This window comes from Phaethon aethereus (assembly GCF_964289735.1).
Source record: "Phaethon aethereus genome assembly, chromosome: 23".
Lineage (NCBI taxonomy): Eukaryota > Metazoa > Chordata > Aves > Phaethontiformes > Phaethontidae > Phaethon > Phaethon aethereus.
In genome coordinates this window covers 3011558-3151623 of record NC_138599.1, presented here as the reverse complement: position 1 = coordinate 3151623, position 140066 = coordinate 3011558, and the positions used below count along the sequence as shown (strand labels likewise).

At 43.4% G+C, this 140066-nt stretch overlaps 2 protein-coding genes across 2 annotated transcripts; both read right to left on the bottom strand.

Moving 5' to 3' along the window:
- Positions 1-46046: 46046 nt before the first annotated feature.
- On the bottom strand, positions 46047-125401 carry ARHGEF12 (Rho guanine nucleotide exchange factor 12; the record flags this gene model as incomplete). The annotated part of the gene is made up of 41 exons (XM_082009946.1): positions 124672-125401; positions 91822-91845; positions 91009-91097; positions 89324-89380; positions 81601-81699; positions 81089-81138; positions 80217-80274; positions 79307-79485; positions 78644-78721; positions 77433-77552; positions 76682-76816; positions 75059-75130; positions 74171-74263; positions 73433-73543; positions 72828-72926; positions 72193-72235; positions 71680-71785; positions 70727-70864; positions 70192-70224; positions 69383-69497; positions 68169-68274; positions 67725-67937; positions 67135-67264; positions 66796-66831; positions 66022-66176; positions 65202-65348; positions 64313-64398; positions 62742-62867; positions 61826-61940; positions 59077-59177; positions 58738-58815; positions 57147-57222; positions 56568-56735; positions 55968-56055; positions 54962-55051; positions 54734-54810; positions 54131-54358; positions 51766-52251; positions 49798-50111; positions 48956-49028; positions 46047-46102 (listed from the first exon to the last, which is right to left on the bottom strand). The coding sequence occupies exons 1-41, from the start codon at positions 124701-124703 to the stop codon at positions 46047-46049; spliced, it is 4680 nt and encodes a 1559-aa protein (XP_081866072.1). The 5' UTR covers positions 124704-125401.
- A 10786-nt stretch (positions 125402-136187) lies between these two features.
- LOC309412865 (TLC domain-containing protein 5-like) lies at positions 136188-137353 on the bottom strand (the record flags this gene model as incomplete). Its single annotated transcript, XM_082009896.1, has 2 exons — positions 136188-136726; positions 137155-137353. 2 exons carry the CDS (start codon positions 137351-137353, stop codon positions 136188-136190), a joined length of 738 nt encoding a protein of 245 aa, XP_081866022.1.
- Between the last annotated feature and the right edge of the window lie 2713 nt (positions 137354-140066).

The window sequence follows — 140066 nt, the reverse complement described above, 5'->3', positions numbered from 1 at the left end:
TAACACTTAGCTTATGAAGACTTCTCCCTCTGAAAAATTAATCCTGACAGTACAAAGACATACACAAGAAAGGAACAACTCTCTGCAGAGCACCCATGAAAGAGAAAGCCAAGCTTGGTCAGGAAGATGATTACTTTAACATAATAATGCCCCCTATGTATTTTGAGAAAACCTGGATTGTGTCGTCTTCTACTGCAAGGCTGTAATATCTCCACAAATACTCAGTCAGCTACAATAAAAGCCACATCACAATAAACCAGCCAAAAGACCATTACATGAAACACGTTTTCAATACAATTAAAAAAAAGAGAAAAAACAATAAAGCCAACATTTTTGGAGTGAAATCTCAGTGCCTCTTGCCCATCACTTTCATGGACACACTTGCAAATTGCTTCAGTTCTTAAAGACGTCTCTGTTTTTCACTTCAGGAACAGTTTTCTGCAGGTCATTAGCAGCTGTCAGGGAAATGCCCACAAGCCTGCATTCCCAGGCAGTGCATCTGGATGATGGTGGGAAAGGGCAAGACCTTATTTTCTTGACCAATATTCTGACATGGATGTTAACCATCCTCAACCGGCACAGCAATGAGAATGGGACACGTGATTTTCCTGATTTTTCCTCAGTTGTACAAAACCATCACAGTGGGATGCCTTGAAAGGCAGCGCCTCCTGGGGCGGAGGGCCAGCAGGTCATTAAGCTGAACATAACTCTTCCCCACATGGACCCAGCCTCCCTTGGGACAGACTAGTGGTCTCTTTGGTCTGGCTGTCAGGGCCTGACAGCAGCCAGCACCGAGTACCTGAGAAGAAAGTGCAAAGGCAGAGGAGAGACAGCTTGTCCTGAGGTTAAGTTTCTGCTCAGCTCTCATTAAGCAGAAGTTAGGTCATATCCTGAAGCGTAAGAATTTATAACTTTCTATTCATTTATGCTTTTACACTTGCAACTCTGTAAAAAGTCTGATAAGCCACATAAATATCTGCTCTCGGTTTCAATTATACTGTGCGACAATGAATACCATGGGCTATTTTTCCTTGATACTTAGGAATTAATCCACGTCAGCAACTCAAGTTTGACTTTAAATTACCTTGTCTTTCCTGATGGTTTTGCCCGAATGATCCATCCACACGTTTTTGCCTGCTCATCATAGAGGAAACCTTGCACATCAAATGCAGCAAAAGGAATTTTTTTTTGTGAATTGTCTTATCCTGTAGGGTTTGCTCTCCAGATCCCATTAGCAAACCTCAGATGCTAACACAATCACCACGCACAAGTACTGCAACCACTATGCCGCGGCACGCCATTTCAGGGCACGCCTGCTGCACGCCTGGCTAACTGCAGATGAGGCAGCAAGCCCAGGGGAGTTTGGTCTGCAGCAGACAGGAGCTTCAGCAGCCTCGTGCCCCCTGGCACCACGCAGAGCAAAGTCACACAGCAACCAGGTCACCTCCTGCACCAGCACCATCCGTCGCAGCACCGCTCTCCTTGCACTAGGTTCCCTTGCCCAGAGCCTGACCTTCCCTACATCCAACGCAGCCATGGAGGAGAGGGAAAGCATGATGAAGTGAAGATGAGCATTGCACGTTGGCAAGCAAGAGATGAACACTGTGCTCCTCCCTCTGTGCCGTAGGACTCCTCTCTCTCATGTCATCCCGACGGTAAGCTCTGCTCCAGCACCAATAGCTCTTGCTATTCCAAGCACTCCTCACCATGTGGCTGCAGAGTGGCAGGGCTGCTCCTTCGCTCCTACAACATCACTCCGATGCTCTCCCCAGCAAGGCTGGAAACTTCACTGTAAACGTCTCATCTTCTACAACAGGGAAGGACAGTGGAGGAGGAAAGAGGGAATGGGGGGGACTACGGCTCCCTCGTGTCTCCCTGCAGTGCTCCATGTGTCAGGAGAAAAACCCATTATGGCCCTTTCTTATTCCGTCAGTTTTAAAGTTATTGTCACAAGTTCTTAAGACGTCAACAATGAAGAATCCCATTGTTCTGCTAATTAATTCCGCAATCTCAGTGAAATAATACAAGCTGCAATTGTAATTCCAAGCTCACCCCTCGACCACTGGAATCAACTAATTAAATAACAATCAGCACTACCGTTCGCATTTAGAAGATGGACTATTCTTTTTTATTGCTGCAATTAGGGAATGCACTCAATAATCGGAATGAAATACAAATTTACCCAGGAGCCCACTAAATTATGACCATTCATACTTTGTTTTCTTTTCATCTTAGCAAAAAGATGGCAATTTTCCCCCTTCCCTGCTTCCTCAGTTAGAAAGGGCACTCTGGAGGTGTAAGGGAGGTTACCAGCTGCAGACAGCCCTGCTGTGCAGGCGCCATCTTTTCTTCCTCCCAGTTAGGGTAACCTCTGTCTTTTTGATAAAGGTCCCTCGTAATCATCTCGGACTGCATCCTTATTGAATAAATCAGCATGGGGCTGCAGACACATTCACACAGAGATTTCGGCTGAGCAGGGAACTGTCCTGGTGTTACTGGCAGTATGCAGCACGCATGCGCTAGCTTCCCTGCTGCCACTGCCCTAGCTCAGGTCTCAGCAGAGGCAAGGCAATGACAGAGATCACTAGTACCGGGACAGTGGGCTGGAGAGACAGGAGTCCTGGATGGTCACCCAGGGTGCCTCTCCATCCCTGGAGGTGTCGCCACCCAACTACACCGCCGCGTCCGCAGCAGCGAATTGCAAATCCTTGCTATTCTCTCCACGAACGGTACCTCCAAGTGATGGCCAGACTACATTATTTCATCCAAGTGCTAAATGTCATGCACAGAGCAAAAACAGTACTTAGAAAAGCAGCTGGGGGATACAGTTATCCATCTACAGTTATCCATCCTTTCAAAGGGGATATATGGATGTTATTGTCATGCTTTGAGTCTTTTTCCTTCTTCTACACCTGTACCTCGAGGTCAATGGTTATGAGGCCCTGCACATTTGCACACAGCAGTGCCAACACTTCCCTCCCAGTTCTTCTAGCCTTGTTCTAGCTGAGTTGGAAAAATCCTCTGTGGAGACAAGGCAGAGTCCTACACAAGTTACTGCATCCTCTCTAGTGTGGCACTGGGCACTAAACTGAAAGGGAACGGGTTCCTCGTCTAGTGAGGAGCACCCTGTTTGTTATTAACCTCTGGTTGAGGATTTCTGAGCGCCTCACGAAGGTCAAAGAAAGGTGCTCAGAAATCTTCAACCAGAGGTTAATAACAAACAGGGTGCTCCTCACTAGACGAGGCTGTGAACAACCCGCTGCCCTTCTGGGTCTTGCTATTCAGACTTTGCCTTCCCATCCCTGTTTAAAAGGTAACAGCAGTCTGAAAAATGGGATGGTACAGTAAATGTCTCTGTTGGCACATTATTTACTCTGATCAAATGAGCCCAGATTTCTCTTTTAGGAACACATCATTCTCTCTGTCTCTCCTCAACTGCCAGTCATGAAAACTCAGATGGGAGCTGGACACTCATGCTGGGTCCTTTGCTTTTTGGCCATTATGAGTCATAAAGATCATGCAAGCCAAATGCAGCCTGCGAGGCCACTGGGCCCAGGAGAATCTGGCTCTGTTTTCGGGGACGTAGAAGTGCAATTGCCTGGCCCTTCAGCTGAGACTTCATTAGCACTTCTGGTGATGATACCTCCTCCAGCTTCCGTGCTGTCTCTGCAGGGCTGGCAGGAGCAAGGAGCAGAATAAACAGAGAGGTCTGACTAAAAGCAGGCATGCGTCTTAAAGGTGAAACCATACTAAGGTGACTGTGAGATGGTCACTGACATCAAGAAGAGATGCACGTCTAAGAGAATCATTAGGTACCGTGGTTGACATGGAAATGTCTCTGCCCCAGTAAGAAAGCCCATGCTAACCACGCTCCCCACATTCACAATCAAAGCTTGAAAGACAGCTGTTAAAGATGCTTTATAGCAATAGAGTTTCTTCTCCTTCCCAAACAGGGTAATGGGTAGCCAAATTGATGCCTTTGCGGCAGCAGCTGCACCCAACAGCAACCACTAGACAAGCCTACAGAGGCAGAGGAGGAATGCGCCATTCTCTCCACCGTACCAGCGTGGCGATAACACATAGACAACCAAACTTAGGAAGGACTTATGTATACTGAAATAAACATGACTTCAGCACGAATCTGAAGTTAACCTTATGCTTTAGTACTGTCTTGGTGGGGATCTGAGGTGTTTTCCCCCAGGACAGAGGGAAGCTGCAGCAGAGTCAGCTCTGGGACCAGACCTGCCAGGCTCATGGAAGCCAGTTCAGGATGGGATGGGAGTCTTCAAGGCAATCACTCCAATAAAGGAAAGAGACACCCACCGCAAAACCACAGAGAGAACTGGCAAGGCCAGCAGCAGCAGGAGGAGGTGTGAAAATTAAATTGGATAAAAGGCAGGTGTTCGGGGAGGAGTGGAAGCTGAGGGGAGGGGGAAGGCAGGAGAGGTAGAGTAAGCAACTAAACAGAACGGTACCAGTATTGTACTGCTGTCACTGGCACTTCAAAACATTTGCAAAATGCTCATGTCTGCTTCAAGGCGAAGAAATAGAAGTTTTAAACTGCATAATCAACCCATCACCCAGAGTCGAAGAAAAACAACGTCTTCAGTCTGCTCTGGCCCTGCCGCAGAGGCAGAGGTCAGGCAAGCCGCACTGCCAGGCAGGCAGAGGTGCACTCAGGAGGGCTGGGGACTGGAGAACAGGCAGGAGCACAGCAGAAGCCCGAGGCCCTTCGTGGGACAGAGGCCGGTGATGGCAGGAAAAGGGGCAGAGGGGAGGGAGGCAGGAACGCTCCTGCTTCAAAGCAACAGGGCAAAACCACATGCCTCAAATTTATTTTTGTTTTTCCTGCTTCAGTCAGCTCCTAAACCTTCCAAGAGCTTCATACAAGAAGGAAGGAAGGTGGCAGCAGGGCAGGGAAAGGCAGCAGCCAGTCTCAGCAATAGAGCCAGGTCTGACCAGAGCTCCTTGTTACTTCAGAGCACAACTCAACAGCCACGCTGCTCTGGCCAGCCCGTGCTCTGCTACACCACAACGCAGGTAGGACCGAAGGGTTTTAATAGCATCCCTATGACCCTGCTATCTTGCGAAGCCCAATCTCTACCAGGCAAAGTATGTCATGTTCCATCGAGCCATCAGATTGTTCCCAGATTGCCTGCAGAGCTGGGATGTCTGGGACAGAGGGGAGCCATCGCATCTTGCCAGTGGGGTCAGAAGGGGAGAGCAGGTCTCTGCTGCCGCCTGACTGAGGCATAATCATTCCTCACGTGAGGAATATTTCAGATGAAGCAGCATCCGTGCTTCAGAAATAATGAACTGTGATTACACAGGATGGTGGCCAAAACACATTATAGCTAGAGCTGGGGAGAATTTCTCAAACAGTTTTTGTCAAAAGAATGGCTTTCTTCCAAAACCTGATAATTTTTGCAATTCAGCCCCCTCACCACGAAGTTTCCAATTTTTCTCACAAGCCCCTCAAGTAACACACTCAGTTTCCATCTCCTTTATTAGGGGTTACTGGAGAAAAAAAGCTCTTACCAAAGGGGCAGGGGGGAGAGAGCAGAAGGGAAAAGAGGCTGTGAGAAGGAGGAATGTGACTTTTGTTTTTCATTTCCAAAACCGCAACTATTTTTCCACGTATGTATTTTTGCCATTTTGGAGCCTCCTCCAACTCTCATGTGTTTACTCAAGCCTACACAGAGCAGGAGGCAGATGGGATAATTCGGGTTCCTCTGCGCCACGTGTGCTCTCTGGCTGGGTCAGCCCCAGGCTGAGGCAGAAGAGGTTCCCCTGTGCGCAGGGACGAGACCGCAGGGTGACGGGGACACACATTTCCAGCACAGCAAGACAGGACAGACCCTTCTGAGAAAGGTGCCGAGCATGCTCATGGTCAGCAGCTATCCCTGCCCTGTGTTTGCACACAAATTGAGAGAGCAGACGGAGAGGGAAGGGGCTGACAAGCAGTGGGGAATGACCCGCATTTGCCTCCTCTCTCCAGCACAGCTGTTCCCATGACCTCGAAGGCAAGCGCCTCAGTGCAGGGACACAGCAGTACTCCCAGCCTGCTAATAGGAGCTAATACTCCAGCTGATTATACCACTAATATATTTTTACATACAAAAGTTTACTGCTTTCCCTTCCACTTTGGTGGCTTGAAGAAGCTTCCTGCAACAACTGCTCAGAACCTCTCTCCTCTGCCTAGATGCTGATGCCCAGCCTGGCCCTTCTTTGTTGCTGGGCTACGCTCCTCCACATTTTCACCCAGGAAAGGTGTCAGAGGACAGACTCAGGTTTATTCCAGATGCTGTCACTGACTTACTGTATCTTCCTTCGGATATTTCCATTCCTTTGTTATCTATTCGCTACTGGCAAAAGGCGCGGCAAACAGCAGAAGTGCAAGAAAAAGCCCGGTGCTATGCAAGCAGCAGCCCACCAAGGGTGCTATGCGCGTGTGCTCTGGTCTCCCACCGCTGCTTCCCTCCTCCAGCCCAATGCTCACCGCTCACCTCCCCCTGCTCCAGGCACCCTGGAGCGGAGCCCGGGCAGACGTACACCGCCTTCAGCTCCAGGACTGGTTTCAACTCACGCTGGCTTTGCCAGGACCGAGGCAGTGCCACAGGCACAGGCTGCCTCCACGATCAGCCACGCCTGGCCTCTGCAGGAACACGGACAGGTTTTTTGCTTTGGTTCATGTCCTCTGTTATGCAGAAAGGCTCACAACCTACCCCTGCTCCCCGCTTGACAGCTCTGAGCTTCACTGGATTTGAAAGAGCATCTATTAATTACCCAACCATAATGAACTAAAGCAGTTTGTAGCAGAGCTGTTACGTTCAAGTCAGGAGTCTTTTATCTTATGAATCAGTGACCTGAACATTTTGGCATAGAGAACAAAAATCCAAGGGATGCAACACCAGCATTGTGCTCCCAGCAATCCCACTGCCTATGAAAGAGCCTTCAGATAAACGGGACTTCACCTGTTCACATCAGCTTGCTTTTAACAGTAAAGCCACACAGAAATGACTGGAGGCTTTTCCCATAAAAGCGGAACAAGCAGTTAGCCTAATCGGAGACAATTCATCCACAACACACAGTTTGTTGTAAAGTTGGTTTTATAGCTACCAAAGCTGGAAAGGATTTCAAGATTGTTTCCTTTGCCTGCTGCTTATATGAAGTGTAGTGGCCCATGAGTTTGCTGGATCTCAGTTTCTAGAAGCCAGGAGATCACCATCAAAATTTATAAAATGCTGCTTAAAGCGCTCGCATGCCCAGTCCTAGATGTGGTCTCTGACCAAACCGGAAGATTTGGAACAAGTTGCAGGGAAAGACACATTAACCTGTCCTGCGGGAGAATTATGCCTAGCCTTTGCCATGTCCAGCATCAAAAAGATTTCTGTCCTTTCAAAAAAATCCTGACTGCACAATACTTGCTCTTTTCAGTTTGGATTCTCCCATTATCCTTGCGAGTGCCCAGTCTGAATGACTTTGAGCTCAAGGATATCTTGTAGCAGCCGGGTCTGCAGGCAGACACTGCATTACATGGAAAAAGACAAATCCTTCGCTCACATGGAGACTCGGCAACAGAGCAGAGGACAACACTCCAGCAGAGCCCCCATCCATGAGGCCCCAGCCAAAATCCTCTGACAGGACAAGAGGGGGATGCTAGTGCTACTCGCCCTGCCCTGCTTCTGCAGAGGATATGTAATCCCTGGCACATCAGCCTAACGCATCTGGTTGCGAACAGCAGTTTCAACTAATGAAAGTGGCAAGTAAGTGAAACTCTCAATTCATCTCCAAAATTAGTTGAAGACGATACAATTTAGATCGGAATAAGGTTCTTCAGTCTTACAGCAGTGCAGGGAAAAAAAGAAAGCAAAACAAACCTTACACAATAACTCAAACTGTTGCACCCAAACCCAGGAAATCGTGGTGCTTCTCTTTTTCATCTTTTTTTTTCTCTTTTCCAGGGGAGAAAGACAGGACTTCTGTTTTTTTCCTATTAAAAAAATTGAAAACCAAACCTTTTACAATGCAATGTCTTTAATAAATAAATAAATCATTCTCAGGACAGGGAAAGCGGGGTACCTCTACAAGGAAACCAGAAGCACAAACCATAGGAGAGATGCTTCTATCATCAGTGTATTGGAAAGCTCTAATCACAATCACATAAAACAGCTAACTTGATTAGCCAAGCATGATTTAGGCAAGGTTCCCCTACCGCTGTCCCTTGTTTCCCTGACAGGGTTTGATCTGTCAAATGCTTTACATTCCCTTTGCCAGGGAGAGGGCGTTTCAGCCAAGCAGGGGTCGTTACAAATTCAGGAGACACTGCACACCACTCAACTCATGTTTCACTCACCCTCTCTCCCTGATAAAGTTTGCCACGCTAATACAATGCCAGTTTTTTAGCAGTTTCTTTCCCCATATGCCCCCACTTACGCAGTTGGTACAACTTGTCCCAATTCCTGCCTGCTAATTAAAGAAAGAGTCTATAGATGATGAGGGAGATGTTCTCCTTGGGTGCAGCATCAAAATCTTTGCAGTGACTTTGCACTTACTGTGACGTTCCTGTAATCCCCGTGCTGTAAACCACAACTATTCCAGCCCTAATGAGGGCACACATACATGCTGCTAAACACAAACAAGCAAACAAAGCCCAAAATACAAACCATTCCCTCCGGGCCTGGGGCAAAGGACGGCGCCAGCAGACAGAGCTACAACTGCCGGCAGGTGGGAACGGGGCTGGAGCTGCCAACAAGCCCACAAACCGGTTCGCTGGCTGTATTCACAGGGAGATGTTTGCAACCAGTTTCCTTCCCCGAGTCTATAATATTTCATCTGGAGGATGGATGTTCTTACGATATACGCTGAGCTGTCAGGGAAAATGGGCTTCTCACCTAGCTTTTAATGCATCTCCTGGGATGCTGATGCTGGAGGACAACATCCTCCAAGTCTTGCTGGATGGGCCAGCAGCAGCACAGAGCCGATTAACCTGTTACAAATCAACACCAAGTACTTCGCTCTTGTTTAGGTCAGCCTACTTGCAAACGTAGCATGGTCCAGAGGTGCCCAAGCAAGCTCTGCATGAGCTGCTTGCCTACAGCCATGCCCTCCACTTTGCATTTGGTATCATGCTGACAGGCCATCAACTGGGTGGCTACTGCTGCAGGAAGTGAGCAGCATTGTTGTTGAAGGCAACACCAAGTGAAGAACACCCCACACGTAATTAAACCTGTGGAGCTCATTGCCGCAAAAAAACAGCAAATGGCAAGAATTGAAGAGACTGACACGTTGCACAGGAAAGACCCAGACGCTTGAAAGGACTGGTTAGCAAGCGTGGGAGAAACACACACCTTCCCTTTTTAACCAAACTCTACCAGGTGGGAGCAAACTAAGCATTTTGATCACCAGTTACAGACATCTTGAAACAGATACAACAGTCCCAGAGTATAGGTAACAATCTAAAAACCACATCATTTGGATTTGGTACTGCAGCAACCATATTTTTTCAGTCCTCTCACACGTTTGGTGAGAAACTGCCCCTTTACATGCACAAAGAGTGGATGTTCTGCATAGGCAAAACAAAATATGCACACAAGCAAGGAGGTATATTGAAACCCTGGCCTTTTTGCTCCCCCCTTTATCTTTTGGCTATCCTTGCAGCCATCGCCAGTCACCTGCATCATACGCAGCTATCAAGAATATTAATTTTTTAAAGTCTCATTTATTTTAGCTGCGTCCCTGAAAGCTAGCCCCAACTTGGAGCCCTTCCGCTGACACAAGGCCTTTAAAAAAAAAGTGCCTTATTGTTGCTGTCGACGTTTACAAATTCTGCTATATCCATCTGTCCAGTTAATTACTTTGTGCAGTAGCCTGGTAGCTTCTTTAAAAAAAGAAAAAAGACCCAATTATCATTCTGGGCAGCTCCCTCGATCCCAGAGAAGCAGCACATCCCCAGAGCCACAAACGCCTTTGTTACCACTGTAAGCTGACAAACAGGCAGAGAAGTGCTTTGCAGGACTTTCTTTATTCTGGTGGGCTGAGGGCAGAATTTCCATCTCCCTCTTACATCGAGCCCTCTGCCTCAGTGACAGCTCCCCACGCTGCCGGTGGGTCTCCGCCGGCATCTCCCCGCTCTGTTCACCCCTGGGCTCTCTTGCACTCTCGACCACCTCCAAATACCGGGGACGCGGCACGGGCAAACGACTCGGTGGCCCTGATTAGGATGCGGCTGCGCCCACTGCTCCCTCTCTGCGGGGCACCTCCTCCCACGCTCCCCACCACACACGCACTAACTAGTAAGTGCGCGAATGGATGTCGGTGTCATTCAGCAGAATGAAGGCAGGAGAGTTTTGCTCCGGCTCGGCTTCAATGAGAGCATTTTTCCTGGAACAAGGGGCTGAATTCAGCTGCTTGGTGCTGTCTGATCGCAGTTTGTTGCCAGAGTAACGGCGGAGCTGGAGCTGCCAGGGCCACGCTTCAGGGGAGGGAAGGGGCTGCTGCCTGCCACCCCACTTGCCACTACCCTGCAGAGATGGGCAAGGGGTCTCCCAGCCCCTCCCTGGGCTGAGCACAGCCCCCAAAGCTCCTGCTGACAGGGGAAAAGGGAGAGGCCCCTGGAGATGCAGAATCAGCTCCTGGCATTTGCTGGAGATGTCCTCAAGTGACTCTGGACCAGCCACGCCATCCCCCTGTGACATGGGGATACCGTGCTGCCACCCTGCTCCGAGCCCACCCTTTGGACCCAGCCAGAGCGTCATGTCTCAGACTGGAGTCTCTGACCTGACTAAATTACTTATCTACCCCTCGCTGCAGTCCCAGAGATTATAACCCAGGTTTTCCAAAGCTTTTTTTTCCCCATTTGAGTGCCTGGACATATAACTGAACACGATCGCAGTAAGGATGCTTGACAGGTTAATGTGTCAGCTATCTCTCTGAGAATGTACTTCAGTCTAAAATAAAATGCAACGATGTCTTCTGCTTTATATAGCAAAACTTGGCCTTAGGGATCCAACAGACTGAACAGAAGTGGTTTTCTTAGACAGGGAGGACATAATTTGTGCTTTGTACATCGAGAGTGCTAACACAGCCCTCTAAGACAGAGGATGCAGTCTGTCCAGATCAAATAAAACACCCTGTGATTCTCCTTTTAAAGAGGGGGCAAATCAGAAGTTACCCCATCGCAAATCTGAACATTCAGCTCTATAGTATACTGCAGTGCTTAGCAGATCACTGGCGACCCATGTGTTTCTCTTCTTTCCCTCTCCCCATGCTTATGTATTTGTAAATTGGTTTTTCATCGGTAACCAACTATTCAACTCACTCCGCAATTTACCTTTGTAGAGATTTTTGTAGATTAAAACAGGCAGTGAAAACACACAAATATATGCCCCCCAGTCTTCTCAGCATTCTCATATCATAGCACTACAAAGACAAGGGAAAACACTCATAAGTAAGTCAACTATAGACAGAAGCAGGCTCAGCATTGCATGGTAAGAGCTTGCTGTTATCCCACACATGCAAACGAAGACCACAGCTGTGCCGTGCCAGAGCTCTTAGACTTCTCTGAATATGAACGAGATCTGTCTCTCTGCTGATTCCCTCACAGAGTCTCTCTGAAGTCAGGAGACCCAGCCAACCCTGCCACGCACACTGACTTGCTCCCTTGCTGCCTGTTTTGCAATTTTAATTTCTCACCTTCCTAAACAGCAAAAGATTTATCACACTCTTGACAGAAATATTTAGTTTTCCAAATGTATTTTTCTTCCTTCCAAGGGCCCTGAAAGTCTTGAGGTATAACGTTTTCATATAACACCCACCCCAATTTACATAAAACGATGCAAAAGAAAGGACTGCACACCACTGGGAGCAGAACCACTCCCAGCATGTACAAGAAGGGGTGCAGAGGTGTTGAAACAGAGCAAAAGTGGTTTATAACTGTAAAGTTTGGCCCTGCTCTTATTCTCAGGGATCATGGGATACAAGTCGAGATCTTTTCCACTTTTATCACCACTATCTCAATCATCCATTGACTGTGAAAGAACATAACTCATCTCAAGTCCCTAACATGGATGCCTCTACTTGTTGCTTAAAGTCTGGCCCATGTTCAAGAGGTTAATATGACTTGCCCGAGGTTACATGGGAGGTCTCTGGCTGAGCTATGAATTAAACCTAAGTTTGCAGTAGCCCAGGCCTGCTGCTCATGTATTATTGTCAATACCTGACACAGGTCAGAAGGCTAAAAATAAGGAACTAAGAGCGAGCAAGTTAACCCCAAATTCCCTGCCTCCAGAAGTCTGCGTGCCCCAGAACCAGGCTGTGCCAATCGGAGGTTGAGCACTCCTGAAGAGCCTCAGCCAGGCAGAGGGTGAAAGGCACCCGCTGCTCTGCCCGCGCTGCCACGACACTGATGAGGGAAGCGTGGGAAACAGGGAGTAAATGAAGAGCTCTGTTAGTCCCTCCATCTATCCAACAAGCTCAATCCTTCCAAGCCATTTGTCTAATCTGTTCTTCAAAATCTCCAGTGACAGATACTCTGCAAACTCCCCGAGCAATCTATTTTAGTGCTTCACTATTTTTACTGTTCAACAATGTTTCCTGATGTCCAGCCTCAATTTTTCTTGCTGCAATTCATGCTGTTGAGAAGAGTTCATTCCCTTTCTTTGAGATTGTTTCTCTTTGATTCCTGTGGGCATGTGTTCAGTGCTGAGACGGCCGCAGGTTTCCATGCTTTAATAAATCAAACATTACAGAACAGAATTGATGGGCCATCTTATTTGAACTGCCCTCTGCAAGCCCAGCTCAGAAATTTGCCGTCATTGTATCACCATCCAAGCCTACGCACGTGGCACAGATCAGGCAACAGCACAAATAGGAGCTCTGTGTACTAGAGTCTCAAACTGGCGACCAAAATTGAAAGTTAGAAACAGCCACTCTCTAAAGGCACCAGCCTGATTGTCCATTACGCGACGGTCAGAGAAGGCAGACCCTAGTACTCAGATTGGGGCGCCCAGAGAACCAGTTTCTGTTTCAGACGAGCTAACTACTTTCAGAGATGCAACAGCTAAAGGGTTATTTTTGTGCCTAAACTGCGGACTTTGGAGTTCAGCCTTAAGGTCCCAACTTCGGAACAGCGGCTTGTGGCCTTGGGAAACGAAAAGGAGAGGAAAGCAGCGCTGTGCCAGATAGCTGGGACCTAGCAACCACCCATCAGGGCCAAGGCAACGCAAGCTAGTCCTTAAAGTAATAGATGGAAAAGCTCGGAGCGTGCTGGGAAGCAGACGAAAGAGAAGCAAAGCTCTGCGAGTACCCACGATGCAAACGACACGGGCACAGTCTCACAGCTGTTGCTGACGCCGAACGGCTGAGCGGCCCCTCTGTTCCCAGCTGCTCCCTTACGTACGGAGATTTTCCTTGTTGATCCAGCTCTACACCCTCTTCCTCCGCGCGCTCCGCGCTGAAAGGGATGCGATTCTGCCGGGCCAGGCTGTCCTCCAGCCCCGGCGGGCTGACTCTGACGGTTTTGAGTGTGGTCCTGCACAGAACCCGGCTTCTTTCTGCCATCCATTCTATTTCAGCACAGAGCGCAAAACAAGCATTGTGTGATGATGGGACCCGTCTGCACCTCATCCGTGAGGAAATGACACTGCTTTGCTGACCCCGCCATGCCCAGACACCCAAAGGCAGCCTGTGGTCCTTGCCCTTCCCCACCAGCCCTGCTGGAGACTGCGGAGGTCACTGTGTGCCCCAACGCAGGGCAGAGCTGCGGCCCTCAGCCTCGGCTGGCCCCTAACACCGAGCGACGCCGCGCTGTGGGCCCTGCCATTTCTTTGTCTGTCTCTGGCCCATCCCACACCAGGTCAGCACAACTCCAGCGGCACACAGACAAGCCAGCCCGCACCCAGCGGCGCCGCGCGACTCGCGCCACGGCTCGGCTGGCCCCATGGCCCAGGTACAGCCCCCAGCAGAGCGCTGCCTCTAGCTTCGGCGCAGCCCAGCCGGCTCCACGACAGCAACGGCATCTCCCGCTGCACCAGGGATCCCTTACCGGACACAGCGGGAGCAAGAACAATATATGCTGAAGCACATACTCGCACGTTCCCGTACTTGCTGCTCGCGCGGCCCTCGCCACCTCTCCGCAGCACTCTTCTGTTTAACCACATCTTTGCAGGAGCTCTAGCAACTCAGCTTGTCCTGCTTATCTGTAGCAGCCTCCCAGGAACCATCGCCGTGCCGTGCTTAAAGGACAGGGAGGACACCCACCAGCTCGCCGCAGCAGACGCCAGGCACTGTGCGTTTGGACAGTACCTCAACACTGCTTCTACATCAGTCCGTCCCGCCTTCTCCTCCATGGCTTTCCTCTGCCCGACACTGTAAGGGCCACGGGACTCAAAAGCTTATCATCTTCACAGACAAACGGGAAAAGAAAACAAGGCAGCAAACTGGCCTGCCCGCGTTACGTGCCAGAGGCTTGCTTTCACGCACATACGCTAAACAACTCGCCAATAACTGCTTGACTGCAAATAGCTAGATAGATGCCTTCCATTATAATACTTTCCTCCTCTTTTTCATTCTTCCAGACTACTCTGTAATGCTGTTACACCCTTTGTGTCACTTCCTTATCTCTCTTCAGCTCATGCAACCTTCTTTTTCCTTCTCGCAGGCACTTTGCCCAAGAAGGATGGGACAGCAGGCCCTAACTAATCACCCAAGACATTAACAACTGCATATGCAATTATTTGCAAGCCCCGTTTCCCTGACGAATTCCATTCTGTGCCTCTGCAGGCTGTATCCATTTGTTCCCTGCCTTTTGCTCCCAGATCCCATAAAGAACTTTTCCCTGTCATCATTAGGGCTTGTGCCTTTTCGTAGTCACTGACTAACTGCTCCCGGCGGCTCCATGTTACTCTGTGGCTTTTAAAAAAATTCCATGTTACTTCATTTCAGTTGCAAAATAACAATACCCCAAATACAAAACAATTCTGAGCTCTCTTGGACAGGAGTGGATATACGACAGGAAAACATACACACACGAGTACACCTCATTCTGCTAGACCAGACCAGTAATGCAGACACACCAATCAAGCCACACTTACATGCTCCCTGTTGTTTAAATTAAGTAGATGCATCCACATCTAGGGGAGGAAAAAAAAAAAAGCCAACACATACACAGCAGCTGGCTTGATAATTCTCATCCACTGAAAGCCATTTCTCCAATAATTAGAGGTTTAAGATGCTCTAACAAGGCTAACACTAGTTCCACCCACAGGGCAAAGTTCAGTAAGAGAATCTGGAAAAAAGTGAACAAAAAATGTGCAGTGAATTAAAACTCAAAAGCTAGTCATCTCAGTGGGAACATCCAAATACACAAGTCAACAGCTTCCTTTAATTAAAAAAAGTCATCTCAATCTGTTTTCCACTGCCTTTTTTTTTTTCTTTTAAGGATAGGAAGTGTATTTGAAATTTTTAATAGAAAATAAGTAACACCTGCTTTTCCAAAGCTACCCATTTCCACATCCCAAATTATTCACAGTTAAAAAGGGTGACATAGGCTCATACAGACCTAAATTGTCCCAAAGAAAACATCCTTTATGAATATATATACCTATTGTTCTTTGAAGATGGAGTGAAAGACCACTCAAACAGCATCCACTTGCAGCACTTGCTGTTCCCTAACACTGTCAAGATCCTAAAATGCCATGACCCCAAAGCATACCACAAGTGTTAGCGAGCCCAACTTGTCTGTCACTATAAAACTGAACTTCATGGATGCTTTTTAAAAAATGAATTAATTTTTTTCCAGCCATTTAATCCTTCATGCTGGGATCCCATGCAACCAGAGTCCCTTGCTAGTGCTCCGAGCTCTCTGCTTTTAGGTGCCGCACGGGTACAGGACAGCTGCTGCCCAGAAAAGCTCATGGATTCATGTCCCAGTTCAAAAGGGCTTCCCTGTTCAGAAAAGATATTCAAAGCATAGCACCTGAACTCACCCACTTATGTACTTTTCTGAATCAGGGCTTCAGGGACTGCTTGCACAAACAGGAGAGAAAGAGCAAGGAGCAGAGCTGGGTTTCTTTGCTGAGGACCACATTAGGATCTTGGGCACATCCAGCAGGGTTCAGAGGCTCCCACAGCCTGGCCATGCATGCTTGGCCTCTACCTCCAACCAAGCTGATGCTACTGCAGAATCATAGAATCATTACGGTTGGAAAAGACCTTTAGATCATCAAGTCCAACTGTCAACCCAACACCACCATGCCCACTAAACCATGTCCCGAATCGAAGCGGTGTAGGGGATCTTCCCAGTTTCCACCAACCTAAAGTCTTTATGTAGAGAGACTCTGGCTTTGCTCACCCCTATACTGTTACAGCCTACCTCGCTCAGGGTTAGGTCATTTACTTTGGCCGCTAGAGCTGGTGTGCATGAAGTAGCTAGTGAGACAGACAACCGGCAGCCAGGAGGTATTCACATGTGGCTGAGGTGGTCACTCCTATCCAGCAAGCTTTTTCTGGCATGTCACTTCTCTACCTCGATCCGGGTTTTCACAGTGACACCCAGGAACTCACCTTTGTACACAACCAAGCCCTACCTGCAGATGCTCCTTCTTTTTCCCACCCCTCTTTGCCCTGGACACTTGGCTCTGCATTTATCAACACGCCTTGGCCTCCAAAAGCAGCAGAGCTCCTGCCCTCTGGGATGCTTGTGACAAGCACAGCCCTCTTAATTACAAGAAAGTTTAAAAAGCCAGAATACCGAATGCACGCGCACAGAGCCACTTGGGGTGAGGGTGCTACGCATGCGAAGCAGTAATCACAGCCCTCCTAGGTGGAGTTTATCACCTGCTCGTGTGGGACCCTCCTAGACTCACCTGCACTACAGGAGGCTCTTAGACATCAGATATAAGCCTAGTATCTTCCCTGTCCCTCTGCAAGCTCCTCTGCTTTGTCTTGTCATGCGCTCTCTGCATTTTTAAGTTTGCATCATTAAGTGGCCTTTAAAAGCCTATTATGCAGTTCTTGTTAGGCTATACATGACAGAGAGAGAAGGAGGTACAGGAAAAAAAGAAGAAATAAAATTAGCCAAAGGCTTGGCAGAAAAAACATGCTCAAAAATTTAATTTCAGAGTGGTGACTTCATGTTTACAGCAGGGGGTTGGGAGTTAGCCATTGCAGGTTTGTGGGACAAGCGGGGCTAATTTTGGTTGGTCAGGAGATGCATGTCAGGAGAACTCCTAGTTCTGCCCCAGGGTTTTTCATTTTGTCCCAGGCAGATCACTTCATCCTCCTGCAATGCCTTTGTGAAGAAAAGGAGTAAGGACAATCCCCTCATCTGAAGGCAGTACATTTTTTGCAGCTCTGCACAGTGGCCTGTGCTGTGGCACCAGCCACATTCCACACCTCCGCGCCTTCTTGCTTACTGGCCTTCCCCAGCCCCTGGGCATCAACACCAAGCAAAAAACAGTCCATCTTTTTCTCCTTCTCCACTGTCTCCATCATAAACTCAACACCTTCTGACTGGGAGAAAATACCCAAATTTTAGTTCAGGGCCTACTGTTCAAGGTACCTCTAGAACAAAATGTTCTACTCTGCCATCTGAAGGCATACCACCTCCAGCAAAAAAACAGTGGCTGCTGCTTTCTTGCTGCTCAACCAGCTCACTAGATTGTGATCCTGCATCACTGGGAAGCACCTTTACTCCAGTGCTCCCATCAGACCAAGAGAGGTTTCCTGCAGAAACAATATCCCCATGACAGGCAAGACAGAGCTCTCCAGGCAAAGCAGCTGTGTTTTAGGAGCAGGGAAGAATTATTAATATTTAAAGTACTATCAGCTTCCCTCCTCTTTTTTGTTGCTCACATCCTATCTCCCTCCCCAGGAGCATTCCTAGGGTTGACTGACTTCTGAAATACATGGTGCCAAGAAAGCATCAGTTCAACCAGCAAGAGTTGGGGCACACAGACATGACCCAAACAGATGGCATAACAGACTCCAGCTCATCTGCTGAGCTTCTCATTGGGGAAGACAAAGCCTTGCATAAGAGAGGCAGAGAAAGATAAAAATTCTGGCACCAACTCAGCAATGAGGCAGAAATAACTCAACTGTCCCCAGCACAGGTGTAGGTTCCTGCGTTTGACCTTGCCAAAATGTTCAGGGCCAGTGCTCATGATTGTGGCCACTGCTAAACAGAAAATACCAGTAGTGTTTGCATTAAATGATCCCAGATAGGTTATCAGCTATGCTGGCAACAGGGAGAACATGCAGTGACACCAAAGGCATCCCAGGAGCAATAGCTTGGGAAATAAATGACCCTCACCCTGCAAAGCCAGGTCAGCTGCTGACAAGTTCAATGCTTCAGATTTTCACTTGAACAAAGGTTCATCCATTCACCAAGAAAGAGTCCAGTTTCTTTACCAGATTGGAGCTCTTCATTAAAGCACATACACCCCAGTAATGGAAATAAAATGAACTAGAAATCCTTTTGCCACTGCTCTAGGAAAAGGTAGCACGTTTTCTCAAACCCCTGCCATCCATCATGAATCCTAGCAGTCCCATAAAACGTCGCTCTCTCTTGGTCAGGGACTTCCAGGATATAACATGGGGATGGTACTTTACCAAGGGATGCACTAGCCTGACTAGGAAGACCAGCCCACAGCATGCCACATCCAGACTGGAGACACCACACCAGCACTCCTGAATCATCCCCGCCTTTGTGGGGAGAAAGGAGTCACAACTTCTCAGCTTGCAGCTTCCCACTGAAAGCACCAAATCTTCAGTATCAAATTTTGGTGGTGGGGGAGGAAAAAAAAAAAAAGGCTCCCCCTAACCCAGCTGAGTCTCCGCTCCATAAAAGGGCTGCGGCAAAGCTCGTCATTAGTCATGGCTGGCAAACTTGAAAGGAATAAAGGGAACCAATGAGTAATGCAACACTATAAAAACCTAACAACCTCAATAATGGGAAAATCAAAAGCCAGCACAAAACCTCCATGTAAACAAAGCTACAGAAACAGGAGTGCTTGAGCCAAGGTATATTTCTGAGCTCAAAAATTCCATCTGTATAACTGCATTTTGAGCATTTCATCTTAAGTGTTGCTATACACAGCAGCTTGGAAATGGTGGTTTTCCAGTCCTGACATACGCACGAACTCATAGATACAACCATCGCCTCCATCGTCTTGGGAATCCCTCCTAAACATTGCCATTCCAAGAAGAAGCAGGTAAGGGGTAGTGGCTCTATCTAGCATATGTGACAGCTTTAAAAGCTGCATTTATGCAAGCAAATGGAGCATATCAGCTGCACTGTATTAACATCAGTGTCTGCAAATGGGACTCAGATATTTTTGTTGCTATGACTAGAAATTTGCTCAACATACAGTCAAGGAGAAAACTGCTTTGAGTTGTACTTTCAGAACAGCATTTCCACCTCCTGTAGCATCGACCCATCTTTATCTGCCACGTTCCAGGAGCACAGTCTTGTCCCTGCTTTGCATGCAGAGAGAAGTGAAGAGAGGCTTTCCAGTACAGTGTCCCCTACCAAACAACCAGCAAATCTACCAGCAAAGCAAGGGGAACAACCCAAACCGCTGTAATTCACAGCGGGATGAGCCCTGCAGACCACTGCTAGCAATGCACAAATTCCATCATTTACCTCAGCTAAGGGCTATAAAAAGATTTAAGCCAAAGCTGATCTGATCATTCAACTCATGATTTCTGATATATTGCTAAAAGCCCCAGATCCCCAGCTCAAGCGTTTGCAAGAGAATCTCCACCTTCATTTTAACAGGCAGATAGAAAGCAAGTTTCTGGTACGTGCAGCTCTGAAGAAAAGTTTAAAGCTGCACACTGCCAAAAACTGAATAGGCAAAATTAATAATAAAAAAAAGACGGCACTGTTTTCTCTTCAAAGCTTTAACCTCCCTGCCACAGGTTTCTTCCCAGTCTTGCCAAGCTTGCCCTCCCCACACACTGCCTTCCCCGTGCTACCAACTGAGCCCACCTGAGCGCAGTGCAGACACAGCCCTGGCACAGCCTGTCCCCTCGCACCCTGCTGCCACGGCACATTCCGAAGTGTCCCAATGCCACGGCACTGGGACATAACCACAGAGTGGGGAGGAGATGGGCACCAGAATACATCCTGGGCATGGAAGATAAACACGGCTGAAATCTTTGCTTGTTTCTAAGCTGATCTGCTTTTTCAGGGCCTTTTTGGAAACTGGCAGCACTCATGTTCTGCAGTCCAGGGAATCTCATGCAAGGACCTGTTCTCAGAGGACACCAGTGAGTATCTGGGCTGACCAAGCTCATCATCTTTGCAACAGTGAAAGACAGTGATGTGAATGCCCCACCTGAACAGTCACTTTGCTTTGTTTTCCAGCATCCCTCCCTGCCTTGCAGCCTCTGCAGGAAGACCACAAAGAGGGAGCCAGAAGCTCAGTGCAATGGAAAGAGAAGCTGAAGAAACATCACTGCGATGAGGGATTTAGGAGCCTACGGTCCTGTAAGGAGTCCACTTGCCTTGCTCGTGTCTGCAGAACAGTTGAAAGAAGATGTCAGCAGGATGTACAGAGCCACTCCATAGCACCACTCTCAGACACGCTGCAAGGGGGGAAGTCACCTGCACCTAGCTTTGCATCCAGAAAGGGAGGGAGAGCAATCAGGCAGCACACAAGGACTCTGAGGACCCCCTAGCATCAAACCATCCTTTGCTGAGAGCCTATGACAAAGTCCCCAGCAGCCCAGGGTGGCCAGAGCCATCACGACCATGAGAGGGGCTGACATTAATAGTGCAATAATAAATCAGCAGAGAGGCTGACCAGGTAATCCCCAGTCCCACTAATATTCTGTCTGCATAGCTGCACTCATGAAATTAAAGTAGGCTAAACCAAACAAGTATCTGAGGACAAATTTGCTTCCCCATGAAAGTTTTTTCATAGAACTTACTGGGTTCTAACATATTTTAACACCTTTATTAAGTCATTTTCCTATTCCTGAATGCCACCTGTAGATATCTCTTAACTTGTGCTATCCTCCCAACTTTATAACAGCTGGAATAAACCCTGCAGGATTTTCCTCTTGACATGGTGATATTGGCGGATGATATTCCCAGAGACCTAAGAGCGATAGAGTGAATTCTTATACAATGTGATGATTGACTCAGTCTCCAAAGGATAAACATGTCGAAGTACAAAAATCTTTTTTTTTTCCTTATGAATGCAATGAAGATGTGATTGAAAATGTCATGTTCTGAGTATATGAGCAATATTCTCGTAACACATCATGTAAAATAAGTTTGTACTAGTTAGAAGATATTCCAAGTCAGACAAGCTGAAAGCAGAAGTTTAAACATACTCAGCACGGCAGAAAGAATATTAATTTCCACACACACCCCCAAATGTTAAATCATAGTCTCTCACCTAGGGTTAATTAATCTTTCAAAAGTGCTCAAGTCCACCAAACACACAGCAGAAAGATCTTAAAGACCAGCCCATGGCTTCAGGAAAGCCCACTGCAAATCTTAAAGATTTCCTGCAAAAGCTGGCAGAGAAGAAATAATTGAATATGCAAAACCACACCATGTTATGCCATGAGCCTCATTCTTTGAGAAAAAATGCAATTACTTTGGACACGTTGGATCACAGACTGGATACAGAAGACAAGCATCGTTCAGTGCAGGGGATTACTGGAATGTGCTGCCAGCTCCTCGTCTTGTGTTACAGAAGTACTCGGAGAACTTAAGGACTTGCGGATCCAGGTGCTACGTCAAACCCTCCCGCTCTCCTGCCTGCTGCGCCTGCCTGGCCCTGCTGCCGACACGCTCTTGCCTTTGCTCACCAGCGTGCGTACCCTGCACAGGAATCTTTCCACACCTGTACATGCACAACCTCCCCAAGGAGCCTGAAGAGCTTCCTCGAGGCTCTGGAAGAGGCTTTCATAAGTCTCCGGTGAAAAGCGGAGATGACCACACGCATAGTCTCGTTGCTGCATACCAGCTACCCTGAACGACTTGTCCGTGATTACCTGACTATGGAGCCACTTACGGGAAAGACACCGGGAAAGACACCATGACAGAGCTAGGTTTGGGCTTTTCTTTTCCCCCTCCATTCCCATAAAACACTGTTCACTTCCATAATTGAACCTTCAGCAACAAAGAACCTCTAACAAATGAAGCAATTTCTGGGGAAATTTGGACCCTAAATCCATGCAGACAACAGCTCTTGGACTGAGTTCAAACACATCCCCTGCTTAAATTCTTGTCTCTGGCCACTTAAAAACCCTGAAGTATTAGGTGCATTAAAGGTACTTGGGAGAGAACAAGAATGGCATGGAGGCTGAGATCACTCCAAAGAGGAGGAGATGATGCTAATTATACCGCTGGTAAAATGGAATCACTGGGGGAGAAAAAACAAACAGTCAAGACAGTTAAGTGGTGCAAGAGCAGCTATACTACTTAATCAGTAGTAGGCCATCCGCCTGAAAGGAGAGTAACAGATTACATCAAGGGAGTGACAGACAATCAATGAACACTCAATTAACAATTACAATATTACTAACTTAAGAAAACGTGCTTTTGCAAATGGTAATTTCTCCCTTGTACCGACACAACACTAATTTAATTTTCTTCAATGCACCAACATCAAACATCGAAAGAAAAAAATTCAGATGCCTCCATCTGGAAGGAAGTGCCCTTGGATTACGCAAAGAGCCGAGTCAAAGGGGCGGAAGGAGACAAGACAAGGCTGCAGGATGACCACCTGGCAACACCCTCCATCTAGGAGGCAGAGGCAGCACGGTCCTACGAGCGGGCACTGGCTCAACCGCCTGGAGACACAGACTCGGCCGCCCCCCTGCCCCAATCACTTGTAAAACGTGCTTTGTTGCAAGGTGCAATGTGTCACTGCATTTTCTTGCCATTGCTCCTTTTCCACTTCTGCCTTGCTCTGCTGCTTTAAGGTTGGCAAGGAGCTAGGTATTAGGTGAAAGTAACCTTTCGGAGCGTACCATGTGCCCTAATTAACACGCCAGCCACCAACTGAACGGTAACGACGCCTCTTAATCTCTCTCCCTGAGTTTGCTGAACATGTCTCAGGTGGTGGCACAGGGGTTTTGCGGTTGCAGCATCCTTTGTTTCTGCGCAGGCACATGCTGGAGGGTTTGAAGGTTGGCGTGTCTAACAGAAGAGCGGGTCTGATGAAGCATGAGCATGCCCGAACACCAGCTTTCTCAGAAGAAAACCAGAGGAAGGGCAGGGGAAGAGGGAGGAAGCTTGTTGGGGAAGTCAGTCAGAGAAGGAAGACGGGCGATCCACGGGTGAAAGAACAGTACTGAAATTTAGTGCTCAGGAAACTTCGGGCTCTGCTCTGCGTCATTGTCCAAAGGAACAGAACTTCCCCAGCTCATACAGCAAATATATGACTCCATTCATCCCGAGTGCCCTACAGCGGTAACTGCAGATTTCTAGCCACCTCCTGCCCTCCATAGGGAGCAATTCTGGCCAAGAAATTTCAGTTCCCAGCTATAAAGTCATACTAGAAGCAGGTCAGGTTTTGGACAAAGCTTATGTTTCCTGTTCCTGTCCTAACTGCAGTGGGAAGAGGGGATTCTTTATTTGTTGTTCAAACAAAGGAGTCATCCTCACACGCAAAAACTCAGCAAGGGTGACAGTTTAGCATGTACGGCACTGTGCCATTAGGGGCTGACCTTCTGGCCAAGACCTAGAAATGGGCTCAGCTGACACCAATCTCATCACTTCTGAACTACAGCCCAAAGCCCTGCTGCATTTTGCTTCCCCCTGGGGGGGGAAAAAAAAAAAAAGGGGGGGTGGAAAGAAAAGGAAAAAAAAAAAAAAGATATTCATAATGTAACTGAAAGATTTGAAGAACAATAATGACCATTTTGAAAAATCTCATTTTACTTGTTATTGACTCATGCCGAGTTTTCCTCTACACCAAGCCTCCACAGCCTGCAGTCGACCTAAAGGAACTCTGAAAGATGTATAATTTCAATTTAAAAACAGCAAATGTACCAAGTCCTGGGTAATTTGCTCCTGTGCTTAAATATAAAGCTGTACAAAAATAAAACATGCCTTTTTTCTCATCTGAATTTATCTAGCTTGAGCATCCAGCCACAGAGCCACATACTGCCTTCATACCGCTGGCTAGCAGAAGTCTCTTCCCCTGGTTAAATACTTACAGACAATAATCAAATCACCCCTTAACCTCCTCTTTGTTAAAAGAAACAGACTGAGGTTCAGTGTCTCTCTACAATTGCTTTACAGACCTCACATCATCCTTGTAGCTCTTCTCCTACCTCTCACCAGTTTGCCAACATCATTTTTAAGGTATAGATACCACGACTGCACAGAATGCTGCTCTTGCTTGTATTCATTATTTCTTTGCTTAGACAGCCAAAGATAGCATTAACACTCCTGAGAATTCACAACACAGCACAAGACCAGTTAGTTATTGATAAGATAATGAAATGAAGCTCCAGCTTCTCACCTTGACGTGGCAACTCCCAGGAGTTCCTCTCTCGAAGTGTGGGTTTTACTCCCTGCTCTTGTTAATGTGGATTAGTAAATTACCACATGCCAGCCATGCTGCTGGCTGTACATTTACCCTTTTTCCACTGTAAGTGCAAGATAACTTGACTAAACTTCACGCCCTTTCTCAAACCCTCACCTTTGTCACAATACGGGAACACGGGTTACCTTGGGTCAGATGACACAGGTAGCCAGTTATGCTGCAGACACCCCAAAACCAGAGCCTGGTCCACCATCCGTGAGTGAACTTGAGTGCTGTCAGGATCCCAGGCAGAAGCAGGGCATTCATTGCCCAGACACAGCCGCACGTCCCAAGCCACGCTTCGTACTACTGCAGTAAAGCCAGCTCCCAGGAGCCAAACAAGCTCCATCAGCCAAAGCCAAGCAGTGCCAGTATATCTGTGCTCCAGGCTCCTGCCAGAATAAATCCACCACACAAGGACGACAGCATTTCACACGCCTTCCAACCGAGCTTACTCCTGCAACACAGCGCTGGTTCAGCTGTAGCTCAAGACGTACCTCAGATCCTCCTTTCAGAGACATGCTCCTGCTTCTCTGACACCCACGGGACAAGCAGCCGGGGCCTCGGAGAGCCAGCAAAGCCCCTCTCCCCACACCGACTAGCCAAGAGGTGCGTTTCGGGCAACACTGCCAGCACACTGCAGGCTCACACCACGGCACTGGCATCCAACACCAGATGGAAACTGCAAACTCGTTCAGCGTTTGAAGGGATCTGGACCCAGGGATTTGCTTTAAGAAGCCTTCTACCTCCCTATCCCCAGCCCTACCAGTTGGAAGCTAATGTGTCTGGATTTTTCACCAACAGTCGGAAAAAAAATTGGTCACAGAAAATGTGCAAGCACTGACATCTTAAGACAAAAAAGATGCAGATTTCTCAACTGTTCGCAGCACATTATGGAAATACATTCTTAGGGACTATTAAATATGGGGATTATTGACTAGATGAGCAACAGCTCAATGGACGAGCTTGCAAATATGTCTTTAGACAATTCTTAAAATGCAGATTAATTATCTAACAGACCAGAACATTTTTTTCCTACAGACTTTCTAATGATCTGTTGCATAAACAAACACCCAGACAGTTTTGTTTGCGTTTGTGTTGGCTGTGATGTTCTTCAATAACTAAATAGTGACTGAGGAGACTTAAATCTTATTTAACGCTCAGCGGGAACAGAACAAAAGGCATGTCAGTCCAAATGACTGAAAGACATGTCTTCTTAAAGACCCTTGGGAAGTCCAACTACCATAATACCAAAAGGCCCTGCCTCCCAAACACAAAACTTCAGAAATACCATGTAACAGTAAATTCTTTCCATGGTCATGCCATTAGGTTTTGTTAAAGAAACTGTAACATTGACATCCAGTATTTAAGGACTAGTATTCCCATAACCCCTTTTTAAATGAACAAGGCATATTATGCTGCAGAGATACTGTTCAGGGCTCTCTGCAGACTCAGGAGAATATCGCTGCTGCCCAGCCATGCTGGCCTTAGGTTTGGAAGATTTGTACAGCATGAGAAGGTTGAAGCTGGAGGAACGATTGCACTAAGCTCTGCTGCTGCCCTCACCCACTAACTCCTGCCTGATGATTTGAACCCTTAAGCTAGAATTTTAAAATTACATCTTGATTTTAAATTTCTCATTGATATAGGATCGAGCACAGTGGTCATTTTCTCAGTAAGGGCAATTAACATGTTATTTGTAGACTGTTTTCAGCTTCCAACTACTCAGTTTCTTTATGCTTTTCTGATAGGTTAAAATGCTGTTTGATATCAAAACCAATGCGAAGCAAGTGCGAAACATTATTATTCCAGCTTCACACCCACTTTTCCTTGGTGTGAACAATAATGCAAACTGCAAGACAGTGATGAATTGGACCTGGAGAAGACCAGATGCTCCATGAACATTAGCACAGTCTCTGCCCCAAACATTTTTCAGTCTAAAAAGAGATGTGATAGCCTGCTTTCAAAGCTGTCCATGCACACATACAATCTTTTAACACCAGATGTTACTAGGTCACACACAAAGTGAAGCAAAAATGGAAAAGAAGCAGAGCCCAAACAAGAAAAGAGCAAGGGCAAACAATGAGTACAGGTAGAGTAAATATATTTTGATCAACCTTTTTGGGACGAAAAAAGCAGATTTGGCACACGTAACAGTTTGCAGATCAGCACCAGTTTCAATGAACTGCGTACTAGCAGTACTACACCGCACCAGCGTGCCTGCCGCCCCACTCTGCCCGTGGCTCAGTTACTTCCCAGCCTTGCCACTTCATCCGAGACAAGCCACATTAAGAGCAACTCTGTCAAACACAGCAATTTGCTGCTTCATCAGAGTCTACAAAGAGAAAGCACAGGGCTGATGTCCAACATGAATCCCACTACAGACTCAAACATCAGTGACAACTAGCCTTGCAATTCCTCTGTCTCCGAGCTGGGCCAGAGTGCCAGTAAAAAAACCCTCAGCATCAAAATGCAATGCATTCTTTAAAAAAAAAAAAAAAAAAAGGTCAATTTCTGTCATTGAACCAAAAACTCTCTGGTTTTCATCAAAAAGTTGAAAAAAAGTTAACGCTGAACAAAATGTTGCAGGGATTTTTAACAATCCATTCCCTCCTGTTCAGGCCCAGACTATCTTTGACATCAGATTCAGATGTCCATGTAGGAAGGGGAGAGAAGGGTGCAGAGCCACGATCATGTAGAAAGAGCTGATTTTCAGCTGAAACAGCCGAGGTGCGATCACACAGTTCATCAGCCTGCAATGTTAATGATGTAACCCGCTTCAGCCAGAGCCGCGGGAAGGACCCACAGGGACTCTCCCTAGGGAGGCGATGCAGGGGACTGGGGTGAGCTGCGCAGAAAGAGCTGTTCGCCACCAGTCATCCTCCTCCCCCCGACACACACACATATTATGACAGTCCCAGAAAGGAAAAACCTGCTTTTTAAAAATAGCAAAATCTTTAAGGAGCTGAGCACATGCCTGCGTGGGTGGGAAATTAGTATTGAGGGTCTAAGACCTCAGATGACTTGTTTGTGCCCAGAATGAATTTTTGCAGACTCATTATAAACCCTTGCAAAGCAGGGTTTATAAGGTCACAGAAGAATTTCCATTGACTGTAGCCTAGCTAGGGATTGCCAGTATGATCTATTTCTCTCATTTATGCATATGCAATAAGGCCAAGACGATGCTCCTTTGCTTTATTTCCACACCATTGTGCTGATGCTGAGCTAACCAAATAAACTGAAAAGCGAGTGGGGAAGGGGGGGAAGGAACACAGAGACTCAGGGAAAATAAACGTATGCCTGGCTCTCTCCCTCATGAAGGATGCAAATAAATTCTGCAGACTTTGAAGGCAGGAGATCTCGGCAGAGATGAAAATCCCTTGTGCTGGATGGCTCACTGGGTGCCCTGTGGAGACGTTGCTTGGGTATTGCGTTCTGCAGCCGCTTCCATGCAAAGGGTGGTCAGGATAAAGATTGTTACTCTGCCACCCTGACTGCTATGGCAATTTGACCCCCAAGGTTAGACCCATCCAAATATTTGAACGATCATTAGGCCCTCGCAGCTGGCACAGAACAGAAGCAAAACTCACCTGCCCAATATCCTACTTCTTCCTCAGATTTGATTTCTGTAAAGGCATCACGAAGCAAAACCACTCCTGTTGTATCTGGCAGTTCCCTTTCACCGCTTGGGTTCCTGCCTTGGTAACTTCCCAGCAAGGAGGAAGAGTCACCCTTTTCATGTTAACACCTGCTGCTATTTCACACTTTATTTATTCCAGTAAATAAATCAGTACTGATTTACAACACCCAGGTTTCTTCCTCTGGTCCTTTACCTTAAACAGGACTTTGGTCCTCTTTAAACAATTCGGTCACTGCTAACTTACTGCAAATGGGTTGAGATTTCCTCAACATCCTGGTGCAGGGAAAAAACTTCCCTTTTCCCCCAGCCAACTTTTCTCTCTGCCACAGCTCCCCATACCTCCTGGGGCTCAGGGAGCCTCTGTTCACCGCTGCTGCCCTCGGAGGCATTTCGACATCCCGCAGCTGCCGAGCCGTGTTGGACACCACCTCCGCAGCGCTGCTCAGGCCACACTGCGCCCAGGAACACAAGGAGACTTTTCCCAGGCCCAGTAAGGTCTCCCACAGAGACAGCAATAAGCAAACAAAGCGGAGGACAACATTACAGTTGACCGGTCCTGTGTCCACCTCACCTCATCTGGCATAGTCAGAGAGACGCTGGTGTCGAGAGAGCTGCGGGAATCACAGCTAAGCCTCTTTTCTCATCTCTCTTGTAAGGCACCTGCAGACACCCGGCTGAAAAGTACCCGAGGAGTCCCGTGCTCACTTCTTTATTTACATTAGCTCCTATTGGCACTAGTGGAGCATTTTAAAGTACAGGAAACACTTCTGGGTTTACTGCCTTGACAGCTTTTCAACTGCTTGAAGCTTGCCAGCTCTGTTCTACCCGTTGGCCACGCGCTGTTGACCAACATGGAAATGACCCTGTTCAAGCTGGTCCTCACTACGTTCTCCTCCACCTTCCTTAAAAGTAGCTGCCACAGCCACTCCCATCTACTGTAGCGCACGAAGTCTTCCACAGGCATCGGAACAAACAACACAAAAAGGGTTGTTATATTAACACTACAAATTGTCCTCCCAAGCCATGTCCCCCAGATCAGACGAAAAGTTATTACGGGGATCCTTAAAACTGCCCCATTCCCTCCTCACAGGTTTTACATCTTTTATCTCTCCAAGTCCCCCATTTTTCTTGTCAGAGAACCCACAACAGTGTTAACAGTTCCCCTGAGAGGGTACAGCCAGACAAATTGGAGTTGATAGTCTCCTGCGCACAGGCACGACTCTGCAGTAGTACCAGCACAAAGCTGAAAGCCGTTTTCCACTCCTGTACAAAGCTTTTGTCGTGGGGTCACTAATATCCCATTGATTTCTCCATATCATTCCCTCAAGTCTAAGAGACACCCTTCAAGCTGTTACCTTGTTAGACCACAATTTCAGCGTGTTCCTCCTATTCACACACAGCAAGAGGTTCCGTGTATTAACAGATACCTCAGCTTTGTACATGCTGCCTTGGAAGCCTCTTGACCACAACAGAAAACATTTCTGAGAAGAATTGCAAAACTTCTGCCTCGCCTTCTGCCTGGATGCCTAGACGCACGAAAAACAAAATAAAATCTGACCCTAATGAGTGCTGTACAAGAAGATCTCCGCCACAAAATCGGCGAGAATCAATATCCACAACCCAGGCATATCAGCAAGCCTTTAAAAAGGGCAAGACACTGACCATCTGCACATGCTTAGTCCTGACTGAACACAGAATAAAGCTTAAACCATCTCAAAGAAAATGAAGTTTCTTGGACAAGGGAGTTCTCTCTCTGTACAGCCCAGCAATGCCTGATTTAAGCATGCATCTTCTCCTTCACGGTCCTTCATCACCTGTGTCACCCCGTGCTCCTCCTCTCCTCTGCTTTTCCTCCTTCCTCTTCCTCCACTGCCACGAAAGCCCATCCTTCCACCCACCCACGCAGGCACTCGCTCCCCGTGCAGGCTCAAGCATCCCCTGCCCTGCACACACCCGTCCAGTAAAAACACACAGCTTCTCTTCCAGCCAAAGGGGCCCAAGGCCTTTCCTGGGCCTTCTCTGGCCCTGTTGCACATGCAAAAACCACCTGCTTCTCCCAGAGAAAGAGGAATCTAGAACAACATGGTCAAAGTAGCTGTTGCGGCAGAAAGCAGAAATTCGACATTGCAGTCAGACGCTTTCCCACCAGAACTCATGCAATCGGCCAGCACCTAGCTGAGGACCTTTCCCAGGTCCTGGGTGAGTTTTAAGTTCACTCGCTGCTTTTCCATCAAGCAAAGAAATCAGCGCGAGCGTTCCCACAGAGATGGGATTTCCTGAAATCTTTAGCTTTCAGAATAGATAGTTTAGAGGCAGCACCACACATACCTGCTTGCTGCTCCTTTGATGAGCTCTCTGAAGACCAGGTCCCTCGAATCACTTGCCATTCACCCACAGATTGCTGTATACTCCTTGGCATCTGGGTATTTAGGCCTTTGCCAGCCCACATGACTTCTGGGCTTATTTTCCTTGCACAGCTTGCAAAAGAAATCTCCAGCAAGAAACTTGCAGGCAGGCAGCAGCAGGACTGTCCCTCTATCTCTCCCAGAGCTGCAGGCAGCTGCTCCAAAGCCCCCCATTCAGAGCCAGCCTTTCACAGGCGGCTCTTCGCAGGAAGATGCTGATGCCTTTATCAGCCTTCCTCTCTCCTCTTCCCACTCCCCCAGGCAGGGCTCTGGGAGCCAGGCTGGCTTGCCTCCATCCACAGCCCTTCATTTTGGGGTTCACCTTCCTCAGGTGCCCTGTTCCCACACCAAGAGGGCAGAGGCAGCATCCCCACAGGAGCCAGCCCACAAAGGATCAAGAGAAATTGCCTTCTAAGGAAAAAAAAGACCATTCTCATTTGTGGTGCTGGCACTCTAAAGACCTCTTTCTTCTCAGCACAGGCCGCCAGCTCCCTCTTCCCCACATCCCAGGTACAGGCCTCTCATCTCAGGGCGCTAATTCATGCCAGACCTGGGGAAAGAAACACCTGCAAACCAGAAAGAGCCACACAGCAACTTTCCCAACTTCTGGCTTTGCTAGTCAGGGCTGACCCTGAAATGGAAACCAACGGAGAAAGGTTCAACCACTTACCATCTATTTCTCTACCCAGATGGTTCCCTTCAAATACACAGCCTAATATGCATAAACACTAAAGCAGACTTGCATCAAGACACTTTAAAAATGCCTTGGCACGGTGGGGGCCTCGCTGCAGATTGCCTTCAGAGAGCATAATACTACCCCTCTGCAAAAGGAAGACTTAAGCAAGCCATGGCAGAAAAGCACCGAGTAGTTAACGTCCACCTCCTACCTGCGAGCGCGCTCGTCCCAACGCCCGGGCACTGGTCGCGCAAGCAGCCGCTGGCTGCTGCCGGCAGCTCTACAGGAGCGCCAGCGGCTCCATGGGGACGTGGGCTCGCTCTCCGATGCTGTAGACCCCCAGCTCCCTGTCCAGGAAAGCAGGGATGGCTCTGCTCCCGGCTAACTGCAGCCGTCACATCCAGAGGGGATGTGGCTGCCGAACGTCCTCTCGGAGAAAAGGCTGTCTCGCCTCAGGGAGACAAAGGGACCGGTTCCTGCTGGGGGACAAGCAGGGATTCTCCCACTGCCGCGGCGTGGGGCAGCCGGCGTCTGCCAGCGCTCCGGCAGGAACGCTGCCCAGGATGCGGTGGCAGAGTGAGCCGTTCCTCAGCGTCTCCCGCTGGCGGAAGGCCCCCAGGGAGGCAGGGCGCAGCTCTGGATCCTCCAGCAAGCAGCACCTCGCCGCAAAGGAGGCACGTGTGGGAGACGAAGCAAACCTCCCGTGTGTTAGGCTAACTTTCCCGAGGGTTGCAACTGTGGGATCTCAAACCCACCAGGCTGGGAAAGAAAGAAACCTGCCAGACGATGAGAGCTGAACAGCACTTGCAGCATCTCTCACCTATGCAGAGCTCCCAGTCAGAGCTGCAGCCTAAGCCAGCGTTTATGCATAGATAACACAGAATAAAGTTGGGCCTAGGAAGAGGTTTCTGCACGGAGTTTTTCCCCCACTGCCCAGCATCAACACTGCTTGTTCATTAAAGGAGAGAGTGTGTCAGCATCAAACCTGCACGTCTGCGCATACAATGAGTGCCTCATATATTCTAAGACAAATTATTCACAAGCACAACTCCACTGAAATGCATTCCAGAACAACGAACCTTTTATTTCCAATCGAAAGCCTGAGAAAAATATCTGTTAAAGAGCATTTTCCTCACTGCCTGTGACTGTAGCACGCAGGCTGCGAATACAGCAACAGACAAGTACACGGGGAGCATCCATTCCAGCCAGCCCCGCTCCCGTCCTCCGGTACAGCTGCCCAGCACACGCTGCCACGCACTACTGACATCCCGGGAATGGTTCCCAGGTAATCCATAGGAGTTGCAGCCATACGGAGTCCCCCCTCTCCCGCACTCTTTGAACTCTACTGAAAGCTGGAGCATGACATTTTGCAACTCCTGCTACGCTGAAAATAATGCGGCCGCCAACAACCCCCCCGAAGGGCTGGGAGGAAAGTCCTTCGGCAAGTGCTGCCCTGCGGCCGGGGTTACTGCTGCCGGCAGCCATGGAGAGGCTGGCAGCCCTCGGCTCCGCTCCCGGCGCTGAGGATGCTCGGGGCTCCCAGCGGCTCCCGGCCCCGCGGCTCTGCGGCGGCGGCCGAGCGGCTCTGCCCGGGGCCGCGGTCGGGGCGGGCATCCCGCGGGGGACCCCGGCCGGCGCGCCCGGGCCCCGGGGAGCGGCGGTGCCGCCGGGGGGACGCTGCCTCTGAGCGGCGGGGTCCCGCCGCCCCGACCCTCCCAGCCTCCCTCCCTCCGGCAGGACGCGGGGACGCCCGACCCGCTGCCCGCCGCGGCCCCGGGCGGCTCCTACCTGGGCTGGGCGGCGCGGCTCTGCCCGCGGCTGCTCCGGCCCCGCGCGGCGGCGGCGGCGGGCCCCGGCGGCGAGCGGGGGAACTGCAAGGGGCGGGGGGCGGCCGTGGCGGGGCACGGCGCCGCGGGAAGGGGGTGCCGGGCGCGGGCGCGCCGCGGGGTGCGGGGCAGGTGCTGGGGGCTGCGGGCAGCGGCAAGGATGGAGGGAGAGCGGGGGGCCGGGACGGAGGAAGCTGGGGTGCAGGGGGTCGAGGATGGAAGGAGGAAAGGGCAGGGCGGAGCGGTGCAGGGAGGGCAGGGGACTGGGGATGGAGGGAAGGTAGCGGCTGGAGAAGGGAGAGGGGAAAGAGAGCAGGGGAAGGATGGCGGAATGGCAGAAGGCTGGGGATAGAGGGAGGGCAGACGCCAGGATGGAGGGAGCGTGGGGAGCTGGGATGGAGGGAGGGCAGGGAACAGCGGGGCACGGGAATTCTTGCTTCTGAAAGCGATCGGTTTTCCTAAGCCCAGACTGAGTGCTCCTGGGAGGTATAACCGATTTTTGGAAAGGCTGTGCCTTCTCCCCACACACCCCAAATCCTTTACTGCTACTAGCCTGGGCCCTGACTCTCCTCCTCTGTCCTCTCCTTCTGTAGTGCCTGAGAAAGACACAGGGTGAGATACTTTTGCCCACAGCTCCTAAAATCTTCATATTAAATGTTCACCTCCTTCTTGGCCCCTGAACAGTAAGGCATGCTGGGCAAGAGTCGGCACCTAGCACTGGGAAACTGACAGGATCGGGACAGGCAGGACCTGTCCTATAGCACAAGGCTGAGACATGCAGGACCAGACAGTCAGTTCCCTAAGCCATGGCCCTGGAGGCTGCAATGCTCCAGCCTTCTCTGCTACACTGCAGTTTTGTTTTCCTGGTTAGCTGTTTGTTTTTAATAGAGAGAAAAGCAAAGCTTTTAAACCATCAATTAACTGGACCCTTGGAGGGGGAGCAATGAACTATTATTTGACAGAAATTCATCTTCCCCTCCTGCTGAGAAGAAATAAGCTGGAGGAGAAGAATCAGCTTCACAGGAGAAAGAAAAAAAACCCCACGCCTCTGCTTCAGAGACAAATTACTCATAAGATACACAGGTAACAGGCACAGGGTGCTTTGAGCTCATCCCTTTTACACATCATTTCCCTCAGGACAACAGCTACAAGTCAATTGCTTTGTGAATGATCCCTGGGCCTTTGCACCAGTGACCCTGCCCAACAGGCCATTCCAAGCATTTATTATTAGAAGAGCATTTCCCTACGTCTAGGCTGCTTTTGCTTTTAATTTATGGTTGTGGCCCCCAAGGTTCCAGATTCACGGCTGTCTGGGGCGCAGCTCAGTACTGCATGGAGCGGTGCTTTCTGCCCACGTCTGAGGACGGGCAGAGAAGGTGGCAGTGGGGGCTTGGGGGACAGGAACATGCAGGTCTGGCTGACAGCTGGGATTGCTTCCAAACCAAGAGCCACCGCTGTGCAAACTCGAGAAGTTGGAGACAGACAGAGCCTACCTCTTACTCCAGCACTGATCCCACCTGAGCCAGGCAGGGCTTCCTCCGTACGCCCCTCGCAGGCACAATCCACCCAGATGCTGCATGAATCATAAAAGTTAGGGCATCCTTGTCAGCCAACAGCAGGTGAGAGCTACCTCAGAGAAAGCAATCCAGAGGAATCAGCTCTCCGGATAGTTGCCTGAGGTCTCCAGGGACCTGGAGAGCAGAAGGCAGATGTGCTGCCTGACCCTGCTGTCCAGAAGGGCAGCGTGAAGCCTTCCTTTCACTCACCCGTGATGGGCAAACCTCCAACCCAATGTGAGGCAGGTGAGTGGCACAGTATGGCTGCACACCCTTCCTCACCGCATCATCAGGACTGGTCCTGTGCCATGAGTCTTGCAAGATAGAGTGAAGGACAGCATGGCTGAGCTCAGTCCTGCTCCATTTCTCCCCTTTCCTTCCTCCTCCCCTGCTTTTGAAAAGTACAAGCTCTCCCGCTGCAAGTCTCACCACTAAGTTTGAGCAAAGATAGCTGGATGCCAATTATTTCCAGCTTCATTTGCTCTCTCTGGTTCTGAGACATGTGTGTTTTATTTAAAACCTTTTGGGATCCTTGTGCTTGAGATAATTCAGCAAGGGAACAAATGGGGTAGAAACTGTCTGCAAATAAATCTGGTTTGGTTTGGAAATAAAAAGGACTCTAACCATGAGAGAGAGGTTTCAAAACTGCCTTCTGATACAAAGCATGTATGTGGAGAAGAGGGGGAGGGAAGCCATCCAACTAATTCTAAAATAGACTTTGGTCATTTTATGAATGAGGTTATCTGACACAGTTGCCTGCAAAAGCAAGGGAGTCTGATGACCTAGAAAACCTGTTTGTGGAAGGAACCATTGTTGCTCTAAGACTATAAATCCAAAGATTACAGAGGGTTTGGGATCTCGCTTACACTCGGGGGCACAGAAAGACAGGGAAGAGACACTGGTACTTCAGAAAACCAGAGAGGCAGCATCTCAGGGGCTCAGAGGCAAAGGATCCTCTGGGGGCTCAGGGCAGAGCACCAGTCCCTGCTGCACCAGGCAGCCCTAAAAGCTCCTTCTCTGGGGTTCACTGCTAAGATGCTCCCTAAGGTCAGCAAGGCACAAGGGGGAAATCAGAGGGTCTTAGAAAATGAATTAAGCGTCCAAAACAGGAGCTCAAAACAATAGTTGTACTATTGCAGGTCCACCTCAACCCAGACCAAAACACGCTTTCCCCAACAGTAGCTTTACCAGCTGTGTCTGTGCAGGGTGTAAGACAGCCTGCAGTGATGCATATGCATCAGCCTGCCCCTGTTTTCACAAACAACAGGCTGTTTGTTCCATGGAATAATCTAACATCTACAGATCCAAACATCTGGGGGAAATAGTCACCATCAGTAATCACACTGCCTACCTCATGGCATATTATCTATCTAAGCAATTAAATTATCTTTTCCCTCTCAGTTGCGCTAAGAGGGGCTCTGATCTCAAACTGATGTGAAGTTGAGTCGTGAGTCATTTAAACAACTGCTACATTTATCTTCTTAGGTGGCTATATTTCAGCAGAAGAGTAAATAACAGTACCACTGTAAAAAAGAGTCAGTCAAATGCATGAAGTACTGAGAGATTTCTGGGGATAAAAGACATTGCAGAAGGCAAGATTTCTCATTTGATTGAAATATAAAAAGTAAATCTATTATATATGTGCCAGATTTTTTCTTCAAGGTTCATAACAACTTTCTATTGGTAATAGAACGTGTCCAAATTAGATAGTTTTATAGATAAGAGCAGCTTTGAAGGAACAGGTTAGCAGAGTAAGTATCTTGTGGTAGTTACATAAAAAAGCCCATCTAATTATATATATATATTTAGATGGCTCAAAGAAGTTAGTAGGATGAGTTAGATAAATAAGGAACATTTTGTGGAACAGTTTGTTTGCTTTCTTTTTTATGCAAAAGAAAATGTGTGTGAATTTAAAAGAGCTAAAGTCAGAAATGGCATCTGCTATATCCTGACGCAAAATTTGGGAGGATAACTAGTAATCTAACCTGAAGAGGTTTGTCCACACCCTACGTTGTATTAACTCCCCGCCCCGTGAAGGTCCCAAGCTTTTCTCCGGGTGAGGATGTGCGCCCGCCAGATCGCCCGCGGCACTAAAACGCAAGGGTCGCACATGTGGTTGCGGGCTCTTGGCTACAGGAAATAAGAAACGTGGAGGCTGGCGCTGGCATTGCGTTGGCTTAGCGCTCTGCAGCCGGGGATGCGGATTTCCCAGGCGCTCCGGCTGAGCCATGACTTGCCGTACAGGGCTTTGCCCAGACATGTGGGGGCCCTGCTGCCGCGCTGGCGTTACTAACTTTGACCGGCTACTTCTACCGTCGCAGCGACCGTTTTCGCTGGCGCTGCGGCGACAGGCCCCCGTTCGCCGCCGCTCCTGGCTAGCACTGCTAGGCTCCAGCCAGCAGCCGCCTCACTCGGTCTCAGGTCCTTTCGAGGCCATATCTTACCTATTAACAGCCTCTACCTTTACACTTCCGCTTATCCCCGATTTTGAAAGCAACCCATTCCATTAATTACCATTTAAACTCATAGATATATACATAAATATAGAATAGATACATTTCCAGAAGAGATTGATTACATACCCTCTCAGGCGCTGTATACACAGGGAGACAATCCTGCAAGATGAGAGCACTTAAATGAGGTTAAAAAAGCACAGGCGGTGCCTTGCCTTTCTAGAGACGGGAAACGAAGGGCTGAAGCAACGATACGATTTCTGCAAGGGCACGTGGGCTTGTGTAGCACATCTCTTTAGTCGCTGCCCTGTGTTTTCACAAGGAGATCTATCCTCTTCAGACAATAATAAATATTGGACTGATTATTTGCAAAGTGTTTATCTTCACTTGCATCTTAGTTTACCTTGCTTTTTGATGTTCTCTTCCTTGTAATTACTACCATCAAAGGATGTTTTCTCCTATACGTATTCCATTCACACGCTAAAGAAAAATAAAAGCAGTCATTTAAAAAGCAAAGCAAAAAACCCCTAACAACAACCACCCCAAACGCAAAACCCACCTCTCTTTGAAATGTGGTAAAAGCAAAAGATTAAGAGACTTTCATGTGAGAAATAATTAAGAAAAGGGAGCAATGAAGAATGAGACTGTCTTCAGAGATCTCAGCAGCAGGTTGGTCCAAGGACTAAGGACACAGCCCAGAGAGGAAGAGACGCCGGTTTGGCTGCTCTGGGCTCTGACACCGACTGACACGCTCCGAACCGGGAAGAGTGTTACGCCTTCCCTGCCTTTGCAGTGGATTCAGGGAACTCCAGCCCTGGCATCTCTGCTCTGGCTGCGACTCACTCTGGGGCAAATTAGTCTGCCCTTAAATCTCCATCAATTTATAAAGCCTCTGGTTTCTGGGGAAATAGCGTTCAGAGATGCAGAACCCACCTTTTCTCTCTCCCATTTCCAAAGGAACCGTAGATGCCCTGGACTCACTTGCCTCTCAGGCTTGGCCAGTCCATGTACCAAGGTGTCTCAAGCCAGCAATCGCTTTTCTGACTTGAGCTCCGAGCACCCCGTTCTGATTTTTCTCATCGGCACAGTGCACGGTATTTCCCAGCACTAATACCTCTGGGGAGAGTTAAGAAAGTAAAGCAGAGAAGATGAAGGCTCAGGCCTAGCGTGGTCTGCATCAGCACGGTCACTTGAACAGAGGGATTTAATCTATTGAGAATCCAGCCCCCAAGCCTCTTAAGCATATTTAAGCATATTGCAAGTGCGGAGCAGAGTCCCAGAGGCACAGCCAAAGCAAGGCAGCCACCCCAGCACACGCTTCCGCTGCGGACGCTGGCGCAGGAACACGTGCCATCAGAGGAGCAGATTAATGAGAAGAAAGAGAAGCCAAGACTGGAGCCTTTCGCTGCTCGTTTGCTAATCCCGGCTAAGCTACCAGGAGCTCTCCTACGATGTGACTGATGGGGGACATCCACAGTCACGGCCCTTCCCGGCAGGCTGCAGCTGCTCCCTGCAACAGCATTAGCAGCGTGGGAGAAACACTTTCTGGTTTTTTGTTTCTAAGGTGGACTGATACTGTCCTACCTCACATAAGCATTTTCTTTTTGCCAACTCCAGGCCAGATGCAGAGTCCATCTTATAGAGACAGACAGATGAGCAATGGCTCAGCAGTGACAGGGGTAGTTCTATTATAGCAGCATAAAGAAATTGCAGAGGAAAAAAGATGAATTCAATGTAAGATACAGTTGAGGCTATTTGACTTCTGCTGCATGCATCCACTAAAATGATGATGACGAATGGGTCCGAGGGGCTTTCACAACATTGTGAACCTGTTTCTTCCAGGACAGAAGTTACAAAAAAAAAAACAAACCACCCAAACAACCCAAAACAAACTAAAAAAATGTCAGTATTTGGAGTTGAAATACCACATAAAAGGTGTGCACAGAACAACATAAAACACGCAGTTCTATAATCAAGGTCTTGTGTTGAATAGTAAACACCAGAACTGTTGGAGAAAAGGGAGGGCATCTCTCCTGTCTAATTAGACTTCAGAGTTTTAAAAGGAGAGAGTAGAATTAGGAGGAGCAGAAGCCTCCAGCAGAATTGAAAAACGCAATGAAGACCCACAAAGAAGGGTTTAATCTCCTTCTCATCACAAAGGGCAAAGGGAAACAGACTTATATCAAATACGTCTTTATAAAACTAAAGAGAAAGTGTTCTTTCAAGCTGGAGCTGACAAAAGGCCAACACAAAGCTTTCTCTTTCCATGCTAATTCAGAACTGAGATGTTGTTTTAGCACCAGAAGTGGGATCTGAATTGAAGCTTCAAGAGACAGGCGGAAGGAAGATGTACTCATTAATATCCTAGTATAACAATAACCTCAGATGATACGAAGTATTGCAAAACCTCCAGAGAGCTGATAGACATGTAGATTTACTCTCCCATCCATGGAGCTCCACTTAATACAGTTTATTCAGCAGCACTGAGTAAATATCAACAAGAAGGTTAAAATATTGATCAGGGAAAATACTTCACTCTGCAGTGAAGAATAAGCTGCAGACATCTGGAAACAAACAAACTGGTGCAAGAAAGCAGCAGAGATATTTTGGGCATTTTATTCTGCCAAAAGCCCAACTGGTGATTCCCATCTGGTGAGGAAGAAGGGAAGAAATAGATGTTCACTGACTGAAGGAGGAAGCCTTGTCCGTTTTCCGGTTTGTGACATGGAGAAATGCAGGAAGGATCTGCACAGTCCTCTCGAACAAGAAACACCCTTCTCCCAGAACTATTTTCTAGGGAGCGGTCAAGTCAGTTAATGGGGCTGGAAACCAGTTTGCAACACTTCCAGCTCTGCAGAATGGCTCGGAAGTCTCTCACACAGTAGCAGTCATATTTTCCTACTTCGTTGCATCTTGTGCTTTCTGGTCAGCACTGCTCCAAGCTTTCCAGTGTAGAGCTGAAAGTTTTATCACAACTTTTGGCTCCCTAAGCCTCTCCTTCAGAAGCCATCCTGACCCTCCTCTTAAATCACAGAGGGTGATTTAAGTTTTGAAGATTTGTTAAGCCAATGCCTTGACACACACATACGCTAGATAGCAATCCCAGACTATAGCGTTACACTCATGTGCTTACTGGCTAAATGCTGGATCACACTTAAAGCAAACACATCCGAGCTTTTGTTTTGTGAGAGCTGTGCCCCACCTGGGTCCTTTTCTCTGGTAATAAATCTACCCTCACAATAATCAAACCAAGCAGCAAAGAATACATACCAGGGACTGCACAACTTCCATTTTATGCCAATCCTCATAAATACTTGGGGAGAAGAATAATCTAAAAATCCATTGACTAGTTGATAAAAGGTAATTTATAGACAGTCCTCAGCAAATACAAAGGCCACCCTTGCCAAAAGACATTTCCTGGAAAAAAACAGTTGGTTTTAGCCATTTGGGATGATGGTGGTGGGTGAATATAAATGCCACCCCTAATCGCTCAAAAAGACCCTGGAATCACTATGTGTGCAAGTAACAGCGGCAAATACCTCCGGGTGAATACCCCTAGACCTAGGTAAAGACTAGGAGAGACACTTCACAGAAAAGACTGGGAGGTGAGCGGCACAGGAGACGCGTTATGAAGTTAGCACTGCTTGCACCTCGGGATCCCAGAACACACTGCAACCTCCCTCCAAGCTCTCCGACCCAGAAATTGGTCTCGTAAAGTTCATAGCACAGTGAAATCCTCCGCTACAACTGTCAGGCCACGTAAGATACATTCACAGGCAAGTATTACCAAACACACCAAAGTTGCTGGGAGCTGTGCTGCATGACCACAATGCTTTAAATAACGTAACCCAGAAATAAGACTCTACGAATACTCTCGTGTGTCCTCCTTCCCCATCTACGACAGGCAGCGAGGAGAGATTAATTCCATGATCATGGATGTGAAAGAACCCTAAAAGATGCCGTATGGTTCTCTCACTAGCTGGGATTCAAGGGCATAGGCTGCAGGAGAATCATAGAATTGTTTAGGTTGGAAAAGACCTTTAATAAGATCATCAAGTCCAAGACACAAAGCAAAACCCGAGCTGTTATTTTAAATCATTTATTTACAGCAGTGCAGTAAAATGAATATATAAAATAACATTTAAATAGGCAAAACACAAACAGCATCATTAGGAAAGCATAATAGAGCTCAGATTACCAATTATAATAAAGTAATCTCTGAAGGAGCTTCACATACATACTGCAGAAGAGGAAAAAAAAATAGAAAAAAAGAGGACTCAAACATTCAGAAATATACCAGATATAGTTCGTTTTCTGTTTTGGTGCTTTGTTTTTATTCATTTATTTTTATCAGCTTGTCTATCAGAAATGTGAGTGCATCACTTTCCAGGGAAATCAAAAGCTAAACACAGGAATCTCACTAAATGACAGGGATCCATGTAAAGCATCCTCTGCAGATAATACAACAAAACAGAGGCCTTGGCACAAAACTCTCAGCACAGATGTTCCCTATTAAAAAATTTGCAAGTTCCCTCAACAGTAAGTTTCAATTTCACTTCTCTTTCAAATTTCTATTTGATCCTAGTGGAGGGAAAAACATCCAGCAAAAGAATGGAAATGAAAAGCCTCAAGTGCTCCCAAACACAAAGCAGTGTAATATAGCTCCTGTTACGTGACCGTCCCCACAGGTGCTCTAGCCCACGTCTTGTAAAGGGGAGACAAGGACTGCCAAGCACAAGGGTGAAGTTTCATCTTCTAGAAACTCTAACTTGGTAAAACAGAGCAGTCTAGAGAGGAAAAACAAGTGTCGTGTTCTGCTGTACCCATCACTTCACACATCTGCATTGTCTTTGCGAACACTCCAGAGAAGGCAGTCTCAAAACGAACTTGCTGGAAGAAACCTAACTTATTCAAAGGTATAAAATTTAAAATAACAAGGCATATATAAGGAAGAAGATTCACTTTACAGAACACAAGCAAACTATCGTTTAAGCCCGGTAGACTTTGGCTAACATTTGCTATCAAGCTGCAGCCTTTTAGTTGAACTGCAAACGCTTGCAGTTATACTTCAGGGGAAAAATTAGCCCAGCAAGGCTTAAATGGTAAAAATTTGCAAGCTTAGTATCATGTTGAAAGGCTACGTACCGACAGCTCCTAACTGTCAAAACAGATTCCATTTTAAAAATAAGCTTAGGAGTTAATAAAATCAACTTACTTAATTTCATCAGGTAATGGTTCTGGTTGGATTGAAGACTGTAATGCTAGAAACTTAAAAGCAATCCCTACAGCAGGGAAAGTGCTGGAGCATGGGAACACAAAACTGACTTGAAATAGAAAGGGAAACTCAGTGCTCGGATTTAATTGTCAAAGACGATCAGACGAGCCAAAGCATTAATGGCGACAGCTATGCTGGACTTTTTAAAATGTTCATTACATTGCTGTTAGTGACACAGAGTGAAATATCAGCGAACAAAAACCATTCCGGTGAAGGCAGTAGTGGGTGTTGCACCCAAGCAGGAAATTCACTACAACAGGCAAATTTCCACTTTCAAATCACATCTCCCAATTGCAGAAACAAAAAGAATGCCACAGGTGCACTACAAGCTGTGCAAAATACAACCAAGGCGTCACTTACCATGGGGAATGTCCTGAAGTATCATCCTCCGCATAGATCAAGCAGCAGATTTATTGTCTTGTAGTTGATGTTTTGTGCAAATTCCTTCTTACTGGTCAACACTAAAGGGAACACATAGGGACGTTCTCCCCTGTATAATAAAGACTGCATCTGGCACGGAACCAAATACCACCATTCTTTAAAAGGCAGCTCCCAAACAAGCACTCTTCTGCTGTTATTTTATTTTGTGAGCTTTCTTTTGCCCTGGTTTAGCACGATATTCATTATATTATATACCCTACGCAGACACCAGTTACATTATAGCCTTCGTATAAGACTGCTGCTGAGACCAACAAAAAGCAAGGAAGCACCAAGTCCAGAATGTGATGGGCACAGAAGCGTTGCTTACTTACTGATTTGGAATTTAAATTCTTTCAGGAGGAACATTTGACTTCAGAAAAAGGACTGAATATCCACTAACGCACTCTGACCAGCAGATATTCGGTCAAAGTACTTAAGCATCTGTGAAAGTCTGAGTACCATGCCTTCAATGTCACAATTTTTAAGACTTAATTTAAATCTCTTGAGATTCAATAGATTTGCTTTTTCTTTTTCTCCCGTGTTTTGTTTGTATGTTTTGTTGGGGGGGTGTGTGTGTGTTTTTTTTGTTTTTTAAAGGAGCACAGACCTTTGGAGAAGACATTCAAAATGAGATACATTGCCTGAAGAAGCTCTTTAAGCAGAGACTGCAAAGTCCAGACACATCCATTTATTGCACTGTTCATCCATGAGGTTAGGATGGGCATTGAGATACAGATGGTTAGAGTGAGCTTATCAACTAGAACCAAAGTTGTTCAAGTGGCCACATTTCCTCTGAAATCGACCCTTTTACCTCGACCAGACAATGAAAGCAGCATTTTCACTCACTTTGCCAGTCAGCTGGGCACAGGCAGTGCCCAGAGAGCAGCTCGGCACAGGAGGCTCTTGCTCTCTCCTCAAGGAAGAGCAACTGATCAATAAGAATCGTGTTAACTGGGAGAATTGGGGGTCCCGCATTCACAATGCCAACAACAGATTCTGAAAGGTTGTTTGTACCAAATGAAAGTTCCTTTTGCCAATCAAGACAGTTTGTCCTGCCAAGCGCTCCAGGCAATTAATGCAAAACAAGCCCCAAAAAATCCAGCAGACATAACTTATTTCCTTTAAGCTTATTTAATGATATTTGAATCGCTTAAATTTTCTATTTCCCAGATCCTGAAAACAGTTTTTTTAAGTGACCAATATTTAATTCCAGAAACATACAACCTTATCAGCTAAGTCATAAAAGAGCTATTTTACAAACATACATCTGGATAATTAGAACAATAAAGTCTTTTTAGACATTCAAACATGATCAGTAAAAATACAGGATTATTAATAAAGATTTTTGTGTATTTTTTTTAAAGAATACTTCCAGATTTTTCTTCTTCTCTTTAAAGTAAATCTCTGTTAAGAGTACATGATTGTATGTTGTACAAAGAAAATAAAAATATTCTAGTAAGAAGAGAGCTCCACAAGACTTAATTCAAAATAAAACAGCAGTGTTTTGGCTGCAGTATCCCTTTTGCAGTACATCTGCTTGTCAGTTGGCACCTTTGGGGAAGGGGGAGGGAATTAAGGGATTTCTTTGGGGAACAGAGGGAGAAAACAGTACCTGATACCATCAAGCACTGAGATTATAATCAAGGGTCACCTGCTGAAGCATCAGACCCCTCTTCTAATATCAGCGACAGTATCTGTAAATCATATCATCTGAGTTTTATGAAAACACTGGAAATAGGCATAGTGCTGTCTGAAAGCTGACCAAAACCATCTAAGATTTCTTAGGTCTTGAGGTTTATATTCCTCATCCTTCCTTCTGATCCCACCCATAGGATGTTAAAGAAATATCCCCTCCCTACAGACAAGAAACAGTTCAAGAAACCAGAGGGATCAAACACTGGCTTAGCATTTGCTCTTCTACCCTTCTACAGAAATTCCCCTTTCCAGAAAGTACCCATCTGACTTTTTTTTTGCTTGTCCATGAACTACAACCTGTAACAGCAGAAGAGAAACCACTTTTCAGGAGGGTATGAAAGAATGGTTGCTATACTACATCTTTGTTCCCAAGATAAGAAACCCTTGTTCATCTTGTTTTGGGGAAGAAAAAACAAAACATTGGGGAGGAGGGGCTGGGGCAAACAAACCAGAGAACATTGTCCTGCTCTGCTATCCAGTCTGAATAAGGTAATATACAATCAATCAATCACCAACCAGGGGCAAATTAAAAGTCTTCCTTAGACTGGACACTGGAAAGGGTAACCTTATGGCTTAAAGGGGGAAAAAAGTGAGAATCCTGAATAGTGCATTTGAGCTCCAGCTCCTTCCACACAGCGAGACATAGTCTGAGGTCTGCCATACAGTAGATGCGCTAGAGAGGAAAAAGGAATCCCCCATTATTTCAGGTTACTGCTCTCAGAAGACAATGGATCCCTGACCCCACCATTATTTTTCTAGAGGACTAATGCCCTATTTGTAAGAATGATCAAGGTAGCATAAGATGTCCAGCTGAAACAAAAACCGAACAGGACAGAGAACAGTGTGTCATTTATATTGCCCATAAAACTGGGTTCAAATGGGTTGGTCTTCTCTAACATCCCTTAAAGGTCTCTGCAATCTCCTGCTCTGGAGACTGTCCATTTCATCCAGCACAAAGACTCCTCTGCCATCATTAGCCTGGCACAAACCATGGATGCTTCCTCTTATACCTCTTGAGAGATGACAGGGACAGAATTCCACCTCACCTCTCAGGCAATTACGTCCAAGGTAGCATTAGGACAGTGGGGAAAATCCTACTCCAGCAGCTCTGGAGGCAGAAATGTAAGGATGACATGGCAACATAAATACTTTTTTTTCAGGTTTTTCACCGGTGCTTCATCTATTAGGGATGAAAAAACGTAGTGGTGGATGACACTACAAAATGCATATGCAAAGGTGAAAGAGTCAGAAGCAGCACAGCCAGGTTGCTCCCTCATGGCCCATCCGAACAGCGATATGCTTCTCATGCAGTATGTTGCTCACCATGAACCTTGAAATTCATGCAACTTGGAGAAAACCAGAGAACCAAGGATTTTGTCTTCAGTCACAAGGAAAGCGTATTAAGCAACCAGGCGTTCACAGGCCCCATCTTTGCTGGTCCTCCAGCATGCTCTTGAAAATCCAGACTAAGCTCTCTCTAATAGGATTCAGTGGTAATTTTTGATCAGCCATGGAAGCCTGTTGGAAAGCTTTCAGACCGCTAAGGTCATAATAACCGCTCCTGTTTCTGGAGTGTGTAGACCCAGGCAAGCATCATGCAAACTGATGAAGGGGAGTTGGGGGGGGCAGGGGGCAGAGAGAACAAGAATCCTTTTATTTAAGGGAAAAAGGGCCTTAAACACCAAGTCTGGCTATAGCCTAGTTCTCTTTCTGGCAGGATCAGGTAAAAGATGCCACAGCAGCATAAGGCTGTGTTCTAGTCTGGGGGCTTATCAGAAGAAGTCTATCTAGACTTCATAATCAAAGGAACCCTAAGGCTGAAGGTGAGGAGGGGAGATCCCACCCACTAAGAATGGAAGTGCTCAGCTAATACTGACAGTATACTCATACAGGTGCAACAGGACAGGCCTTAGTGGGTCCCAAGAAAAAGGAAGCTCCTGACAGCTTGGAAGATAACACTTTGGCTTGTGTTGGCAGTGTAATGCTCCGCTGATGAAGAATGATACTTTGTGCAATTGGTTCTTAGAACAAGATAAACTCCTCCCTACTCTATAAAGGCTCATGTCTCCAACTTTCACATCAGGCCCAAAATCATCCCTGCTCAACCTCTGTCAACCTTTACATAACCTTATCCCTTGCATATTTCTAATGGGAAGAACAAGAACCATGTTTTTCCTACTTGAGTAGACAAAGGACAGATCTGATTTCTCGCCAGCAGCTAAAGAGAAAACGTGTGTTTTAAAGGAGCAGGGAGTATGATCTTTGTGCTGACCAAAGACAGATTCTCAGCACTTCATGACACACGCAATGACGCAAACAATGCTATAGCAGTTCTAATGTGTTAATGGGATTTACAGGTTTGGCATGCTGTTCAGTTTGGGTTCATTAAATAGTTTAAAACTTGGGAAGAGGGTGCAAAAAAAGACCGCCTTACACACTTTCAACTAGCAGCTGTACTCACGGTGTCTGTGATACCAGGACAGCTTGAACCCCTCTATGCCAAGCAGGAAGTGCCTGTCCTAGAACCAACTTCAGAGCAGGGCCCAGCCAGCTCAGGCTGTCCAGTAGCTCTGCGGGTGGCCCGATAGTTACCATCTTGTTCCCAGATTGGAAGGAATTCCAACAGCAAAACCCATTAGAACAGGCCTAAGGAAGTACTAGAGAACTGTTTCAGCCTTCTTTGTTTTGCACATCTCTGTTTCGGTGAGAACACATTGGCACAAACCAGTTTCAAAAAAAAAAACATACCAAAATAACCAAAAAAATCAACCCAAGCTCACCCCCCAAAAAAACCCCCAAACCCACCCCAAGCCCTCAGCAAGACATACTTTCAGGTACTAAAACTTACTGGCCCTATAATCAGCAGTACCTGTGGCTATCTCAAATGGCAGCCCTTATTCATTCAGTAGTGAATCAGGGGCAGATCTGCCCCACATCTTTGAAACACTTCTGGGTTTGCACTTTTTCTTTTGGATCCAGAGAAGAGTTACAAAAGTGCTGCAGGTCCAAGTATTTCTATCACTTTACAAAGGAGACAAAGATCAAAGCCAACAAAGTCAAGAAAAAATTAAACCTATCTTTCTCCTCTCCCAGTCTAATCTTGCATGTTAATAAAGGAGACCCCCTAATGGGAGAGGGGAAAAAGAAAATTTGCCCGCCTCAAGTGCCTGGCTATTTAGTGCATGGAAAATTCTTGTTACACATGTGATGACATGAGCAGTTCCCATGCAACTGTTGAATACAGATAGTTCCAGCCACAAGTCATCCTAACACCTTCATAAGTAGCTCTTTGCATGGCAGTTTGATTGCCAGCAGGGAGTGCAGAGTCCAGTCCAGTGAAGCAAAGATACACTTGCACATAGGCACACCCTCTCCCCTCAGACCTGACTTTTGCAGGAGCAGTGGCAGGGAGGGTGTACTATATGCACAGTGCTAGAACTGTCACTACCCAATTAAAATAGAACAAAAAAGGCAGATTAAAAAATTAAAATGTGCTTTTGATACACGGAATGAAGTCAAATAAATACATTGATTTTTTTTTTTTTAAATGTCTAAATACATTTTTATATCCTACACCCAAAGCTCTGTACATTTGGTTTGGTTTTTCTGTTCTGAAAAATGAATTTCTGGTAGCAAGGAGAGGAGTAGAATAGCATAGACTCCCTCACTGACAAGATAGTGCAGATGCCCCACAGGAAAAGCACCCCATGCCCACTTTGCTAGAGTATGGTTCATGTTTGGATGGTCCAAACCCTCTTCTCTGAGAGTCCACAAAGACGACTGCGGGTGCTGTGTCCTGATACTCTTCATCCAGTCTTCAGCCATTCCTGAAAACATGACTAGCTTTTGTCTGAAGGAAGGGGGGGGGGAAAAAAAGAAAAAAAAAAAGGGTGGTGAGAGACAGGGGATGCAAGGAGAGATTTCTGAACACTAGTACTAGCAGAGAAAGCACGCTATGTGAGACACATCACACCCATTTAAACTTAAGACCTTTGCTAGTAATTTCAGCTATTACATCTCTAGGATGCCTAAGGCCAATTTAAAGGGACCCATGGCAACCACTTTACACAGCAGAGACACCCCAGAGAAAGAAGAGAGAAGACTGTAATCATTTTACACATCCAGAAATCTTCCTCTGGGACATTACGTCAATCTACCCTTCTTTGAAAGAGAAGTTGTACATCCTGAGATGTAGGTCTTTGGCAGGTAGGGGAGAGGCAGCTTGCAAACAACCTGTTCAGAGGAAGGAACAAGCTCCTCTGCACATGTGAGTCTCAGTGGATTCAACTGACCCTTCTGGGAATCAGCATGGTCTCAGCCCTGTGAGAGCTACTGAAGTAGGTGAAACCTTTTTCGTGTGCATGAGAAACGTTAATAATTGAATTTGTGATCTTTGTTTAATGTCTGGAGCCAACATGGTATGTGCTACCAATTACAGACAGTCTGGTTGCATACCTGAGTGCTCTCCCATGGAGGCTGATCCAGCCAGCCCTTGGCGTCGGAGAATGGTGTAGTCTTCCTCAACCTCCTAAAAATCAAAACAAAAACACCCCGAAACTCAAGCGGTTCTTTCTCTATTTGCCAAGTGAACGAAGGCGGCTTCAAATGGGCAAAGAGAAGTTTCACTGCATGTTGAGTGGACTGGAATCACCCATGTTGCTACAGCGACACACAATGGATCTCAACTCCTTTATCAGCATCTTTGTCAGGCCTTCCATTTGCAACATTCCACTTTTTTCAGATTTCAGTTAAATTCTAAATTCAGTTAATTTCATTTTAGTATGTCTCACATATCAAGATGCTATAATCTTCCTACAGTAATGGCTATTATGTATAGAGAATTCCCATCACATACAAAAAATAATTTTGAATATAGTGGGACTAAAAACCTCGTTATTGGTCTACTGCAACTTGGCATCTTCATTTGACATTAGCAGCAGTATGCAACAGATTTTAAGTCTTATGTCAAGAATTCATATTCCTTAGGTCAGTGGCCCCTTCAAAACTCCACTGTTGCAGACATGCATCAGTCTTGTCCTATCCCCCAGGAAACTCTCCAAATTCAAAGCAATAGATATACCCACTAGCTCTGGCGGAACTATTTGCTTCTCATAACCCACAACTTAATGCAAGCAAAACCAAGTTTCTGCTTCAAAAAGCTTCCAGAGATAAGAACCAAATACCAAAAAAAGGCATGGCTGCCTTTCTTCCCTCTCAAAATTACTTTCAATCTCTCTTCTAAAACAAAACCAAAGGAATATGAAAACCCTGATATTGCAAACAGAAACATAGTATACCTTTAACTTTTCAAGGTCATCCTCTATCTTCTGAATATACTGCATCATCTGCACACGCGACTCTATAGAGAAGTGAGGGCTTGCTACCAATGAGCAGGACTCTTCCACTCCCCCCCACCGTGAGGCCATCATCTCCTCAGCAAACGGGGAGCTTCCTCCATCCGACTGGGTGTCCCGTGGGGAAAATGGCTGCTGCTGTGCAGAGTCCAAAGAGGTGCGGCCACCTGCAGTGCACTGGAGAACTAGAGATGATACCTCCTCATCTGTGGAGCTCTCCTGCACTGTTCCATATCCATCAAGGATCAAATAATTTCCTGTTAAGAGAAAAGCTTTTTACTAACACCTCTAGCTCAATAATCACCAAGAACCACTGAACTGTAGACAGTTTAATCAGACTTTAAGAAAGATAAGTGGTGAGAGGCCCATCTCCCGAGACATTTTAGAATGGGTAAGAAAAAGCATTTATGAACACTACATAGAATAGTGATTGTATCAGACCAGACTAGTTTGGTTCTGAATTGGGCTTCAGAGATCATGGCTGGTTTTTGGACTGCTGTTTGAGAATTACATGATTAGATGAGCCAATCACCTACCCTCCTGTTTTTCTGAAATCCGTGTTTCTATTACAATGTCTGAAAATCCTGCACTTACCAATGGTACCTGACATACCAGACTGCTAGATTTCTAACCTCCACTAACTGGCTATGGTACTGAGGATGCTTTTAGATGGGTTAGCTTTAAAATTTGGATTGCTGTTGATATGTTAAAAGATAAAGCAATTATAGATAGAAATGCTTTCACAGCCTACACCTAGCAATAGGATTATATTAAATAATTTCTCTACAGTATTACAGCAAAGCAAGCATGTGGAGTCAGGACTGACTAAAAACAGGTCATGGTGATATCCCTGCACAGTTAAAGTAAACAGTGTAAGAGGTGACAAATAAATTAGATACTTCAAGTTGTTGGCGCAGTTTTAATAATTTAAAATGTCTCAGTAATTCAGGGAAAGAAAAATGATTTTCAATATGTATGTGGAAGGCAGCATTCAGACAGTCACAAATTGGCTTAGTCACACTGATAGAATCAAATTTTAAAATAAAAGCATATTCACGGATGAGACTAATAGTCATATAGAATCTACCTACTAGTAGCTACTTCTAGTACAACATGCACATGAGACAAACCTCAACTTGTATGCTAAATTCAGTGCAGTGTCACCATGTCGGCTGATCTAAATCACAGGACTTTCCAAACAGAAAGCACGCAAAGTCCCATGGAAGTGCTCGCAGCTGCTTAGAGCTAGTTTTCTGCTGAGTTAACAGCTCTACAACCTTCTTGAAGACTAGAATAGATATACTTTGAGACGCTGCTCAGGTAACTGCCAAATATGTAGCAATAAGAATACAAGTAACAAAAATAATAAGCTTTGAAGAGCTTCAGTCTGGGGTAAGGTCACAGGAGACAACAGTGCAAAGCTAAAATTTAAGTCTCTTTTCTGAAGTTTCATCAGGAGAGGCCAACACAGGATCTACAAAATAGCAAGAGTCATGGGGGCTATGTGTACAGACTAAGGAAATGCTTTGCCTTCAGGGAAACGTTCTCTCTACAGGTCCCAACAGTCATCTGAAAGATAAAGCGGTCCAGTGGCGACCAAAATCAAGAGCTTGCATCGTGCCCGTGCCTCTGTAATTACAGTCTGTCAGCGTGTAATTACAGTGTATTAACCCCACATTATTTCAGCTTCTCCTTTCATAACCTAGAGAATTCATTAGGTACATGTTTGCACAGCCCTTTTCAGGGCTAAAATGACTGTCAAGGACTGATAGTTATCTTCAAATGTCCTATACCATGTAAGCAAGAGAAGAAAACATACTGTGATTTTCTTTAGTATCTATTTAAAACTCAAGTCTCTAATACTGAATCTGGACAAGACTATCATGCAATAAGTGAATGAAATAGGCTCACCTGAGATCCGTATTTGCACATCCTCTTCCTCCTTCCTTTCCATCAGTTCACTTTCAGATGGGTTTTCATCACTGTGAGCTTCTCGAGCATCAAAAAAATGCTCCCCACTTTCATCAGCACCCACCCCTTCCAGCTCTGTGGTTGAGACCTCCAGATTCATACTCATGTGGTCTATTGCTAAGTTACTACTTGATCTGGGGTCTCTCACTATCAGCTGCATGGCATCCCCTGAAGCTGGCGATTCAGCTGAAGTCCGGAGGCCATAACTAGCTGTGGACTCATTAGTTCCGGTTCTTGGAATCATTCTGTCTGTTCCAGGCTGGTGAAATTTGTTATTATCAGAGTGTTGTAGTCCAGACTCACTTCCACCCTCCGTTTGGGCTTCTTGAGAAACGGTCCTAAACCTGGGATAGCGCTGCCGGTCTTCAAGGGTCCCCTTCTCAGAAAAGCCAAGCTGCTGTACCAACAATTGTTTCAGCAAGCCCACTGGAAGTAGAGAGAATGTTCATAAGGCTTCACAGACCATAACCTCCATCACAGTTATTAAACTAGACATAAAGGCCACCCTTTTAAAAAGGTGTATCTGATAGCAGCCAGCCCTGTCATTGCTCTTGGTAGGAAAACAGGGATAAAAATAAATATATAAAGTCTGAAGGCTTCCTCCACATTTTACCTTACAAGTGAGAGCAAACATGTCAGTACAAATTCCATCTTGCTCAGGGAAAAACAGAGAAATAATTTACTGAAATTATCCAGCAAGTGAGCTGGAGTGCAGGTGAGTGCTCAGTTTTACCCATGCCCCCAAATGAACTAAAAAAAAAAACTATTGCCGTGATACGGGATTCCCACCCAAGAAACAAACATACCGAGAATATTCCACTCAACTTTGAAATGACAGGTTAAAAAAAAAAAATAAACCACACATTTTCCCTAAAATTTCATGCAAATTTATGCCTGTTTGAACTTCAAGCCACATTCCTTTAGTTCTCAAATTATCCCAACCAAACACTTCATAATAAGGACACATTGTTCAAAACAAAAATATGATACTGTCAAGAGCATAAGAATGCTGTTCATGCTCATTATACAATGCTCATGTAATACCCAAGATAAGCTATGATTTCATACAACGAACAGTCACTCATCTAAGTGGCAGGCAGGCTCTTGTCAAAATGTGAGTGACCCACTGCTGCTGTTAGAGGGCTGCTCTTTCAAGTCTGAATAGTCATGAGATGCTAGGTCACTAATACTATCTTTACGTATCCTGCAGACTAAGATTTTCTCATCACTGATCCCTGAAAATAAGTACCAAGAATATTTGTACAGCATTCAGAATTAGAAAAGTACTTTGAATCCTGTAAGGAGAAGCATAAATGGATCAAAAGATCCAAGATAAACTATTAGATTGTAGAAACTGCCATTAGTTGTAGAGAGATGGAAGAGGGAATTCTGGCCAAGGATATGAATGCTCTCCATTTTGGTAAAAGCAAATGACCCATAGAGAAGCAATATGGACTATTCCCTGCACGTGCAACTGAGGGACCATTTGAATGTCCATTTCAAAGTTACCTGAGAGAGCTATATGGATTAATGAATTCATTCAAGTTTTAGGAAGTTGTATTTAGGAATTGCATTGCTAGATCTTATCAAGTAGGCTGCATAGCCCTGCATTCTTCCTCTAAAAGGAGGTATACTGGAGAGCAGAGGAAGTGATTAAAAATCTTCTATAAAAAATTTTACAGAATAATCTGTCCATCAGGAAAATTTCTTTTTAACACACACACAAACGTTGATCTAATTATATCCAACCATCTCCCAAGTCCTCAGAAAATCTGAACCTAGACTTTGTCAAGTGTACATATATTTCCAATCTCGTTTGCAGGATTTTACAGGGGAAAAAAAAAAAGCAAAATCATATTCTGCAACTCATGCAACCTCTCCTATTCTGCTCCAGTGCTACGAAAATAAATCCTAACAGGCTAACTGCATTGTCTTTTAAAAAACTGCTGACTAGTAATGGCATCATACAGCACTGCACGAAGTTGTGCAATATAATTTTGTCATCAAAGCACTTCGTGGACAGCAAGTAACAATTCATTACCACCGTCATTTTATACATGGGAAAACCACAGAAAAACAGTGAGATGCCTAAAGCCAAAGAAAGGACCAGTATACGAATTCAGAACTTAGAATTCCTTACTGTCAGATCCACTTTGGTTTGCTATGCTGTGATCTACAGTATAGAGAGAATTGATATTTAATAGACATGTGCTTTAAGTTTTATTTTAGCTCATTGATTTAGATAGTTGACCTAACAGTTTCCATCTCTAAATCACATGCCACCAGACACTGCCCAGATACTTACGGTTCCTTAACGCATCCAGTGCCCACTGCCCTTCTGATACCGAAGGTAAACTGGTGGTTGTATGTTCATAGCATGCAGAAGAATCTTTAAGTGTCAGGTCTGCCTGCTGCACTTTATCAAACTGCCTTTCTGACACAAGAAGACTTTCTACCTTGGACTTTTCAGACATGATAGGCAAAGACGACTGAGCATTCAGTATTAAAGGAGATTCGAGGCCCAAATCTTTATCTAGTAAACAGAAAACATACATTCAAGTTAAACAATCATGACAAATATGATGGTAAACTGCAGAAAATTCTGCTTCACATAGAAATCTCTGAAAACATTAAAAATACAGTTCTGGAGCATGGGCTTGGTAAAAGGCCAATTCTTTCCAGGGGAAAAAAGCATCTTTCCCAGCAATTTATAAAACAGACAGAAATAGTAAGAGGTACGTTTCCAAGAGTTTCAGTATCACTTCTCTACATGAGAAATCATTCCTTTCCAGAAAAATGTCAAAGCTACCAAAAGATCCTCAAACCACAAGGAATACAACTTGGCACATTTGCACTCCATGTAGCAAATTTACTGATACCATTTATTAAAACAGTATCACTGTTTTACCTGGACTTTGTAGACTACTGGCAGGAATGTCATGCTGCTCTTTGAGCTTCTGCTGCTCCTCTTCTTCACGTTCTTCTCTGCAGGGAGGAAAGAACACACACATTCTTTTAGTCACATATATCTGAATTGCTGCATAAGAATCAGTGCTTTGGCTGGCAATCTTTAAGCAGAAAAAGGGGTGCTGGAAAAAGAAAAAACAGCTTTTCCTCCTCCAGCTACTTTACTTACTCGCCAGGTCCTGACTGTGGTAATGGAATCACTCTTCTAGCACTCCCCATTTTCACAGTCCCTGCCATCTGAGCTATAAGGTCCTGCCATCTGCAGTAGAAACATGAAATACAAAAATGAAAGTCATGAAACACAATAAATACTTCTCTGTTTAACACGTCTTAAATCCAGCCAATATTATTCCTGCTTTTTTTGTCAAGAGAAATATCATCTTTTTTTTTAATTCTGTTACATTCGATGCAATATCTTGCAGCCACTAGTGAAGCACCACAGCATAATGCTCATCTCACCAGGATATTCTTCAGCAGAAGGAAATGAATGGCAGGACCTTATCAGGAGCTATCAGGTGAGGCAATTTTTTTATATAAAAATATATACAAAAGCATTAAATAACATTTCACATACTACTGAAGAGTTTCATACATGACACACTAGAATAGTTGCTATGTATCATACAAGTAAGTCTATACCCTGCTTCTACTTCAGAAGAAAAGCATTTCTACCCAAGAAGAAAAAGTGTTTCGCTAGGGAATCAAATTCATGCATGGGGGTTCTTAGCATGCTAGTATCAAAGTCTGCAAGGCTAACTGGTTCTGTATGAAGATGCAGGATTATTTTCAGTTAGTTATGTGGCAGTCAGTCACGTAAGACCAGAATTGCAAGGGTAAAGTAAAGCACTTTTGAGGTCAGAAAAGGGGTTGGAGTGAGCCAGACAGCAAGCAACAACAACAGAATCATTGAGTGTATGTATGAGGTTGGTTTTTTTAACACATGCACACACTCACTATCACATGTGTATACACCCTCCCCCTGCTTTTCATAAGTTGAGAGAGATAATCCTCGGATACTTCCTACATAGACCAACATACCTATGTTTTCAGCTAAGCTTAGAGAAGGAACTCAGGTAGTTCATGGACACCTGCACAGTTACTACAGTCAAGCAGATGTAAAAGATATTTCAAATATGACGAATCAAGCAGCAGATGGAGCTGAACCAATTACTTACACATTCTTTTCTGAAACAGTCTGCGCCACCAGTTCATAAATATGAGCGCCATTTTCTGACATGGAGATGACGAAGAAAGCTTTGTTATCTGAAGCAAAGGAAGGGAAAAATTTAACTAGATGCCTTGTCCCACATAGCTTTCTGAAAAATTCCTAAAACCGGGCAAAACCCCAACCACAAGCAATGAAAGAAAATTTCACGAGATAACCCTCCAACACTATAATATACAAACATCGATTTTTCCCTATGCAGGAAATTTGTCTGTTAGTCCTGAAAGAAAAGAGCCATTACCACCCAAACCATTTTGAAACAAGTTCATTTTTTCCTCTTTCCCCTCCCAATAATGTCTAGAGTACCTTTCATCTAATACAATCAGAGTACTTTAATTTAGAAGTCTACTTAAAACTCAAGCTATGCCTATTACTGATGCAAAGAAGTTAAACAGCTCATACACACAAAGCAAGATGTTGGACAACCAAGAATTAAGCCTACGCATTTTTCCAAGTTCGACTCTGGAATTCTAGACAAAACATCTATTCTCAACTGATCTAATCATGTTTTTTGGCTTCCGCCTTTGCTATCTCAATTGGTTACACTGACCTGTTGCCACCTGACGAACCAGAACGGTGTTCAACTTGATGATAGGACTGAAGGTGTGTTTACTATCAGCTGTTGATGCCAAGATTTTACTGTGACACTTCAGTACCAGTTTATCATCTTGTTTCTGCAACAGCACCAGAATGTCCTCCAGAAGCAAAGTGTAGAGGTCTACACAGAGTGCAAAAGAACTCAGAATGAGTTAAGGATTCATAGTTTTATATCACACCCCTGCAGAAAGAAAAAAGGCTGCATTTTTGATTACTCATGCAGAGGCAGTAATCAGTGCTATGCCATTCTAGGCAAAGCTTGCAAATCTTCCTCATCAAAACTACAGCAGAAAGCTACAGATGGAATTGGATCATTTCATGACTGACTGCTGTGTCCCTGCATGGCCTTAATGATACTCCAGCACATTTCAGAATTGACAAGAATAATTTAATCAGCTCTGAGAAACACATAGGCATTATCATAGGTGGCAGTAAGAATCGTAACTGGAAACTGCAGAAATGCTTTCCCTTTCTCTCCTCCTCAGCAAACACACACAAATCCAACTAAGTCAGTTGACGGAACAGGACTCACCAATAGTTTTGTCACGATTAACCTTCCAAGTTAGAGGTCCTTCATGAAGCATTTTTCTCTTTGTTAGATCCAAGTTCTGTCACCAGGGGAAGGAAAAAAAGAAACACTGTGAAATTTCTGTGGAAGCAAGTAATGGTAAAGCATGGCAATGTCAGAGGGAAGGCTAGGATAGGTGATCCAGTTTGGAAATGAGCAGCTAAACCCAATCAGGCAAAAGAAACGTGGAGCAGGAGTAGGTTATGCTTACAAAACCAGAATCTTGTGAGAGATGTTTGTTATCACTCTTCCTCTTTCACTGCTCTTTTGCAGATGCTGGGGGTCACAGGGTAGAGAATTTTCCTACTAAGTCAAACTACTAGGCATTAAAATGTCATCCGATTTCTAGGAGGAGCTTTTCCTATATCCCATATAATGTTTGCAGTTCTAGTATTACAACTGGTTAATGCTCCAGCACTTGATTTGCAAGTCAAGTGTGCATACAAATGATATACAAATCATTTGAATGATCTGATGGACTTCATAATGTCAATGGATTCTTCAGTCATTTCAGTGCTTGTGACATTTAGATCCGCAGGCAAGTAGAAGTGACAATTTTCACAAGTCATTCCTTCCAAGTCTCAGAGTCTACAATCAATGACAGCAAGATTTCATAACTGCCAGCAAATTCTTCATTTCCTAACTATATGCTTGCAAGTGCATTTGTGGAAGGATACATGACACAGTTTTATAGAAAAGTCTTTATATAAAAATGTTTTGGATACACACTGACTTTGGGAAAGATAACAGAGAGTCTATACAAGACACAGGCATGGACAGTGGTACAAATCAAGAACTGGCGATCAAGTACCAAATCATGAGGAAAAGATGAAGGAGCAAAGGCACTTGAGTCCTTGTGCAGAAGCTACCTATTTGGAACATGTGAGGAAAAAAAAAAAATGTGTTTCAAGTTGCAAGTGCCTATTGGTGTGCATTATTCACTGGAAACATGAAAATTTCATAGTTAGCCCTGCTCCAAGGATGTAGTGTTGCCCATTCTACTTAACAGCAGCAGTCAGCAAGTAACCAGCTTCACTAGTGTAACTGCAAGAATTTATAGGGGCCATGAAACACAGTACTTAAGACTTTATTTGGCTATACCTGTGGATCTCCTATACAAATTATCCTGTGCACAAGCTCTTCTCTTAAAGCCAACTGCATTGCTACACCTCACGACTCTGAGGCCTCCCCACTTCCAACCGCACACCTAAGACATGTTATCACGGGAGATATATATCCATAATAAGACTTACCGTCCATCAGATCTCTTATGTGATACAATGGACTACCCTGCAGACCATTAAAACTTGTTTCACAAAGCTTCCGAGCTTCATCAACACTACTATATGCAGAACCAAATTGTTACATCCACAGAGATCTTCAGAAAGGTAGCAAAACTCAAATTTCTGAGACTGTTTTAATTTTTGTACAGCAATATTTATCTCCAAAGACCATTTGATTATACATCAGAAGATTGTAGTAGAAAGAGCCACAAACTGAACAACAGGGTTGCAATCACAACTTACATAGAGATTGCTTCAATGCTGTCACTCACCCTGAACTCATCCATCATGGGATCCTCAGACTGCTTCAAGTAGGACAGGTCGAGACGACGCTGATAATCTTCCAAATGCTGCAGAAAACGCAATGAAGATGGTCACTTTGATTAGCAAAACTCACTAGCATCAGAGTGCAGGCAGTCATTAATATTTCCACACATTCCCAAATGCCTGGAATTCCTCCTCTTAAACAGGAATACTCGCACAGCAAAACATCTTGAAGCGCAATATAAAGTCACTATATGAAGTACAGAGACTCTAGGCGTCTTAAACAGCTTGTTGTCCTTCAACTCTATTCTCCCCAATCCTTGATGCTCACTCTGTTCACCTCCTACCTGCTTATTCTCAGACTCTTTGACAGCCTGGTTCACATGGTTAAGGACCTGACGACAGTGATCTGCTGCTTTCTTCACTTTCTCTTTCTCTTCAGGCAGTTCTGCAAGAGAAAAAGGAAGTATAATAATGCTTTCCAATAAAGGTTGAAAAAGTAAGAAATCCAGTGCAGTTTGCTGACCTCAAATTTAAGAAAGAGAGCTTAAGATGTCAGAATAGCCTATCAACAAAAGCACTGCACTCCAAAGATGAAATGACAAAAGTAGATTTGTGACAGGACAGAATTCATTCGGCCCTGCACAAGACACTGGCCTCTGGTGATCACTGTACACAGCACAGCACTTGTTACTCTCCCTTTTTTGAGGGGCTCCTGACAACTATTCACTCCACAAACATCAATCTGAGAAGTATTCTAAGAAATCTAAAAACTTGAGTAAGACTCCGCTGTGGTACAAAGAGAGTCTCAGGGCAGATATTTCAGATCACGCACAGCCCGCGAGCCAAAGTCCCGGGATTCGGCAACTGACTTCTGCATTTCCCACAACCCTTTTTATTTATTTATTTTGGAAGCGAGAAGAACAGAAAAAGAAACCTAACCCAAAATATTTTTTTAATTGTTACTATGTAACTTTTTCCATCCAGCTAGCCTATGTTTATTTTAACAGCCTAGGAAAAGAGTCACTCCGGCTGCATTCCTGCAGCCTGATTACAAAACAGTCTTTTATTACAGGAAGAGCAAACAAGAATTCTCTTTCCAGTCAATGCCACTTGATCATATGCAAATTGACACAGGTGAACCCCATCAATTCTCACTACCACAAGCCACATTAAGAATTTAGTTAACAGGCAAATAAACAAGTACATCAAGGATAATGGAGTATCACATGCTTTCCTAATTATGATTAGAGTGAACTTGTAAATGCAGTACATTTTTTATGAGTAATAAAATGACACTGCAGCAGGTATCTGCTAGTAAACTTGAAGAGGCATTTTGTGGCATTATTAATCATGTTTTCACCTGTTATGTTGGAAATATCTTTCAGTGTAATACATCCTAGCTATACTCCACCCTCTGCAATAACATGAAAACATTCTGTAGTGCTTTAGAGATTCAACAGATGAGAACAATTAAGATTTTGTCCGTGTCTGTTGTGTAGGAAAGTGCTTCTTTCCAAGTTCAATCTCCTTCAAATTCTTAATTGGTATTATATTGATAACATCCAACATTTTTATATGAAACTTGTTTTATATTGGACTTTAGGTGCATAAGTCAGACTGCATTTTAGGCACACATTTTTCCCAGATACTGGGAATTTTGAACAAATAGTACTGAGGACTGATTTTAAAACAAACAAGCAAAATCCCAAAGACACCCCCCAAAAAACACCCTTGGTTGATTAATGAGAAAACTTTGACCTTAAAAACATAATTTTGTTCTGTATTGTCTGCTTTTTGTTCTCTTCTTAAAAAAACATGTTTATTTGCCATAAGCCTTAACACTAAATCATTTTCGCTTAGATTCTATAATACTTTTCTTCTTCCTTGATTAGAAATATGCCCTATGTCTATCCAAGCTTGTTTAAGCAATGGTATAACTTGGTAAGTTTTTATTAGATTCTTCATTCTTCACATTTTTATGTCAGTAATGGATGATCAGGGTTTTTTGTTAGTGAAGATCTTATTCTTTTTCTCTCTCAAATGCATCTACATGGAAATTGGAATTCACTTAAATGTGTTTTCTCTTAATAGTTTGATTTAGCTATCTTAATGTCCTGAATGGAAGAAAAAAAAATGTTTATCGGAGCATATTTATTATTGAAAACCAATTTATTGAAACAAATAGTGTCATGAATTCTTTCTAGTTATTTCCTTCAAGATTGTTGAAAGGAATTAAATATATCTAGAAAATTACAGAAAGAACAGGCATGCTAATGACTATTGAAACCAATAGCACAAATGCGACTTGCCTTTCAGAAAGTTCCTAAAATTTTGGTTGCTAAGAGCACGTAATAAGAAAGAATTAGACAATATCTGCTCTTTTTCTTCTGTTTCTTTTTCTTTTGAATGTACTTCCAGCTATTGACATTATGACATACCCTTATACAATCAGAAATATAAGAGCACAGAGAAAAATACTTTCTTCACTTCTGTTTGGTTGTCATATTCATTAAAAACCATTAATAACAGTCAGTATAAAACTAAAACAGGCTAGGAACTGGGGGATGGAAAAGAGACATTCAAGAATTTCTGGGTTTCTTTCTTCAACAACCAATAGCAAATCAAGTTGTTTTGACAATAACTTTCATATGCAGAGTGGTTTGGTTTATCTTCAAAACTTTAGCAATCCCCTCCCCTAACTTTTCAAAACTACATTTAAATTATTATATTGCACTCTACATACACTACAACCCAATGCAGACCGTCATTCACTTCACACTGAATTTCCTTTTTTTTTTCCCCTCCTAAGAATGAAAATTCATTTAATTTAGAAACAAAGACTGGATTTTTTTATTATTAATTCTTATTTTTAACTTGCCCTCCTGTGTGGAAGGCAACTGCAAGGTCACAATGAAAACAGACAGTGACCCATAAAATTGAAGATGTCCCTGCTCATTGCAGGGCGGGTGGATGAGGTGACCTTTAAGGGTCCCTTTCAACCCAAACTATTTTACGATTCAACATGCTTTGAAGTCACATTTGCCTAGAAAACCCGCTGAGATGCATGCACAAACCCTAGTGGAAAGGCTTTACCTGTGTACTTAGCGATGTTATCCAGCAGAAGGGGGTACTTAGTCAACCTCTGCATCTCTGTGGGAATGATATCCTTCAGCTGCAACCGACGACACAGGGGATTACTCTCAGCATCCTAAAATTAAACAGCACAATAACTACATTTGTCATTTTTATTAGGACTATAATTACCTGAACGCGTAACATCTATTCATCACATAAACGTCTATTACTTCACTTTCCAGTAATTAAACACAAGACAAGAAATGCCAAGATCCATCATTCAGACAACACATCCCCGCTCCATTTGCAATTACATATAGGAAAGGCTCATCACAAAAGCAGCGGCTTCCTTCCTTCATTACTTCACAAGAGGCCTGGTACCATCTTAAATCAATCTTAGTCACCGCCATACAGAGAAGACATCAGTTTAGGCTTTCACGCTGTAGCAAAACTACAGTACGTTTTTCAATGTAACCTCAACCCTTTTATTACCAGAGTTCTTCCCAGCCTGTGGTAACAAAGATAATGTTCTCTCCAAATGCCACGTGTATTCAAGCCCTTTTTCTAGCAGGCAGAATAGGTGTGTATCAGCTGTCTTCTGCCCGTGGCCAAAATTGCACTACTATAGGTAGTTTTCCCCGCAGAAGTACACATCCTTGGGAAAGAACCACCTTAAGTGAGATGCCATCTTGTGCCTGGGACAGCATGTGCTTTCCTGCATTCTATTAAGACATTCTGTATTCCCCAGAATTAAAGGCTCCTCCCTCCAGAAAGGATTAGTAGAGATAAATACAGTATTGGAAATGATCCCAACCTGAAGACAATGTTAGACATGATGTCATTAATTGTAATAACTTTATCTACAACCATTCATTACGCTATGCTGGCCACCAGCCACATCCTCAGGCAACTCAAACCCTCGCGTAAAATTCACCTGCACAAAAGTCTGGAAGCGAGAGTCCTTCTTCTGGCGTGACTTGATGACCTCTAGAGCAAAGGGCTGGTTACTGCAGAAAGTGGCAGTTGCATGTTTCAGCTTCTCCTCCGCTGGTCCACTAAACTGTGCCAGAAAGTCAAGAAAGCCAAATTTAGATAGACTCGAGTTCAGCATGTGCCACTTTCAACAGACATATAGCCACGTAGCAGAACTTGTATTGCCAGGGAAGAAAGGAGTTATTGGCAAAATATGAGAATTTGCATCCTGTTTTAAGGCCTTATCTTCCCCGTCTACTGCAGAACCCCTTTACACCTCAAACTCTACAGTTCTCCTGTCTCCAGCTCTAGCACATCTAATCTTTTCCATAAATGCACTGATGATTCAGAGGGAGAATACAGTGCCATGTCTCCACTGTCGCCATAAGGAGAGCAGAAAAAACTACACTCAGATCAATGACAAGGGATTAATTACCAGACTGCTGGTCAGCAAAGCCAAGACCAAAAGTCATCTTGTTTCTCAGGGACACCCATGCTTAAACACCAGAATATAACGTAACATCTTATTTCCTAAACTGAAGTATTACAAAAACATAGCTAGGGGAAGCAATAGCCATGAGCAGGGCTGAGAAATGTGCTGCAGATGACAGATGGTTAATCTGTTACTGCAACTGCAACTCTTCCCATTCCTGTTACCCAGCCTGTGCTGCAGCACAGTGACTCCTGAAAATACTCACTCTGGAGAATGAGATCCTGTGGTTTTTTGTTTTAGCCACTTAGCCAGAATGCTATACAAGGGCATGTAACTATTAGCTTAAGGTCTAGCTTGCTCTAGCAAGTATTTTCTTGCTTTTCCATAATACACAGGAGAACTGAAAGGGTTGGAGGTGTTTACCAGCCGCATCTGATTTTCACTTTCTTCCTTTTTTTCCTGGAATACTAGACAAGCACTGGGATATAAAAAAAAAAACACAAGAGACTTCTGCATGAAGAGCTGAAAAGAATAAGCAGCTCAATCCTATATTAAGGAGGCTTGAAAACAAATAACAAACCGAGAGATTCCCAAGACAGATTTTTTTTTTTTTTTTTTAAAGAATTTACATCACTCCTGCTCCTGTCATTTGGATATCAGAACGGAATCCTGCAACAGTGCTATAAATCTGAAAAGGTTTCGCTATGTAAATTCTAGGATTGGAAACCAGTATTTTTAACTACCTTACAGGCAACACAAGACTTGTATTTTGGAGTTGCTGAAGTAAGTTGTGCTATTACATTTTTCAAAATCATACTCTCATCTTTATGTCCCCAAAACCACCCTTCACTCTACTCACATATAAGTAAATTATTTTTCCTTCCTTAAATTATTTTTATCTCTAGCCAAATGAAAATCCTATGAGTTTTTCCTGCTTTCCTTCAACTCTCATTCTTTAGCCCTGTGTTGGCTCCATAGAAATGACAACTCTAAGACCTTCAGTTCCTATTAGCGGGGAATTACCTTCACTAACCTCTGGCTCCGTTTGTCATTCTATGAAACATTATTTTCACGTACAAGAGAACATAAAAGAATTTTACCCAGGAAAGCAAGTCCTCCCCAATTTGGCCAATAACAGAAGTCTCGTTCCTTTTTCGGACAGCTTTCATCTGATCATTCAATGCAACTTAGAGGGGAAAAAAGGGAAATTTTATTAATACTGCTCAAATTGTTTGCTTAATTTTCAGCATTTATTTTAAAATCAAGCTATTCCAGGAAGAGATTAGATTTGCAATAGTATCAAATTAATACAAAAAAAGCGTCCTGGTAACATAATAAATTTAGCAGAGTATCTAATAAAATTTTATAACTCCTTTGCACTTCTGTCTCACCTGTCTTCAAATGACCCCAAGAACATTTCCAGTCTTATCTTTTCTGAGGTTCAGTAACACTGCCCTTTTAAAAACATAGGAATAATGTACAATACAACTCAAGCCACCTGCACAAAATGATACAACTGATTATTCAGTGGCAGAGCTGAAATTCTGATTGTGAACAGTCCTTTCTCTAAACAGTTAGAAAGCACCGCCCTTCAAAACTACTTGCAAGACGTCAATCTTTTCAGATTTGTTTTCATATTCTCTTCAACAACAGTTGTAACATTTTGAACATTGACCCATAAAGACCATTCATCAAAGCATTGCTCCTTTTACCGAAGTATCAATCAGCACAAGAGAGTCTGTGTACACAGATAAGAAAAAGCAAGTATCTGAAACACTGGACACATGCATTCTTTATAAAAATATATTTGTAAATCAGAAATTAACAAACTGTTTTCAAAAGGAAGAACAGCTGTAGAATTCTTTTTCATCTGAAGTATTGTATGAGGTTGCCTCTTGTTTCAGGGTCACTTGCTTAAATTTTTCAGGTGTTTATATCCAGAATTCCAGTTGAGACTATAAAGCTGAATGGCACCTCAGCTGCTCTTACCATGAAGCCCAAGGATATCCTCCAGATTTGAAAAGATTTTCCGTTTGTCACTGGAGTTCAGGATCCCTTCTCGGGTGACACGCTGGTAGAAGACATTATGCAGAACCTTCAGCGTGCGGACATGAGCTCTCTCGGTGTAAAACAATTCTGAAGAGAGATGCGAAAGCAGGATTGTAACCACCTTCTTAAAGGGGTATGGCAATGTGGATCCAAATGTGAAGTAAACAGAAATCAGAAGTATGAACTTAACAAGTTTCCCTCACCAACACTTCCCTTACTGGCCCATATTCCAGCTTGCTCCAGAATGGAGCCACGCTCTGCTATACTTCCACATTTGAAAGAACTGAGATGCCAATTTGTTTGTGACTCCTAATTCACCCCAAACAAACAGTGAGTTCTTAGCAGCTCATATAGTCACACAGAGTGTTCTGCAGGATTGCAAGACCTGAAATTGGGATGAAGCTTTGAAGCTGAAGTTTGGTAGTAGCTTTCCATTTGCATCATGTGCTTTCCAATGATCTAGACAGTGCCTCTTGCTTTCTTTTACAGAACATCATATTGCAAACTGTCCTTTCAGTGTCAAACCAATTAATATTGTTTACTTCTTCTCTAAGGACTGGATCAGTCTCATCTCAGGATACTTTTCATTAACAAGAACAAGTTTCACATACACGAACTCTACAAATCAGAAGTAACATATGGCCACTACTTTGAGCAGATCAGTGAAGAAAGACCTAGTCTTAAATTTTAAGAACTTAGAGCTCCAGAGGACAGGTTTCAACTTTGTGCTTGGTGAGCTAGGAAAAAATATCCATCTCACCATTAATTACTTCTTGGCGCTTGATTTCATAGGGTTTCAGCCCCATCAACACTTCTCGGCTCACAAGTTGCTGCCAGTTGGGAGGATCCATATCCATGTCAAAATCATATAGCTCATCTTCGCTTTGTACATCTGCGAAACCAACACTGTCCATCCTAACATGAAAAATATATAAGACACTTCCCATTTTAGGCATGGATGTAAGGAAGAAAGAAGAGAAAAATCTAAGTATATATGTTAGTTGTAAAGCATTATGAATATGCTCTCTGTAACAGCTGGAGGCTGTTAGATATCTGAACCTACAGGCACATTTTTGCCCTTTACAGAACAACTAAGAATGAATATCTGTTCTTACAGTATTTCCATAACCCTCATTTTAATGATACAGATAAAATAATTTGCTTGAAGTCAAATATCAAGTCAGTGAAAGGGCAGGTTACAATTTTTTGCCTCCATCTATCTGCAGACACAGAGCCAACGCTAATACACAGATTTAAAAAGAAAATGTGGAAATCTCAACTCCTTAACTCATCAAATCAATAGATACAACAATCACTATACTTCACTCATAGATCAAAGGGCTTATCTGCATATGATTCACTCCACCTGTCCTATCTACGGATGCCAGTATCATATATGCATTATTTAAGAAAAGGAAAGATCATGCAGACAATTGTGCTGGCTCAGAACTATAAGCACTACTGCATTCTACTTCACACCCTATTAAAATCTCAATAAATTCAGCAAAGTTCAAACATTCATAAGGGTACTTACTTGCGAAAAGGCTTTGGTGTTCCCATGTCAACCATTCTGCAAAGAACCAAAGAAATTATTAGGGAAGCTTATGGAAGAATTTCACCCCACTCAGACATTCAATGTAACTCCAGAGTAAAGGCTTAACCTCATAACATTTTGTCCATGTGTCAGCCTCACCCTCCTGATACATAGTTTTCCAGTACTACCACAGTAGCAGACACAGACCACAACTTCCTACTTCCACCAATAATGTTTAAATACAGATTACGTCACTAATAGTTTTATGTACTAAACTTCAACAGCCGTTGTCACACTGACTGTCTTCCAAGGCTCAAACAACCAGGGCACCACAGTTACCTCTCTGATTCTCCCTCCTCCTCCTGCAAGTTTTCCAAAGGAGATGGGAATTCAAAGGTATTATTAGGTGTGCGGGGTGTGCCATCCATACAGTCATTAGCAGGTGGAGCTTCTCCAGTCTGCTTCAAACCTAATCGGAGAATAAGTATGAAATGTCAAGAACCATACCAAATTAGAGTATATAAGAGGCTGTGAAGAGGCTGTGAAGTTCTCTAGATTCACACCCTCATTTCAGCTTAGAGCTGGAGGAACTGAATTCCTAGGTTGGTAAGAAAAATCTCAGTTTCCAGATGACACTGACTTGTGCTTACAAAAGCAGGCACCCAAGACTTCCCCCCCCCCGCCCCGCCCCGTTAGATGATCCAATGCCACAGTGACAGAACCCGCCTAACAACAATTTCTGGATATGGTAAGATTTCCTGATTTGAGCCAGAGACTAAATCAGAAGAGATGACTAAGGTGAGGAAGATCATGTCTAATGACATAAAAACATTTCCTAATTTGTCAAGTTTGTTGCATCAGAACCATGCTTTGCATATCCCATTCACAACACCATCTTTAATCATTTCTCTTTCCTAGTATCATCCTACCTGTTTCATTGTCCTTGCTTCCCTCTGGAGAGGAAAAGGAACCCATTGCCAAAGGTGACATTGGGTTGGCAGGTGGGTATGGCGCATCTGTTCCATCACTGGAGGACCCACTCTGGCGCATCTTGCTAGAATCAGGTGGCTCTGGGCTAACAGAAGATGCTGTAGGTAAGTGCTTTGGATGGCGGGGCTTCTGCATTTCCATGGCTCTGCCAACTAAACAAAGACAGAGTCATTATATTGCTGAAAGAGCTTTTACCCGTTTTTTTCAGCAATGAAGACAGGAAGCATTTCAGGATAAAATTAGGTTTGTGTGTCTTCAAAAACATGTTTTAAAGACAAAAAGTTTACTGAGTCTTCTTAGCATGGATTTTTAAAAGACAGCAGAGACTTTATCTGGCTCTCAGACTGATCCTTAGGGAACATATATTTCTTTGTCTGACATACTTGCACTGCTATCATGTCGACTCGGTCTCCTTGGTGGGCCCAGAATATTAGGAAAACCTCTTCTCTTTCCTTTTTCCTCTCCTTCTTTCTCTTTCTTGATACTTTGCTGCAGTTAATATACAACAAAGAAAAGCAAAGCAAACAGATCACTCATTTCTTCAAATTCAGTTATTTACTGAGATACCAATTAATTCTTTAAAACTGCAAGAGTTTGGTACAAAAGAATTTTATTTCTAACATATTATTGAGAGGTCAACATCCTGCAGCATTAGAGGCAAAGATGGCCTACAGACAGACTATGAGTGGTGCATAACAGGGTTAGCAGCAGGGAGCCACAGCATCTTAAGAGATACATCTGTTCTAAGCAAAAACTCACACACCCTGTTTTTAACTTAGCAGGAGATAGAATCCCCTGTCCTCCCTAGGTAAGAGACCAATTTAGAGCAACTAGTAGCACCTTGTTTCTCTAAGGCACATCATCTTGTGACTCCAAACCTCCACAAGCATACAGGCTCTAACCTGGGAGAGTGAAGTACAACTTACCACTTCAGAAAGGTCACGAATGCTTTATCTAACCTTTTTGCACTGTTGGTGCAGAAGTGCTTGTAACAGTCTTAACATTTCAAAGGAAGTTAGAACACTGATGAAAATATGTAGCTACTGTGGCCAGATACACCCCCATACTGTGGGAGATGACTGAACACACCCACAGAGATGGGAGTTTTGGTGGAAAAATTCATTATATAACTGGGAAAGTGTGGGTGGCAGGAAGAGTAACTTTCCTGCATCATGAAGCATGAGTTTTTGGGCTAGTTTCTCAAGAATAAAACTGAAGTATGCATGCCAACAGCCTGATTAGCCTTAATGAGATCCTTAACTGATCCTAGGTTGTATTATATGGAAACATTTCTCACTCTAAGTTTTAATAAGGCTAGAACTGTGGAAAACAAGCAGTTAAAATTCAGGCATGCAGATACAAAGCAAGAACGAAGGCAACTTATTTCCAATTCACATGTCTGAAAACACATGTAGAGCTCAATTTCAACTGTTGGGTTTTCTGTGCAGCTCAGTAATCCCAGACCCTTGTAATGCAGCAACAAAAACTATAAAATCATACCAGCTTCTAACATGTCATGCGAAAGTGGGTTTTGAATTCTAATGAAGCCCATGCTGGGCAGCTTTAAACAAATGTTCTCTGGCCACAACACTACTACCTTGATCTTTGGCAAGAAACCAATGCGTCCACGCTTCTGCTCCAGGTTCCGAGGTTCTTTAACTTTGACTCCCAGGTGTTTCATGTAAGTAAGAATCACATACTGCATTGTGGAACTGCCAAGTATACACAAAAAAAAGACAATGGAGGATAAGGAAACTACATTTTGTCAAGAAAATGAAAAAGGCGAAATGTAAAGGTTCTATTAAGAAACTAATAATTTTAAAATTAAAAGAACTTGGCATCTTTTCTTTAAAATGAAACAAATTATCACAGACAATGGGAAAGACTCAGCCAATATCAGAATTTGTCCTCTTGCAAACAAAAGAATATATAAAAGAGATACCAGCCTAGAAGGTAAAAATAAAAGTTCAAGAATTACACAGGTGGTCTTGAAATGATATACTAAATACATATTTGAAGTCATGTTATAGTTTTGAGTTATGGTAAAAATAAGTAACGGTAAAAACTACGGTTGCTGTAAAGAGTATAGTAAAAGCTACAAACTGAACAAGGCAAGGCCCATACAGAAAATAACCGTTAGACCAGATTGAAACAGCTACAAAAGAAACATGAACTCTCAGCAACAGTAACTTTTTCAGAGCCGAAACAAAGACAACAAACTTCAGAACAAGAAGAGGTTGAGAGCAAGAGGTTGGTGCTTTGACTTCAAATCAATTATGCCATGGGGTTTAGAAAATGAGAGTTTGTGGCTACAGCCAGCAGAGGGCTGTCTTGTTCTGCTCAGCAGAACAAGCATCAGCAAAGAGGTTCTTACTTCACAGAATAAAACCACACAACTTCCATTACCTCTTGTCTTCTTCCAAAGGCTGAGATGTCATCCTAAAAACAAGAAACAATTTTAAAACAGAACTCCGAAACCAATCAACATGCAGTCACATCCACCCAGAGCATCAGCAGTTGTTTTCAGAGTGTCCTCTAGCACATTAGAAAGTCCCAGGGTAAGCGGGCAGAAGAGTAAACAAAAATGAAGGTTCAGCTGGGAAAATTGGATCCAGCTCACATTAAAAGAAGAAACGGGTTCTGAAGCTATAGGTTTCTACAACCCAAAACCAGGACTGTGATCCAGTAATGCACAAGCTGACAATGGAAGCATTACCTCTGCTATTTGAACAGTAGCCTCCTTCAAAAGATACATGGACTTTTACCTAACTATTAGCTCTCTTTCAGCTGCCATTACTCAAACATACGCTGATAGCAAACAGGGGAAGCAATGTAAATGTACTGATGTCAAATTGCTTCTAGTTCTTAATTCCTTGCTCTGTTGTTGTCAGGATCACAGTAGAACCTGTTTAACCCCACAATTATTCTTGCTGTTACTCACAGAACTTCCTCAATTTTAGCAATAATCTGTTCTGCACATGCTCTTTCCTTCTCCACTGTGTTCCGGTCACGAACTCTTTCTGCATCCAGCTTGGTTAACTCCCCTTCTGCCAGGGTCAATCCCATACTACGTTTCTGCCTGAAAAACAGGGAGAGTGAAGTATTACTTGAAACTGAATACTGACCTGTAACAAGGAAAAGCAACTTCTAGACATTCAGAATGTCAAACAGGTTTCATTATTGGCTTCTGTATGAAAATGGAGACGTCATGACATTTCTCCATAACATTTACACTCACTGTAAAATATAGCTTAGATAGCCTTTGGAGGGTTAAAGTTGTGTCATATTTATCAGGAGAGGCAGCCATTGCAAGGGTCAAGAAAAAGTCGGTATTTTTTTTTGCAGTGTTGAGATGGTGTATTTGAAGCATACGATCAAATTGAGACATTTTTAGGTATGAAAAAGTCCATTATTGAACACTTGTCTTGATATAATGTCTTATCTTGGCACATAGCTCCACATGAAAGGGCATATTAATTACCAAGTTCTACTATATGACCATGACAGCTTTCTAAAGTGGATTATTCCGTGCAAAAAGGGGAGAGGGAAGGAAAAAAGAAGAAAAAAAAGAAAGATATAAGCCGATTATAAACACAATTAGTAAGAAGGATTTATGTAACATCACCTAAGTAACAATATTCTGAAATGCCTCAAAGAGCTTCAATGAACAAAGAACCTAAACTCTAAAACTGATCTATACAATTGATAACTTGCAACAGTGTCAACATTCAAGGATTGGTCACTGGGTGACCCTAGAGGGCACCTCCAGTGGTACCTTCCTATTCAGTCCAAGATGAATTACTACGCCCCTCGAGTTTTGATTTCCCTGTATTGGACATGTTGACTGAGGGCAGGTATGAATTAAGTGAAAACTACACAGACAGCTGTTGTTACCTGAAGTCTTCCAGATTCCTTTGAACTTCTGGGCAGACTTTATCTTGCATAGTTTGTATAAACTGTCGATGAAGTTCTTCAGGAAGGAGTTCTGGCCGCCTTCTATCTGTAAGTCAAAAAAAGAAAAGTTAATAGAGTATTCTTTTGAGAACAGCCCTCTCCACCTTAGAATAAACTCACTCACATGTATGTTTTAACCCACCCAAGAGTACCCTTTTGCCTTTCACTTGCTGATAATATGAATTTCAGTGCATTAAATGTAAGCAGCTTTGGTCATATCCACTATCATACTAAAAATGTACATGCCAACGTGGCCAATGCTTCCCACCACCTACCCATGTATCAGAGCATGCATTATACCCTCCCCAAGCAAGGTAAGTATTTATTTGTCTCTCCCTGTAACACATGACACTGTATGTTTGAAATAAACACAAGCGTGTTTCAGAAACTTGCTTGGACTGCATCAGACAGTAGAAACTGCAGAAATAGACACCCTAGGCAAGAGCACCCTACCTAGTTCTAAGGAGATTTCATCTGGAACTGGAACTTTTAGATTCTGCAAAAGCAAAGAAAAGCTGGGAGAACATGCACAACACCACACCAGTAATATACACAGTACAAAACATACAAGAAAATCCCCTCAGAAGCAGAAATTATATAACCTGAACACCTGATGGTATCAAGAGGGAGACTACCATCCTGAATATATAATATATTACACTAAGATTATTTCATCTAAACATGTGGTGCTAGCCTCTGCTACACTATCTGGTAGTCTAATTCATGACAGTAAAAAATTTTCTCAGGCTTTACAAAGGACACATGAAATTTCCCAATCCTTGCAATAGCCACATCAATATATGCAGCAATTATTACCTAAAAGGCAATGTATAAGAGCTAGGGCTTGCTTACATATCACAAGATTATTTCTGCTATCAGACAACTTATTCCCTGTGATTTATTAAGTTAGCAGACATCTGAGGCTATATACCATTAATTCTGCAATATTCACTGGTAACATTTAAACTACAAAACATTTTGTTTTGGAGGACTTAAATAACTCCATTTTTTCCAGTTCAGGAGAGTGGAGAACGGTAGAAGTCAACTTGCTAGATATGCTTGAAATTAAAGAAATGACTGGAACCTACTGCAGCTCGGTCCAAGAAGAACTGGTAAAACTCAAGGAACACACGTCGAGTCTCTTTGGAGTTGGTCTGCTTGTACAAGTCTGTGTAAAGGTAGCACAGCTGTGGGAAACAGAGGGGAAGAAATTAAGCAATACCATGAGAACTCTTCTAATATCCCTAACTCCAAGTTTTCTTTCAAATATTTCAAGGACTTCACCACTGCTGGATTGAAACTCTTCCTACCTATTTTCAGCCATCTAGATTGCTCAGGTAATCTCTGCTAGGCTGTCCAGTAATCAGGGGAGAAGGGAAAGGTGGCAGGGCTGGAGGGAGAATGAGAGATCAGACCGTCCTGGTAGGCAACTAATCCCACCACCTTAGGGTGGAATGAAGTGCTTTCAAGAGCTAAATACCTATTTCTACACAGCTAAATGTAAGGGAGACAGCTCTCTTTGTGTTTTATCTTCATTTATCTGAAATACTCTCATGCCTGCACATGATCTGCATTTCTCCCCTTGCTGATCCTGCTATGTCACTGACAATGCTACACAAGAACAAGGAGATGCTGATACACTCTGGTTAAGACTACCAATTTGGGCCAGGAAAACAGTTGCAGAACATCTTACCAGTGCTGCAGGGTCAAATTGGGACACCACATGATGCAGAAGAACAGCCAGGTGAGCTGGGCGAGATTTCAGGAGCTCAATGTTTTGGAAACAGCTGCATTGTCCGTTAATCTGTAGAGATACATGGAAACTATTTGAATTCTTCAAGAAAGCTGCTGTGAGAAAAACCAAGAAGCTTTGTTCCAACAGCTTAGCTCCTCATTTATTTAACTAAAATTAAAACTGCTCAATTCCAGAACCTTTGCAATGCCATTTTAACATCCCAGGAAGAGCTTACAATAGGAACACTTTTTTAAAATACTCTCCTAAACACTGAGTGCACTATAATGAAATATAATTCAGAGCAAAGAACAGCTAAAATAACTCAGAATAAATATGTCAAAAGCCACAGCACTGTGCTGCTGTGACAACAGTGCAGAACTTAATAGAAACTAAATAAGCAAAAGAAAACTAAATCAGGCAAATTAATTTCTAGAAAGCTTGACATTACGAGAAGAAAGAGTGAGTAACAGGGGAAAAAAAAAAAAAAAATCAAAGATGGCATATTGTCAAAAACTCCCCAAATGTTTTTATTTGGCAACATCAGCCATAACAGGAATCACACTCTCCAATTCTTAATTCACCACGCAAAAACGGCACAATAAAAACAAGTCACGGAGCACTTGTAGTTTAGGCACAGAGGAACAGAATTTTGGTCAAGGGGGAAAAGGGGTGCCTGAGGCCAAAAGTCACTCCCACCTGCTCCTGTTCAGTGTCAAAGTCATCATCTTCTGCTCCAATGATCTGGGGCCCCACTCGGGATAAAGGACTTCCAACACTGCCCTGGGAATCCTGGTGTGAGTCGGGAGCGAGGGAAGAGAAGGGGAAGGAAGAAACATACAGTGCTATTACTCTCTTGGCACAGTAAAAATTCTTCACCAAGTTTAAGATGTTACTATAATTTTTATTTTCCTTCTCAAAACTCAGTAGAAACCCATGTGTCTTTACTCAACCTTGTCCAAATGAGCAGTTGTGAGATCCCCTTATGAATGCTTCTCCCAAGTTGCAAGCATTCAGAAACATTAAATCAGATTATTCAAAACCAACTGCATCATCTACAGACATGAGCACACTAAGCATGTGGCATATGACAAATGCCATGTCAGTACAAATAGAGAAATATGACTTCGGAAAGTCAAGCTGGTGAGGGGAAAAACACTTCAGAAGTCATCCTAAGGAAGATAGTAACACATTCAGATCAATTCGCACTTTTTGCTATGTTCCACTTTTACCTACTCTTGAGGCCATCCCTGCTAATATCAGCCTTAAAATGACTAAGTATCCAAAAGAAAAGACTGTTTCATTTACTGCTGGACTCAAGGAATAAAATATGTACAACTGCTCTACCTACTTTAGGGCCAGCTGTTTTACTGCTGAGTATATAGTTCTCACCTCTAAATGGGCCTGCTCTTAAGCTCCATAAACATTTACTCAGCTAATTAACTTTCCCTGCACAATTTTAACTGCATTTTATTTTCTAAAGCTAACTTTCTGCGTGTTCCATCTAGAAAGCAGAGGAAAAACAGCCGTGTTTTAATTGGCCCATTACAGGAGATACTGTCATGACACTTCATGTTTTGTACTCACAGTATCTTGAACCTCCGTCTTTTCTGGGCTCTCATCCGGATAAATCCGCTCCTTCAAGCCACTGCGAGGACTCTGGGAAAGAAGGAAGTTCAGTTCTGGTGAGTACTAGCAAATACAGGAAAGTGAGAACTGCACAGTAAGTTTTTCAGCCACAACAGCAAAAACTTCCTTCTCACAGAGTCAGCTGTTAAACAGTTGAGGTATGAACAAGCAAACTGTGTGACCTACATGCCCAGTTTCCAAAAAACCCAAAAAAGCCAACTGAATGCAGAAGCAGTTTCAGTAAGAAAGCTACTGATATTGAATAACAGCAGAGCTGTAAAATCTACTAGTGCCCCTGTTCTTAGCTTTCTCTTTGCTTTCTCCACCTCTCTTGAAAGTGTATGTAGTACCCATATTGCTAGCTCGCTCACTAGGCTCTTTTCTCAACATCCCCCCGAAGAGAGGTCTCAGTATTCCAGGTGTACTCTCACCAGTGCCCAGCAGAAGGGGCTAGTAACTACCCTCCACCTGTTGGCAACCCTCTTTCTCATATAGTCCAGTAGACACTTGGCTTTATTTGCAAAAATCATGTGCTTAGTGCATCCACAGTAACACCCAGGTCTTTTCAGCTAGGCTACTACTCAGCCTGTTGGTTTCCAGCCTGTATTGATGCATGGAGATACTTCGCCCCAGCTGTAACTCTGGACTTCTTGTTAAACTTCAAGAGGTTTCTGTTACCCGCAACCCTTAAATTTCTCAGGGTCACTTTGGATTGAAAAGCTTCAATGTTTGGTGTGTCAATCACCTCCAGTGATCAAATACCATCCACAACACTGATAGGATTAAGCTTATTAGGAAGATAGCTATGACTTTTGTTCTGCATTTATTATATACTAACATGAGTCATATCTAGTCAGATTTGGAGTTGGAGGAGGAATGTTTCAAAACAGTCACGTATGTTCACATTTTGTAGGTATATCTGAGCCACCTTCCTTTCATTTCCAACTGCTAGTACAAATTTAGCTCCCACATCCTGAAGTTAAACAAACTTAGGCCAAAGCCCAAGTACAGAGTCTCAATTTCTCTGTACCAATCAGATAGTGACTTAAGGATTAGGTGCTAAGACACTCCCATAGGGAGACCATACAAGCACACAGATTGATAACTAACGAGTGACCAGACTAAGAGCCTTTACCATTGGCAATAATTGAAGCTTACTTGGTGGAAGTAAGGCTCTTCCCCACTTTCATGGCAACTTGCCCACTGACTGGATCTGAGTCACAGCTACCGCAATTGGAACATGTACCATACTCTTAAAAGATGCTCTAATTAGTATCTCTGAGTTTTGAGAAAGATGCTGGCATCCATCTTTCTTTGGTTACAGAGATTGTGCCAGGAAAATCTAATCCTGGATAAAAACCCCAAACCCACAGTATTTCTTTCCCAGTCCCTAATGGAAGACCAATATAGCATGCTTCCTCAGGGACATATTTTTGGTGTGTACCGAGAAGCTTATTCTAAGTAATACACAGCATTACTGAGACAGAGCGCTTATGTATGATACACAGGACAACACAAACATAAAGAATCTGCAAAAGAAAAACAAATCCAGAAGGTACAGAAGCAAAGCTCAAGACTCACATCAGCAATGTCACTGTTTGGTCGGGAGGGGCTGTCACCACTGTAATCCAGTTTGCTCACACAATCCCCACTCTCTGCCTCCACTTCACTTATCTGCAGTGATTCAGTCACAGACCTGGAGGACAAGAATCCATCCTAAAAAGATACAAGTGAGTTGGGAGACAGCATAGAGCAAGTAGAATATTTCAAGAGCCAATCCTTAAACATTAGCCATGTCAAAACCCAGTTAGTTCACATTGTTTATAAAACTTTCTTCATGTATCCAGAAAAGGCCGCAATACTTTTCTAAGAGAAGACAACAGAAAATCACACCAAGTTTTCAGGACTTATAACATTACAGGCGGAGGGAAAAGGGGAAAAATAATACTACCTATATTTTTTTTGCAAAAGCAAAGCTGTTTTAAGCTTCCAGTTATTCATTCTCCACTGTAAGAATGACTTCACAGGTTTCTTTCAAGTTGTATTGACAATCAGACTAACAAACACATCATAGTTTGCATCTACTATTTTAAAAGCAGTTTTTCAGAGGTGATTTGAAAGTCCATTGTAAAGTCTGCTTCATATACTATAATATTGCACTGTATTGCTTGACAGCCTCTGCAAGCCTAATTATCTCAACTCTAGAGGGTGCAATTTGCCTGTACAAGCACAGAAGAGCATGGCAGGGAACTCCTGCTTGCCCAGAACACCATCATTCCCCAAGAATTTTCACTCAGAACACACCACAGAGAAGCCTGACACATTCCGTTACCTGAGTACAGCCTGTGGCTTTGGACAACTGCTCTTGCAGCTGCGGAATGTGCTTCTTCGTTTCTTGTATCTCTTTGAGCAGTCGTGTGGTGGGCGATCGGCTATACTCTTCTTGTAGAGACTGAAAAATAATTTTATGAGCTTTCACTCTATCTCCTCAATAACAAAGCTTAGAACTACAACCTACTATTACTCTTCATTCTGATATCTGAGGCAAATGGAAGATTCTAGTGTGCAGGTCAGTAGGAGTTAACACAATCAAAAAAGATGAATGAAATTAATGATGTGGTGGTCGAGAAGCTGAAGTAGTATTTATACTTAAGGAGTAAACCATGAAGACTTAGCCATTCCTGCACTCTTGAAAAATGTAACTTGTCATTTTGACCTCAAATGAGGTCAGCAGAATCCACAATAACTAGGGTAAAGGTGGCAGAGGGAGATCATGACGACTGACTCAATTGAGGGACTATGCAAATTACTACTACCCCCCTTTCTAGGAGCACACGCGCCAGTTTGAGTTTGTGTAACCAATAATAAGCTATGTGGTAATCACTAGCCAATGAATGTAAACTTGGGTGGGTTCTCTATTGCTTTCGCTAAACATGTAACAGGGAAAATATGTGGTAATTCCTCTGTGTGGTGTGCTAGCTTTGTGGAATACCACCTAGCACTCATATCTGCGCAAATATGCTACAAATAGAATACCTCTACTCTGTGTGTATACTGGCATGTTGCACAGCAGGTATATGATCCCACTTCTGGGACAACAATTCCATTTACACATTTTAAATAATAAACAGCACATTTGTACATCTACCAAATAGATGCTACAGAATGTCCATTTTATACAGCTCTCCTCTGCCTTCTGTGCCATGTGAAAATAACCACATTCTAGAGAGGTACTGAAATCTCTCAGTAAGAGTCAAAGACGCTTACTTGCCCACAGATTAGACCAGATAGATGGATATGTACATTTCCACTTAGAAAGCTCTCACAAATTTTTTCTTACTGTGTCAAGGACTAAAAACTCAAGAGCTGATCAGCAGGAGTGATTAGATCTCTGGCATTAAGTAGCCAGTATATAGAAAAGCTAAGCTGCAACACAAGCTACGCAAAGGCAATGTTGAAGATGCTACTAGTGATTCAACAACCAATCTTTGTATTTGCATTGCACTTTCTTCCACCCCTCTCAAACTCATGCAACCCCAATACCTGCAGCCGCTCCTGCTCTTTCTGTAGCATCTTTCTCAGAATCTCCACCTTCTGGTTGTGGACAATATTATTCTCCTCCTAGAAAATACAGAGAGATTAAGGGGGGTTTTTGGTGGAGCTGGGAAGAAGGTAAACAGATATGCACACTTTTCATCTGCTTCCTAAACAGGGGCTCTGAAAAGCCCTACAAGAAGCAATTCAAATTTCTAAATCCTATCCTATACATTCTTTCGTACTTTTGAACATAGCTATGAATATTAAAAAAAAAAAGACACACCAGAAGTGTTTGCTTACTTGCTTTCCCCTCTCTTCTTTGCCACTTGCCTGCACACCTTACAATACACTTTTTAACAGAAGTAACAGCATGACTGGCTTAGACCAGACAATGTACAAATTCATATCATTCAAATTGCAATGTATTTCAAAGACGACCTGCAAATAATCCCTCAACTATATTTGTATTATCTCAGATGGGACTGGATATTTTTACTGGCAAAATGTTTTTCCCTGTACTCACCGGGTGGCAGGATAAATATTCCAATTCCAATTTGTGATTTGTGCAAGAAGCACAAAACAATTCAAGAAAAAAGAAAAAAAAAAAAACATGACTACACTTCTTCCACTGCTACGCTGGTTCTTTGGAAAGAGAGCTTTAAATCTTACCCCCACAAGCACTGGGCTAGTAATCCTTTCTGCATTTCCTGATGTACCAGGTGAATGGGGAGATGTCATGATGGGAGACATATGCCCAAATGCTGCCAGATCCACTTCAGAATCAGCTAACGGAATCTGGGGCGAACCCGGTGGGCGCCCCTGAACAGTGAGAGCTACATAGGAACCCGCTGCAGGGAGAACAAGAACAATTCACATTTCAGATACACTTGCAGATTTCTGTGGTTACTGTTTCTCTGGTTGCTATTTTGCCCTAGAGACAAAACTCAGACCATTCTTCACCCATTCATTCTTCAAACCAGAGAACCTGAGAGCACTCTCAGCTCTGTTTTAAAGATCACTGTTTAAGTTTCAGGTAATCCAAAAACTTTCATGATAACCATCCTTAATAAAAATGAGCAATCCAATCTCTAGTCTATCATATTACATTTACCAGGTTACATTTACAGTAGACATACGCTCGTGCCACAAAATAAACGGTGCTACTGTGGAAGGACCCACTACCACCTTCTCCTTGTACAAGAAAATCCAACAAGAACACACTTCCTTTAGAAACGCCAGTACTTTGCAAGCATCATACAGTAATCTACAGTAAGAGTGCCTGAATAGCTATGGCATTTAAGGTGGAATGAAAATACGGGAAGAGGCATAGGCAAGGTTTGATGCTAACTTTGAACATCAACCTAAAGAAGAAACTGCAGAAGCATGTATCAGCTCAAGTCCAAGATGTCAAAATTACCCCAATTTCACTTCACTGTTTCATACATACCCTTTATCTCTGGGAATGGTTAGACCTTGTCCTTGTCACCTGACAACTGAATTGGTCATTAGTCCTTTAAAATTATGCCTTTCATGCCTCAAAGGAGTACAGTGACAAAAATAGTAACCCGCCTTCACTTACACTTGATCAGCTTTACCACCTCCAAATGGTTTGAGTGTGTTACAAGAGTGCCATTCACCTGGGGGTAGGGAGAAAGAGAAAGTTAACAGTGTTTAGCTACCGATTTCCAACCAAAGGTACCCACACACTACATAATAAGCACATAGAATGAGGAACAGTATTTTCTTTTCCCCCTCATCTCCATTACTGCGTCTTTCAAGACACTAACAGATAAACAAGTTATCCTTCTAACAGTTTATTTTGGCGAGCAGAGCCTGCAAAAAGAAAGCTACACACACCCCCCAAAGAAAACCAAGCAATCAACCAAAAAAAAAAAAAGCAATCCACCCTCTGCCACCAGGCAGGTAAAAAAAAAAAATTAGGCATTTAATGAATTAAATTACCTAGTTGAAAACCCAGCTCTAGCTGTGTCAGTAGCTGCTGTAGCACAACCATCATTTTACAGCAATAGTTCAGATAGTCTTTTTAGTTACTGACTTGATTTGTTAGTTGTTTGGGACTAAAAGAGAACACCGATCTGGGGGCAGCTAGGGGAAAAACAATAATCCAAGACTACTATTTATTTACAAGTCATTATCAATTACTCTGTTCCTTCTCTCCCCCTTTATTTTACATGTGACACTTGAACCTTTTAAGATGCTGAACTTGCCCAGGAAGTTATGAAATGAGTGATCCCCACAACAAAACTAACATGCAGCAGTTGGCTTTCAGTGGTTACTGTTCTGATGTCCCCAGAACACGGAAACTTAGACCATTCCTCTATGCCACACGCAAATGCAAACATCACAGCAGACACATCAATGACATCCTTTCATGGAAAGAGCTCATTTAACACAAAGGATCCATTTCTCTGATGATGTGAATGCCCTTACCTTGATAATTCTGTCACCTGTTTGCACTCCAGCCCGCATGGCTGCTCCATCTAGAGAGGCAGGAAATCGTTTTGTTCCAATTTCAGTAGAACCATTCAGAGCAAAAATGGTTTAAGCACTTCTGTAGTTCCAAGCAAAGCTACTTCCTGCACTCTCACCCAAGCTTCCTCTGTCTCTAGCAGATTAAAATCTCCGAGTATCTAGACTAGAGCAGTTCTCATTTTGCCATGGATACATCAAGCCACAGTCCCACCACATTTCAAGGAGTCACATACTTCCTCTCAGACACAAGAGGTCAGCTTCCAAATACATCATACACTGAGGAGGAGATTCATTGCATCCCAACAGTGCAATGCTCTTTGTCCTTGCACATCCATTCTCGAGCTACAGCCATCCCACCTGTGCGGAAGGCATTTGGAGTTTTCTCCTCCAGCTCATGCGCTTGTTCCTTTGATTCACATGAAAACCCTCTAGGCTGCTCTCTGGCTAGCACATTTAGCAAGTCTGCTTACCTTCTTTGACAGACTGCACGAAGACTGGATTGTCTCCGCTGACTGTCAGCCCAAATCCGTTTTCATCCCGTTGGATAACAACACACCGTTGAACAAGACCTGCATAAGAAAGGTGGGGAAAGGGCAGAAGAAAGAGAAGGAGAGAAATACAGAGAGACACAAGCTAGGCATCAGTCCAAAACCTTATCCTCCTAGATAATCACAGAGCACTGAAAGAAACTGGTACAATATAACAGAGGGAAAAATATATGAGCGACACAAACAGGGCATCAGTCCAGAAACAGATAGGAATGTCAAGACAGGTCAAGCTTATTGCTTCAGTTGCACAAAACAGAGATATACAACAGCAGAGATGCAGACAGCTCTGGCACATCAGACACAATTTGAGGTAAAAGCAGCTTTTAAAGAAGAGCAGCTACGTACATGAACCGATGAGCAAAACTTCCCTTCATCTGTACTAATAGTTCTTCAAAGTATGGCACAGGGCTGTCAGGTTCCCATATGCCAGTAAAAACACCAAACAACTTTTACAAGCTACTCTAAAAAAGAAGTCACAAATCTCTTAGACTAACATCAGCAGGTTGGACTAAAACAGATTTATTGATCAGGAAAAGTCCTCTCAATTGTAAGCAAAAATGTAATCTCAGGGCACCTTCTGTTCCAGATGAGAGTATCACACAGAGCCAGAACAGCAGCAGTAAAAGAAGTACAAGCCACACTTACTACACTGAACAAGACTTCTGAAATCAAGACCATGCTTCCCACTGAGCTACTGAAGTACAGGGCCAAAATCCCAGGAGATGAGAGCTTCAATCTGCTCCTCCTTTAACTTGCTGTGTGGCATCAAAGGCAAGTTGTTTTGTTTCCCAGTGTTAGGATTATTCAGTATAATGTAAATAATAAATACTATAGGAGAGATAAATGTACTTAGTCGGTGCAGCACTTTGAAAAGGTGAAATATTGTTCACCTGAAAACACAATAAAGGAAAAACAAAACAAAATAAAGCAGCAGTCCCGGCATGTTCACTGCAGAGCCCTTTCCTAGGCATCTGCAAAAAGCCTACCACAATCACAGAATCGTTAAGGTTGGAAAAGACCTTTAACATCATCAAGTCCAACCATCAACCCAACACCACCATGCCCACTAAACTATGTCCCGAAGTGCCACATCTACATGTTTTTTTAATACTTCAATCGAGCCCTTATCTTGAAAAGTGACTTAAGGAACTCTGCAAAATGCTTCACCGATGCTCTTTTATTTACACAGCTGAAACAACAAGCTACTAAACATCACCCTTATTTCTAACAGCTTGCTTTGCATCTTCATTTCCAAAGCCACATCAGGCAAAACTTTTACACCAGCATCTTGAGAAAGAATTGGAGTTCTCCACAATCAGATACCAAAATTGTAGCAGCTTCTTCTAGTATGGACGGATTTGTGAAGATTCTGTCCCAGCGAGACTGTCTTTCCTGGAATAATTTCTAAGGAATGAGTTGTAACAGAGTGTAGAGTCATACCCATGTCTTAAATTACTGTCACACCACTACAGCTCCTTCCACTTCTCTGAAGCGACTCCTAATAGAAATGAGTGAAAATACTGAAGTGAAAATACTGTCTGCCCAGTCAGCCCTGTTCTCCTCGAGTGTGGCATATATGAAAAATGGGTGTGGGAGTAGTGGAAAAGGTTGTATTCCAGCACTTCTGCAGCAGTCTGGTCACAGTATCGTATCCCAGTAACTCCCCTTCTGCCTATAAAGTAGAAGCAAATTATGCTATACATAGCGATCTGCAGTAAGTTGATGGAATGGATGCAAGGTGAAAGCAGACAAGAGTAAAAAACCCACCACCTTTCACACCCTCTTTATATGGCTAAGCGAAAGAGCATGCCTCTCCCTTTGGTACCTCCCATTTTTCTGTATGACCAAGCTTCTTTAAGTCTCAATTCACAAGAATGATGCCCCAGGGTGGGGTGTGGGAAAGCGAACATACGCTATTTCATAAAAACAGCTCGTTTTAAACCGTGCTGCCAGATGTACAGGTTTTATGAGTAAGACACTAACTAATCTTTTGACTCATAAGAACTGTCCTTGTTTCAAGGCACAGTATAGCTCTGCATACTCATTGCTCTTTCACAGAGTTTCTTTCTTTTCCAAAACCAATAACCCCTGGATCTACTGATAACCTTCCTCGCTGAATGAACCTGATGCCAAAGCAGAGGCAATGCAGTAGGAGATGCAACATAAAATGACCTTACAGAGTATAATTTAAGTTCCAAGAATAATCAAGTTAAACTGTTTCACACCACAAGTCTCAATTTCACCCAGGACCACCTTTTACTTTTAGAATGGGGAGGCAATTGAAATTAGGACAACTCGAACTCAAACTAGTCCATAATTGCTTTTTCCCTGTATTTGTTCCCTTCAGACAAGAAGCAGGCACTTAAGCCTTCTCCTAACACAATATAAAAGGCTGGAACAAGGTCTAGGTAGGTCAGCTGAGAGAGAGCATGCTTGACAGAGATACACAGCAGCTTTATAGTGATTTTAATGAAGTCATCTGCAAGTTTTCTAAAGATAACACTATTACCTGCAGAACTAGATCAGCTTTGATAGCACTCCCTGTCTGAACCAAGTAGACTAAAAAGAGCAACCTTCAAGTGCTCTCTTTTACTGTGCTGGGAGGAAAAAATTGTCAAAGAAACCCCCCAATCTGTCATTTGCTCACTTTTGTTCTTCAAGAAAAATATATGCAATTTGAAACCTGCTTAGCGGTGGAATTTTAAGACCAGAGCAGCAACGTTTTCACAACCTACGTCTTGTACCTTGAACACCTCATTAGACACTCTGGAATGGACTGAAAGGAAAGCCACAAACCACTGAGAGCCCAATGACATGCAATATAAAGTTTTCAATAGCTGTTCCTGTCACGCCTGGATATCACAAGTACGTACAGAAACTCTTACATTAAATTACTGACTAAACTAACTTCATCCACTTTAATTAAAGTCTATGAGTTTGAGGCAACACTGAAGAGTCCATGTTAGCAACTGGCAATCAGCTTTTCATTCACCTTTTTCGCTTTCATGTTCCAATTCTTAGCGTTCCCTGGATGGAAATTCTGAGTCATTAATTTTGACATTATCTTACCATGATATTTCACTTTTTCCAGCTGAAGCTTAGTAAAGATTACAAGGTCAACAGAACCCATCATTGATAGTACTCAAAATCAAATCTTATTCCCACATTCACTTTCACATGACAGTATCTTGATGGCATGAAATGGAGACATCACTGTAACTATGCTTTAAGTACACAAAGTCAAACTACATGTTGATCTCTTGAGTGGATTCATAAAATTCTGTGGAGAAAAAAAATAAATCTTAAAAATCCTTCTTCATCCTCATATTTATTGTAATTCCCCAAACTCATAGGTATAGCCTCAAGCCATGAATACAGTAAAGCAGCTGTGTGCTGTAGTTAAAGAGGTTTAAGATTAGAAGTCAATGCAGTTAGAAATTACCAGTGTCAGAAAAAAAGGAATTGCAAGGAAAGCTAAGACGATCAACTCTTCAATAGGTGGCACTAGTCCCTCTGCGACATTGTGGCGCAGTTCTCCAGCCCTGCTACAAGTGTGCCTTTTGGACAATAGGGAAGGGTAAAGTCTGAAATTCTCAAGGTCATGGACACACCATGGTAAGAATGTCTCAAACACTCCTTCCAGATACGTTTTGACTGCCCAACAGCTTCTCTAGTAAAGAGATCGTTTATATTCTTCTCTTCTACGGATCCTAAATATTTGGAAGTTACTGAATAAAATAGAAAATTTCATTTCCCTAGCAGTGCACAACTAATAAAGCAGGGGTTTGTTCTAAAAACCTGAATCACCAGAGAGAATGCAGGCATGAATTACATCTCCCATAACACAATGTAGCTTTTCCTCTGATCAAACTGTGTGGGACATGGCATGAGAGGAGACTTGTGAACTATAGCCTCCCTGGAGGCACAAGGCCACAATGGGAAAATGCAATTTAATATAGTGATTTTAAATGAATCATTCAATAAACAAAAACAAACTCCTTGGGGTTTTGAGAATGTCCAAATGTTTCACTTTATTTGGAAAGCTTTATTTCGATAAAATACTTTCAGAAACGCTGCTCCACAAAATAAAACTATCAGCTTTTATAAAGAAAATTTCTCATAGGGTGAAATTTTGAATTTCACTTAGTTCTAGTTATTACTGTGATCTTCATACCAAATGCCATACTAGCAGCATTCTTCAGATTCTTCCACTAACCTGGTAACAGAAGTCATATAAAGTCAGTGCAAAAACTATGTTGTTTGAAATTAGTGCAGTGTATAGTGTCTTGATAAAAATGTTAATAACAATGGCACTGAATACTGTTCATAAACAAGGCTTGGTAACCTTTCTAGAAAAAAAGAACCATGTATTTTAACCATGATAAATAGGACTATCTGCTCCCATGGCAACGACACATTCAAGCCCTGTGGTCAAGTGCCCCTTGCACTCGCAGGGTTTCTGGCTATTATAAGGGTAGTGATGAGGTGCTCCCAAGAGTCCTTTTAAGAGTCTTGAAAAATGGTGGCCACAACATAAAGACAGAAGGCTGACAAGAACTGCAAGAAACAGAACAGGACGAATAAGTTCAATTTAAAAACATCAACAGGGGTAAAATCTGGGGTTTCAAAACAAAAAGATTTTAAAACCTTCTCTCAGAGTTGGAGAGAATATGTGAAAGAGTATGTATACAGAATCACTAAAGTTGGAAAGGACCTTCAAGATCATCAAGTCCAACCATTAATCCAGCGCCACCATGTCCCCTAAACCATGTCCTGAAACCATGTCCATACAGTCTAGTCTAACATTGGGGCCAGAAACTGATCACTACTAAATATAAAGGAAGATATCTTTGGAGAGTAACCAAGTCATGGGGAAGAGAAAAGAGTAACTGATATCTCACCTACCACCATGAAAGCCAATTTCAATTGGAAGTTCATTTAAGAGACAAAAATTCTACTTTGAGAAACAGGTATCAAGTATTGTGGGAGGTTATGGCACTAATTAGTAAATTACAGCATATCTGAAACCACAGCCTGTCTCTCTCCTGATCTTCTAAATTTTGTTGAACACACAGATATGAGATAGTTGGATTTATGGAAAAAAAAAAAATCATAGTCTAAGTTTCATGTCACTATAAATTAGCTTCTGTATACTGGAACAATTTCCCTACCTAACCACTCTGCCCTCCCCCAAGCCACTCATATCCTTCAAGAAATTCTGGTCTCTTACTCCTTAATTAAGAATTTCGAGAGGTAAGAACAAACACATACATAAAAGCCACACCTCCTTTTCCTGTTGTCATTCAAGACTTTTCTATTATTCAGTTCCCAATGGCTAGCCAAAGAAAGAGCCAGCTAACATTCACTCACCAGTGAGAAAAATATCAGTACAGTATTTCTACTTGTAGGTTTTTAAATAGTTTGGTCCTATCCAAAGCAAACAGCAGACTCCTTTACACATACCACAGAACCTGGGAGAAGTAGAGGGTAGAGACAAAAGGCAGGGCAAGCTCCAACACAGTAAAGGGCACTGGAAAGGAAGGATAAGTGGAAACTGCTCCCATAGATACTGGACATGGACAGAGCATCTGCAGGAAACTTCAGGGGAAGTAAAGGCTTACATTAGGAAGTCATGTTTCTTTCTGCCATACATGAAAAACCAGGACACCGTACAGACTGAGGGAGAAGTATAAACACAGATACATTCCATCAAGCATACCAAATGTTTCCCGTAATTAAACTACAATTGTTTGACAGCACCTCTAGTATATTATGGGTAAGCAGCATTAGGCAAAAAAATTAATGCAGATTCAAGAGACGGGGATCTAGTCAACCTGGCTGCACTGTCACTAACCAGCATCTACCTGGCAAGAGGAAGAACTGGTCAAGGCTTCAACACAAGCTCATCAGAAGCATCATCCCACAATGTATGCTTTTCAAGCCGGCCATTTTCCTGTTCATTCTCTCTGAGCATGGGAGGAAGATGTACAAGCTGCAGCAAACCAGGTCTACCTAAGACAGGTTTCCACATCTACTGAAGCAAATGAAGGGACTCTCAAAACGTGTTTACAGTTTCTGAGGAACACTCTCACACCCTGAGGAACATGACTGTCATATTAGATTGGGGTTTTTTGGTTTTTTTAGACAAAAGTGTGTAATTCAAAATTCCAGGTAAAGTTAAGGGATCTCATTTTCACACAATCACAGAATCATTAAGGTTGCAAAAGACCTTTAAGATCATCAAGTCCAACCATCAACCCAACACCACTATGCCCACTAAACCCTGTCCTGAAGTGCCATGTCTACACATTTTTTATCAGGGTTGATACTTTTGGGGTTTGGGGTGTGTGGGTTTTTTGCCTTTTTTTTTTTTTAATGTTCCTTACAATCAGAGCTATAAACAGCATCATTTTGTATTACATAGGTGGTTTAAGAAGTTGGATCACAGGCATTAACACCTGGCAGTTTTATTCTAGTGGAATGATAAAGCCAATACTGGACGAGTCATTGCATCTGTCCAAAAGCCCACAGCAGGTTATGCAGCAAGAAATTTTCTCAACAGAGAAAAAACAGTAAGTATCACAGACTGTTTTAAACATTGAGGAAAAAAACAGGAAAGTAAAAAACAGGAAAAAAAAAGGCAAGCCATAGCTGGAGTTAAGACAGAGCTGTACATGCACACTTAGAAACATGAAATGTAGCAGTACTGGTCACATTCAGCCTAGGTCCAAGTGTCTTAAGAAGCTGGTAGGATCCAAAAGACCACCCACCAACTTGTGAAAACTTATTACCTTCTAGGTTCTAAGATACAAGTGCAAAATACCTTTAGAGATCAGAAATACAACCAATCATTAACATAAAGGTAGGATGAAGAGAGTGTTGCAGCCCAAAATCTGACATATCTGATATAAGCTAAAGAAGGAGGATGAGCAAACAGGCTATATTTGGTAGACACTCTTGGAAAGAGTATGCCCACCATGGTATACTGACTACATAACGATGTGTGGGGCTACTCCTATCCCGCACTGTTATATGCCAATTTATTCCAGTCTACAAGCCCGCAACATGGTAGTAATACATAACGATACAGGACTGCCAGGCAAGTTACTCCCTCTTTGGAACAAAGAATGGTGAAATTCATATTCTTACATTTTTTTAAATTATTTACAGATACATTTTTCTACTTCTGTGAAACATGAAAACGAACTGACACAAGATCCTCTACAAATAATGCAAAGAGATGAATTGCTGGCTTATCCAGATTAACCTCCACAGTTAGGGCAAGACACAGATTTTTCTACAACCACAAAAACTCTTCTGGAGTCCAGCCTGAGCTGTGTCCTTGTACAATGCCAAAAATACTCAGTGGCGCAAGATCTCCAAAGAAGGGCAGCCCCAGCAAGTTTTCCCAACTATCAATAGATAACAGGAGAATCCAGGTGACAGCCTGTGCTTGCCAGGTACAGGTTAGTTTCCAGCCACTACAAAACCTACAAGCTGATAGCAACATTTAATCCCAGTTTCCCACTCCCTGTTGCAGAGCCAACCATGCGGATCATGTAAAGGATAAAAGCCTTGGGTGCACAGACAGAAAGCATGGAGCAGACTGCAAAGGTGCAAGGATGCAGCAGCTGCTTTAGCTTACCATACGTCTCGGATCTACTCTCCTCCGAACTAGACTTTGTCTTCTTGGAGGAGCTATCTGCACAAGAGCAGGAGAAAAGGAGAGAGAGATATAGAAAATATGGAGACCAAACATGAGAAAAAAAACTTCATGAAAAACACAGACTGATTTATTTGGTTAAATCGTGCAAAACACAAATAAGATGTGAACAAAAAACATAAGTGAAACACTTGGAATAAGAGGTGAATAATACAAGCATGAAGACACAGGTAACACCACAAAGAATCTGTTATAGAATCTAAGACACAATAAAAGAGGTTCTCTGCAGTGAACTACAGAAAGTATTCTGGATTAAAAACAGTCCAAGCATAGAAACTCTGGTAACATTTATCTCCAGAGTAAGTAAATTGACATATACATAGTAGTTCAGCATTCTGAAATCACCTCTTAAAGAGAAAATAATTTTATGAAGGATACAGTACAGAGTTCATCTATCAGACCAGATCACAAACATCATAATAGTGGTGCCAGGTGACAGCTCTCAAAATTGGAATGACTTTCATCAAATTAAGGTTAGAGGATTCCTGAAGTTTGCTTCTGAAGAAAACCGATTCCTTCTACAAAACAGGTTCATAGCCTGAGACCTACCCCAACCTGAAATAATTTTACAGTACCTATTCCCAAGGACAAAGGAAAAGATGACAAGCACTAATTCATTTTTTCTCCTTTACGGGATTATTATTTTTTTTAAACTGACATTAAAAGCCCATTTTAATTTACTTTGTGCACACTAGGAAGGAGTCATGCAGCTAGTGGCAGAAAGCATTAACAAACAGGACCGTTTATAAACATCAGCTTCAAATGTCTTGTGCAAAAAAACCACATTCTCCAAGTTCTACCACCTTTACATTCAACTCTCATGTATTCCACGAGACCCAGGGAAAAGACTGGACTAAACAGCAGAATGCACAGACATGAAAAACACACAATGCATGGGGCCAGGAGGCTCAGGCAAGAGCCTAACATGTATTTCATGAACATACACAGTAGTCACAGGGTTAGCGTGCATTTTACACAGTGTTTCAGAGAGAGAATGAAGAATCCCTGCATGCATCCTAATTTCCAAGACAGCACTGGACAGACTTACCAAATTGACCCTAATTTAATGTTTTGGAAGGTTAAAAAAAAAATAGAACATCTTTTAAAAATAGACATTTATCTTAAAATATGTCATGTTGGCAAGTACAAATGAACTTTGCAAGTGACAGAGAGATGGATCAAAATCCACTAAGGCTCAAAAAAACCCGCAAACAAACAAACAACAAGGAACACCAGCCCGAGTCCAGCCTGTAACATCTCCAATTTCACACTTCAGCTAAAACAGCAAAAGAAGTACTCCCAACTAATTATAGTACTTGCCTACTGAAATTTCAGACTGACTTTTCTGAAAGAGGAAGTATTTATAATTATTCATTGATACCACTAATCTGGGTTTATTCTTGCACAGTTAACTGCTGCTTTGTAGATGAGCATGTTTAAAAGCAAGCCCATCTTCAACGCCCGCATGCTTCAAAAAGGCTTTGCAATCACAGAACACCACAACTCAAAACCACATTTGTTGACACATTAACAGCATTTTTATTCCAATCCCCACTACTTTTCAATTTGAAGTCTAGATTTTCACCTGTGAAGTTTTAGGACTTTACCTGTCGGATCAAAGTCGTGTGTACTACTGCAGCGTTCAACCTTCTGTTTCTTGTCGGCTGGAGACTCTCTGCTCAGAATGCTGCCGTGTCTGTGCCAAACCAAAGCAGAGGATCCTGACTACGGTACCACAGGAGCATTGCCTAGCTGGTGAGGCTTTTGGAAATAACCTTAGCTAGTTCTGTTTGCTAACAAGGAATTTATATGAAAAAGTATGCACTAAGTCCACCTAAAAAATTTATTCCCAGACTGAATTCAAGTGGAAAAATTATCTCCCTCACAATCTCTGGGAGTGTACCCAAGGTTCTAGAAACAGTCTTGTTAAACTTTGAAATTAGTAACAGCAAGTGCATTCTCTTTATCATTCAAGACCAGGCCATATTTTACTTGAAAAGCAAAATAGATTTAAGTTACATAAAACTGAAAAAAAACCCTCCTGAAATCTTACCTCTACCTCCTCTTCCAGCAGGCCTTAAATATCTTTGTATCCAAAAATTAAAGATTTAGAATACCCTCCTACCAAAGGAAGTGTCTGTACACCGTGCACCAACATAGTCTCACTTGCTCTGACTATCTCAAATCTCAGGTAAGATAACCTGCCAGTGTACGTAACAGAAACGCAAATGGTAACACTATGCTATGCACTTTAAGTCACCAACTGTATTTTTGGCACCTTGTCCCAATCTGGATATTCATTTCCTCACATCTGTAATGGGTACTGCTATCTGCATTTGTACATTTTTTCTTTTAAAAGCGCTCCTCTTTCAAAAATGCTGTATCATAATTTGCAATACAGATAAACTTCAGTAACTCACCTTGTAGGTTTTTTGAGAGGAAACCTGAAAAGAAGAAAGAACATAAGTTTAACGAACTTTTTTTGTTTCTCAATATTATGTTTGATATCAACACTAATGCTTAAATACAGTTAGTCATTTTACAGGTCTGTAATACCTTCACAAGAGAACAAGTCTTTTTTTTGTTCTTCTACTTCAGCCAATTATTAGTTCATTTACAGTTGATTCAACTAGGTAAAGAATTATTATTATTATGCTTAAGGTTTCAAACAGAACTAAGAACATAAGCAGAATCTGTGCTCTCCAATCCAGCATCTAGCAGCAATTTCTTTCTTAGTACAGTAGCTCATGATTAATCTTCCTCTTAAAACAACTAGTTCCACACACTAAGAATTATTGTACCTTGATTTTTTTTTGTCATGCTGATGGATTGAGTACCTGGTACCTAATGAAAGTCCAAACTCTAATTGAAAGTTCTCCCATAGCAGACACATTCCCGTTATCTCCCTCCAATGTGGGTTCTGCGGTATCTAGTAACACAGGAGCTCATGCTGACATTTCCTCCTAACAAGATCTCTAAATATTTTCATGCAACTGTATGAACTTGTCATCTTTGAGACAAGCACAACAGAGTAAAGTTAAGTTGAAATTACATTAACTACTCCAAATATTATTACTGGGACATACAGGTAACAAACACAAATCCACAGTGAAAGGGAGGAAGAAGCATATATGCATTTTTTTAAGTAAGGAAAAGATGTGGGACTTCTAAAAGCAGGAATTTTTTTCCCCTGAATTACACAGAAAAATGACAGAACAAGATGTATGCCATCCAGCTTAAGGCATTAACTTCTACCTTCATAAAGCAGAGTTAGTTTTTTTCTCAGGATTTTAGAAGTTTAATTCCATTCCTACTTGTTAAATGTTTTTAGATCATTTGGCTGGAAAAGCAATACAAATATCTAGACCTCTGTGTGTACATATATGAAAACAATAACTTAAGTCAATTTTTGTTTTAAGGCATCTACAGTTATTATAGCAGATAGTTTCCCCCATATACATAATAGTTATCCTTATTCATTTAGCTTCTCCTATTTATACAGATTTTCCAAGAAATAATGGGGTGAGGGTTAGAGGGAGGCAGAGAAGAGATTCAAGTAAAAAGAAACCTAATACCACAAAAGTTAACAGGGCATTAAATGACTCAGTGGGTTTTTTTAATTAATTTTTTAAATTTAGCTTAGTTTAGGCAGACCTATTTGGTAAAGATCAATAGTCCCATGGTAAGTCTGTTGTTAGAAAAAGACAACATCAGTGCAGGATAGTCCCAAGGACATCACCTCCAAACTCAGACTCAACTGAGCTGAGTGATGGCCCTGTCCAACATGCAGAACCAAACCATTCTCCAAAAGCATTTCAGAGCATTACAACAAAGGTTCCTTGAGCACCACCAAGACGACTGCCCAAAACACACACCTCATGTTTTAAGCTCCTTTCTACAAGGGAGGGGCACCCTGTCACTTATTCACCTATTCTCTTTTCCTCAATAACTGTAGAGTGCCCCAGCCAGAAACAGCACAGTCTTAAAGCTATAGTAACTCCCTCCCCATTACCTGAAAAACATAACTGGATACACAGAAGTACTCAATCCCTCTCTTTGAGTAATAGGTATTCCATCAAATGCGTATACACCCAAAATGCTGGCCAGCTCATACATGCCAACCCCCTATGCAAGCACGCACTAACATGGCAACTCTGAAACAAACATCTGATGACACATTAGGCAAGTGAAATTAAGTGTGTTGCCTGTGTATTACTGAAAATAATTGTACACATCAAGACAGTTGTCATCTTTCAGATAACAGCATCAAATTTAGTTGAAATACAACAACAGCTTCAAAATTAAGGAGATAGATAGGGCCTTTGATTGCATAAGCCTTAGGAACCTATGGGTAAAGCAGCACAGAAGTTAATTAACTGAAGAAAAAACATTGCATACAGACTCCACAAGAAGTGGTAGTCCTCTTTCCTCCTCCCCTCAAAGAAGCACTATTTTAATCTCAGAAGTCTGGGAAATCCACTCTGATTCAAATAAGAAACGTGTAGCTAATCAAGACTCTCCTCACTCTGCTCTACCTGCAAAGCCAGATCTCTTTAGCATTCAGTCCTCCCATTTACAAATTTTGTCCAGTAAAGAACTACTATGTGCAAGGCAGACAATCTGAACCCCAAAGCAAACAAAAAAGTAATCTCAGGCCAACCTAACCCTGTCAGAACACTGTATGGTAAACTGATGCAGTAGTATCAAGTGTTGCATCCAAAAGCAGAAAAGGAGACTAAGGAGTCCAGGGAAAGACAATCTATCCTGCCTCCAAAAGCAGGAAAAGATGCTTAAGGTGAATTATACCACATTTTTTTTAATGCATTTGAACTTTTGATCTGCATAAAAAAAATCCTAACACTACTAACAAGTATTTTAATGAAGCATTTAAGTGAAAACCTTTATCCTACAGTGTTTCTTGTCTGGCACCCAGAACTCCAGGCTTATTATGCTCCTGCAGCAAAAGAAACCATTTATGAACAAAATAAAGTTACTTCGCTGTTGTACTGTTTTGGTTGGTTCAGAGTTATTTGTTTCCTGTTCAAGGATGAAGTGCGAGTGTTCTACTTTAGAGGTCTAGAAAGTTATGCAAAACCTTTCTGCTTACACATAGGCTATTGACATTAATTATTTAGAAACAAAACTGTAAAGTTTTCGTATGTAAAATGGCACTGAAATTATCAGGAATTTTTTCTGTGCTTTGACGTTCACAGTGAGCACACAAGTCCCTCTGAGTGGGATCCCAAATCCCCCAGCCTCCTAGTCTGAGGCCGTAACCGCGCTCACAGTTGTAGGTGCGGCACTTCGGTACAAACGGTCAGGACTCTGAGGAGCCAGTTAGCTCTGAAGAATCCCCACGCCCCGATGCCGACACCCCCGAGCCCTGGCCGGGACGGCACAAGCACAGTGCTCACTCCCCTCGGGCTCTGCCGCCCCCGAGTCGGAGAGCGGCTGCGGAGCACGCCGGGAGCAGCTCCCGGAAGCTCTGGAGCCCCTTGGCCACCCGCCAGCTTCCTGCATTTTTCTTTATTCTCTAAAGCGGGGAGGGAGGGATGGAGGTGCTAGGGAAGCAGGGCAGGCAGAAGGTCACCATCACAGCGAAGCCTCTCGGGCACACACAGCGTGTTCGCTAGAGGCAGTGAGGCTGAGGGAGCTCCAGGCCCTCTCCTGCACCGGCTTTACTTCACAGGCATTCCATAAAACCAATGGAGTAGGAAGGAGGTGGGCTTTGTTCAGCTAGGCTAGAGGTGACGCTCCCCAGACCCCCAGAAAGACTCCCCTCCTGTACCTGAAAGCGTTGCAGGCCACAGAGTTACTAAATCACACCTCAGCTGTGATTTAATGTCCTTGCTAGCCAGACTGTGGGGAGCACTCAGTATCGAAGTTCCTCCTCTTTTCCCAGTTTCCTTCCTGAATAGTACCTGGCATTTCTTGATTTGCCGAGGACATTCTTCAGTTCCCAAACACTATGTCACTTGTATACTATAGCAGAAAGCAGAGTGTAAGTGGATAAATACAGTATAATCAAAGAACACAGAAGAGTTCCCGTGATTTTATCCAACAACTACTTATACTTCAGTGCAACTCATCTTCACTTCAAGTTTCAAAGTGGTACTGAAACTCCCCTCACTGTGTTATGCCATTCAGCACTATAACATAACATATAAAATATATTTCACCTACTATTGTAAACACCATGCAAGCTGAAGGCACAGCAGGGTGCGGTTAACAGCTGGAGACTTAATTCCAAATCTAGCTGGCAAGTTTAGGCTACGGGATAAAACCCTGTAGACATTTTGTCTGATAACTGATGAACATCAGCACATTTTCAAACAAGTTGTTCCACTCTCCCAAATACCAGGAACAATTAAAAGCCAAGTCACATTTTGTTTTTAAAATACTGGGTCAAATAATTCAAGTAATTTAAATGCATCAAATTACTAAAAGTATGTCTTGTTAGTCATGCTGCATTAGGCAAATCTATTTACCATAAAGCCAAGTGAGAAAAATACACCTACAACTAGTAACACTGTGGATTAAAAAGTTGTACTTCTCCAAATTAGCTCACACATGCATGCACCATTCAGTACTGGACCAGTGCCTAATAACTACCTTGAAGCCAAGACACAAAAAGACAGTTTTAAGACCTAATGTGTCAAAATACACCAGAGCGAGGAAGGATTCCCAGCTTCCAACAGTACAAAGCATTCCATTCTAGCCCAGGAGGTTGCAAATATATCTGACCATAAATAGCACAGCATACAGATAACCATGTGGGGGTTTTTTTTCCTCCTATATTAAAATATTACCAGAATTCAAGTATCTCCTATCTCAACAACTGATCAAAGACAAAAATATTTAGATTCAGAGAAGGGCCCCAACCTTGGAAATATTTATTCATGTGCCTAACTTTAGATCCATTTACTTCAGCAGGACTACTCACACGCCTGAAATTAAGCTTGTGTGTGTTTGCACGATGCAAGTATAAATTACTACAACTTGTACCGAGATGAGTAAGAAATATTGTGAAACCCATACAAAAGAGAGCAGCCGAAAACTGCTTGCTTGACAGAATTAATCTTTAATTAGGAGATGAACAGCTGTAATAGAAGCTTCTTCACTGATTTATTAGTTTCATTTAAATAAGATGATGCTTGTTACAGACAAACCTTCTTACAAAACTCTAAATTTGAAAGAAAAGCAGCAAAAACATCTGACCATCCCAAACCCAGGAGAGATGATAAATATTACAGGTTCACTTATTTGTCTTTTTCACACATTTAAAAAGAGAAGAGGAAACCCAAAGGTTAATGCAAAGTCCGATCTGCTGTGTCCCATCCGTCCCCCCCCAGTAAAAACCCCAAACTATGTCTATTTAAAATTACATCATCCTAATTCAGAAGCTTTTCACCAAGTAATTAGTCAATGAGAGGCCTTTTGCCAGCACCACTTCCATGGATTTTGGTGAAAAAGTGAGTTGTGTAACTGGCAGCTACACTTCTGGAAGGCTGAGCTGGCCCGTACTCTCCTCTTGCTCATACATACCCAAACAGATCCTAGAACAGGAAGAACTGAAGTCAGTTCTTAGATGACTTTTAAAAATCACTGAACAATTTCATGACTTTCTAGTGCATCTAGCACATACAGCTCCTTCAGTACCTGTTAAGCTTCATTTTCAACACCCTGACTGGACCTGCACTGACAGTAGTCAGAAAATACTTAAACTTACTATATTTAGACAGAAAACGCAGTAAGTGCCTTGAAAGCATAGTAAGCATGAATGTCTTAAATGCCATTCTGCAGACAGTTCCCAGAATTTCATCTTGGGAGATGGGAAGAAACAGAAAGTCTGCTTGTTTTCCCAGTTTGCAGATGCAGTTATCCACCAGAGGAGTTTTTTGCAGGGCTTAAAAGCCCTGAGAAAGGTATTATGGGAGAGTGCTGATATGACCTGAACAAAAGCGGTACCAATGTGACCTTAACATAGAGCTAAAGGCAGTCTTCTGTCACAACAAAAAGGGGTAGACATGTTCTGTATAGGACAGCGGGTGAGTAAAAGGAACTGATGAGATAGCAAATGACAGGCGGATCGAGAGAAACACAGATGCAGCAAGTGGGCAACTATTAGCAACCAAGAAAAACACGCAGACAGAGGTCTGCCATTTCACCGTACTGCCCACAAACTACAGCTGTAACCACATCAGCCGTTCTGTGGACAGCACTGATTCAACACATCAAGTCTATTTACCTTAGCATTAACCCACTTAAAGAGCAGTTTTATGCAGTGTCGTCTTTTGCCTGTATCAAAGTACATCGGCTCAGGAAACCACAGAGTTTTCTTCCTCAAAAAAAAAACCCCACCACTGCACACTGATGACAACAGATTGTAATGCAAGGTGTGGAGAAACTGCCAGACTGAGGAAGGGACCCAAACCATGTGGATTTCTGGGTGCTGTCAGAGCCTACAGACAGATCTTAAGAACTTGTAGCAAGTGCACAAGGAGGCAAAACTGAGCTAGGCAGTAGAAGTTTCCATGTTATTTTTGTAGGAGTCCAAGGCAGCAACTACAGCTGACACAATGACTCATGGAAGAATCGTTTGTGGCATTATTAGCTTTAGATTACTGACAGCTTTGTGAACAGGCCTTCTGAGATGGAATATAGGAAGTTTAGTGAGGTGACTGAAGAACCCATGTAGCTAATACCTTCTTGTGTCAATTCCACACAGTTCTCCATCTTCTAAACGTTCCCACCAACTTCAGTCTTGGATTTGCCCTAATAAAGCACCAGTGAATACCTCCAACTCAGTCACGTTATATTCTTTCTCTGGTCCACCAGTGTTTCTATACATAACTAGAATATGCTGTTCAATTTTCCATTTAGGTTAGAAAATGCAGAGCAGCCAATATAGCCCATCAACATACTTCTTGATGGATCAGTATAAGAATCAATGCAAGGGACCAGCACTATGGCAACTGAAAGTGCTGAGTTAAGTGCTTAATGCAAACTAGGTTAAGATACATTTGATAAAAATCAAGGGAAAAAATTATGCCTTTTCACAAGTCTGGAAAACTAGCAGGTTTCTGACGGTCTTTAAGAAGAGAAAGTCAGGACTCCAAGAGGAAGGTATTGCTACAGGAAAGAGCATTGCTAGTGAGAGCACCTTTCCCCCACAGAGATGTTTCTTCTTCAAGCTTTAACACACAAAATTTTTTTAAAAAAACAAATATATGCATATATTCATTCTTGCAGTTAACCGGATATTTATTCTGGGTGAGGGTTTTGTCAAAAGGAGTGAAGAGAAGGCAGCAGCTTGAGAAGGAAGCAAGAAAGAAAATCAGTTTAAAAAGATGAAAGAAAAACAGAATGCAAAGATAAGTCTTCTTCATGAAACAGATTATAAGAACATGGAGATTTTGCCTCCACAAAAGGAGGTACGTGGAATTTGCTAATGATACAGGTAGTATGCGCATCCAGGTGAACAATGCTCCCTCTGGGAAACACTCCTTTGCAGACAGATGTGACCAGCTCTAAAAGAAGCTTGCAACCATGTCTGTTGAACAGACACAAAAAACCAAACAAGAAAACCCAACAAACGACAAGCAGGGTACTTCGAATATACTACAGCCAACTGTAGTTCTTTCCTTAGCACCCTTTCGCTGTAAAACTTTCAGATGGGAAGGGTTTATATTTCTCTATGAACAGTAACATTTGGAAAGGGTAGAAGAAAAGCATCTCTAGAGAAGTTTCATCCACAGTTCAGTCATTCAGTCCCAGCCCAAGCAAGTGCCTCAGCTATTTTCCATGACACAAGCACTTGGATTTTTCCAAGAGCTGATGTCAGGGCTTTTCACAGAGAAAGAACTGCATTTACAGGGCAGGCAAGGAAGGAGGGCTTCCCCAGCAGCTATTCTCAATGTGGCCTTTGTGCTGCTCTGCTGCTGAAGCCAGGACCCTGCAAGAACTCTTAGTCCCTGCAGAAACTCTACAAAGGGGAGGGGAGAGAGACATTTTCAGCAGCCAGTGCTGTTCCTCCACTCCTGACTGACTTCCAAGGCTCAGAAGCATCAGCTTTCCATCTACAGGGCCTGAAGTTACAGCCTTTTAAGACAAGGACACCTATTGTTTAATTTCTCTACAATGGGGTAGAAGCAGGCAAGCAATCTAAAACTGGGGAGGGGGGCAGTGGAAGAGAACATAAATAAGCCAAGTTGCTCATATTTACCTAACACTGCTTATAGACTCAGCCTAAAAGCAAGATTCAAGCAATAGGGATGCCGTTTGCCCACAGCACGTAGTTCAACTCTGTTGAGAACCTGAAGAACAGAGGTGGCCGATTCACAGGTAATTTCCTACTAGTTTCCCAACATGACTGATGACAAGTTACTAAAGCTGTCAGCTTCCACCTCTGGAAAAGAAAAATGGACATCCTTGAAATGAAAAAAATCTTAATTAATTTAAGTTTTTCCAGTACAGAAATGCTGAAAAAGGCCAAGTATTTTTCTAAAAAGACCTTCAGAAAACGTTATCAGAACAAAAATTAAAGCAAAACTCTAGTGCACTGCGGAAAAGAAGTGTCCACGATTTGCTGCAAGCATTTACTGCATGACCCACTTAACTTCCAAAATCACAAGGCTTGACTTTTCTCCTGTACCTGGTCAATTCTGTCATGACCCAGTTTTCTCATTTATTTTTAGCTAGGCTATAGACAAATATTCCCAGGCATAGAAAGCTCAAGCTTCCCTGAAGCAAGGAAAAGCAGATGAAATATGCACGGTTTTGCCATACTAGAGAAGCTCCAAAATAGCCCTTTTCTCCACATATTCCTACCATCGTGGCAACCTGAGCTCTTTGAGGGAGAAAAAAAGTGCAGTTCATGTGTGTTCTGATTCTTTTCTCCAGCTTTCATTTCTGAAAACAATTTTAAATCCCTTTGCCCACAGACTGCTCCTCTATGAAAGAATCAAATAAAGCAACAAGGTTTCTTGCGCAGACAGGGCGTGGCAGTCAAAATTAACCTGCCTCCCTGAACTGGAGCTAATTACGGGGAAATGAAATGTTTGCTTTGCTTGCCAATAACTGCAATACAGAACTGGCTCAATGGAAGCAAGCCCTACTCCCCGCCTCCCTACCACACCACTCCTCCCACACGGCGTCTGGAAAAGCTTTCTAGTTAGATGCACACAAAAATCAAAGCAAGAGACAAAGGAACAAGAGTGCTGCGCCACGCAATTTTATTTTCCTAAACCAACCGTAGAAACCTAAGGCCATCAACTGCCATGGGATTTGCTTTCGCCCAACGTACACATTAGGGCTTGGGGATCACTCGTGTTGCCACAACGTGTCAAGCAGTTTTTGCATTTCATTAGGCACACAGCCTAGTTCCTTATTAATGCCATACCTAGCTTGTGGTTGTTATGAACCAGCAACAAGACTAGCGTGGAAACAGTTCTTAAAAACAGCGAAAGACAGCAATTAGAAAGGGAGGAGAAAAAACACAGTGGACGTAATACAACTGGAAATGTAACTTTCAAAATACCGTAACACTAACTCCAATTACCCAGCTTTAAGTTTTGCAAATATATGTACAAGGTTCAGAGCCACATTTGAATATTTGGCCCAGAGTCCACATTTCTGGTGAGTAAGTGAGTGCAGTTGCCTGGCACAGGAACGCCACACCTCTGTAGCTTGTAACTAATAAATGTAGCCGGGGTGCTAGACACCAGTAAGAAAGTATCCACATTAAGAGGTATTTACTTTTCCTCCAACATGCTTTTCAAAAGGTGTTTTAAAGAACGAACAAGGCCAAGTTGTTGTTCTGCTCCCAGCATTATGAACTCATGTCTGTCTTAATATTTCACTGGAGAGTTACCTTGATACAGATGTTACTACAATTTGAAAACATTAGCAGAGGTACACAGCTCAGAAACACCTTTGCCAATGGATTTATATATTCAAAAGGTACTACAAGATTGCCTGACCTACTGTGCTACATTGCAAAATTTCATGAAAGTTCCTCTTACAATAAATAAGGTCAGCATGACTAAAATACTTAGCTCCAAGAAAGGCACCTTGATAATTTAAGTTTTCCTTCAGTTCTCTTGTTAGCTTGTTTTAAGGGTTAACGTGTGTTTACTGGTCTATAAATGTAATGCCAACACATCAAACCCAAGACTTGCCTGCTCATCAGAACTAGGAATTCATCAGTTCAAAGCTAAGCAGACTACTCAACCAAAAAGCATTTTCAGCCCTGCCTTTCCTTCTCCCACCCAGTCATGAACCTTGGTCAAGCTACACCCATTCTGCATGGGATGTGCAGCAAACATCCACCCTTACGACCTTTGCAAAGCTTCTAAATATTTGCCAGCTGCAATAAACTAATTTACAGCTAATATGTCTTAAACTACCCAAAGGCAAAGTGCTCCCAGTAGCCTAATTTATACCAGGGAAAAAAAATGGATACACAATTTTACAAACGAAAGCTGTAGCACAGAGCAGACTAAGAAATCATTACCACATTGTTGCTTCACCTGTATAGTGTATTATTAGCTCTTAGTCCTTCACAGCTTCCAATCTAGCTAATTCCGCTGGTGAAGTTTTACTCATATAGATGCAAACACCAAGGGCAATAGAAATCTAAACTATTTGAGACTAAATTAAAAATATGCAACTAATTGAACATTTCACCTTACTTGCATCAATACCTCCCAAGAAGGTTTCTATCCTAGCATTAACTCCTATTTTAAAAGTATCCATGGAAAGTTTCTCAACCATACATCTCAGTTTGTCAGAATTTACAAAAAAGAAAACATGTGATATAAACAGAACTATAAAGAGATTAGTAATGCTACATACTAAATTTAAACTCATACTAGAAGCTTTAGTGCTAAGAAAAATAGAGACTTCTGTGATATGCAAACTTACTATTTCTCCCCTGAAATGCAGGTCTTGCCTATAAAATACAAGGCAAGAGATACACATAGCATACATTGCATGAGAGTGAAAAAAATTTACACAGGCATCTGTGGCATGTTTTGCTCCTTTGCATTTCATCTTCCCCTTCTCTAAGTTACAGGATAAATACAGAAAGACCAACTGTAAAGGCCTGCAGCAGAACACAGGATTAGAATTTCACAGCAACATCAAGCCCCATTTCTTCTACTGTAAGATGGAAGAGAAAAAAAAACAGTAGTGAAGCCACAATACTTGTAAAATGGCTCAAGATCCTGAGAACAGCATGTGAGTTGAATACGCTGCTATTAATAGGCCTCCAAATATGTCTGTGTTAGTATTTTCCTCTTGGGTCTCTTAAAATAAATAAAAATACAAGAAAAGAAAAAGCTTTTACTCAGGAAATCTACCAGCTGGTAGGAGGTGATGGCAGCAAAATACCTCAAGACATGTCGCAGCAGTATAGAGATAACCAAGCTAACAGTTTTAAGTCGTTTCCCCACCCGCTTCACTTAGACCAGTTCCTGGTACCTCCTCCTCGTACAGGCACAACACTGACAACTGCCAACTTTCACTGGCTTTGGTGAGAGCAAAGCTTGCAATAACTTGCAGATTGCTGCTCAGTGTTTTGAACAGTTACCTCTTCATGTCAGGGCCACCTACAGTGCTGCCTTCCTGGAAAAGGAGCATCTGTCCACAAAGGGAAGTAACCACCTTATAGCACATCCACTCAAAAAAAAAAAAAAAAAAAAAGCTTTTTAAATTTATAAAACCAAATCCCCCCAGCAGTGATTAGCATCTCACAGCTCTTCTACTTCAAACCCTCACACCCATACGTTATCAGAAACTATTGCAAATGGAGAGAAGTCTCACAATGCTCTGATGGCTAACACTATACTAACGCTGTCTCAACTCTGCACTAGCAGTACTGCCCAGACCATCATTGTGACTGTCTTCTACTGATGCAATTTGCTTAATTTTTAAAACACTTCACAATAAATAAAAAAAAGCAAAAGATCTGTGAAAACCGCATTCAGGGAAAAAAAAATACCCAAAGCACTCAAAGATGGTTTCTTGAACACTGATAGCTAATTTAACATCAAACATGCATAAAATATCATCTTAGCAAAAATCACATTCACTTAGACTGCAAAAGCTGGTGAGAAGGTTCTGCTGAACACACTGGCATGTAATTCAGCATTGGGAAATGAAAAGGTAGTACTGCCAGCATCTATATCTGAAGTGTCTTTCCCAGCTGTCAAAACCTTTGTTCATAAGATGAGACACTGAGGCGCAGATCTTCACAGCAAGCATATTTAATTCGCCATTTTCACAATGAAAATACAAAAGAGTAACTAAGGTTCATATAGCAGCTATTGAAAGAAAAGAAAAAAAAACCTAAAAGAGAAAAAGCTCCCCCCCTGCCCTTTTTCCAATAGATATTAAAGGAAAAATCCTTCCTCTCACCTCTGCATTCAAGGAAGCTATTTTTTCACCTTTCAGTGTATTCATATATCACAGAATAGGAACAAAGGCTCACAGATTTTACCTGTTTCACAAGGCAAAGTCAGCTGAACAGGGAGATCCCAAAGGCCCATTTCCAGGGGGAGTACACTGAGGCCAAGTCCTCTCCAAGGAGCACAAATTACCCCTCTTGGAAGCTTTCTGTTTTTTTCACACTCATCCAATATCCTGGAGAGGCATCTGCCCAATTGCTTCACTGACCACCTGAGAGAAGGGAAGAAACTCCACCTCTTCTCTCCCACCTCCTCCCAACCACCATCAGCTGTGGGCCAATGCTGCACTGCTAATGGACACACAGAGAACAGCATCCACCTACATCCCACAGAGACTGCAGGCAACAGGAAAGCAGAAGAGAGCTGGCATTTCCAAATTTAGCTTTTCCAGCTGTCCTGAGGGACAGAACAATATATACCTATATATATATACACAATACATATACATAAATACATAGAGAACATACATATCTATGTATGTATATGTATATGGACATATACATGCATATCTGTGGCATGCCTGTCATTAAAGCAGATCACCGATCAAAGAAACTGCATCACACGAGGCACATGAACAAAGGCTTGGCAGCGGGCAGCGAGATTTTTCCTTCAATCCACTTTCAGCCTTTTACAGGGTCACACTGTGCCATGTAATGTATTTTGTTTTCAGGCATTTTGAAAACACCCGACCACCGTGGCACCTGAAAAACACAGGGTCTCAGAAAAACAGAGCCTCTGTATTGTTTTAGAAGAGAAGAGGGCAGGAAAGAGGGCGAGAATGAAAGCATGCCTCTCTCTGACATCCAGAGAAAGAAACCGGGAGGTCAAAACAGGGGGGCAAGCGAGCTGACTGCTCTTACAGCTTATGTGACTGGTCAAGCCCTGGGGAAGACGGATTGGAGGGTGAAGGGGCTGTTTTCTTTTTCTGCCCCAATAACCTAATTAAGTTTGTGAGCACAGCTAGCGGGATAGAAATTTCTTCACGCTACACTGTCTGTTTGTGTTTGATTAATGTAAATCTTCCCAGGGCTCTAACCATGCCCCAGGCACTGTGATGCCTGGCTCTCCATTAACAAGCATCCAAGCCACCATGTACAGCAGGATGAGAGAGGAAGCAAGATTTCTATTTTTGTCTTTGCCATAAAACCATCTAACTCAATCAAAACAATTTTTGGTGATTTGATTTAAATTCCTCATTAAATTCCACATCTTTCTCAAATCATGGGGCCTATTAAAAAGACGAAGCTGCAGCAAACCACTTAATATATTAATAGTGGTTACTTATTTTTTCATTCCCTCAGTTCTCATGACCAAATTTTTTAGGCTACACTCACCACAACTTCTGTGCTGCCCAGTCCAATGCATGCTGATACCAAATATAATCTCCAAGCCACAACTGTATCAAGGCTACAATTACACAGCAGACAGGAAGCCAAAGAAATCAACTCTTACCCCTACATCTATCTGCTTCATGGTTCTAAGCATGCAATAATTTCCCGGCCAGAGCCTGTATTTTCCACGCTTCTATCTTTTCCAGTAGCATGCATTATCATTTTCTAAATAGTAGTAAGCTGTATTTCATTGGTTCTTATTTTGAAACATTTGCTCAGCTCCTCATTTTCTAGGAATTTCACAAATCAGAAAAGGAAATGTCAGCTCTCAAAAAGAAAATGGTAACTGGAGAAAAGCAAAAAACTCAGTACATAGCCAGCTGCTCAGCCAGCACTCCTTCCTTTCGGAGCCTGGTATATCACCCAAAGCACGGGGGGTGGGGGGGGAAAAACACACACACACACACCCCCCCCAACAGTGTGTTTGTTTTTTCTAAGCAAACACAAAGTCACAAAGAGTTAAGGAAGCGAGGGAAAAGTCATTGCAAATCGCAGAGCAGAGCTTAATTTCCAGTTTATTCGTGCCCGAGTGAGAATCACATGCACCAAACAGCCACTGCTAAGGCATAAAGAGGGTGTCAAAACAGACATATTTTTAAACCTGGATTACATTTTAAAATCAAGAATTTCCTAATTTTTCTCCCTGATGCCCCTCATCATTAAGTGAAACACAGTGAAACAACGTAAGCAGGCCAATCTGCCTTACTTTGCTAAACTACATTTTGCTTAACACACCATTTTTCCCCCATTCCCTACGTTAGGCAGAGTACTCTTTTATCAACTGCAGCGGTCCAAACAACGGACTCCAAGAACCAAGGTTGGAACGGATGGTCAGAACCACATCTGCTCCCCTCCACAGAAATTCACATTCCCTAGCTGCATGTCTCAGTTTACCCTTTGATAAAACTGTGGTATTTCCCTGTAGTAGGGTAATACACAAGTTTAAGATTTGTAAGTTGTTTTACAATCCTAAAAACAACTATGTACAATATTGTAGAGTATTAATTATTATATCCTTGCAAAACTCAAGTTCCTCTGATCAGAGTGCTTGCTTTTTGGAATTTGCATGTAAAATATTTAATTTTAAACCATTCAGGTCAGTGAACAAATTGGGAAAATGCAACAGGAATATGCTTCAAGGCTATGTTATGCCGTTACTTCAGAAGGGACATTTTCAATCCCCTTATGCAGAAAAACTCTCTTACTGGCATCAACACTTGGGAAAAGAAATGTGTTTGTACCATGAAACAATCTTAAAAGCTTCAGAAATAGATATTGCAGTCTTCTCTTCATTATAATGAAGTCAAAAACACTTCAACAAATCCAAATGAAATTTCAGTCTATCAGGGAAAGTATCAAGTAGAAAAAGGATTAGCACAGGGCACAGCAACAGCACTTTTGGAAAACTATTATGAGAATGAACTCTTGAGCTCAACATTGAATTTGTTCATTTCTTGCTCCAAGGTTTCTTTTATACTGCAAAAACAATATAGAAGTGACTGGTGTACGTAAACAGGGCCAGTCCTGTAGATTGCTTCTTTCCTGAAATACTGAATTTCTGAAAGAATATTGCTTTCTAAAGCACCAACCGCCTTTTGAAGCCTATTATGTCCAGGCTCAAAATATCACAAAGGTGGCATGCATCACAGCTTGAGACGAACTTCTTTCTTACTTACGATAGGGAAGAGCATATGAATAACTCATTTTTAACAGGATTATTATCCAGTATTATCACTGCAGAACTACACGCACCAGTCATGTAAGACTTAACTGTTGGTTGCAGTTTTCCACTTATGCACATAATAAACTTATAATTTTACAGTATAATTTATTTATGTTTTACCTACAGCATTTGGGAAAAAGCAACACAATGCATTCCTTTCAAGTACAGACCAATGCAGCTGCCAGGAAACAGTGTAAAAACAAGAAAGATTCAGTAATGGAAGCTTATATCTTGCTTCCTACTCCAATTTCCCAGATTTCCTTCCCTCGGTACTCTCTCAGCCATAGGACATAAGAAGAAAACAATTTAGAGGGGAAAAAAGTAATAATAAATCTTTAACCAAAAAAAGGTGAGAAAGAGTCTGGTGCAACCAGGTTTTTAGAGGAAATTAGAGATAGCCAAGACATGGCTAGGACTGTAAATGCAGTATCACTATTTTAAATCAGCAGGGATTTCTACAGTTCTGGACAACAGCAGGAAAGGAGAATAAGGAAAAACACACATAAAAGAGATGCTACTTTCCACATCATTAAAAAACAAATCTCTCCTAAGAACTTAGGAAAGATGGTAAAGGAATAAGTAGCTAACTCCTCTTCATTTAGCCAGATTTCATCGTCCTTTTAGAAAAAGTGTAATAAAACGTAAGATAATTAAGTTAAGTAAGTGCTTCCAAAACATCACACTACAAGTTACAAGCCTGTATATATTTCAGGTTTTTCTTTCCAGAATTTTCAAATCTCTTTGTTCCATCTTTCTTTGTCAAGTAACCACAATTTTGATCCCTTACTCTCTCTATTGATTAAGGAATGCTTTACTTCTTGCCCATACACAAACCATACATCCTGCAAGCAACATAAGCAGAGCTCTTCTCCTTGTTCAATAACAGTATTAGCAGTTCTCAGCTGGTTAGGCTGGGATACAGTAAATATTTATGCAGAATTCACAGACCTTTACCCCAATAAGGAGCCAGGCATGGGAAAAGAACAGCTTCCCAGAGCTCCATACAGCGGAAGCAAAGCGGTCCCCAAGGAACGGAGTCCACACCCCTGCGAAAAGAGTCCATGGAGTGGCAAGAAGAGCTCTGCATCTGATCGCTACCACTGCTGGTTGAATTTCTACAACAGAACCTCAGACCTCAACACACCAAGCGCTGGGCATCCTGTTTGCAGCTTAGCTGAAGAGGCCGAACCTCACTCACCATTTTTGGGAAGTTCAAAGAGGCATGGATGAAGAAATCTATTCTTGAAAAAGGATGTAGTTCAGATATTATCGGGATACGGTATAGATGGGATACATACATTTTTAATCAATGAATCCCTAACATTTTAACACATCACATCAATACACAAAAAGCTTCCCAATGCACTTCCTTAGCCCCCAAAATCATAAACAATAGGCAGAAGGGCTGCCCAGCTCTCCCAGCACAATATGTAAATACTTTATAGAACCCTATGTTATGAGTACTGACCCTCATTCTCACCCCTTCATTTGATGGGCTCAGGATGTTCATTTCTCCTGTCTTATATAGAGCAACAAAATCCATCCCGCACATCTTAAATAAACAGGAACTAGCAAAAGGCTACTATGTGCCTCTTTTTTTTGAGGGAGAGAGTGTGTAAATATAAAAGTACAGACAAGAAGCTATGCAAGAAATCTGACATATTTCAGCAAGATACTCCAAGAACACAGAGTCCACTAGATGACCTGCATCTTTTAGACACATCTGAGTCTTTTCAAGTATAAAAATAGTGGGCCACTGTTTAGAATGTAGATACCTACTGAGAAGTGACAAAGATGTTAGAGGCACGGAACTTCACTTTAGTAGTGGAAAGTATGGTGAATTTTTTTTTTTTTTTAAAACAAAAAAGACAAGTCAGAACTCTCATACATCATTCACAGTGACACTGCCTTCTTGTCACCAAGAGAACTATAAACTATACCTTTTTTTTCCCATGCCTATGCTGCCTTATTTTCAAGCCACATACATTTTATTTTTACTTTAGACACATCTTGGTCTTTGACACTCTGTCTTTACAGAACTGATATTGATGCTTCAACACAATTTCTGACAGCAGCAGCACACAAACTCTGCCCGACCCGCAGCTGTTACCCATACACTTGTTCCATCACCTACAGACGACTCCTTTCTGCCACGTGCAGAACTGTGCAGACTTGACACACGCGGAGCGGGTAAGCTCACCCCTCCTGCCTTCACGGCATAGATGGCATTCTTTCATAAACTTTTATTGGCCTGAAATATAAGCAACTCACAAGCAGCATAGAACTAAGAAGTCTTCTGTCTGGCTAACTTTGGGCATACTTTAGGGAAAACAGAAGACAACTTGATGAACAAACAAGTTAGTATTTAATTTGAGTACCCAAAGTATGTTGCATTACCTAACAGGCAGTGGAAGTTAGAGATACAGAAGCTTCCTCTTAGGAATTTCTGCAAGTCAAAGTAGACAATTTAAGAAGAGCTTCCATCAGATAAAGTAGTCATTTTACAAAACCCCTGCTTCACATGTACAAACCCTTCATTGTATCAGCTCCTTAGAAACATGCCTTAAATCATGGGAACTTAGTTTGAAAAATAGGAAACTGAAGTGCAGAAACAGGAAATTATTTCTGCAGTAAAAAAGTAGATCAACAATTGCTGAAGTAGAAATATCCAGATTATTTGACCAGTACTGAGCCATTCTGTCTTAGATCAGTACCATAATTCCCTTTTCAAAAGATTAGTAAGGTAAGTCTGCATGGCACTGTATGAGGTACAGAAACCAAGTCACAGATACTCAGCACACACAACATATTTGGGAAGAGAAGTTAAACTGAGTGGTAGCAATGCACATGCAAGTAAGCCAGAAGACATGAAAGCTTTCGGCTTTCAGAGAATTTTCATACATGAGAGTTAACCAAATGCTTTTAGTATCCTAGAAGCCGGATGAGAACCCCCTAAGAAATATCCCCCAGCTTTCTAAGTACATTCATGGACACAGCCTCAGCAGTCACTATATGAAACTTAAAGGATAGCATCTGTAGAATGCCAGGCAAAAAAATTAAAATTAAACAAGAAGAAACAAAAGGACATCAAATCAAGTGTAGGACAAGCTCCAGAGAAGTAATACCCACAAAGGAAAAAGTGAGGATGATTTAAACATGAGAGAAATTGATAAACTGAACAGAGTGTGAGAACACAAAAGCACAGGTAGAGGATAACAAAATACAACAGCTCTCTATTGCTTGAGATACAACCCAGTTTATTATGCACCTCACTGAATCATTCACTATACAAATCCTCTAGTTCTGCTCTGAACTAAACCTACCTTCCAGGCTCCAGCCAGCTGACTGAAAAGCACATATCAGCACAAGTTAGGATTCGACTGGCAACCTACTTTAGAGTCAATCATTACAAGACAGAACCACATCTGTCTGTTTTTAATGCATGGCTGCATTAACCCTCAGTAAAATGCAGTGCTTAAAAAAAAAAAAAATGATCTTCAAAAAAGAAAACGCTGAAGTCATTAAAACTTTAAGCACAATTGTTAATTGTAAGCATTTACTAATAATAGATATTACGTATGTAAAGAGTCAGCTAGCCAAAGAAAAAAATTACAGAAAACACACCCATTTTCTACTGTGACACACAACATGCTACCGGACAATCTTCTACAGACAGCAATTAAAATAAGACAGTTCTGGTACAAATATGGAAACTGAGTAAAAGACAACTGGATAGTCTGCTAAATCTGTGATGCAATTAAAAAAAAAAAACAACCTCTCTCTGCAATCAAAACAAACACCTACCTGTAAAAGCAAAAAGTGAAAGATCCTTCATGAAAGAGAACCCCAATTCTTTCAGTCTCTCATTGTCTGGGCTGAATTTTAGCACAGAAAAATGCGATATATGGATCTTCATTTAAAAGGTCACACTGTTTCCTTCCTTAATCTTTTACCATGAACAATTTTAGAAGGCATTAAATATTTCAGAACAGCCTATCTAAACAAATTTTTGCTTATCCTGTCATTGAATGAAATTCAACCCATTCCAGTAAGCCTGATATGAAAAAAAAAAAGAGCCCTCCAAAACAGCTCAAAAATATGATATTTATGCCAGTCACTAAATTCAAACTTGAGTCAATGTCAAAACAGCATACTGAAGAGAGAGACAAGTAATTATTCTACAGTTGACAATTTGAAAAGAGAGACAAATAAGAACAGGGATACTCCATTTTCTAAGACAAAATCTACTTCATTCATAGCAAGCTGCTGAACATAGTTGCTAAAATTGTGTCATAATTCAAAAAGATAAAAACACAAGACTAATAACATGGTTTTAGCATTCAACACCTTGTTATGGTACACTAGAGCTGGAAGTTTTCAGCAATAAATACTTTGAGCCCTAAGAAACTCTACCAACTGCTCACTATATATCAAGAACTGGGTGTGTGTGCGCAGAAGAGGGTTGGTGACTGGGGTGACTTATTCTTTCCAAAGGATTTTGCAGGTTTTTCTCAATGCACTGTAACTTCACCCCACCCCAGCTTTAAAGTACAATACATAAACAAAAATTAAAAGGACGTGAACTACATCAAAATGTTGACCCAATAAGCAAGTCTGCACTGGCTTTATCATTACTGTATTCTCTATCTGTAGCCTTACACTCCCAAATTCTAAAAGCAGGGAAAAAAAAACCCAAAACAAAATGCAAGGTAGCAATACCTGTATTCATAGCCCAAGCCTCTGAAAATGCAGAGATCCATTTCTTCAATGCACTAGAACATTCATTCTCTCATCGCACCAGTGTGACAAGAAACATACAAACATCGATATTTGAGCTTGCAGTGTTTCCAGACATTGTCTGTGAGCCAACTACCAGTTTTAGTTATCTCCCCTAGAATTAATTTTATTTCTGAGTCTGTCCTATCGACAATTTCTCCTTTGCCCTCAAGCCAATGGATAATCAACAGTCTTTTCCAGGGCTCTCCATCTCCCCCTTCACAGCAATTATCATGCCTAAAGCACACCAAAGCCATGCAAGGGGTCAGGAGATGGGCAGGGAGAAAAAGAAGGTTTTAGACCTTGCCAGAAAGCTTTACCAGCGTAATTACAACAGCACATCTGCCTCTTACTTTGAAATCCCAAAGCAAGAGTGTTCACATAGCTAGTTATACCAGTGTAATTATGACAGTGTATTTCCTCAAAAAGGCAGGCCAGCACTTTAGTGGGACCTGGTAGATGATTCGTCTGAATTTTTTCGTATTTGCTCACAAGCTGAGCACTGCTGCGGCCTCATGAGACGCTTCCTGCTTTAGCCTCTGGAGGGTCAATAGTGCTAAAACCAGACAAGTTGTAATACAGTAATTGCAGCTACTTTTCAGATAATATTTGATCATCAAATATACAAAATTAAGTATTGTCATCTCCATTTAAGCAGAGCATGCACGCAGCTTACAGACAGAACTTTAATATACTTGTTGCTCTTATCAGCTAGATCTGAGTCATCCATGGTTGCAAGAAACCACAACTCCCTCAACATTCTATCAAAGCATGCTCCAAATGCCGATACACAGACCTCCCTCTCCAATTTCTGCTATACTGTATTAACTGAACATGTTCATCACCCATCAGCAGTTGTCCACAGTCAAACATCCTCACAGGATTAAACAAAATATTGTGTTATCACCATAACCAACAGCTGAGTTTAAGTAACTGAGATGATTCAAGTTACCATATATGCAAGAAACTTTCAAACATAAAAATTAAGCACAAGTCACCAGCAAAACATCAGTACTCAGTACATTCAATCAGTAAGGGTAATACAGTTTTCTTTAAATTTGTGAACGGCCCACAGTAAGGCAATTTCCCCCAAGGTATTTATTGCCCAGGGTTCTGAAATGGAATATATGTGGAATATATGTAATGAGACACACTGCAGCTTAGAAACCACCAGGATGCCAAGAGAAGTGCTTTAACCTAAAGCAAACAACTCCACGTGATGGAAAAGAGAGAGGAGGGGGAGAGTAGAGGCAGCTCGGAATCTTACAAGACAGAATTAATTTGCTACTGGGCATTTCTTCCTGCACATTATCACACAACTGAATTGGGTTGACTGCCATTGAGAAACAGATCCTGGAGCCACGGTGACAGCCAAAGTATTTGTCACTGACAAAGAGCTGCCCCACAGATCTGTTATTCCTGTGCCAGATTCATGCAGCCTGACATCTATATCCAGTGTGCACACAGCTGGAGAGGTAACAAAGACAAAGGGAGGATGCGGCGCTCCTGGATTCGCAGAGCTTGCAACCACCTTCAGGAATGCTACTAGCTTTAGCACAACTGAGAAGGTTTTTCTTAAAATCCCACAGGAAACAAGCTTTTCATTTTTGGGTCCCAGGTATTTGAGTAGCCTTCTCATTGCCATACAGCTAATCATTGCATTTCAAATTTACTACCACAGCAAACTGATCCAAATACAACTTTGAGATGAAGATGAAGAGACTTCACATGGGGATTTCAATAAACAAGGTCCCTGAACAGAACAGTCCTTGTTTGAAGTGTCCAGAGTCCCTTTGTGCCTATCCTTGCAACCAATTACAAATCTTTAAAAAAAAAAAGGCAAACAAACCCCAAACCCTACCTCATTATTTGTGTGTTCTTTGTTTTTTTTTTTCCTCTTTACCTAGCTGTTTAAATGCTCTTTTGAGGCCAACTGCAGTCTTGATCTAAAAGACATTTAATTTAAAAAAAAAAAAAAAGGAAGGAAAAAACATCCCTACATACACTCTAAATGAACATTTATTTTTGGGAAAAATATATTCCCACTTCCCAATAAAAGCAGCAGAACCAACTTATTTTGGAGTAAACTTCAGCAAGTTTCTGAAGCAATTTGCTGATCCAGCTATTGATCAAAACTCATCAATATCCCAGGAAGCATGTTTAGATCTGAAGGAGCCATTTTCTCCATATATGAATAGCAACAGATGGAGCAAGATTTTCAGTGCACTCTGAGCTTCCGTGAATAAGCAGGCTCAGCGAAGCTGCCTCCCAGCAGCCAGAGAGCCATGAAGATTTAAAAAAAAAAAAAAACCACACACACAAAGGAGGGGGAAAAGGGCAGAAAGGGCAGGTCATCTCCATTTGGCTAAACTCCAGCAAGAGCATTTAGATTTGCGGGCTGCCCAAAACTCTAACCTGTTGCAAGGCTATTTCCTCTCCCCGCTCTTGCTAAGCTTAATTATCTGCTTCTGCTTTACACATGACCCAGGAGCTCTGCTGAGAGAAAGAGCCTCCTCCAGTAAGGCTGGTGCTAACTGTCAAAACAAGCCCTGATCAGCACACAGCGACTCTTCCCCTTCGCCTGGCACCCGCCAGGCAGCATTACTGTATCTCACAACCACACAACGACGTTTCACACTACCAGGGAAGAAATGCTTTTTCTGGCCAGGGACTGCATTCTGGATCACTTGGGCCACAGCACAGCCAGATACCCCATCTATGGAGAGGGAGTCAAAAACATGGGTGAACAGTGCAGACACCAAAAAAAAAAGTTAATGTCTCACCAATGAGCGCAAAACCTGATAAGTAGTCTACTAAAAGGAAAAGGGAGAGGAGGTCAAGGTTTGCTATGCAATACATACAGCTGAAGTTGCACTGGTTAACATCCAAAGCAAACACCACTCGAGTGTTTAAAGTTATCACCAACATTCCTACATCTTTCCACACTGGAGGAACAGAAAAGTACACTTGCCTTTTCCCACCCCCCACTAAGTATTGCGGGGTTTTATTTTCACAACAATTTCCATAATGTGAGTGGGCTGAACATTTTACATAACTTCATCGACCTGACATATCTGAGTGTAAAACTTGGCCCTTTCAATACTACTCAAAGGGCTGCAGTGCTTGGCAACATTAGACTTACCAACTGTTGAGTAAGTATTATCAAACTCGTACGCCAAGGCACCCGCCACTGAAGCAACTAGATGAGATACAGAGCAAAGTTATTTTAGATCCTGTACCCATTTCCAAACTATTACAAGATATTTTCCTTTACTGCTGAAGGTTCTATTATAACTCAAGGGTAGAGAAGGCAGCTGCAACAAAGGTATTCATTTTACCATTGCCCTACAGACTTTGATGCATCCTTACAACAAAGGAAATCCCACAACAATTGCAAACGGCTCTCTCCACAGTATCCCCGTACCACCTTCGCCAGCCAAAATGATTGAGCTTGTTGGTTTGCTAAGATCAGATCTGCACCCACACGAACCACTTCCGCTACTGAAACCGCAGGGACTACGCAGGGCAAACCACAACCTATCATTCTGTGTCTCTCAACAGACAGCAAGAACAAATTGCCAGCTTGAGAGCTGCAAGTTCATCATTATGAGATCTCTAAGCTAAGAACTTTTATCCTTCGCACAGAAGTGTTTCTGATAAACCATCATTCTCCCACACCCTTACACTTCACATCTTCATGTCATATAAATTCATCCCCTTCTCTCTATTACAGTTACCCCTGAATATTTTTTGAAAGTTGTTATAATGCTGCCTACCTAAGGCAGGTTACATGGCTATACAGCAGTCTGCAGCAGTAGGGAAAGTCACTCTTTTAGTACCAGAAACAATCTAAAAACAGCCGCTTACTTTTGGCTGAAGTCACTGCCTAATTTGGGACATCACATAATCATAATTTTTCAGAAGGCAGAAAAAGCTATCCTATCGACACAGATCAGAAAATCACATTGTTTGCTGACTTGCAAGCACCAACTTTGAAAGCCACTTAACAGAAGAACAGGAATTATTATAATCATGGCTCAAATACTGTCACATGGGACTTGTCACTCAAACCAGAGTAAAATTTTAGAAGGCATTACAATGGCTGAAAGAGTTTTCTGGTTCCGAATAGCACTTGCACAGTCTCCTCAAGAAATAGAGGAGTACTCCCAGACACCGAACACGTATGTTCAGTCCTGCACAAAAAACTCAACACAGTTGTAGCCCTGGCTTGTCAGGATTCTTTTGCCTTACAACAGCAGGTCTTAGTCCTTTACAGCTGATGTGCCTTCAGAATGCACTGGCAGACAGGAAACCTCTCTCTTATCTGGCAGTTGCCACCACCTCTCCCATCTCTCTCTCTCATTTCCTACTGACTTTCTCATGTCTTACATTGCAGCTTTTTCCTATTTCCTTTTTCTCCTTGCTCATTATAGCCTCCCTCCTTCAATTCTCTTCTTTTTCCATTTTTCCAACACTTTTCTGATAGCTTTGATCTCAGTCTCTACTCATCAGAATATTCTTTTGCAGCTGGGCACAACAGAGGCATGCAGTGGTGCCTCTGTGCCACAGGAGTACGCCTTCTCTGATGTGCTGCCAATAAGCTACACTAACAGCCACTATCATAACAGGGTAAAAAGACTTTCAGCAGCCATCAGATACTTCAGGTAGGCCTGCAGGTTGAAGCTTGTATGTTTATGGGAGTGGTGGACTCAGAATCCTGTTCCTGTCTCAGATCAGTCTCGTGCTTTATTAAAAAGATGGGTCTTCTCCTCCAGTTTAGGAAATGCTTGCTCAGGTCAATTCAGGTCCCACCTAAGCTTTCCAATCCCCTTCCAGCACTACAGCTCACTCAGGACTTCATAAAAGAGTATCTAACTCTTCATAGTTTACTGGTTCATCTTAGGAAGTCACCCCAGCTCTTAGTAAAATGGTTGCCTGTGATACCACAAACCAGGATTCACAGTCTGCAAAGAAATTCAAGATCAGCTTCTCACATAAACAAGAATAGTTGTGCTGCTACTCACAGTTCCAAGGAGGAACAGCACTTGGATAAAATTAAGATTTCCACCAATATCTCTGAAGACTTCCAACATGTTTTTCAAAAGCTCAGGAGCAGATGGAAACCAGTTTGAGTCTTGCCCTTGCATACACATTTCTTGTGCCAACTGAGAGCAACCAAGAACTCCCATAACCTGGAGATTCTCCCTTAGGTTTCTAGCACCAACACTGCAACTTCTTTATACCCACCAAAACAGGTCCTTTTGCTCAGTTCACACAGTTCAGTCCACTGTTCCCTGATCATAAAAAGTTTAGTTTTTCTGAACCCTTACATGAACTGAGGCCAAAGTACCACTTCCAGGACAGCACGCACCAGGCCAGAGTCCCACAAGGGACACTGCCTATATTCAGCAGGATTTTTGACAGTATCCAAGTAACTAATATGACAATGATACAGACAGATTACAACCAAATCATTTCAAATACAGGAACTCATGAGCTATGCCTTCGGATCTTTTCCACCTCAGGTATTCAGCCTCAGGAAGGACACCATTCATTTGCTTTTCCAGTGCCAGAGAAACTTTAATAAAGTACCTTACCAACGGACATCACAGAGCCCAGAAGTTTCAGTGTTGTAAAAACAAAGCTTAAAATAGCCACATGGATAATATTTAAGCATTTGCCAACAAATGTAAACAGCAGTGTTTCTTATTTAACATCAGACTTCGCTAAGTGGTGCATCCTTGCAATAAAGGGTTCCTGCCCGTTGGTCTGAGAAGTGAAACAGACACAATACTGAAAATACTCAAGGAAAGGATGCAGAGTAATAACAAAGCATAAGTGATGTTTAGTAGACAATTTGTGAATGTCACAGTCTGAACATTGTTTGTTTTGTTTTTACTATTTATACTTACGCTTACACTTTAAACATAAGGACACTGCTTTTTCCTGTCATTTTTAATATATTTATTTTTAAATGTTTTCTTTAAAAAGAAAAATATGTAAACCTTGTTTCTTCCTGTCTGTTTCTAAGTGTGCTGTTCCTATTTTGTACATATCCTGCCTTGTATTTTATCCCTTGTACATTCTTAATCAAACACTACAGGTTTTACATCCCTTTTCATTTTACTAATTACTTTGCTACTGCTTCCCTTAACCTTTTTTTGAGTCCCCTCTTCTGACATTAAGACACGATCTACATCCAGGCTCCTGACCCTTAGTTTAATCAAGCTGAGACATGAACTAACACTTCTATTCTCTAAACCTAGTAATTATCCAGAACGGGCCACAGAACAGAACATAGCATCACCTACCAGAAAGTAGGCATTCAAGTCTATTTTCTCTTAGTGCTACTGACATCTCTTACACAAGAAATATCTAGTTATCTCAAAGTAGATAAAATATCAGGACTAGAGTGAAAGAAGGGAGAGTGCTTAGGCAGAGGAATATTTGCAGAGCCTTAGGAATGTTACAAGACGCATTTTTATTAGCAGCTTAGATCACCCAGTCTAGAAACTCAAGGATGATACAAATGGGATTCATTAATAAGTCTCCTGCAGCTAATTTTCAGAGGGAAGGAAGAGGTATTCAATAAGAAACCTGGAGAATAAAGCCTTGACAGCAAGAGCCTGTGCTTATCTTTCAAGCAGCACAGCCAACATACTTCCCCGGTGACCCAGAAGGACCACCTAGAAAGTGGAGAATTCAGTCTCCAGACCAAAGCAAACACTGCTCCTCTTTGAGACGCCTTGCATAACTACAAGCTATAGCACCGGGCTGGCCAGGGTGGGGGTTGACGGTTGTAACCGTGAGAGGCAAACAATGCTACCCAGCACACTGTGGCAAAAAAAATGGGAAAACAAACAGTTTTCCCATCAAAAATCCTGTTGATTACACTCCAAAGCTTCTTGGGAAAGTAGGGAAACAGCAGCAGACACTGAAGCTACTCACTGAGCAGGATTCACACAAAATGCTTAAGGCACAAATTCGCTACAACACCCCACTTCTTGAAATAATCAAAAGACCTTGGGATATAGTAATGAAGTATGTAAAATAACTGGTACAGGTGTCTGCACCGCTTTCGCCAGGCAAATACATGCATGTTCTACACTACCTTCAGATGGACTGCCAAATAATCTTCAATGCCTAAATCGCTACTGTTACAATATGATACAGAATAGTTCTCAGAGTACACAGAAGACTACTTTGGTTTCCAGGAAGAAGACTGTGGTCAATGCTGCCACCCTCAAGGACCATGAAACTCTTCTCCTGTATGGGTCATGCTCATCAATACAGAAGTCAGTTTTATAAAGATTGGTCTGAGAAGATCACAAACGAACACACACAAAGCTCACCAGTGACCTCAGTAACTTCTGCTCCAAGGGTAAGATGCATATTTCTTCTCAGGCATCTCTAAGTAGGACAGCAGCCGGCATTAACAAAATATAACAGCAATCTCAAAGTGCTCCAATGTGCAAACAATTTTTCCACAGGAAGAAAGGGGAGGGGTGCAACACGGAGAAAGACAACCCATACATGACAGTCATTAGTTGTGTCAACGCGCTACCAGCACTCAGACACTACTGTGGTAAGTCAGTCTAAGAGTTCTCTGTAGAACAGACTGTATCAGGCTGGAAAAGTCAAAGACGTCCCTCCATCCTGCAGCAGGGTTTATGTTTCACATTTACCTAGGCCTCTATGGATATCACTTTCACAGGAATGGTATCTGAAGATCTCAGATTATCACCAGACCATTTCTCCAGACTTTTCATGCAATCCCTCATACCTTCTAGGCTTTCCATAACTAGCGCTGCCAAGTATTTTTTTGCTGCTAAACGTATCACACCCTGATTCCTGTGGATCAGGACAAGATTTTCAAAAGTCTAAGGTTAGGTAGCCTATATCCCAGTACCACTCCTAATCTATCCATTTGAAATACTAATAAATGCCATAATAGGAGTTATGTGCACAAGGAGAATTATACAATTGGGCTAACAGATGAAATATCATTCCTGCCTCCACCCAAATAATCATGACGCCCACAGCTCTATTCAAAACTAGAAAATCAAGCTCACCTCAACTTCTGTCTCCAGTAAAAACCCTAATAAACTATGCAGCATGAACTAGTAGCATTTGCTTCCTAGCCAATAGTAAACATCACGCAGTCCTCTCTTCTGACAGCTTCAGTAAAAGCAAAATAAAAAATGCATTTATGCACAGACTATTTCAAGTACTAATTTGCAAACATAGTGAAGGCACAAAGATGGAAAGCCCAAGACTTGCCTTGATGACTATTAAACTTTTTAGTCCACAGAAACAGACAGGCTGCAGCTCACTTTCCATAAATACTTTAATAAATACTATAAATACTTTCCATAAAATCTTACAAACTCTAATTAAATAAATGCATGATAATAACATCTAGCTACTCAATAACACTAAGGTGTGACTTTCTATGAAGTTCTTACACTCACCCTGCTGGAAAAAAATAAAAGCTTTTTTCCCCACCATACAGTTAAAGTAGTCCCAGTTACTACGGGGACTTACAAACAACCAAAGACAGGGAAAGTGCATCTGAGCAGATAAGAAACAATTAGGGTCTATTTTAGTACTAAGTCAGGAGCAAATCAGCAATTAAAACCTCTCAAGGGTAATTATGTGTAAATTCTACCTCTCTTATTTTCCAATCATAGCAACAGAAACTACAGCACTGTTATAAATAAAACTCATTTGCAAGCAACTGCACACGCAGAGTCATCGGTTCCTCAATAAGGTACTGCAAAAGTAGCAAAAGCCTCCATTTTTTTAATGTGCTTTAACAGACAGAAAGAAACATACAGCAAGTTCTGTAGCCATGCAATTGTTCAACATGTTTGGAATGGTTACAGGAAGAAAACTAGTTAACTACAAGACAAAAAAAAAGGCATACAAATGTTTCTTTACTGTCATAACAGGATACAGCAGAGTTCTGATCATCCTTTAGCGGCCAACCAGAAACTGCAAATGGCTGAATTTCATCCTGGCCCCAGCATGCCCTTGCAAAGAATAAAACCCTTATCTCACTCAGCCATGTGTCGCCTGCCACAAACGGCAGAACAGAACAACTCCCAAAGCCAGCCAGCCTGCCCAAGTGCATCTGGGCCAGAAGAGCTCTGAAGTGAGCAAATGCGGGCACATTCATATGCGGTCTCACAGAAGTAACAGGAAAACACCTCCTCCAACATATCCTACCCAGAGGGACGTCCCAAAGCTATCCTTAAATGGTCCCTGTAGTCCAACCTACCCCTTCCAAAATCCTCACACTGACAGCCCAAAACAGCAACAAAAATCCAACCTAGCACAAGTAACACAACAGGAATTTGAGGAACAAAAATAGAAATTTTCACGCTAAAAGGTATGGCAAATCTTGGCTAAATCCAGAGCTGGATGAAGACAAGCAAGCATTTTGTCATTCACCTGACCAATTTTAGATACCATTTTAGGATAAGAAACGGTCCCCTAGATGTGCCTATTTTCTTCCGCTAACTATAAAGGTGATCTAGACTAACAGCTCAGATAATAAGTCTTTGAGGTAGACATCTCTAAGTTAAGCAAGATAAATGCCACCTTAGGAGGCCTCTAAACAAAAACAGCACAGCTAAGAGAGGATTAAATTAAGAGGGTGTAAATGTTTACAAACATAAAGTGGCAGAGCAATAAGGCTGAAGATTAATTGTTTGATATGGTCCACTAGGCAACAGGATTATGAAGAGAAGTAGCTGACAAAGTAAAAGAACATCCTGAAAGAAAGAAGGGGAAGTAAATGTCACCGCTTAAAGTTCTGACTCTCTCATACCATCAGAAGCCATGCAGGACACCATGGCTATCTTGGACCACTTTTTGCTTATGTATTTCTAAATCTCAAGTACTACATTACAAGATAATCTTTTTTCTACCAGCACCCTTTCCCAAAGGCTGAGTAGCTGACTGGGAACAGCATGCATCAGATGCTTCTTTGGTAACTTTGCTGAACAGTCATTACACCTTCAGAAGTCTTAACACCTGTTCTGTCTTCTTGTTTAATACCTGGAATGTCCCCCATCCACTCACCTTCCTCCAGTCTTAAGACACTGGACGAAAAAGACGCAAGAAAACAATGTTGCTTTGTAGCCAGCTAGATAACAGAATAGAACTTGGGGATAAAGTATAACCAGTATCAAAATTAACTGGGTTAAGGTTTGGTCCACAGAGAAAACTATCCCAGACATTGAGATGTGAAAACTGGCATGACTGTATTTCAGCACAGTCCTAGACACTAAAATCCACTGAACTCTCCTGGGAAGAAGAAGAAAACACTGAGGGGGGAAGAAAACAGAAAAAGAGGAGGGAACTTAATGAAAACATCATTTATCATGCTGGCTAGAGAACAGCACTAGAAATGGCCATTCATACATTCCTTCTAATTTACATATACTTTAATGCCATACATAACATCATCAACAAGAACATAAAAGACATAAAACATGTAAAGGATGGGACAACTGCAAACTGGACAAGGGAAATGTCAAACAGCTATCAAAACACATGGTATGATTGTCATCTTAAACTGGAGGGATACAAAAGGAAATATTTGTTGTCTGTAACAGGGATTTAAGCAGCTATACATATGCAAAATGCAAATACGTAAAGCTAATATGGAGAAAGATGTAGGCCCATGCTACCCTATTAGATTCATAATACCATTTGACACAGACGCCAGCGGGGTTTTTCTGTTTTAAGGCAGTTCTCAACTCAATCCCACCAAGGAAGGTCACTGAAAGATACAGAGAAAATTGAACTGTCTTATGATTTATACCATATAGACCTAATGACACTAAAAGTATCGAATTTATTTATATTGCACCTGCTTTATGTTCCAAGCTTAAGAGCCAGATCTTAACAGGCAATATAGAGGCTTCTTGGGCCTAATGGAAAGCAAGCTTTTCACCAACGTACTGCTAGGACAACAGTGACCGAAAAACACCCCCATCCAGATCCTGCACAATGCTGCAGATAAAAAGGAGCAGCATTGCTCCAAATGCTAGTAAGTGGACATCCACATGACAAGAACACACACCAGCACCACATCCAGCGCTCTGCAGGAAGGTTCAGCCAGGGAATAAATGGGCCATGATGCCCAAATTCCCTTAACTCCCCCAAGCTGGGGTTCCTTCAGGCCAGAGGTGAAGGTGCCAAGGCCAGGCCCTGCTTCCCTGCATTCCCCCAATCATCACTCAACTCTGCCACCAGAAAGCTCAGACTGCCAGGATTGTGGAGACAGCTCCTTACCTGACATCAAAAGTCTTTTGAACCAGAACTTTAATGGAACATGAAACAGAAACATCCTCATGACTGAAAGCAAAAGGAAATGAGACATTTTTTGTCTCCGCCACATTTTCAGTTTGGCTGTTCCAATTCAATAACGGAAAGTATTTGCTTTACTAACAAGCAAATTAAATTCCCTTTCCTCATGCTTTTCCTTCCCATGCATCACTCAGCTGCTTCTTGGTATGAAAATCGTCATTCCTTTTAACATCTTGCAACCTGCCATAAGACATACGCTCTTAAGTATGTGACAACACTCTCACAAAGCCACTGAAATACTACTTTCTTTTTTACTGTGACTGTCTCATCTGGTACAGAAGAAAAATACCCTGCAACTCAAGAATCTCTCATCACACACATTGCAAAAGAGAAAAAAGTTAAGAGGGTTTTTTTGTCACCTATTCTGCTAGTACAAACATGCTACACAATTCATTTCAAAGACTTAGTACTTTATGAACAGCACAGTCATAAACACAGACTATATGTGATACTGAGCTGTACTAGAGTCCTTTGGCACTGCTCAGGCACTGGTACTGTCTGTTAAGACCTGTGGAGTCATGACAAGGCCTAAGTGTGAGAACTACGGTCTCTCTTTCCTGCCCACACCTGGAGTCTAAAAGGTGATCTCAGGCACCCAAAAGCATCATCCCTCCGTCACAGCCCTGGTTTCTCTCCTGTGTCAGAAGCGCTTGTATTGGTCATGAAAAGCCTAAGCAGCAAGGCCTTTGTCACAGACATTCACACCTTAACCACCAAATACGCACGATAAAAAGAGAATAAAAAATACAAAAAAGAGACTTTTTTCAGCTTACAAGTGTCAAATAAGGTCTGTTCTCATCAGAAAAACCTGAGGACACTCATTCCACACTTCTGTCTCAAAAGCACATAAGAGGTTTCCTACTTGATTTTTTTCCCTCACAACAGAAAATATGTTTTTCCCCGGCCTCGGAAGCACCCCAGTACAAGTAACAGAATCCTAGACTGCTAATGAAACGTGCATGGCAGCACCTGTAGAGGAGCCCAGAGGCCTGAGCAGGTCTCTAAAGCAAGGAGCAGATTACTAAGGTGGTGTAGACACCAGCAGACATTCCTGCTCATCAACTATCCTGCCCTCACCTGAAGTGACCTCTCTCTGGAAGGCTGCAATGCTTGACCTAATGAGAAGAAAGTGCATCCTCTACATGGTTTTTGGGTTCAGGCTCCAGCTGTATCCTAAATGCTTGTCACTTTTCCTGCTTTAACTTCTCACAGACAAAGTTCCTTTTGGTGTTCCTCCCAGCACCAACACCTCCTGGAAGCTGAATTACAATCCCTGCTTCTTACAAAGTCAGCCTGGCAGGCTTGAAAGCTGTTGGACTTGAAATACTCCAGTTTCAAAGTTAACCGAGCCGCCTTGACAGTCAGCCACCCCAAGTATATACTGATTCGCAGAAACTTAGATTTAATCCTGCTTTTCTGATCCCGTCTGTCATACTGGCACCAAAGCCAGAATACAAAGGAACGAGCTCTGGGAAGAGCCTAGACTTCAAAAAAGATTAAAGAGAAAAAAAAGGAATCTCATTTTATACTGACCTGTCCGTGATTGTGGACTGTGTGCCACTCATTGGAGCCTTTGGCAAGAAGTCGTATTATCCAATTTACATTTTACTATTACTGCAGGAATATTGTATTAACGAGGCTTTGCCCCCCACAGGCACTGAGGTTCAGGATCCAGCCTTGCTCCGGACAAGGCATGCACAGAGGACAAATTCAGTTCAAGGGCAGGGGAAAAAAAATAAATCCAAAACAACTCCAAAACTCTTCTTGCAGTCACCCAGAATATCCAGACCACGGAAGTGGGGTGTGGGGGATGTTCAAGAAAAACCTCCAACAAAACAAGCAAACAAACAACAACAAAAAAAAAAACCTCAAGCAAGCTGTTCCCCTCGATGCTCCCTTAGCCTCACAGAAGAGGGGGAAAGTAACGCCTGCCGAGAAAGGAAATCTTCCGAAGCAACCAATCCTCACCGGTCCGGAGTTCCAGTGCCGAGGGAAACCCCCGGTGTCCGCGCAAGCGGCAGGCCAGCAGGGAAAACCTAGGCAGCGTCGGAGCGGGGCCGGCTGCTGGCGGGGCAATCCCGGCTCGCCCCAGGCAGGAGGGGGTGCCCGCCCGCCGCGGAGTCCCCCCTCTCCGTCGCTCTCTACGGCCTCTCGCCCGCGGGGGGCGGGCGGCGCGCCCCGCCGTCTGCCGGTGTCCTAAGGGCCGCCGCGCAGGGGCCCATGTCCCGCTGCCGGCCCGCCCCGACCCCCCGCCCGCCGGCTCGCCCGCAGGGGGGTCGGGTAGGGCGGCCGCTCCGCCGCCGCCGCCTTTAGGCCCGCAGGTCCATGCCCCGCCGCTCCGCCTGTCCCGCCTCGGCCCAAGCTAGAGCGGGGCGCGGCGGCCCGGCCTGCCGGCGAGGCCCTAGACGGGCTCGGTCCGCTCAGCCGCGGAGCCGGCGGGTCTCGGCCTGCGCGAGACCTCGGTCCCGGCCCGGTTCGGGGCGAAGTCCCGCGGCGAGCGCTGGCGGCGCGGCCCGCTCACTGCCGCCGCTCCGCTCCTCCGGCCCCGTTCCGGCCCAGCTGCGCTGCTGCGAGGCGGGAGCGGCGCGTCCCGGCGGAGCCTGCGCCGGGCCGGGCCGCCTCCGCGCTCGCCCCTCCCCTCCCCCGCGCTCTCGGGGGCTTGTACCTCCGGGCCGCCTCGCACACGCACCCGCCCCTCCGTATCCTTCCGCCGGCGCGCCGCCCGCCCGAGCCCTCCGCCGGCAGCAGGCCGCCCCTCCCTCCCGGCCGCGGCGCCGCCGTCCCTCCCCTTCCCCCGGGTTCTCTGTGCGGGTGGTTGGGTGCTGGGGGTTTGCCTCCTTTCCCCTTCGGCGCAGCAGGGGCCCGGGAAGGGGTTTCGCCTCACGGGGCGTTCCCCCTCATCCAGCCCCTTCCCTCCGGGCCGAGCTCCGCCGTTCCCCCCCAGGATCGTCTGCGGCAGGCACACGTCAGCCACACTGACCCCCCTCCAGGGCCGCCAGCGGGCCGCCGTGCCGGCCGCGGCCCGCGCCGGCGGCGGGGGCGGAACGCGGGTGCCCGGCCGGGCTCCCCCGCACTCACTGGCCCCCGCCGGGACAGCCTCGGCCTTTTCCAGGCCAGCGGGGTGTTTCCTTCTCTTCCCATCACAACATCTTAACAGTTCCTCCTCCTCTGGCCAGCCGCATCCCTGCCCAAGAGGTCTCCCCTCTCCATTTCCTACCCCTCCCGGAGCGCCATCTCCCTCCCTCCCCAGCCCGCCCCTCTGTTTTGTCTTGTCACAAGCTCTTAGGGGCCGGGAGCGCCCGTGCCTCCATCTGCACGGGATGCGGGGTGGAAAACATGGCACCGAAGAAACTTGTAACAGGAAGAAAATAATACGCAAATTAAAATAGCGAGGTGCCAGGAGCTGTGCAGCTCCGGGGCCTCAGCCAGCCACCGGCTGTGCTGTTTACTCCCAGACCTTTCGCAGCGCCGTATCGAATCTCGCGTTCCCTGCGTTTCTACAACACGTTTCATTAGGAATTTTTCTCACGGGTGAAGGTCAACAAAAATCCGAGATCAGAAAGAGAATGGATCCCTCCCTGCACATACCTCAGCCTTCCAGAAACACTGCAGCCAAGCACCTGTCCCTCCCCCCTTCTCTTAATGCAGAAAACTCACACCAACATGAAAAGGTGAGCGACAGACTGTGTATTACCATACCTACGAAATAGAGAATATTTGGACATTCAGATTTCAAGACGTGTGGATTTCCCTCCCCTCGGCCACAGCTCTCAACAGAAACACATCCTTGCTGGTGCCCTGCTGTAATTCCCTGCCATTTCTGCCACATACAACGCCGCTTTAGGGAGAAGTGCCTGTCTCAACCCCACACACATTTAAACAGCAGAGCCTGATTCTGACAATGCATGAACAGCATGAAGCGAATTCTAACAGATCAGAAGCCAAGTTCTAGGTACATTACCTAATCCCAAAATCTCGTTGCCAATGCGAGGGGATAAAAAAGATTCCAGCTAGGCACTCTTGTTCTCAAACACCTAGGAATAACATCTATATACTACAAGTTCAGGAACCTTCCATGCTACCGCGCTTCATGTTGCCAGGAATTAAAGCTCATGAACAACACAGAAGTGGAATGGAAAGCAGGATGGCTCCGCTTTCCAAATGCCTTTTTGGTGGGCATTATACCTGGCCTCCCAACACAGAGGAACTTGTGGAATATCAGTCTTTCCTACCAAATGCCAACAGACCAAAATAATCTTATTCACTAATCCCAATCATACAGGACACGATCCTTCTTCCCTCTAATTAATCTTACCTTGATACGCTTCTTCAAAGCCAGGACACTGGGCTTGGCAAGAGTGTGGAAAAGGGGCTTTGGGAACCTCAGGACCAGATACATCATTAAGCATACAGGACCATACCTTGCTTGAAGCTATGTTCAGGACCCTGCTGCTCCACAACACATGGCTTTTTCCTCCTTGGAGCGAAGTGAGCAGGAATCAGGAAGCCAGGAGACTGATAATCTGAAGAATTTGTTGTTTTGAAGAAGTTGAGTGCAAAGAGGGGAAGCGTGGGATGAAATCATTTTCTACATGATACTTGACACATGGACATTTATACTTCCTCTTTTGGTTTCCTTTTGAGGAAGATAAGAGGCTCAGGGAAAAAAAAAAGGGGGGGGAGGGAGTGCATGACATACAGCCATGACTGCCTCTCATTCTGCAGCTGTATGCAATACATTGGTCAGTGGCAATGGACTGGCTGACTACTTCTATTTATTATACAACTCTTTATTGCATCTTCTCTGCAATAAATACCTCCCTGCTTTTAACTTGGGGAACATCAAGTACTGTGCCTTGAGAGAGGAAGGCTCCTGGGAGACCTTCTGTTTCATGGCAGGCCCAGCATTTGCATATTAGGCCTCAATGCTTTTTTATTACTTTAATTATATTTTATTGCGCATGACAACATAATGACAATAACAATTAGCTGGAGGAAATCCGAAAAAAGGAATTATATATGAATGAGAAGGAAACTTATCCCCTGCTGCAGTAAATTGATGTAAAATTCAGTGGAGTGACAGTGATTAACATTTGCCAAAAATGTGCTCAGTATTGTCAGAAGAAGCATCACACAAAACCATACCAGTGATAAAAAGGAAGCATAAAACCCTTATGCCACATGGTTCAGTAGACTGACTCTTGCTCATAATGGGCTGCATTCACATTTCAATGTTTAATGCAACAATTAAAAAGAAAAAGCACTAATAAAACAATTCAAAAGTAGACTCTGAAACCGTAACTGCTTCTCTTTTCTGCAAATGCTTTTTTTGGTGGGAGCTGATTGCATACTTATGTTAATGTAGAAGCCTATTTATGATACTGCTGCTGCTGCCTGAACAGTTTTACAATGTGAAATCCAGGGCAGAGGTCGAGGGGGAAATCAATAAGCAATTACACTGTGCAGTACCAATTAAAATAGATTTTTTTTTTTTTTGGTAGCTATAAAGTCCTCAGCCTAAATTTACCGAGAGTACTGTCATACAGACATAGATGCTAGCAGTGGAAACTGTGTATTAACCTCATCAGTCTATGTCTCCAGGGCAAAGCACCAATCTCCCTAACAGTGTATTTTTTACAGCTCACAGCAGAGGTAAGCGGCTCAAGTAAAGAGGACCCTGCAGCAAAGAAAGGTTGAGTCCTACGAAGGGTAACTTCTTACTTTGCCTTAAAGTATAGGATGGCACAAAAAGGACAGATCGTTGGAGCTGCCTTATACGGGACTCCCGAAAAGGCAGGCTTGTAGAGAAAAGTTTCACTGAGGTTCTTTTCGGAAAGACCCGGGTTTCCAGCCTCGCACCCGAAGCTCACTGAGGAGCTGTTGCCATCTGCTGGAAAATCCTTCTATGGCACCTCTCGTCCGAAACCGTGCCCACTGGCAGGCTACCAGCGAGCTCCAGGTTCACAGCGAGGTCCTGCTCACACCCTCGGTCCCCTCTTGAAACAAGCACTTCAGAGCGGGGTCAGGCTGCGGAGCTTTGGGGTGCCCTGCTTGCTGCACTCTGACCACCCACGGGTTCAGATGTGGCGGTCTGATCCGGGTTTGCACCACTATGGGCTCAGCATCAACAAAGGTAGGAAATCAGCAAAAGCTGATGCTTTTTTTACTCCCCGATGCCAGATTTGCCACTTACAAGTAATCAATTTAAAACCAGTGATAGAATGCACCAGTATTTTGTACTGTTATTTAAACCCACCATAAATTGCTATGCCAACTGCTGCTCCAGCAAAAAAAAAAGTCAGCTGCTTTTGGAAGGCAACAGCCAACCTTTATGCCTCACCATGGCTGGAGAGGAAAGGCACAGAGGAAATGATTCCCAAGCCTGACAGAGAAGACAGCTCATTTCCCAATGCGTGTGAATTTGTGACTCCTGAAGTGTGGACAGAACCTTGATCTTGTGTCAGGACCTGGGAAAGCCAGGCTCTGCTGTCAAGCTTAGCACAACTTAAACCTTCCTGCCTTACTGATTTTTTTGTAGTGCCCTGCAATTCAAACCAAGCTCACATAAAGCCGTAATAGCTGCTGCTTAGTTCAGCGTCCTTCGATCCCAGGGAACTGCTCTGGCATGAGATTCTTCTGAGCCACCTGAGAACGTGTGTGGGATTTCATTATTTGCTGAGATTCTACTTTTAAAGGAGCTGAAGATAGCAGTGATACCCTGAATCAAATCCAGATGTGTCTATCTCCTTGCCCATCCACTGCATTTTCCAGCCAGGTGCTGGGCTCATGCTAACCAGCTTCACTGTGACATGCATGCAGCCTGCTTCAGTACAACTGATCCAATGGCCACTAAATGGCTGTCTGGATACAACTCTAATCTGAAAAAAAAAACCATTAATTTGTGCTCTGCTCCACATTCCTATGCAATTTCAAAGCCTTTTACCATCTCACACCTTAAAATAGGCACATGATTTGCTACCTACAGACAGGCAGCTTGTTCTGCATGCAGTTCACTGTAAATGCATACAGGGCCGGTCTATGCTGTTACATCACTTGGGCACAAATGCAATACTTTGCTGACTTTGTTGAGACACAGATAGCCTTCATCTATCAGAGCTTCTCTGTGACAGCTTGTTGCAGTTCCTAAACCTGGGTAATCCACATCACAGTAAGCATTTTTATAGCACTAAGCTTTCTTTCTATATCAGCATAATTAAAGCAGCAACCTTTGGAAGTACAGATGAAGCTGTTGTACATTCTGTCATGAGCCTTCCTTCTTGCTCTCTGCTAGAATCAATGTCCTCTGATTGGACAGGGGGAATAAAAATTTTAAAAAAGAGGTATTTGTTATTAGGGTAAAATCTAAATAGATGGAGAATAACATTATTTCTCATCACATCTGAGGATTATCAGTTACACCAAACAGATCTTAACCTTCTGACATGACACATAATTCGAACAACAACATAATACAAGCAATTGCTGAAAACCTGTACCTTGTAACAGTTCAGAAGCCACAGAAACCTGTACTTCTCCTTCCTGAAATGACCAGTAAACCACTCTTACTTTGCAAAAGCTTTTCCATACACCTTGATCTGTTCAGTTCCTTCTTAAAGTCATTTTCTAAAGCTCCCTTACATTGCAAACTTGTCAGCTGCCAAACTCCCCCTGAACTTGAGGGAAACAGGACAAAGCCAGCAAAAGTGAACACCACCTCTTACATGGATTTACTAGAGCACATGTTGAAGCTGACTTGGAAAGAGAAAAAGTGCTGGTATACTGGTATAACCAAAAAAGAGTTGCTCCTTGCCCAGAAATTGCTTGTGTCACACAAGGCTAATGCTTGACTGATTCTTTCTCCATCTCTGAAATTTTATTTCTTTGGAAACGGCAGCAGACATGTTATTTTACTTCCAGCCAAGATATACAAAGTCTGCAAGTATCAGAAACATACCTATGACTTCCTTGAAGCTTAAAACATTCTCTCAAATCGTTTTGTCCAAGAAATAGATCTGCTGACAGCACTGGTGTTAGTCTAATAGTCCAAAGTCTTAAAGGCTATGGTTTTAAATCAGTGCTTGGACTGGTGTTGCAAGGGAATAAAGCCTTGAATATCATAAAATTGCAATTTCTTCAAATACAAATAGGGGGTTCAGTTAGAGAAAGAAGGCAGAGGAATGAAAGAGGAGGTTAATTTTATAAAGCTCCACTGCAGGGCCAGCCATAGAAGCAAAAGGCAGGCAGCAGGGAAGAAATGGCTTTAAAAGAAATAATGGGAAGATAAAAAATGAAATAAATTTGGGACGGGGCACGGATTTCACTCTTCACAGTCAAAACACATTTGCCTACTGACTTAAGGCTAGATTCTGGCATGTCATTCCTGAAGACATGAAAGTTGGAAGATGGTTGCAGCTCTAAAGCAAAGCTTCAGAATGCCGCTGTACTTTCTCTTCTGCTTCTGGACTACCTCAAAGGTTAAACAAACTCCCAGGATAAATTATTGCAGTCCCTGAGACCACTTCATCATGCAGCTGCCTGCTTGTAGAGTATGAACAGGCCAGCATCTCTAGAGGGCTCAACACTACACAGCTGCTCCCCAGCGCTGGAGGATTTTTGAGGTAGATTTAAGGGTTACATCCAAACAACTAAATTGGCTTAACTATTTATAGAAAACAGACTTTTGGCATGCTGGGCCTCTGGTAAATTGCTGTGACCATAAGCAGGGCAAATAGCTATTCTTTACCAACACAACACACACACCACTACATCTAGGTCTTTCCTGAGTGTGGCTTGGCTGCACGGTTTCAGAGATGCTGGTACAGGCCACGCAGGGCAGGCCCCTTCTTCCGTTCTGGGTTTGTACAGTTCACAGAAATTCTGTCCCGACTTTGGCTCATCTCTACACCTGCAACCTCCCCCACACAAGGCAATGTTAAATAATACTAAAACATACTCTCTTCCTACCAGACTTTCCAATGAAGCAATTCCTAGGCAACAATATTTAGTTTATGAATGAGAAGAGCTCATGGTTCATGGTGTGGAAACAGAAGAGAACCTTCTCCTTTACCATATAGAGCATGGAATACAAAAGAAACATTTTTGCTCCATGAGTTGCCTGAGGACAGGCACATGAAAGGCCTGGGAACAAACACAATGGAAGAAATGCGCCCTGTTCAGCCAGTCAATAACCTGAAAGCACCCATTAGCAAACACCAAACTACTACATTTGCAAGGAGAACTTGGCAAAAAGTAGTACCTTCTCTGCCTGTTAACAGGTCTAAAGCAATAATGGTGAAAGCTGTACAAGTTGTTGGCTCAGTCCCTAAAAAGCACCCATCGACCACCACTTTGTTCATTTACACTCGCAATGCTGACTCATCCAGCAATACACAATACAACTTAACGGCATCCAAAGAGAGAAAACAAATTCCTCATATAATTAAATAATCTTTATTTTATAAAACATAATACAAAGCATCTACACCATTCACTGGTGGAACATTAGTTGCTATTACACAGTAATTCAAAGACAAGTTATTATTTCACACTAGTTCTGCAGTTTCCTTTTACAATTTGCTTTAGCCAGTATGGACTTGCCTGAGGACAGGTCCCATCATGTGCTCCATAGCTTGAAAATTATACTTCTTCCTGGATCTGTGATTCTATGCTGGAGTCCACTAGACAGACTACGAGGCCTTGCATTGAGACATTGTTGCTAGCTCAACCTCATAAAGCCATTCCTAATTGCTCTTTTGTTTTCTAATACCCTTGTTTAACTTCTAAAGCCTCAACATTGATCACAGTGCCCTACTACTTCCAATCAAGTTTCCCCCCAGTTCAAAGAAGGGGACCACTCAGCCATTAAGTGCATTATCTTTCAAAACATCTTCACACAAGGTGTTTCATAGATACCTGCAGTTACCAACTGACATCCTTATTCACCTGGGAAGGTATGGGCTATACAGACCCCACAGAAGGGCTCTCACCATGCATTAAGCTGCACACCAAGACTCACCAGAGGTCAAAGTCCAAATCATCAGGACTGCTCAGGAAACTCTTCTTGGTGGGCAAGTCAACAGCTGCACTGAGAAGCGAACAGGCTGTTTTCACCTACACTTCTGCAGGACTTGCTGCTGAAAGCCCTTACTCCCTGATCAGGCTGGCCGCTGAAACTCTTTTGGCTCCAGATTTATCACAGAATAGTTTGGGGTGGAAGGGACCTTTAAAGGTCACCTAGTCCAACCCCCCCCGCAATAAGCAGGGACATCTTCAGCTAGAGCAGGTTGCTCAGAGCCCCGTTCATCCTGACCTGGAATGTTTCCATCTATTGCCTCTCTGGGCAACCTATGCCAGTGTTTCACTACCATTATTGTGAAAAATGTCTTCCTTATATCTAGTCTAAATCTGCAATCCTTATTAGGGAAAACCCACCACATACCCTCTCTTCAACTTGGGAGTCCACCTGAAGAAGCAGCAGCATGGCTGATCTTTACGCATGTGTCTAGCTTACTTCTTTTGACTCCCACCTGTAAGCACCACTGCAAAACACCTTGGAGTCCCACTTTTGCAAGGCAAGGCAGATGCTGGGAAGTGCCATGTTCAGGTGACAAAGTACTGATGATGGATCGTGGTGAGAGTGCTTCACTCAAAGCAACAGCATTTTGCCCTTATACAGCAGAGCTTGACACACACCACCAAGCATTAATCAAGAGGTGGCTTAGTGTTAACAGATGAAAACACCCCATGAGGTAGGTCTTACTGTAGCCACTTAATAAAGTGGGTAAGCTGAGGCAAAAAGGCTCCTTGACACGCCCCGCAGCAGCAGCAGAGCTGGGAAAGAACCAGCAAGTCCCAACTAGCCCTTCTTGTCTCCGTTCAAGGCTCAATAGTCATGTCACTGTGTTGTGCTAAATGAGTCAACTTTCCTTTTAAGGACCAGCTCACCCATCAGCTGGCTCTGCTAATCTGAAGTGCTTTGGGCTCTTCAGGTCTTTGGCTGCAACAGGCAAGGCTCACAGCAGAACTGACACCTGAGTTGCACTGGAGGCCTGGTGCTGAGGCTCAAAATAAACGATCATAATAATGACAACGATAACAAAGGAACAGTGCTTAAGAACATACAGTGACATAGACACCAGAACCTGCCAGCTGGGGGACAGTTTTTCCCTGCAAATGGGACCAGAGAAGAAATGCTTATTTTTTCTCTGTCAGGTGCACTTTTTTGGTTTAAAAAGAGTCAGATTCCGTGCCTTACACTTCTTTAATTATTAGGTTGTAAAATAAGTCTCTCTTACCCTATAAACACTCATTTTATATGCACTTTTATAAAGCGACTCAGATCCAATCAGGGAGACAGAAATGAATTCAAAGCCCAGGGGTCAAAGCATCAATTCAGATGAAGGAGAGACAAGGTTAGGTCTCTGGCTTGAACAGGGCAGAGGACATATTTGAAACTGGGTAGCTCTTCCACCTTAGGCACTGTGTAGTGAAGGTGCACGCTGGCCACTCTTCAACCAGAAATCCCAATCTGGATCTGAGGAAACACTCTGGTCAAAAATGCTATCTGTGGTCCTTGAGGAAAGACATTTTCGCTGGGACCATAGTTTCAAGTGTTTTTCAATCGTTTTTCCTTAGAGCTCCCAGACCTCCTACAGTACCTGACCATGTCCAAACACTGTGACAGATTCTGGGTTCACAGACAGCAATCTGAATGTGGGATGACACTTCCAAGGGTGGCAGAAATACACAGCCTTCACTACAAATCAGGTTCTGGCCCCTGTTCCCTTTAGATTGCCAAAACCAGCAAGTACAGATTGTTTGCAGATTGCTGCAGTAAAACACTCTGCATTTACTGTTCTTATTTTTAAAAGTTACTTACAGTTTGGGGAAGGTATTTGTCTGACAATCTCAAGACATGCCATTTGGTCTCAGGCTGGCTCCACACTATGCCTGCTTTTGGGCCAATAAGCACAGCAGAGGGAATCTGGGCATTCTGCATACAAATCAGGGCTTGGTCCATTAGCCAGAAAACCACTTACTGGCAAGTCCTGATGGGGCTTCTCATAACAGAGAGTGTTAGTCACTCAAGAAGCTAAAAGCAGTATTTGGAGGGGATGAGTGGAGTTTTAACAGTCAGGGATGAAGAAGAGGGAAAAAGTCTGAGAAGCGTTTCACATCTGGGGCTGTGTCTTTGGGTGTACTCACAGAGCACCTAGTCCTGCAAGGCGCCAGTGCTGATTAGAGCTTCTGGACACTACTGAAAAATCAGTTATCAATATGTTATTTAATAAGATACTAAAAGGAATTAGAAAGGGTAGGAAACAATTACCTACCTAAAATACTGTTCTTTCTAGAGTCAAACTGTAGCTCAACCACCAAAACTGTTTCTCCCAAAGGAAACAAAGGGATCATGAACAATGATAACAACCATCATTTTGCATTTATATAGCACCTCTCAAGTAAAGATCTGAAAGTGCATAACGTAGATGGATCAGCTCTATCACCCCCAATTCACAGATGGGGAAATTAGGCACAGAGTTAGAGTTACATGACTTGCCCAAGGTCACATAACAAGTTGGTGGAAGAGCCAGGAATCCCAACTTTGATGAAACACTAAAACATGCTTCCTCCTAACAGTATGAAGAGTCACTCTAGCTGTCTAGACTGTATAGAACACTGAACATGAAGATCTAGTGTTATTTTCTCCTCTCTTCCAAGATTCTAGCATGCTGAAGGAGTTAGCTACTAACATTACTATTTACACCTGCACTGATGGACTAGTTATGTTTAGTCTGTAAAATTAGCCCTTCTTTCACTCATATCATTTAGTGTATGCTTACATACACACTGAGCCAGCCTCTGCCAGGCCAAACACTGCAGGTCCAATGAATCCATGGCATAGCTCCATGGATTTCAGTGGAGTTATGCCAGGGATAAATTTGGCTCCAGAATTGCTAACGTGTGTTGGCTCCTCTCCCGACAGTGGCATTTCAGGCACAATCCCCTTCTTGCCAGACTGTGAACTGAGGAAGTCTTTACTCAGCATCCAGTCAGTGGTTTTTCAGATGTCCATTAGTTTTCAAGTATAACTCATCATTCCTCCGACTCCTCCAAGCGTGGTACTTCTTCATGCTCTTTCTCCTAGCGAAGCGACAGATGCTGACCATGAAAACCCAGGAGACAGCGTACATGATGATGCCACCCAGCTTAATGTACCACCTAGGTTTGGAAGAAGCAAGCTCACAATACATCAGCCAGGCCCCCATTCCAATCCGCACCCCAGTGAAGAGGACCACAAAGAAGAAATCCACCACATCGCCTGTGAAACTGTGGTAACATCCCATCTCCTTCAGGAACCAGCGGGCCTGCAGCAGTGGGTTAGTGATCTCACTACCAAAGATGACGGCATTGACCTCCGCAGCTGACTCCCCCAGTGCCAGTGACGCTGTGATGCCCAAGATGCTCACCAGATGGTGGGCCAGCATCAGGGCACCCTCTGTCTGGAAGTACACACACCAACAAAGGTCAAAGAGGAAGTAGCCCAAGCTAAGGCACAGCACATGTACCTGAAGAGTTGTGTTTGGTGATCCTGAAACACAAAGACACCGGACAGTCCTTTAAAGCATGGAGGCAACAAGCAGCCAGGATCCAAGACAAGGAAGGGGTATTCACCTTCAGCACTGGCAGGCTGGTATTGGCTTATATGGATCACAGCTCAGCTGGAGAAGTCAGCCAAGTCACACAATACTAGAGCTGTTAGTCTACCAGCTGCACACACGTAATGGCCACACAATGTGATCACACACTCTGCCAGATTGCAGCTGGGGAAGGCCTTTACACTAGCAAAATACAGTACCAGTCTCTCCATTTCCCTAGTTCTTTCCATCACAAAGCAGTTCAGGTATCATTACAATCATCATTCCTCAAGTGGAATGAGGAATTCCTAAGGCGGTAGGAGAACCCCACTTTGTGCCATCACCCACTAGGGGACTTGGGACCACAACTTTCATTGCTTACCTGGGTGACTCAAAGGCCAGGGACCATCAATAAAGCCAATGTAAGCAGAGAGACAGGTAGCAAGGATGCCATGGGTCAGCGTGACCAGCCTGCAGCTCCATTCACAATTCCGGTGCTTGTAGCGATGGCAGAACCAAGTATAGAGAGAGAGCCAGGCAAGCAGACTGCAGGCTACCCGCAGAGGCAGGGGGAAGAGCATCCTGTCACAGGAACGGAAAGACAAAATGCATCAGAAGCTCTAGCCTTTGGCGGTGTTAGCATAACCCAGCACAGCATTTCACCCATAGCCATCCCAGCACTGAGCATACAGTGCTATTTCCTGATGGTGCTGCTTGCTCCTGACAATTTTTTTCTGCAGAGAAACCACAGTTCATCTGGGGAAAGGCCTACATGAAAGAAGCATATCCTTGAGAATAAGGCAGATTCACCATGTGGCCACCAGCACAGAGACCCCCACCAGTATCACCTCAGCTGTGGAAAGATGCTCTGAAAATTATGACCTTGCAAGGCAATGAGTTCCTAGCTTGGTTGAACAGAAAACATATCATAACTTGGAAATGCATCTTGGAGGACTTCTCCAACCAGTCTGCAATGCAGGATCTGCTGAGATACATTAGGGCTCATCTGCACTGTTTGAGGGACCTGCTGAGGAGCGCCACATCCAGAGCTGCTCCTTGCCCCTTCATTTTTCTTCCCTGCCCATATATCTGCATTTGACTGGTCGGCTTGTGATGCCCCACCTGACCTACTGTCATCCTGTCATGCTCTTTGCTAGCTTAGTTTCTCCTCTCCTGAAAGAAAAAAAAAAAGAAAACCAAAAAACCACACAGCCTCTTGATAATCTTCCCAATGCAGTAACACCAACTGCAAACAGGTGAACAGAAACACAAAGGCATTGCCATCTCCTTCTGCTACTGAATTTTAACCTTCTAGCACTAACACATTTCCAGGACAGTTTAGGAAAAAAAATGCTTTAAAATCTCCTTGTCCTCTGAAGGAAAATTTTCAGTGGAACAACATATAGTTGAAGTTTCTTCATGAGCATGCAAGGACAAAGTTCAGGTTAGAACAAAGCATCCCCCAGCAAATGGTGATAGGATAAAGCGGCTCAGCACCTTCAGGAGCAGCCAAGCACTCACACAGACAGTCCCTTTCCTACCCCTGGCTGCACTCCATGAGTGCCCCCGCCCTGCCTTGCACCACCCCTGGGCAAGGCGCTGGACGCTCCCTCCTCTGCAGCTAGAGAGGAGTAAGACAAGATGAAAACCACTTAACTCTCCTAACTGCAGACTTCGTTTCATCTTTTCTGGCACCAAGACTTCCAAATCTTTTTGATGCAAAAGGACCAGAATCTATGCCCATAAAGATTTTTTCAGTGGTATTTCTTTCATATACCTTCCCTTGCTCACTGTGCAATACACAATCTCTCAAACAAACAAAAGACATACACAACAAAATTACAGTGCATAACCATCTGTGGAGGACACTGCTCTTGTCGCTAGAAGCCCCCCAAATACATAATACTCTAATCTACATCTCATTGATAATACCTCTCCATGAAATACAAATGTGTCTCATTATTCCTGAGCATTCAGGGAAGGCCATCAAAAGAAGGTGAGTCACACCCTGGGATACGCAGGTTTCCAGCTGTGTAATAACAAAAGCACCACTGGTCCGGCTGGTGCCTGCTGACCAGCGGGCTGGATTCACACCCAGGGCTGGGGAACACAAAAACGACTACACGTGATAAGGAGTCAGAGTTGCAATGCCCAACCTTCTTGTTTGGCCTGTTGCAAGTATTACCAGGAATGACTTAGGAGGCTGGGTAAACAAAACCATTATGGTATAATGGGCCTCAAGAACATGGGGAGATGAAATAAGGATGTGATTAACTGCTTTGACCAGGTGTTTCCATTGACATTACTGGTACTTGAGGTCCATGCGCATTCACAGTCAAGGCAGATAAGGCAGGAAGAATTCTGATGTGACAAAAGGGGCTGACCAACTGGAGAAGCCTGGTAGAAGAAAGAGGAATGATCTTTTAAACATTTTGAGGTGTTTTCCACACCTACTCGTGAAAAAGGTGTTTCTTCATCCCCTGGAAAGAAAGAAGGAGGCTATCTTCCAATTACACATCAAAGCTCAACGTTTGTCATTAGCATATAGAATACATATTGCACCTGTGAACTACACCTGTACCTGCACACTGGAAAGGGCAATATCCTTTAAAAAAACAGTAATTATAATCGTTTGTACTACCAGTACAAAAGCAGGCTCTACAATAATTACACGTGCCTAAAAGCCTAGTGCAGAACAACCCTGCTCGCCCCGAAAGAGCTTAAAAACGAGATGGGCACCTCCAGCAAAGCACCGTTATCTCCTCTGTTGGTTTTTCTTCTTTTGGTTGTTTGGGCGGGTTTTTTGTACAAATGAGAAAATGGAGGAGCCCAGGGAGCCCAAACAACGTGCCCCAACCCACGCAGGCAGCCGGCCGGAGCCGGCCCGCGGCCAGCAGCCTTCCCCTCCGGGATGCAGCCGCCCGCGCACCCGCCGCGGCCCCCCGCCCGCCCGCCCCACCTGCCCGCCGGCCTGGCGACGAACGAGCGCCGCTCCCTCCGCGCCTCCCGGCCCGGCGGCTGCCGGCCCCGCTCCTCTCCGGCGGCCTCCGCAGCTTCGCGGGGCGGAGGCGCGGCCGGGGAGCGCCCGGCGGCTGCAGCCCGCAAAGCGGCCGGGGCAGGCTGCGGGGCCAGGCCTTGCCCCTCGCCCCGGCCGCCCCGGCCCCCGCACCCACCTGGAGGGGGGACGCGGCTGCGGGGGCCGGCGCGGCGCCCGGGAAGAGGAAGCGGCGGCCGAGGGGCACCTGCCTGGCGGGGAGCCGCGGGAGGGGGGCACCGCCGCCCGCTCCCGGAGGG